This window comes from Tachyglossus aculeatus, chromosome 5 (genome assembly GCF_015852505.1).
Source record: "Tachyglossus aculeatus isolate mTacAcu1 chromosome 5, mTacAcu1.pri, whole genome shotgun sequence".
Classification (NCBI taxonomy): Eukaryota; Metazoa; Chordata; class Mammalia; order Monotremata; family Tachyglossidae; genus Tachyglossus; species Tachyglossus aculeatus.
In genome coordinates, this window is record NC_052070.1 from 62,280,343 (window position 1) to 62,405,170 (window position 124,828).

General features: G+C 51.1%; 1 protein-coding gene across 12 annotated transcripts; it reads right to left on the minus strand.

Annotated features, from left to right (window-relative positions):
• Positions 1-11,558: 11,558 nt before the first annotated feature.
• Positions 11,559-118,967, minus strand: TTLL10 (tubulin tyrosine ligase like 10). Of its 12 annotated transcripts, none has more exons than XM_038747037.1 (13): positions 118,879-118,967; positions 37,733-37,812; positions 22,665-23,152; positions 21,706-21,883; positions 21,181-21,299; positions 20,880-21,003; positions 19,375-19,463; positions 18,689-18,860; positions 15,286-15,457; positions 14,886-15,026; positions 13,724-13,897; positions 12,874-12,967; positions 11,559-12,053 (listed from the first exon to the last, which is right to left on the minus strand). In XM_038747037.1, exons 3-13 carry the CDS (start codon positions 23,074-23,076, stop codon positions 11,578-11,580), a joined length of 2,151 nt encoding a protein of 716 aa, XP_038602965.1. In that variant the 5' UTR covers positions 23,077-23,152; positions 37,733-37,812; positions 118,879-118,967; the 3' UTR covers positions 11,559-11,577. The 12 variants fall into 12 exon arrangements, with proteins under 12 accessions (XP_038602965.1, XP_038602966.1, XP_038602969.1 ...); XM_038747038.1 differs by lacking the exon at positions 118,879-118,967 and adding an exon at positions 48,426-48,501; XM_038747041.1 differs by lacking the exon at positions 37,733-37,812.
• Positions 118,968-124,828: the final 5,861 nt, after the last annotated feature.

Sequence of the window (124,828 nt, forward strand, 5' to 3'; positions counted from 1 at the left end):
GGAGGAGGAGCCCGCAAAAGAGACTGAGAATGGATGGCCGGAGAGATAAGAGGAGAACCAGGAGAGGACAGTGTCTGTGAAGCCAAGCGACTTCAACTATCATCTCTACGCTGATGACACCCAAATCTACATCTCTGCCCCTGCTCTCTCTCAATCAATCAATCAATCGCATTTATTAAGTGCTTACTGTGTGCAGAGCACTGTACTAAGCGCTTGGGAAGTACAAGTCGGCAACATATAGAGACGGTCCCTACCCAACAGTGGGCTCACAGTCTAGAAGGGGGAGACAGAGACCAAAATAAATAGAATAGATATGTACAAGTAAAATAAATAAATAGAGTAATAAATACGTACAAACATATATACATATATACAGGTGCTGTGGGGAAGGGAAGGAGGTAAGGCGGTGGGGTGGAGAGGGGGAGGAGGGGGAGAGGAAGGAGGGGGCTCAGTCTGGGAAGGCCTCCTGGAGGAGGTGAGCTCTCAGTAGGGTCGCTCCCCTCCCTTCAGGCTCATGTCTCCTCCTGCCTTCAAGACATCTCCATCTGGATGTCTGCCCTCCATCTAAAACTCAATATGTCCAAGACTGAAATCCTTATCTTCCCTCCCAAACCCTGCCCTCTCCCTGACTTTCCCATCACTGTTGACGGCACTACCATCCTTCCCGTCTCACAAGCCCGCAACCTTGGTGTCATCCTCGACTCTGCTCTCTTGTTCACCCCTCACATCCAATCTGTCACCAAAACCTGCCAGTCTCACCTCTGCAACATCGCCAAGATCCGCCCTTTCCTCCCCATCCAAACTGCTACTCTGCTGGTTCAATCTCTCATCCTATCCCAACTGGATTACTGCAGGCATCTGAGGGCAGACAGTGTTTGGGCTGGAGGTGGGAATTCTAGGGGGAGCTTGTATTTATTGAGTGCTTGCTTTGTGCCAAGCACTGCACTAAATGCTTAGGAGAGGTCGATGTAACAGAGTTGGTAGGCACATTTCCTTTCTATGAGGGGCTTACAGTCTAGAGGGAGAAAAAAACATTAATGTAAATAAATAATTATGGGTAGGTACCTAAATGCTGTAGGGCTGAGAATGGGGTAAAAATCCAAGTGCAAGGATGACACAGAAGGGAGAGGGTGTAGGGGAAATGAGATCATAGAGAAGGACTCATAGGAGTGCTTCATCTGAAGATGGAGAGAATGATTGTCTGTTGGATATGAAGAGGGAGGGCACTTCATGCCCAAGGCAGGATGTGAGCGAGTGATTAGCGGTAAGATGACAAGATCGAAGTACAGTGAGTAGGCTGGCATTAGAAGAGTGAAGTTGGGTAGTAGAAGGAAATCAGAGAGGTAAGATAGGAGGAGGCAAGATGATTGAGTGCTTTAAAGCCAATGGTAAGGTGTTTTTCTTTGATGTGGAGGTGGATGGGCAACCCCTGAGAGTTCCTAAGGAGTGGAGAAACATGGACTAAATTATTTTGTAGAGAAATGACCTGGGCAGCAGAGTGAAGTATGGACTGAAGTGGGGAGAGAGAGAAGGCAAGGAGGTCAGCAAGGAGGCTGATACAGTAATCAAGGTGGGATAGGATAAATGCTTGGATTAACGAGGTAGCAGTTTCGATGGAGAGGAAAGAGCGGATTTTAGCGACATTATGAAAGTTGAACCTACAGGATTTGGTGACACATTGAATATTTGGGTTGAAGAGAGAGATGAATTGAGGCTAACACCAAGGTTATGGGCTTGTTTGACAGGGAGGATGGTCATGCTGTCTACAGTGTTGGTAAAGTCCTGGAGAGGATTGGGTTTGGTAGGAAGATGAGAAGTTCTGTTTTGGATATGTGAAATTTGAGGTGTTGGTGAGACATCCAGTACAGATGTCCTGAAGGCAGGAGGAAATTGGAGACTGCAGAGAAAAAGAAAGCTTAGGGCTAGAGATGTAGATTGTGAATCATCTGCCTAGAGATGGTAGTTAAAGCCATGGGAGCAAATGAGTTCTACAAAGAAATTGGTGTAGATGGAAAATAGAGGGGGACCCAGAACTGAGCTTTGAGGGATTCCCACAGTTAAGGAGTGGAAGGCAGAGGAGGAACCCATGAAAGAGACTGAGAATGAGTGGACAGAGAGATACGAGGAGAACCAGGAGAGGACAGGGTCAGTGAAGCTGAGGTTGGGCAATGTTTCCAGGAAACGGGGGTGTTTCTCAGTTTCTAAGGCAAATGAGAGGTCAAGGAGGATTAGGATGGGGTAGAGGTTGTTGTATTTGGCAAGAAGGAGTCATTGGTGACCTTGGAGAGGGCAGTTTCTAAGGAGTGAAGCGGGGGCGGAAGCCAGATTAGAGGGGGTCAAGGAGCAAATTGGAAGAGAGGAAGTGGAAACAGCTGGTGTAGATAACCCGTTCCTAGTCACGGCCAAGGCCAACCCAGAGGTGTCAAGGTCTGTGGGCTCTGTCTCCGCTGCTCTCATCCAGGCCCCTCGTTGCAGTACAGGTTGGGAGTGAAAGCCAAGATGGTACAGCTGTGGGTCAGTGGGATTCTCTCTGGGCTACAAAGTCTGTCAAGGGGAGTAGGAGGCAAACGGAGTGAGCTGCCCCAGTTCCCAGGCCCCAGCTCAGACCTAGTTCAACTCATTGTGGTTTCTCCAACTTGTTGTCTAAATGGCCCAACAGTATGTACCTCACACCCACACCCCGGGTTCTAAGGGTGCCACCAAGCCCCTCTCCCACAGGGTTGGGCCCTGCTGTCCAGTTACTAGAGCAGCTTTAAAGCCTTATTCAAGGCACACCTCTTCCAAGAGGCCTTCCCAGACTAAGCCCCACTTTCCCTCATCTCCCACTTCCTTCTGCCTTGCCCTGACTTGCTCCCTTTGCTCTTCCTCCCTCCAAGCCTATGTACATAGCTGTAATTTTATTTATTCCTTTTGGTCTTCCACCCCTCCCAGCCCCAAAGCACTTATGTACATATCTGTAACTTTATTTACTTGTATTGATGTCTGTCTCCCCAACGGCTGTGGGCTCGTTGTGGGAAGGAAATGTCACTGTTTATTGCTGTATTGTATTTTCCCAAGCACTTAGTAGTGTTCTACACACAGTAAGCGCTCAATAAATAGGATTGAGTGAATGAATGAATGAATGAAGTGCTGGAGCTCGAGCTGCCGAACGCTGCTGGCGAAAGTTTAAACACCATGCCAACCTCGTTCACTTCAAGTTTATCCTTTCCTGCCTTAACTCAGCCCTCTCTTCTGCCAGACAAAACTATTTCTCCTCCCTTATTGACACCCATGCCCATCACCCCCGCCAGCTCTTCCGTACATTCAACTCCCTTCTCAGGCCCCCGGTTCCTCCCCCTCCTCCTTCCCTCACGCCCAACGATCTGGCCTCCTACTTCATTAACAAAATTAAATCCATCAGGTCCGACCTCCCCGAAGTCTCTTCCCCCCTTTCTCCAACCCCCCGGCTCTCAACACTCTCTGCTACTCTCCCATGCTTCCCAGCGGTATCCTCAGATGAGCTCTCCTCCCTCCTCTCAAGTGCTACTCCGGCCACCTGTGCTTCTGACCCCATTCCCTCTCATCTCATGAAATCTCTCGCTCCATCCCTTCTCCCCTCCTTAAGTTCCATCTTCAACCACTCACTCTCCACTGGTTCCTTCCCCTCTGCCTTCAAGCATGCCCATGTCTCTCCCATCCTAAAAAAACCCTCTCTTGACCCCACCTCACCTTCTAGTTATCGTCCCATATCCCTCCTACCATTCCTTTCCAAACTCCTTGAACGAGTTGTCTACACGCGCTGCCTAGAATTCCTCAACAACAACTCTCTCCTCGACCCCCTCCAGTCTGGCTTCCGTCCCCTTCATTCTACGGAAACTGCCCTCTCAAAGGTCACCAATGACCTCCTGCTTGCCAAATCCAACGGCTCATACTCTGTCCTAATCCTCCTCGACCTCTCAGCTGCCTTTGACACTGTGGACCACCCCCTTCTCCTCAACACGCTATCTGACCTTGGCTTCACAGACTCCGTCCTCTCCTGGTTCTCCTCTTATCTCTCCGGTCGTTCTTTCTCAGTCTCTTTTGCAGGCTCCTCCTCCCCCTCCCATCCTCTTACTGTGGGGGTTCCCCAAGGTTCAGTGCTTGGTCCCCTTCTGTTCTCAATCTACACGCACTCCCTTGGTGACCTCATTCGCTCCCACGGCTTCAACTATCATCTCTACGCTGATGACACCCAGATCTACATCTCTGCCCCTGCTCTCTCCCCCTCTCTCCAGGCTCGCATCTCCTCCTGCCTTCAGGACATCTCCACCTGGATGTCTGCCCGCCACCTAAAGCTCAACATGTCGAAGACTGAACTCCTTGTCTTCCCTCCCAAACCTTGCCCTCTCCCTGACTTTCCCATCTCTGTTGACGGCACTACCATCCTTCCCGTCTCACAAGCCCGCAACCTTGGTGTCATCCTCGACTCCGCTCTCTCATTCACCCCTCACATCCAAGCCGTGACCAAAACCTGCCGATCTCAGCTCCGCAACATTGCCAAGATCCGCCCTTTCCTCTCCATCCATACCGCTACCCTGCTCATTCAAGCTCTCATCCTATCCCGTCTGGACTACTGCACCAGCCTTCTCTCTGATCTCCCATCCTCGTGTCTCTCTCCACTTCAATCCATACTTCATGCTGCTGCCTGGATTATCTTTGTCCAGAAACGCTCTGGGCATATTACTCCCCTCCTCAAAAATCTCCAGTGGCTACCAATCAATCTGCGCATCAGGCAGAAACTCCTCACCCTGGGCTTCAAGGCTCTCCATCACCTCGCCCCCTCCTACCTCACCTCCCTTCTCTCCTTCTCCAGCCCAGCCCGCATCCTCCGCTCCTCCGCCGCTAATCTCCTCACCGTACCTCGTTCTCGCCTGTCCCGCCATTGACCCCCGGCCCACGTCATCCCCCGGGCCTGGAATGCCCTCCCTCTGCCCATCCGCCAAGCTAGCTCTCTTCCTCCCTTCAAGGCCCTGCTGAGAGCTCACCTCCTCCAAGAGGCCTTCCCAGACTGAGCCCCTTCCTTCCTCTCCCCCTCATCCCCCTCTCCATCCCCCCTTCTTACCTCCTTCCCTTCCCCACAGCACCTGTATATATGTATATATGTTTGTACATATTTATTACTCTATTTATTTATTTATTTATTTTATTTGTACATATCTATTCTATTTATTTTATTTTGTTGGTATGTTTGGTTTTGTTCTCTGTCTCCCCCTTTTAGACTGTGAGCCCACTGTTGGGTAGGAACTGTCTCTATATGTTGCCAATTTGTGCTCCCCAAGCGCTTAGTACAGTACTCTGCACATAGTAAGCGCTCAATAAATACGATTGATTGATTGATTGATTGATTGATTGGATGGGACAGTATAGACCAATCGCCGGTCCGTGGGCCCGCCCGCCCTCTAGTGGCCACCTCCGGGGCTGCACTTGGGGGGGCAAGTCACTTCACTTCTCTGTGCCCATTACCTCATTTGTAAAATGAAAATTGAGACTGTGAGCCCTATGCGGGACAGGGACTGTGTCCAACCCGATTTCCTTGTATCCACCCCAGCGCTTAGTACAGTGCCTGGCACATCGTAAGTGCTTAACACACAGTGCAATTATTATTATTAGTAGTAGTAGTAGTAGTAATGCTATGTCTCTCTTACTCTGTGACTGTGTCTTTCATTCAATCCTTCAATTAGTAGTATTTGTTGACCTCCTCCTGCCCCAGGAGCTCTATACTGGGTGCTTTTCAAGTTAAAGAACGTACCTAACTTCTCTGTATTTCAGTTACCTCGTCTATAAAAGGGGGATTAGACTGTGAGCCCCATGTGGGAAAAAGGATTGTGTCCAACCTGATTAGCTTGTATCTACTCCATTGCTTAGTTCAGCACCTGGCACATAATAAGCACTTAAATACCATAAAAAAGAAGAAGAAATCAATCAATCGTATTTATTGAGCGCTTACTGTGTGCAGAGCACTGTACTAAGCACTTGGGAAGTACAAGAAATGAACATGTAACCGGTGGTGGGGCCAAAGTGGAAGTGATCCAGGGCTGTATGGCTGTCATTCAATCAGTGGTATTTATTGAATGTTTATTGTGTGCAGAACCCTGTACTAAGTGCTTGGGAGAATACAGTACAACCAAATCAATAAACACAATCCCTGCCCACAAGGGATTGGAGTCTATAGGGGGAGAAAGAAGTTAATCAATTGTATTTATTGAACACTTACTGTTTGCAGAGCACTGTACCAAGTGCTTTGTAGAGTACAATATACAGAGTTGGTAGACCGTCCCCTGCCCACAAAAATAAATTAGAGTTGGAGAGGTAGAGATTAAGAATATTTACAGAAGTACTGTGGGGCTGGGATAAGTATCAAAGTGCTTAAGGAGTACACAGCAAAGTGTACAGTGGACACAGAGGAGAAGGCAGATAAGGGAAATAAAGGGCTTAGTTTGGGAAGGAAATATTTGTTTCCTTGCTGTCATCACTTGTATCTGTGTTTTCACTCTTGTTTCCTTCATTTATATTTTATAGGTACCTGCTCCCTCCCCATTAGATTGTAAACTACTTGAAGGCAGTGAACAGGCTGGACACAATGCTCTGTGCAGAGTAGACACCCAGCACAGCATTCTGTCCACTGTCAGAGCCATGAAGCATGGCAAAGTATCCTGATCTGATGGCAAACCTGCCTAGATCTTCGAGCATGGTGAGAAGACGCTGTCTTAGCTCTCACACAAACAAGCAGTGCGGCCTAGTGGATACAGAATGGGCCTGAGAGTCAAGGACCTGGGTTGTAGTCTTGCTCCGCCACTTGCCTGCTGTGGGAGTTTGCTCAAGTTACTTAACTTCTCTGTGGCTCAGTTAACTGTAAAATGGGGATTAAGACAGTGAGCCCCAGGTGGAACAGGGACTGTGTCCAACCAGACTAGTTTGCATCTACTCCTGTTGCCTGGCATATAGTAAGCGCTTAGCCAATACCATTTTGAAAAAGCTCTTCCTCAAATACTGGGGAGCTGCCTCAAGATCTCAAAGACACCACCTTCAAGAAGGTAGACAAAAGATCCAACTGCAGCAATCCAACTGCACTTGGATCTGTGACCTTTGGGCATTTGATATTTGCCCCACTCCCAACCCCACAGAACTCAAAACTATTATAAATTATTTATTCCTAGTAATGTCTGTCTCCCCCTCTAGACCCTACACTCATTACAGGCATGGAATATGTCTGCTAATTCTGTTGTAGTGTACTTTTCCAAGAACTTAGTACAGTGCTCTACACATAGTAAATGCTCAATAAATATCACTGATTGATTGATCGATTGACTTATAGAGGTGTTTCATAATTCTCCCTTGCTAGCAAGTTCCTAGCCAGAATCCTCCTGGATCAGCTACTGTCGATCAAAGACTCCTGGAGTCACTGCATGGCTTCAGATAAAAATAATAATAATAATTGTGGTTTTTGTTAAATGCTTACTATGTACCAGGCACTGTTCTAAGCACTGGGGTGGATACAAGATAATCGGACTGGACACAGTCTCTGTCCTGCATGGGCCTCACAGTCTAAATTCATTCATTCACTCAATCGTATTTATTGTGCGCTTACTGTGTGCAGAACACTGTACTAAATGCTTGGAAAGTACAATTCAGCAACAAATAGAGACAATCCCTGCCCAACAGCGGGCTCACAGTCTAGAAGTGGGGAGACAGACATCAAAACAAGTAAACAGGCATCAATAGCATCAATATAAATAAATGGAATTATAGCCATAAACACATTAATAAAATAAATAGAATAATAAATATGCACATATATATATATATATACAAGTGCTGTGGGGTGGGGAGGGGGTAGAGCAGAGGGAGGGAGTGGGGGCGATGGGGAGGGGAGGAGGAGCAGAGGAAAAGGGGGGCAGCAGAGGACAAGGGGGGAGCAAACAGGAAAACTAAGGCACAGAGAAGAGAAGTGACTTGTCCAGGGTCACACAGCAGACAAGTCCTATCCTAATCCTCCTCGACTTCTCAGCTGCCTTCGGCACTGTGGACCACCCCCTTCTCCTCAACACGCTATCCAACCTTGGCTTCACAGACTGTATCCTCTCCTGGTTCTTCTCTTACAGGCTCCTCCTCCCCCTCCCATCCCCTTACTGTAGGGGTTCCTCAAGGTTCAGTTCTTGGTCCCCTTCTGTTCTCAATCTACACTCACTCCCTTGGTGACCTCATTCGCTCCCACAGCTTCAACTATCACCTCTACGCTGATGACACCCAAATCTACATCTCTGCCCCTGCTCTCTCTCCCTCCCTCCAGGCTCGCATCTCCTCCTGCCTTCAGGACATCTCCATCTGGATGTCTGCCCGCCACCTAAAACTCACCATGTCCAAGATTGAACTCCTTGTCTTCCCTCCCAAACCCTGCCCTCTCCCTGACTTTCCCATCACTGTTGATGGCACTATCATCCTTCCGGTCTCACAAGCCCGCAACCTTGGTGTCATCCTCGACTCTGCTCTCTCGTTCACCCCTCACATCCAATCCGTCACCAAAACCTGCCGGTCTCACCTCCGCAACATTGCCAAGATCCGCCCTTTCCTCTCCATCCAAACCACTACCCTGCTCGTTCAAGCTCTCATCCTATCCCGTCTGGATTACTGTATCAGCCTCCTCTCCGATCTCCCATCCTCCTGTCTCTCCCCACTTCAATCCATACTTCACGCCACTGCCCAGATTGTCTTTGTCCAGAAACGCTCTGGGTATGTTACTCCCCTCCTCAAAAATCTCCAGTGGCTACCAATCAACCTACGCATCAGGCAGAAACTCCTCACCCTCGGCTTCAAGGCTGTCCATCACCTCGTCCCCTCCTACCTCACCTCCCTTCTCTCCTTCTCCAGCCCAGCCCGTACCCTCCGCTCCTCTGCCGCTAATCTCCTCAACGTGCCTCGTTTTTGCTTGTCCCGCCGTCGACCCCTGGCCCACGTCAACCCCCTGGCCTGGAATGCCCTCTCTCCGCATATCCACCAAGCTAGCTCTCTTCCTCCCTTCAAGGCCCTACTGAGAGCTCACCTCCTTCAGGAGGCCTTCTCAGACTGAGCTCCCTCCTTCCTCTCCCCCTCCTCCCCCCACCTTACCTCCTTCCCTTCCCCACAGCACCTGTATATATGTATGTATGTTTGCATGTATTTATTACTCTATTTATTTATTTTATTTGTACATATTTATTCTATTTATTTTATTTTGTTAATATGTTTTGTTTTGTTCTCTGTCTCCCCCTTCTAGATTGTGAGCCCACTGTTGGATAGGGACCGTCTCTAGGTGTTGCCAACTTGTACTTCCCAAGCGCTTAGTACAGTGCTCTGCACACAGTAAGCGCTCAATAAATATGATTGAATGAATGAATGAATGAATGAATGAATGAATGAATGAATGAAAGTGGCAGAGCTGAGATTAGAATCCAGGTCCTTCTGACTCCCAGGCCGGTGCTCTATCCACCAGATAATGCTGCTTCTCCTCTGGAAACTTCTTCCAACGGACCAGCTATGGAGCACCACCCAAAGTCCTCGACACGGTCATGGAGAAATGTGCTGCTTACTGCTGACTGCCCGCTAAACGACACACCCAAGAATTCCTGCAAATGCTAGCAAACCACTGCTTCTCTGAATCAGTCTGGCCTGCGGAGCTGATAATGCATCTGAATTGTCTGTCTGCAACAGAGAAAAAGCAGCATGGAGTAGTGAATAGAGCACGGGCTTGGGGGTCAGAAGGTCATGGATTCTAATCCCGGCTCCACCACTTGTCTGCTGTGTGGCCTTGGGCAAATCATTTCACCTCTCTGTGCCTCAGTTACCTCATCTGTGAAACGTGGATTAAGACTGTGAGCCCTAGGCGGGATAGAGACTGTGTCCAACCCTATTTGCTTGTATCCACCCCAGCGCTTAGTACAGTGCCTGGCACATGGTAAGTACTTAACAAATACCACAATTATTATTATTATTATTACACAGGTAACAAAGCAGGACTAAGCACCCTGTTTGAGTCTTCAGAAGGATGTATTAGCCTTGATTTGTTTTTCTAATTCCTTGTCTGTTTTTTGGTGGAGGTTGTTTTCTTTTTAGGGTATTTGTTTAGGCACTGTTCTAAGCACTGGGGTAGATACAAGCTAATTAGGTTGGACAAAGTCCATGTCCTGTAGAGGGCTTAGAGTTTTAATCCCAATTTTTAAAAATGAGGGAACTAAAGTACAGAGAAGTAAAGTGACTTACCTGAGGTCACACAGCAGACAAGTGGCAGAGCCAGGACTAGAGTCCATGCCCCCTGACTCCCAAGCCCGGGTTCATTCCACTAGGCTACACTGGTTCTCATAACAGTCAGTGCACTGCATGGATGGCATGATCCTGAGGCAGGGTTTATTCTGTGTTGCCCATTCCCAACTGCCCCAAATTCCAGTTTTGGTTTGAGGGTTTTCTCGGTTCACTCCCAGCACTGTTCAGCCCCCAGTACGGCCAGTGTGAAGAGGATCCCCTGACTCTACATCAGCTGCTCCCCTGCAGGGCCTGGCCCATGAGCAGGGAGAAAAGCCAGAGGCCAGGGGTGCTGGTAGTCTGAACCCACAGACCCTCCTTGCCCACCCTGTCCAGTGCAGCCTGCCCACTGAACCTGGGGGAGGGAGAAAGGGGAAGAGGAAGCAGGAAGAGAGAGGAGTTTGATGGGGAGCCTCTTCTATGCCACAGGGACCCCAGCCCCGGCACATGGCCAAATTACGGCTCTTCCCCACCTCTGGGCAGCTGGACACCTGGTTGGCCTAGCTGGACACTCCAATCTTTACAACCCTAGGCTGAGCTCTTGCTCCCATCCGTGTCTGAGCTAGAGGGGAGGCCCTATGGTGGGGAGCATCAAGGGTCAGGCAGGGGTGGCAGGGGGAGAGGGATGGACAACCAAACGCCTGAAGACGTGGAACCCCAGAACCACCAGATAGGAGATGGGGGCCTCTCGTCTGTCCTTTGGGCCAGAGTCTGCAGCCTGAACGTTCTCCCAGGCCTGGACCTCCCTCTGTGCTGGTGCTGGAAGGGCTGGTCCCACCGGTAGGTCCCTAAGGGTGGGCAGGCAAGGGGGGCGTTGGGATTTGCAGTGGGTTTGCATGATGGGGGAGATGATAGAGGGGCTCTCCCAGCGTCCTGTTCCAAGGGGTCCGATTTCCTTCTCCCATCGCCGCTGTCCAGGGGTGACCATGGCCTTGGCTGCAGTGCAAAAAAACAGGCTCCTAGGGGCCGGCCAGACACAGACAGTTGCGCGGCCACAACTCTGGACCCAGCCGGGCTCTGAATGCCCCAAACAGAGTCCCAGGGCCAGCCGGCCACTAGAACCGAGGGAGGATGGCAGGTGGACCCCAATTCTAGCACTCTCCCCAACCAAACTCCCTCAGTCTACCCCCCACCCCCGAAAGATCCCGCAAACACGGTCCCCGGGGGGCTTGTGAAAAACGCGAGGGCGGTCCCGGAGCGGGTTTTGGCAAATTCGTTTTAATCCACATAAGGACCCGCCCCCACTGTCCCCCACGCCCACCCCAAACACGCAGCCCCTCCTGGCTACAAACCCTTGGAGGCGGGGTGCCATCTGCTTTCCCCGAGGGTCCTGGAAGGAGGCGAGGGCTCCCGGGCTGGGGAGGGGGCGTCCCGGGCCGCGGCAGGACCCGCTGAGGGCCTCGCGGTGGCCCGGGCCCCCCTGGTCGGTGGGGACTCCGGGACTCCTGGGTCCCGGGGGGTCGCCGGCCCCTGCGGGGGCGGGCCGGAGATGGGGGAGGGGTCGGACCGCTGGAGGCCGGACGCCGGGGTTGGGGGCCCGGGTGGGGAGCCTCCAGGGGGGCGGGTTCCGTCCGGATCGGAGCCGCAGGTCGGGGCCGGGGGCGGGGGGCGACGCCGGCTCCGCAAAGGCGCGAGCGGGGGTCCGGGCCCCAGTCCCGGGGTCGAAGATCCCAGGTAGAGCAGCACGAAGCGGCGCTGCCTTTCCAGCGGCAACAACGTCTGCCTCCGCAGGCTTTTGTGGAAGGTCTCCAGGGCCAGGTCTGGGCCAGCGCAGGGGCCAGCGCAGGGGAGAGCAGGGAAGAGAACGGGAAAGGGGGAGAGTTGGAAGGGAACGAGATAAGTAGAGGGGGAAGAAGGGAGAGGAAGAAGAGGCGGAGAGAGAAAGATGGGGGAAAGTGAAAGGGGAAAGAAAGAGAGGAAGGGGGGAGAGGGAGGAAGGAAGAGAGAAGACAAGAGAGAGGGGGAGGACCAGGAGAGAGGGAGGGGAGAGAGAGGGAAGGGGGCCAGGAGAGAGGGAAAGGGGGAGAGGGGAGGACCAGGAGAGAGGGAAGAGAGAGAGAGAAGAGGACCAGGAGATGGAGAGGACCAGGAGAGAGGGAGGGGAGAGAGGAGAGGACCAGGAGAGAGGGAGGGGAGAGAGGAGAGGACCAGGAGAGAGAGAGGGGGAGAGAGAAGAGGACCGGGGCGGGGGGGAGAGGAGAAGATTAGGAGAAAGGGAGGGGGGAGAGAGGACAGAGAGGGCATAAGAGAGGACCAGAAGAGAGAGAGAGGAGAGAGAAGAGGACCAGGACAGAGGGAGGGGGAGACAGGAGGAGATCGGGAAAAAGGGAGGGGGATCAGAAGAGAGGGAGGGGGGAGAGAGGACAGAGGGGGCATAGGAGAGGACTAGAAGAGAGGGAGCGGAGAGAGGAGAGGCGGGGAGGGGGGACACAAAAGAGGAAGGAGAGGGGCAAGGCGGGAACCCTAGGGCTAAATTAGGCTCTGCGAACGAAGCCCTGACACGATTCCCGCCCTACCCCACCGGTTGGGGCTCACAGGGGAAGGGGAGCCGGGGGGTCGGGGCGGGGGGCGAGCTCTCACCCAGGGTCTCGTAGACAAGGCTGGGGATGAGGTCGCGCAGGACCTGACAGTGGGTATGCAGGGCGGGGTTCGCGTTCATCTCCAGGAGCCACACCTGCCGGGCCGGGCCGGGCGGGGGTCACACCTGTCCTGAGGGCTCACCTCCTCCAAGAGGCCTTCCCAGACTGAGCCCCATTTTTCCTCTCCTCCTCCCCATCCCCCCGCCCTACCTCCTTCCCCTCCCCCCAGCACCTGTATATATGTTTGTACAGACCTATTACTCTATTTATTTTACTTGTACATATTTAACTATTCTATTTATTTTGTTAATGCTGTGCATTTAGCTTTAATTCTATTTGTTCTGACGACTTGACACCTGTCCACATGTTTTGTTTTGTTGTCTGTCTCCCCCTTCTAGACTGTGAGCCCGTTGTTGGGTAGGGACCGTCTCTATATGTCGCCAACTTGTACTTCCCAAGCGCTTAGTACAGTGCTCTGCACACAGTAAGCGCTCAATAAGTACGATTGAATGTATGAATGAATGTCCGAGAGCCTCCTCCGCTCTGCCCCAGGTCGGAGAGACCCTCGGAAGGCTTCACTGCGGGGGTGTCCGGGACCCCTCCCTCCAACCCAGGACTACTATTAGGCTGCAGAGAGAGCCGTGTCCAGGCCCCGCCCGGGGGTCCCGCGCCCTCCCCTCCACAATCCCTCCCTTTCTGCAGAGCCTGAGTGCGGGGCCAGCGGTGCTTCTGCACCCCTCCCCTCTCTCCCCTCTCCTCTCTCCCCTCCCCTCCTCTCCCTCCATCACCCCGTACTGGCCAGGGAGTCCAGGGCAAGACTCGGACTCCGAGTGGCCGGCGCCGGGACGCACCTTGAAGTCCTCGTCAATCAGGAAGTCGCAGCCGATGAGGTCGAAATAGCCCAGCTTGCCGTCCAGCTTGGATTTGGTGGCCAGGAAACAATGGGTCATGATCTGTTGCATTCGCCTCTGCAGTGAGCCAGCGCCCCTGTGGGTGAGACCCTGAGGGTCCCTTCGTCCCTGCCTCTGTCCCTCCCAGACAACCGTAGGGGAAGACGATTTGACTTCATTTGGGGTAGGTATTCCAGGCCAGCGGACGCCCCTCCTCACCTCCAATTACCCCACCCAAACCACACTTTCCTCCCTCTGTCTATCCCTGGAGCAAGTGTCAATGCTTTAGCACTCCCTGTCACCTGCAATTTATTTTAGTGTCTGCCTCCTCCTCTAGATTATAAGGTCCTTATGAGCAGGTAACGTCTACCAACTCCATTGTACTCTCCCAAACAGTAGTGTTCAGTGCAAAGTAGGCTCTCAACAAATACTACCGATTTATTGTCTTCTCCCCCACTTACTAACTGAGAACCTGGTGGAGGATGAGGGCTTTGTCTGAACGGTTTGATTTGGATTTTCCCTGGCACTTAGCACAGTGCTCAGCACACAGTAAGAACTCGATCAATCAATCAGTCAACCAGAGCCCAACACAAGCCATGTACCCAGCCCCAGTTCGCCCCCACCGTGGGGCCCATAATAATAATAATTATGATATTCGTTAAGAGTTTACAATGTGTCAGGCACTGTACTAAGCGCTGGGGTGGATTTCTAGACTGTGAGCCCGTTGTTGGGTAGGGATCATCTCTATATGTTACTGACTTGTACTTCCCAAGCGCTTAGTACAGTGCTCTGCACAAAGTAAGTGCTCAATAAATACAATTGAATAAATGAATACAAGCAAATCAGGTTGGACACAGTCCCTGTCCCATGTGGAGCTCACAGTCTCAATCCCCATTGTACAGATGAGGTCACTGAGGCACAGAGAAGTAAAGTGACTTGCCCAAGGTCACACAGCAGTTAAATGGCAGAGCCAGGATTAGACCCATGACCTTCTGACTCCCAGGACTGTGCTCTATCCACTACACCATACCAACGAGACCCACTCTGGCCTCCCTAGTGGCTCTGTCCAGGCCAGGGAGGAGGAGGAGGGGGAGGGAGGGGCCAGTGGCCAGGCCGGGCTCACCGTAAAGGCAGTGAGGACCCAGTCCCAGGAAAGTTCCTTGTCTTTGCAGAAATTGTCATTGATGTAGCTGTTGAGGCGTTCCATGCTCCACACTGTCTCCTCTTTGCGCAGCTGGTACAGGGGGTGTTTCTTCTGCATGGACTGGGCAGGCCCAGCTGGGTTGGGCCAGGGGTTGGGAGGAGATGGGAGCAGGGCGATTCTCCCCCTTCCTCTTCTCCCCCTCACCTCAGGGGGAGGCTTTGGCTGGGAAGGGGCTTGAGGAGAATAGCTTCCCAGCTCATCTCTCCATCTCTCTGCAGTGCCTCACCCACTCCCCATCTCCCACCCAACCTATCTGAGCCTTAGGGTGCCTGCCCCTCCTGCAGCTGGAGGCTGGACAGTGGTGCCCCCATGGCTTTACCTGATTGGTCAGGTGGCTGGTCAGGTCCTTGGAGAGGGGGTCATAGGGGCTGAGGGTCAGGCGGACGTAGCCATGGCTGAAGAGGACGACGAAGGGCGCCGCGCAGGCAATGAGCAGGTATGAGCGGACGTCAAACTTTCTTCCGTCCACAAGCAGTGGGTTCTGGATGTACCTGCGGGGCCAGGGGGTCAGGGGTCACTCGTGGCAGCCTCAGCCACGCCGTCCCGGGCAGCAGACGGGGGGGGGGGGTCCTGGTGCCAGCTGAGCCAGCCCCATGGCTGCAGATTCTCTCACCATATCAGAGGTGGGCAGATGGGCCCCAAAGCCATGCTCACCCCAGGGAAGAAACTCCAAGCACAGGACATATGGAAATGCCATTTCTGAGTGAATTTCTACTCTCTCATAGGGGCCGGGAGAGGGGAAGAGCAGGCCTCCTGGACTTTAGGGGCTTCAGACACAATCAGTAGGCTCAAGACTAGTTTATTCCACCTACAGGGCTATAATAATTACAAAATTGAGAAGGGAAAAGGACTTGAAGACTGGATTCCTAAGTTTTAGGATAGAAATTATTGGTAAAAACAAGAAAGCCAGTCATGTTTAAATTGTAAAAAGTAATAGGGATTAGATCGAGAAGCAGCATGGCTCAATGGAAAGAGATGGGATTTGGAGTCAATGGGTTCAAATTCCGGCTCCACCAATTGTCAGCTGTGTGACTTTGGGCAAGTCATTTAACTTCTCTGTGCCTCAGTACCCTCATCTGTAAAATGAAGATTAAGACTGTGAGCCCCCTGTGGGACAACCTGATCTCCTTGTAACCTTCCCAGCACTTAGAAGAGTGCTTTGCATATAGTAAACGCTTAATAAATGCCATCATTATTATTATTATTCTCTGGTCCAATCTTGAGCTGGGAATCTTCCTGATGATGATGATGATGATGGTATTTGTTAAGAGCTTACTATGTATCAAGCACTGTTCTAAGCACTGGGGTAGATACAAGCTAATCAGGTTAGGACACATTCCATGTCCCACATGGGGCTCACAGCATTAATCCCCATTTTACAGATGAGGTAACTGAGGGACAGCAAAATGAAGTGACTTTCCCAAGTTCACACAGCTGACAAGTGGTGGAGCAGGAATTAGAACCCATGTCCTGATTTCTAGGCTCATGCTCTATCCGGTAGATAACGTTGCTCCTCCATTTGCTGCCAAAAGAATCAATACCCAGGACACTGGCAGGACAGGTGCCCCAACATCTGTTTTTCAGAGGGTCAAGCTGGCCTCGGGTGTGCGGGAATATGTGGTGGGTAACTGTGAGTTACCAACAGAGAGGGTGGAAAACCCCTAGGGACTTGGATCAACCCATGGGTGAGCAATCCATAATGGGGTCATTGGGGGAGAGTCAGGAATGGAGAGTGAGGACTCAGGAGTGTTGGATGGTCTGTGCTGCGTCACTCGGGGAATCGGGTTTGGAAAGGGGAGAGTCAGGGGTGTTGGATAGTCTGTGCTGGATCAATGGAGGGAGAGAAAGGGATGGAGAAGGAAGAGTCAGGGATGTTGGGTAGGCCAAAATGAACTAAAATTTGCCCTTTCCTCTCCATCTAAATTACTACTCCATTAATCCAAGCATTTATCCTATCTTGCCTTGATTACTGTATCAGCCTCCTTGATGACCTCCCTGCCTCCTGTCTCTCCCACCCTAGTCCATACTTCACTTTGCTGCCCAGATCATTTTTCGACCAAGATGCCCAGTTCATGTTTCCCCACTACTCAAGAACCTCCCATAGTTGCCCATACATAGGCTTTAAAGCATTTAATCACCTTGCCCCCTCTTACCTCACCTCGCTACTCACCTAACTACAATCCAGCCTACACATTTTGCTCCTCCAATGCCAACCTACTCACTGTACCTCAGACTCATCTATCTCACTGCCAACCTCTCGCCAACACCCTACTTCTAGCCTAGAATGCCCTCTTTATTTTTTGATGGCATTTATTAAGCGCTCACTATGCGCAAAGCACTGTTCTAAGTGCTGGGGAGGTTACAAGGTGATCAGGTTGTCCCACAGGGGGCTCACAATCTTAATCCCCATTTTACAGATGAGGGAACTGAGGCACAGAGAAGTGAAGTGACTTGCCCAAAGTCACACAGCTGACAAGTAGCAGAGCTAGGATTTGAACCCATGACCTCTGACTCCAAAGCCCAGGCTTTTATCACTGAGCCATGCTGCTCCTCTTCCCTTTTCATATCCGACAGGCGATTATTCTCCCCACCTTCAAAGCCATATTGAAGACACATCTCTTCCAAAAGGCCTTCCCTCATTTCCTATTCTCCCACTCCCTTCTGTCTCACCCTGATTTGCTCCCTTTTTTCACCCCATCAGGCCCTCAGTATTTATGTAAATATCCATAATTTATTTATATTAATGTCTGTCTCCCCTTCTAGACTGTAAGTTCATTGTGGGTAGGGAATGTATATTATATTGTTATATTGTACTCTCCCAAGTGCTTAGTACAGTGCTCTATGCACAGTAAGTGCTCAATAAATATCACTGATTGATAGTTTGATTGACCATGCTGGGCCACTGGTGGAATTACGTTTGGAAAGGGGAGAGTCAGGGGTGTTGGATGGTCCATACTGGGTCATGGAGGAGAGTCGGGGATGGCGAGGAGAGAGTTGGGGGTGTTGGAAGTCCCATAATGGATCACTGGAGGGAGAATCAGGGATGGAGAGGGGACAGTCAGGGATATTGGTTGGTACATCCCTGACTATGAGAATGGACATCCAGGAAGACGGCCAGCACCTGCTCCTTACAAGGATCCCGGTGCCCCTGTTGGAGACAGAGTCCTGACTGGACATACCATATGGGGCCAGTCAATGGCAAATTATTTACATACTAAGATTTGACCCCACCCTGACCCCAATCTGAGCTTCACTCAATTCCTTCCCAAATCCTGACTCCAACCCATCTGGCCCCAACTCCAGTCCTGGCCCCAGCCCAGCCCCAGCCCTGGCCCAATTCCAGCCCTATTCCCACAACCCACCCAGCCCAGCCCTTTCCAACTCTAGCACCAGGTGTTCTGCCAGCAGACATGGTCTACCGCCGTTGGACTGTTGAAACAGTTGGCCCAGTATCCGGATGTTGCTTGACCTTACAGGATTTGAATTAGGACTTTGGTCCTGGGCTGTCCATCTCCCAGAATAGCCATGATGGCCGAGATTGGGGTCAACCCACCTGACCCAGCCAAAAAATTGGGCAGCCAGCACTTCCCAGTCTCTCAGGGAGTTGGCCTGTGGTTTGATTGTCTTGTCTAGCCACCCCCCCCCACCCCCGGCTTGGTACGGTGCTTGGCACAAAATGACGCTTAACAAATACCACAACTAAGTCCCACAGGTCTAGGTACCTCTGGACGATGCGGGGCTGGGGGGCCCGGAATGACAGCTTCCTGTAGCTGGATTTTCCCTCAAGGTCATTTATGTCCACAAGGAGAGAAGCCACATCCTCTAGGTGCTGGAGCAGGAAAATCCCTCTGCCCTGGTTGGAACCAGTAGGCTTGCAGATCCAAATCTGGGGTTCTGTAGGCAGAGGCATAGAGATAATGTGATCTTCTTCCTGAGGGGGAGGGGGATACAGGGTCCTGGAGAAAGCAGGATACAGTTCCAGGAGTTGGGGGGGCATGGCTCCTGCAGAGGGCAGGCATAGCTACCCAACCCTGTACCCTCATCAGGCTGCCACCCTGGGGTGCTCAGGGCAGTGTTAGCATTTAGGTAGGATGAAGGAGCAGAACAGAACCACCACTACCCGTGGGTAGCAGCTGTCAGTTGGGTGAATCTCAGCCAATCAGGAGGCCTCAAGGAAACAAAATCTCTCAGCCAAATCACCCTGTCGACACCAGTTTGGCTTTTGAGTCCACCCACGTGGGATCACCATCAAATATCCAGCACATACTTACTGGGCCTACCCTCCATTGTTCTTGGGGAGTGAGTGGGAGACCCGGGGGGGCAAGTGGTGTGGGGAACTTTTTCCCCAACAAGCCACGCCACTATCTCTGTCAGCCTGACCCCCTACCGGCCCTGGTTAGTCTCTCACCATCAAACGATGTAAAGAAGGCCTCTCGCTCCTCCTTCACGTCCAGCCGGAAGGTCTCTGGGAAAAAGTCCTCCATTTTCAGGATCCTGCTACAGGTTTGCAGGGGACAGGTAGGAGAGGAAAAGTGGAGAGGGAGTGGCAAATGTAAATCACGAGCTGGTAGGGTTCAAATCCGGGCTCCACCAACAGTCAGCTGTGTGACTTTGGGTAAGTCACTTAACTTCTCTGTGCCTCAGTTACCTCATCTGTAAAATGTCCCCATTTTAAGACTGTGAGCCCCCCCATGGGACAACCTGATCACCTTGTAACCTCCCCAGTGCTTAGAAGTGCTTTGCACATAGTAAGCGCTTAATAAATGCCATAATTATTATTCTTGTTATTAAGTGGCATGGCCTACTAGAAAGAATGCTGGGCTGGGAATCAGGAGACCTGGTTCCAGTCCTGGGAGTAACACTGGCCTGCTTGTTGACCTAGAACGCATCACTACTTGACCCCTCTGGGCCTCAGTTTCCTGCTCTGTAACTTAGGGTTAATAATCTTTTCTTCTCCCAGGCTCACAGGACACTACTGGAGAGGGGTGCTAGGCAAGTTCAGGGAATTATCCATGGTTTTTCTTTCTTTTTGGTTTTGTAAATGCTTAACAAATACCACAAAAACAAAACCAGGGTGCTAGGCAAGTTCAGGGAATTATCCATGGTTTTTCTTTCTTTTTGGTTTTGTTTTTGTGGTATTTGTTAAGCATTTACTATGTGCCACGCACTATACTAAGCACTGGGGTAGATACAAGCTAATCAGGTTGGACAGAGTTCCTGCCCGATATGGGGCTCATAATCTTAATCTCAATTTTATAGTTGAAGTAACTGAGGCACAGAGAAATTAAGTGATTTGCCCAAGATCACAATGGCAGACAATTGGCAGAGCCAGGATTAGAACCCAGGACCTTCTGACTCCCAGACCAGTGCTCTATCCACTAGACCACGCTGCTTCTCTAGCACTGCCATCTCCTCTGCTATCATACACTCAAATCTCTCATTGTGAGTATGACGTGAGTTACATTCCCTGCTATTTACAGACTCTCTCATCCACACATTCACCTGTCCATTCTCTTCTTATTATTTATAAATTACAAGTTAATTAGGTCGGACAGAGTCCTATCCTGCAAGGAGTTCACAATCTAATTGGGTGGGAGAATGGGGATTAAATACCTGTTCTAGTTGGTAGAGCTGGTATTAGAACCCAGGACCTCTGACTCCCATCCCCATGCTCTTTCCACTAGGCCATGCTGCATTCCCAATCCATGTCACTATTGCTTTCCATCTGGCCTGTTCCCAGGGGCTGAATCATCAGGCTCCCAGAGAGGACAGGACATGACCCCAGGAGGGGATGGGACCCTTGTCCCCCAGAGTAGGGGAACACACAGGCACTTGGTGTGGATGTGGTGCGGGTGAGGGGATTGCTGAGTCCAGAAAGTGGGCCCGTGCAGTGGGCTGGGGGAAGGCGCTAACCGGGGGCGAATGGAGAGCCTGTTGACTCTGCTCATGATCCGGCCATACTCCCGCAGGCTGTTCAGGAGTCCAATCTTGGTCGTCAGGTGTTTGTTGTTGGGGATCTGGTACAGAAGCTGCTTGCCTGGGTGGCAAAACAAAACTCAGACAATGGGCTGGGCCCTGGCTCTGCCCCAAACTGGAAGGTTGGCCCACCTGCCCATTCACCCACCCCATTTCTCCCAAACCTAGGCCCGGGACTGGGACCCTGTGCCCCTGCAGGTGATGGGACACAGGTCCAACAAGACCCATCGTGGCGCACCTTCCCTGAAGCTGGAATAGGCCTGGCGGCTCTTGGCCTCGCACCATTTCAGCTGATAGTCCTGCCTGTGGGGGTCCTGGAGGCGCTGCCAGCCCTGACTCAGGCAGTAGGCACTCACCCTGGGAGGAAGAGTGAGGGAGGATGCCCCTGGGGCTGCTTCCCTATGGGCATGGGGGCTGGACTGGGGGGCACAAGAGCTGGGCTGGGAGCAAGGGGGCAGGCTAAGTGGGCAGGTTTTGGACACGGGGCTCGGCCCTTGGACTGCCTCCCTATGGGTGAGGGGCTGGGGGCAGGGGGGCCATTCTGAGGGACCACCCTGTGAGCCTGGAGGCTGTTGTGGTGGAGGAGTGTGGGACCAGGGTTGCCCTCTATGAGATATGGGAAGGCTGGAGTTGGGACTCGGGACAGTGGAGCAGGTGACAGTGTTGGGGATAGTGGACTGAGGGTGAGGCTGGACACAGGGGAGCAGGAAGTAAGGACTATGTTGCGAGAGGGTCCTCTGGAAATAGGAGGGAGTCTACTTACAGGTTAGCACCATTTGCGCCCCCCACATAAAAGAATAGGTCCTGCCTCTGGCCTGGCCTCAGTGGCTGCAGTGCCTGGTCTCCCCCAGGGGGCATGGAAATATTCGCTGGATCCACTGGGACGTCATCCCCATCCACAGACTCCATGGTCAGAGAATGAGCTTGAGCCTTGTCTGGGGCTGGAAACATAGAGTCAGTGGCTTCAGCTGCCCTACCCCTCTAGCCCACCCCCAACAACTCCAACTGAGTAAGGCAGTGTCCTGAATCCCTGAATCCTCACTACTTTCTTCCTCCTGCACCTTAATCCTACCCTGGAAACATCCCTCCCCATTTGTCCCCCCAGAGATAATAATAGTAAATGTGGTATTTGTTAAGCACTTACTATATGCACTGAACTAAGCTCTGGGCTGGATACAAGCAAATCGGGTTGGACGCAGTCCCTATCCCACATGAGGCTCACAGTCTCAATCACCCTTTTACAGATGAGGTGACTGAGGCACAGAGAAGTGAAACAACTTGCCCAAGGTCACACAGCAGACAAGTGGTGGAGTCAGGATTGGAACCCATGACCTTCAGACTCCCAGACCCATGTTCTATCCACCTTCCCACACTGTTTCTGGGTTGAACCCAAATCTGAACTGGAGATGCTGGGCCCCTCTGGCTCCCAAAACCCACCTCATCCCTGCAGACTGGGCCCCAAGAGCTGGTAGCCCTCCTGACTGTACTTAGTGCCCCACTGATGGGCAACTGTCCTTGCTCCTGAGGTTGGGACTGGGACAGGACTGGACTGGGAAAGAAGCTGGAGCTTAGTTGGACTCCAGCCCCCCTTTCTCTGACCCCTTCCAGCCCTAATGCTGGCCCTCACACACCCAGCCCAGCCCCTTCTAAACCGCAGCCCCAGCCCTGCAAACTTCGTTGCTCTTCCACTCCATCCTGGCCATCCCTTGGGCAGTCGCTCACCTGGAAACTTCGTGGGGACCTTGGCTGCCCCTAGTTGTTGAGTTCTTCTTGATGCTGCAACTCTGACTCTCTTGGGTCTTTTACCCGAGACCGCCTCAGAACGAGGAGCTTGGGGGCTCAGTACCTTGGCTTGTTCTGCTCTGCCATGACCCCGGGGCCTCACTTGGGAGGTTCTCCCTGGGTTGGTATCTTGGCTGGACCCTGGGGCCACAGGGATAGTTCTTGCCGGTCCATAAGCTCCATCCAGATTCCCAGGGACTGGAGTCTCTTCTGTGCAAGGCAACCCTCCCCCACTGGCTGGGGATGAATCCACCATCCTCTCTGATCCAGCCCCCTTCACCTGGCTCTTTCCTTGGCCCTCCTGGCCCAGGCTGACAGTGTCTTGTGGGGAGCTCCGTGGAGGTAGCCACATTATGACCCCCACACACTTCGAGGCAGAGTGGTCTTCGGGCAAGGATTGTGGTGACCCAGTCTGGGTCTCACGGCCACTGCAACACAGAAAATGAAAATCCATAAGAACTTGGCCTTTGGTTTCTTCCCCACTGCTTTCAAACAATCCCATGAATCCCCTATCCTAAAAACAAACCACCCTCCCTTGACCCACCACATCCTCCAGTTATCATCCTACCTTTCCTTTCCAAACTCCTCAAGCAAGTTGTCTACATCTGCTGTCTCCATTTTTTCTTCTCCACTTCTTTCCTTGACCCCCCAAAATCTGATTTTCACCTCCTTCACCTCACAGAACCCAACCTCTCTAAGGTTACCAATGATCTCTTCTTGACAAATCCAACAGACTCTACTCCATCTTAATCCTTAACCTCTCTCCTGCCTGTGATGTCGCGGATCGTCCCCTTTTTCCAGAAACATTATCTAACCTTGATTTCACTGACAATGTCCTCCTCTGGTTCTAGTCTTTCTGGCCGCTCCGGTGTATCTTCTTTTATGGTATTTGTTAAGCGCTTACTGTGTGCCAGGCACTGTTCTAAGTGCTGAGGGAGATACAAGGTAATCAGGTCGGACACAGTCCCTGTCCCACATGGGGCTCATACCCTTAATCCCCATTTTTTACAGACAAGACAAGTTAAGTGACATTGCCCTCTCCTGGTTCTCCTCCTAAATCTCTAGCCACTCATTCTCAATCTCTTTCATGGGCTCCTCCCCTGCCTTTCACCTCTAACTATGGGGACCCCTCAAGGCTCAATTCTGGGGGCCCTTCTATTCTCTAACTACACCCACTCACTTGGAGAATTCATTTGCTCTCATGGCTTCAACTAACTACCCTACAGAGATGATTCCCCAAATGACATCTCTGATTCTGATCTTTCTCCTTCTTTGCAGTCTCCTACTTAATGATGGCATTTATTAAGCACTTACTATATGCAAAGCACTGTTCTAAGTACTGGGGAGGTTACAAGGAGATCAGGTTGTCCCACGGGGGGCTCACAGTCTCATTCCCCATTTTACAGATGAGGGAACTGAGGCACGGAGAAGTTCTTTAATGATGGCATTTATTAAGTGCTTACTATGTGCAAAGCACTGTTCTAAGCACTGGGGGGGGTTACAAGGAGATCAGGTTGTCCCACGGGGGGCTCACAGTCTTAATTCCAATTTAACAGATGAGGGAACTGAGGCACGGAGAAGTTAAGTGACTTGCCCAAAGTCACACAGCTAACAATTGGCAGAGATGCGATATGAACCCATGATCCTCCTGCCTTCTAAACATCTCTACTTGGATGTCTCACTGACACCTAAAACTTAACAAGCCCTAAAGAAAATTCTCCATCTTCCTTCCTACCTGTCCTCCCCGTGACTTAAATACCACTTACACTAAATGAGGAGTAGGATGAGTGGGACAGTGATAAGTGGGGTAGGGAAGGTAGAGTATGAGGTATGGGGAGGACTATTGGGAATGGGGAGGGGAGAGGGACAAGGGGTGGAGAGAGATGGGGTGAGGAGGGGTAGGAGTAGTGGGGTAGGGAGGACCGGGCCCGCATATAATGCTTTGCACGTAGTAAGCGCTCAATAAATGCCATCATTACTATTATATAATGGTCTGGCTTTGAAGGACACTTCAAACGACTTCAGTCGCTGGAGCCTCTGTCGCCCCAACATGTCCCTAAAGGAGTTTCTCTTCTCCTCCCTCTCAGAAAGATCGGGGAGCCCTCAGACGTTGGGGGTTTACTCCACCGACTCCCCTCTGCCTCTCCCCACCGCTGCCCCCTTCCCTTGATACCCCCGACCCCCCCGGGGCCTCTGGTGACTCTTCCCCAGGGAAAGGGATGTGGAAACCGGGACAGGTTCCCCCGGCCCCCGCCACTCCCAGACCCACGTGGAGGGGGAATAGGAGGGACGGGCCGCTGGACCCCTGACCTCGACCCCGCTGGCCGGCCCCCTGGCTCCCCGGCTCCAACCCGGCTCCACGGCCTTCAGGTTTACGCACCTCTCCAGAGACAACGGCGGTTGCCTAGCAACAGCTGCCTAGCAACGCGGCGGCGGCCTCCCGGAGGGTGGGGGTGGGGGCGTGGATGGAGCTGGGGCTACTCCGGGCCCAGGGGTCGGGGACGGCGGGCAGCTGGGGTTGGGCTGGACTGGGCCGGGCTGGGGCTGCGGGGAAAGGCACAGATCTGGGACTGTTCTCATCTGACGTTTCCGAAATGTTTCGGTTTGTTCCAGTCTCGCCACGGCTCCTCTAGCTCCTTTGTCCCAGGAACCTGCACCCGCATGGACCTAGCCATTGGCTGCCCCAGCTCAGCCCGGGCCGCTACTGCGACCCCCACGTACACGCCTACACAAATCGCACACGCGCACAAGGCATTCACACTCACAGACACCCATACACACGCAGACACCAATGCACACACCCACACGAGTCCCACTCGCACATAGGCATATTCATCTACAGACACCCCAGCGCATGACATAGTGGGTAGAGTACCTACCAGGGAGTCAGAAGGTCATGGGTTCTAATCCCCGTTCTGCCACTTGTCTGCTATATTTACCCACGCATGCACCCACACCAGTCTCCCCTGCACACAGGGATATACACTCACAGACACGCATGCATACGCAGACCCTTGCCCACTTCCACACGAGTACCACCTGCCCCTAGGCATATGCACCCACAGACACACATGCACATGCATTTATACACACACACACACACACACACACACACGAATCCCTTCTGCACAGGCATATGCACATGTCCACATGTTTTGTTTTGCTGTCTGTCTCCCCCTTCTAGACTGTGAGCCCGTTGTTGGGTAGGGACCGTCTCTATATGTTGCCAACTTGTACTTCCCAAGCGCTTAGTACAGTGCTCTGCACACAATAAGCGCTCAATAAATGCGATTGAATGAATGAATGAATGCACCCACAGACACCCATGCACACATAGGCACCCATGCACGCAAGCACATGAGTCCACCCCACCCCCCACCCCAATAGAAATATGCACCTGCAAACACATGCACATGCAGACCTGGGTTCTAATCTCAGCTCTGCCACTTGTCTGCTGTGTGACCTTGGGCAAGGTACTTAGCTTCTTTATGCCTCAATTACCTTATCTGTAAAATGGGGATTAAGACTGTGGGCTCCAAAAGAGACAGAGACTATGTCCAACCTAATAATCCTGTATATACCCCAGTGCTTAGGAGAAGCAGCATGAAGTAGTGGATAGACCCCTGGCTTGGGAGTCAGAAGGTCATGGGTACTAATTCCAGCTCTGCCGCTTGTCTGCTGTATGACCTTAGGCAAGTCACTTCACTTCTCTGGGCCTCAGTGATCTCATCTGTAAAAAGGGGGTTGAGACTGGGAGCCTCACGTGGGACAGGGACTGTGTCTGACCTGATTTACTTGTATCCACCCCAGTGCTTAGAAAAGCGCCTAGCACATAGTAAGCACTTTAACAAATACCATATTAATAATAATAATTAGAGTGCCTGGCACATAGTAAGTGCTTAATAAATACCATTAAAAATGCATATGTCCACACAAAGTCTCATACACACCCACAGACACACACACAAGCACCCGCATGAGTCCCCCCCACCCCACAAGAATACGAACCTGCAGACACATTTGCACAGTTTTGCTTTACACTCGCGAGACTAACAACTTCCTCCCTCCCAGCACTGACAGACAGGTCATGTCAACCTGAAGGTTCAGATCCCGGAGCCAAACTTTGTACCGGCTGGGGGTCTATAACCAAGCAGTCCCTGGGGGCAGAGACTAGCCTGGATGCCAGAGGATAAACAGGAGAAAGAACCTGAGTCCTGATCCCTTCTCTCCAGGGACTGCCAGCCCCGTGAGGGAAGCTGGAGGCCAGAACTGAAAAGGAACCACAGGGCAGTTACATTATTGGAGTTGACATTGATGAAGTTTACATTGTTGGCTCATTCCTGACTAACACTCCTTTCTTTCCCCTCCTCCCAACCCCCTTCTCCCTCTGGTCACCAGGGAAAATCAATCAATCGTATTTATTGAGTGCTTATTGTACTAAATGCTTGGAAGAGTACAATAGATTTAATAGACACCATTGCTGATTTCAAGGCACTTACAATCTAGCAGGAAGACAGACGTTGAAATGAATAGCAGATAGAAGGAAGAAGGAAATGAATTAATTATGATATGTGTTCATTACGGTATTTATTAAGTGCTTACTTTGTGCCAAACACTCTTCTAAGCATGGTGTGTGAAAAGCAGCATGGCACGTGAGAAGTAGCATGGTACAGTGGATACAGCACAGGCCTGGGAGTCCGAAGGTCATTGGTTCTAATCCCAGCTCTGCCACTTGTCTGCTGTGTGACCTTGGGCAATTCACTTCTCTGTGCCTCAGTTACTTCATCTATAAAATGGGGATTGAGACTTTGAGCCCCACAGGGGTCAGGGACTGTGTCCAGTCAGATTTGTTTGTATCCACTCCAGTGCTTAGTACTGTGCCTGGTACATAGTAAGAGCTTAACAAACACCATTATTATTATTATATAATTATTATTTTTATTATACAAAGTTATTAAGTTGGGCATAGTCCCACTCCCTTATGGGGTCCCAGTCTAGGTAAGAAACATTTTACAGATGAGGAAACTGAGGCACAGAGAGGTTAAGTGGCTTTCCCAATGTCACATAGAAGACAAGTGCTGGATCCAGAATTAGAACCCAGGTCTTTTAACTCCCAGGCTCATGCTCATGCTTAGAGAAGCAGCGTGGCTCAGTGGAAAGAGCCCGGGCTTTGGAGTCAGAGGTCATGGGTTCAAATCCCGAATCAGCCAATTGCCAGCTGTGTGACTTTGGGCAAGTCACTTAACTTCTCTGTGCCTCAGTTACCTCATCTGGAAAATGGGGACTAAGACTGTGAGCCCCCTGTGTGACAACCTGATCACCTTGTAACCTCCCCAGCGCTTAGAACAGTGCTTTGCACGTAGTAAATGTGTAATAAATGCCATTATCATCATTATTTTTCCACTAGGCCACACTGCTTCTCTTCAGTGGGTATGTAGGTGAATGAGTGCTTAAATACAGGGCATGTAAAAAAGTGCTATATAAATAAGTGCATCGTTGGCGTGAAGTGCAGGGGGTGCAGGTGAGGGGATAAATCAGGGAAAGGAGCCAGAAGAGTCTCAGGCTCTCGCTTGGGTGCTCATCCTGTGGGCCGGAGCTTCTTGGCACAGGGAACAAGGTCCCCAGAGAGTAGGACCCATCCTTTTTTATTTTTTGTATTTGTTAAGCACTTACTATGTTCTAAGCACTGGGGTGAGTACAAATTAATTAGGTCAGATGCAATCCCTAACCCACATGGGGCTTGGGAAGAACAGGTATCCCCATTTTACAGCTGAGGAAACTGAGGCACAGAGAAGTAAAGTGACTTGCCCAAGGTCACACAGTAAGCAACTGGCTGAGCTAGGATTAGAACCCAAGTCCTTCTGACTCCCAGGCCCAGGCTCTATCCACTAGACCACACTGCTCTCTAAAGAAGCAGCAAAGGTCCTTGCAAAAGTCCAGAGGGGTTGGGCTTTGCTGGCCAGGTGGTCTGGGGGCAGAGATGGCTGGGGGACAAAAGGGAGTGGGCTGAAACAGCCTGGATGGAGGATGTGAGTCTTGGGAGGTCAGTGCCCCACCTGGGGCAGATATGGGAGGGGTTGAGGTGCTCCCCCCGGGTTCCCATCCCATCCCCATCCCCTTAACCCTCTGGTCCAGGATGAGACAAAGCCAGTCCCCTCTCCACCATACTCCCACCCATTCCCTCTCCGCCATACTCCCACACACCTCCCAACCTGCCACACACTGGGCAGAGCTTCCCATTCCTGACCCCTGCACCCTCAACTTAGGCCCTGGCTTCTCCCTGTCCAAGTTCCAGATCAGGGTATCTGACTGCCAGGAAGTCTCAATTAATTGGTGATATTTATTGAACTCTTACTGGGTGCAGAACACTGTACTAAGCACTTGGGAGAGTACAAAAGAGTTAGATGACACGTTTTCTGCCCACGGTGAGCTCACAGTCTAGAGGGAGAGACAGACATTAATATAGAGAAATTACAGATATTTATATAAGTGTTGTGGGGCTAAGGGATGAGTGAATAAAAGGAGCAAATTAAGGGTGACAGTAAAGGGAGTGGGAGAAGAGGAAAGGAGGGCTTAGTCAGGGAAGACCTCTCAGAGGAGATGGGCTTTCAATGAGGCTTTGACGGATTGGAGAGTGATTGTCTGTTGGAAATGAAGAGGGAGGGCATTCCAGGCCAGAGGCAGGATGTGTGTGAGTGGTCAGTGGTGAGATAGATGAGATCGAGGCACAGTGAGTAGGAGAGTATTGAGATGTTGTAGGAGGAAGCAAGGTGATTCACTGCTTCAAAGCCAATGGTAAGGTTTCTGTTTGATGTAGAGGTGGATGGGCAGCAATGGGAGGCTCTCGCAGAGTGGGGAGACATGATCATGGGGAGACATGAACGTGGGGAGACATGAACGTGGGGAGACATGAACTCAATGTTTTCGTTTTGTGTGACCTCAGGAAAGTCACTTAACTTCTCTGTGCCTCAGTTATCTCATCTTTAAAATGGGGATTAAGACTGAGCCCTTTGTGGGACAGGAACTGCATCCAACCCGAATAGGTCATAACTACCCCAGCAGTCAGTACAGTGCCTGGCACATAATAAGTGCTTAACCAATACCACAATTATTATTAGACAACTCAATCAATACTATTGTGGTGGGGGTTGGCACTGAGGCTAGAAATGGGGCCCGGGTGGTGGTGGAGGTAGTAGAGATGGGGGTTGGGGCAGTCCTGGAACTTCCGGTCATTTTGTGGCCCTAGATGAGAAACCTGACAGATGAGTACGCGGCCTGAATGGACAGCCCATTGCTGACCGGTATCCGATGGTGCACCTCCCACTCCCAGCGTCAGGTTCATTCATTCATTCAACTGAATTTAATAAGCACTTACTGTGTGCAGAGCACTGTACTAAGTGCTTGGGAAAGTGCCATACAACAATAAATAGTGACATTCCCTGCCCAAAATGAGCTCACAGTCTAGGGGGAGCAGAGACAGACAGCAATACAAATAAGCAAAATTACAGATAAATACATAAGTGCTGTGGGGTTGGGCTAGGGGTGGGGGAAGAGCAAAGGGAGCACATCAGGGGGTTGCAGAAGGGAATGGGAGATGTGGAAAAGTGGGACTTAGTCTGGAAAGGCCTCTTGGAGGAGATGGGCCTTCAATAAGGCTTTGAATGCGGGGAGAGTCACTGTTGGTCAGATTTGAGGAGGGATGTTCTGGTTCAGGCGGGTCTGCCCCAGACTGCATGAGTCCACAAGGATGTTTGCTGCACAAATAGACTGAGAGTCCTGGCTGTTTGGCTGGCCTCACCATGACCCTGAGGCAGGCTGGGCCGTGGGAATGAATGCTCTATTGCTGCCATATCCGGTGCTGGGGGTGGGTGAGGGTGGGAGTGTGGGAGGGGGCATGGTTCGGGGGAGGGAGAAATCAGGGATCAGCATTCTGAACTTCTGGGTTCCTAATGTAGCAATTCAGTACATTCATTCATTCAATCGTATTTGGAGATGCTTTGACTAACTGCTGACACCTCAAAGGAGGAAGGTAGGGTAAGTTGTATTCCACTAGCATTACTGTTCTGAGTGCCTAGGGGTACAAAGCACAGTACTGGGTGCCTATTATATTAGCCTCCTCAGGGATCTCCATTTATTCATATTAATAGCTGTCTCCCCCTCTAGACAGTAACCTTGCTATGGGCGGGGAACATATCTGCTAATTCTGTTGTACTCTCCCATTGTGTTTTGTACAATGCTCTGCTCAAAGTAAGAACTCAATAAATATGATTGATTGAATGATCTCCAGTCTTTACCCTCTCCAATCCAAATTTCATTCCCTTGCCTGGTTCATTCTTCTAAACTTTTCCCCACTCCTCCAAAACCTGAAATGGTGACCCAGTCTTCTCCTCATCAAGCTGAAACTCCTGGGCTTTAAGGAGATAAATCAGCTCTCTCCCTACTTATCTGCTCTCTTCTCCCACTCCTCCTAGTTCTCCTAGTTCCTCTCAAGCTAGCCTACTTGCTCTGTCTCATTCTCCATTTCCCCACTGCCGACATATTGCTCACATCCTTCACCCAGCCTGGATGGAGAATGATCCGCATTCTCTCCCCCTTACTATCTTACTGACCACAGCTTTCCCCATCTTGAGAGTTCATTCCAAATCACATCTCCTCCAGGAGGTCTTCCCCAATTAATATCTAATCTCTTCACTTTATAACCCCAACTTCAGCATCAGCATTTTAGTATCACTTAAGAACTCACATCTCACCCTACCACTTATGTGCATGTCTTACATACTGTATTGTTTCCTCCCGCCAGTAATAAGCTTTAGTGTTTGTCTCTCCGCAAGACAGCAAACTCCTTAAGGGCAGGGATCATATCTACTAATTCTATTGTACTCTCTCAAGTGCATAGTACTATGCTCTGCACACAGAAAGTGCTCAATAAATACTATTGATTGATTGATTACAGTGTATGCAGAGCAATATACTGGATGCCTCAATAATAATGATGATAATGATGGTGTTTGTTAAGCACTTACTGTCAGGCACTGTACTAAGCACTGAGGTGGATACAAGCAAATCGAGTTGGACACAGTCCCTGTACCATGTAGGGCTCACAGTCTCAATCCCCATTTTACAGATGAGATTATGAGCCCATTGTGGGCAGGGAATATGTCTGATTATTGTTGTACTCTCCCAAGTGCTTAATACAGTGTTCTGCACACAGTAAGCGCTTGATAAATACAATTGAATGAATGAATGAGGTAACTGAGGCACAGAGCAGTGAAATGACTTGCCCAAGGCCACACAGCAGAGATGTGGCAGAACTGGAATTAGAACCCGAGACCTTCTGGCTCCCAGGCCCGTGCTCTATCCACTAGACCATGTTGCCCTTGTATGCAGAAAGCTGTGTAATCAACCCCTACTATCCACATGGGATGTATTCTTTGAAAATGTGTATGTATCATGAATAAATGTTATCTTGGGGTATATTTTCCTATAGGCGTCCATGTTTTGAATTGGGATCTGTTCCAAAAACTCTAATAAAAATCTATCAATCATATTTATTGAGCACTTACTGTGTACAGAGCACTGTTCTAAGCACTTGGGAGAGTACAATATTACAGAGTTGGGAAACATATTCCCTGTCCAAAAGAAACTAATTGTGTAGAGAGAGAGAGAGAGATAAATTAATTACAGATATATACCTAAGTGCTGTGGGGCTGAGGGTGGGGTGGAATACAGGATGTAAATCCAAGTGCAAGGGTGATGCAGAAGGGTGAGGAAGTAGAGGAAATAAGGACTTTGGGGAAACCTCTTGGAGGAGATGTGATTTTAACAAGGCTTTGAAGGTGAGGAGAGTGATGGTCTGTCAGATATGAAGCAGGAAGGGAGTTCCAGGCCAGAGTCAGGATGTGGGTGAAGGTTTTGCAGTAAAATAGATGAGTTCAAGGTACAGTGAGTAGGTTGGCATTAGAAGAGTGAAGTGAGCAGGCTGGCAAGGTGATTGAGTGCTTTAAAGCCAATGGTGAGGAGTTTTTGTTTAGTGGGGAGGTAGATGAGCAACCACTGGAGTTTCTGAATAATAATGATGGTATTTGTCAAGTGTTTACTATGTGCCAAGCACTGTTCTAAGCACTGAGCACTGTTCTCTGAAGAAGTGGGGAAACAAACTGATGTTTTTGTAGAAAAATAATGCTGGAAGCAGAGTGAAGTATGGACTGGAGTGGGGAGAGACAGGATGCAGGGAGGTCAATAAGGAGGTTGACAGGATTGGATAAGTCAAAGTGGGATAGGGCAAGTGCTTGAATGAATATGGTTGTTGGGATGAAGAGGAATGGATAGATTTTAGCAATGAACTGACAGTATTTGCTGACAGATTGAATATTTAGGTTGAATGAAAGAAATGAGTTGAGGATAACACCAAGGTTATAGGCTTTTGAGATGGGGAGGCTGGTGGTGGTGTCTACATGTATACTATATCTGTATACATGTATATAGTACTATGCCAAGAAGCAGCGTGGCTCAGTGGAAAGAGCATGGTCTTTGGAGTCAGAGATCATGAGTTCAAATCCTGGCTCCGCCACTTGTCAGCTGTGTGACCTTGTGCAAGACACTTAACTTCTCTGGGCCTCAGTTACCTCATCTGTAAAATGGGGATTAAGACTGTGAGCCCTCTGTGGGACAACCTGATCACCTTGTAACCTCCCCAGTGCTTAGAACAGTGCTTTGCACATAGTAAGCACTTAATAAATGCCATTATTATTATTATTATTATTACAGTGATGTGAAAGTCATGGGGATGGCAGGATTTGGGTGGGAAGATGAGGAGTTCTGCTTTAGACCTGTTAAGTTTGAGGTGTTGGTGGGACATCCAAGCCAAGATGTTCTGAAGGCAGGAGGAAATATGAGACTAGAGAAGGAGAGAGATCAGGGCTGGAGATGAAGATTTAGGAATCATCCACATAGAGATGGCAGTTGAAACCCTAGGAGTGAATGAGTTCTCCAAGGGAATGGGTGTTTATGAGGAAAAGAAGGGACCCAGAACTGAATGAAATGAAAAAAAATGAAATTCATTTCTTTATAAACTCTTTACTGTTACATCAAGAATCATTACACTATTGTATAATCTTTATTAAAGCAATTCAAAGCATTATATCACAACAGTAACTGAGGGGTTATGATTATGAATCTGTGTAGGAGGTGCAAAAGTAGCTTATTTTGCTAACTGTGGTAGTAATTTTTCCACTTCAGTGAAACACTTGCCCAGGATAAATTGAAAGAGCCTTCTTCTTGTCTTTAAAAAGTACCTGGTAGCCAGCCAACTCCGGTACACTTCTTCACGCCTCATCCATCAGTGTCTTTTGTTGTTTTTATTAATTCATCGGCTTCCTTTCATATTGATGTTACCCTTCTCAATCCCCAAATTTTTGCTAGTGATGGAGAGACCATAATTTTTTCAACTGGTTAGGCAGCTTGCAATGGACCCTAAAGTAACGGAGTCAAGCCACAATGGTTGGGTCCCTGGATTGCCTGTGTGGTGGTGTGGTGGTGTGGTGTAACCCAGGGTATATTATCAAGCCATAACAGCTGCATTCCCAGGTTGTATGTATTGTGTGTGGCTGTAACCCGAGGCATGGTATCACATTGAAGCAGTTGTATCCCTGGATTGTATGTATCATGAGTGGATGTAACTAGAAGTACAGTATCACATGAAATCAACCGTATTCCTGGGTTGTATGTATCACTGGGCAGCTATAACTCAAGGCACAGTATCACACCAAAGCAGTTATATCCCTGGGTCATATGTATCGTATGTGGCTATATGCATGGGTATACGTATATACAGATATATGTATGTGTGGGTTGTATGTACAATGGGGTGGCTATAACTTGAGGTACAATACCACACCGAAGCAGCTGTACCCCCAGGCTGCATGGATAGTGGGGTGGCTTTAACCCAAGGTATGGTATCACACTAAAGCAGCTGCCCCGCAGTTTGTATGTATCATGAGGTGGCCGTAACCCGAGATATGGTATCCACCAAAGCAGCTGAATTCCTGGATTGTATGTACAATGAGGTGACTAGCCTGGGTTATGCCTTTCCCAAGTACTTGTTTTTCAGATGTGAGAACTGTCTGCCACTGGCTCAGCCCTCGGAAACCCCAATGCATGGGGTGGGGCATCCCATCCTATGACTGGGCAATAGGGTGGGTGGGAAAACAAATGAGGTCTTTCAGACCCATGGTGCTGCCACATGTTTTCTGTCTGAAAAAGCTGCCACCAACCCCAGCGACCCCAGGGTCCCAGTGGAGCAGGAGAGGAATCCTACAGGTTTCTGAATGCTCTGCATCCTGGACAAAGTTGGAGAGGCCAGAGGTCCAATCCAGGCAGAGGCTGGTCTGGCTGGCACCTCCTTGGTCTGAGTCATGGAGGGCAGCAGCCTGGACTGGAGCCCACGGCCCCTCAGAGAAGCAGCATGGTTTAGTGAATAGACAGTGGGCTTTAGAGTCAGAAGGACCTGAGTTCTAATCCTGACTCTGCCACATCTGCTGTGTGACCTTGGGCAAGTCACTTCACTTCTCTGTGCTTCAGTTACCTCATCTGTAAAAACTAGGGATTAAGAGTGTGAGCCCAAATGGAACAGGGATTGTGTCCAACCTGATTAACTTGTATCTACCTCTGTGCTTAGAAGAGTACTTGGAACATAGTGCTTAAAAAGTACCATAATAATAATTATTATTATTACAGAAGCCACCCCAGGGGTGAGGCAGGGTCCAGGCTGCCCTGGGGAGTTGCAGTCCCTCTTGAACTGCCCTATACCAGAGCCATCACTCTGTGGAGATTGGCATGGCGATCTACCCGCACCTTGGGGGTACTTTTGTAGCAGAGAGACCATGGCAAGCTGACGCATGTCCTTGGGTTGGACCACACTCTCTTCCAAGTGCGGGAACATCCACTCTCTTTGCTCCACAAGAGATGGACAGCACAGCCAGGTTAGGGAAGAGACCAAGGGGTGGATTGGGGGCTGGGCTGGGCTAGTGGGGGGAACAGAAAGAGGGTTCCCAGGGGAGGTGGGGGCAGAGGGGCTTAGTGGTGATGAAGACAAGAGCCATTTTGGGCTCTTCTACCTACACTCCTGGGAACCTGGGCTCTAGACTGTAAGCTCGTTGTAGGTAGAGAACATGTCTACCAACTCTGATGGACCAACAGACCAAGGCAGGAGGGACTCTGGATGAGGACTTGGAGGGTCTGGGGGTCACAGGTCGGGGGTTGGGGGCCAGGCTGGGAGGGACCCCTCACCCCCTCCCTCCCTCCCACAACCCCCCATCACCTCCCTCTCACACCCCCTGACTCCCGGACCCTTCTCTCTCACACCCCCTGCCCCCCTCACCCCCTCATCTTCTCCCTCACACCCCCCCCATCCCTCTCACACTGGAAAAGCATCTTGGCTTAGTGGAAAGAGACGGGCTTGGGAGTCAGAGGACATGGGTTCTAATCCCGGCTCCGCCACTGCTTTGTGGCCTTGGGCAAGTCACTTCACTTCTCTGTGCCTCAGTTACCTCATCTGTAAAATGAGGATTAGACTGTGAGCCCCATGTGGGACAACCTGATTATCTTGTATCTACCCCAGCATTTAGAACAGTGCTTGGCACATAGTAAGCACTTAACAAATACCATCATCATTATCAACCCTGTTGTGTTCTCCCAAGTGCTTAATACAGTGCTCTGCACGCTGTAGGTGCTTAATAAATTCCATTGATTGATTGGGGTTCTGACTTAGATGTGTGAGAGGGGCCCCCAGGGGATACTGGAAGAGGGGGAGAGGGAGGAAAAGGGGGTTGGATTGAGGTCTGTAGAAGGTGAGGACAGTGGTGCTCCCTGATCGCTGCTCCCTCTAATCTCTCAGTCCTTAGCCACTGACTCTCCAGTTTACACTCTTTGCTCCTGCCAAGCTTGCCCCCTTACCATGCCCACTCTCTGCTCTCTCACCTCCAATCTCTCACTGTTCCTTCTGCCTGTAATTCCCTTTTCCCCAAAATCCACCAGGCCTCAGCCTAACCTGTCCTCAGAGTCTCCTGGAGGGCTTTTCTTCCTAAACTTCCTGCTTCTGCACAAAATTAATCTCCTTAGCACTGGGGTAGAGGTCTGTTTATTTAATTACCTCTTCTTTTCTTATCATTTGGATCAATGATCTTACCCTTTTCCTATTGCATGTTCGGTGGTTGATGTCTGCTTGTCTCCCCCATTAGGTGGTAAACTCCTTGAGGGCAGGAACCACATCCATTATTCTTATAGGTTCTCAAATGCCCAATTCAGTGCTCTGCATGCAGTTCTCTTTCATTTATTCATTCATAGAATAGTATTTATTGAGCACCTATAGTGTGCAGAGTTCTGTACGAAGCATCTCTTGTTTGCAGAATGCTGTATGGCATGTTGATTGCATACAAAGAACTGCATTAAACACCTGAGGGCACAAAGAATACTGTACTGGGTGTCTACAGTGTCTAGAGTACTGCATGCAGAGCACTGTACTGTGTTCCTGTTGAGATAAAAGCACTGATACTTGTCACCTGCTATGTGCAGAACCCCATGCAGGCTTCAGTAAGTTCTGTGTGATGAGTTCATTGGACAGGACATGCAGAACTGGACAGCCGCTATGTACCAAGTGCTGGTGGATGAAGACAATCAATCAGATCAAACAGTCCCTGTCCCACAGGGGCTCACAGTCTAAGAGGGAAGGAGAACAAGTATTTAATCTCCATTTTACAGATAAAGAAATTGAGGCATAGACAGGCTAGTCCCAAGTCACCCAGTAGGCAAGTGTGACAGAGTCGGCATTAGAACTCAGGTCTTCTGACTCCCCGTCTTGTGCTCTTTCCATTAGGCCATGCTGCCTCCCATTGTCTCTCATACCATGAAACTCCCCAGGCATTTTGCTCCCTGCCCACTGAATGCCACTGATCTCCATTCATATCTCTCTCTGAGATAGCTAATCTGGTGGTCCTGGGCAAGTCACTCACCCTTTCCAGGTCTCAGGCTCACGTGCAGTAGCTTGAGGAGTCCCAGGCCCTGGCCCTGTCAGGAGAGTCAGACGTGAGTCCTGGTGGTGAGATGAGAAGCAGGTGAGGGTCCTGATGTGACTCCTCTGAGCGTCATACAGGCAGCTGGATGGAGTGGAGAGCCTCTTTTCGGAAACCACTGAGGAAGCGGCAAGCCCTCCCTGGTTCCTGTTTTTCTAAAGGAACATTCAGTCCATATCTCTCCACTCCTTAAGCACCTCCAGTGGTTTCCCATCCATCTCCACCTCACATAGAAATACCTTATCATCTGCTTTAAAGGACCTAATCAGCTGAACCTTTCCTATCTCACTCTGCTGATCTCCTACAATCCAGCCTGCACACTTCATTCCTCTAACCAACCTCCTCACTGTACCTTGATCTCGTTTGTCTCACTGCTGATCACTCATCCACGACCACCCTCTATCCTGGAACTCCTTCTCCCTTCATATCCAACAAGCCATCACTCTCCCTATCTTCAAACACTTACTAAAATCACATCTCTTCTAAGGGGTCTTACTTGACTAAGCCCTAACTTCCCCTATTCTGTGTTGCCTGCGCACTTGGGTCTGTACCCCTTAAGCAATTTGATTCTCACACTCTTCCCAGCCCTACGGCACTTATGTCCATATCCTTAAGCTCTGCCATTTCCTACTCGTAATTTATTTTAATGTCTGTCTCCCTCTCTAGACTGTAAGCTTCTTGTGGACAGATATCATGTCGACCAATTCTGCTGTATTGTACTCTCCCAAGCACTTAGTACAGTTCTAAAAGAAGCAGCATGGCGTAGTGGATAGAGCAGAAGGAGCTGGGTTCTATTCCCGGCTTCCCAGCTTGTCTGCTGTGTGACCTTGGACAACTCAATTCACTTCTCTATGACTCAGCTACCTCATCTGTAAAATGGGGATTGAAACTGTAAGCCCCATGTGGGACAGGGACTTGTGTCCAACCTGATAGGCTTGTATCCACACCAGTGCTTAGTACAGTGCCTGGCACATAGTAAGTGCTTAAAAAATAACACAGTTATTATTATTTCTCTGCACATAGTAAGCACTTAATAAATAACATTGATCGACTGATTCCCCATTATCCCTGGGGTGGGGCCCCAAGAAGATCTGTTCCTTCCAGGGCCGCTCAGGGATGTTCTGCCTCCTCTGCCCCCCTCATCCGCCTCCAGCAGCAGCTGAGCGGCGGGGAACACTGGAATAGCCAGCAGGACTGTGACACTGCAGTTGGAGGAGAAGGCATGGGCAGGGAGTCAGGAGACCTGGATTCGAGTCCTCACTCTGCCCCTGGCCTGTTACCATGTTTAGCCACAGTCATTCAGTCTCTCTGGACTGAGGGCCTGGAGCTGGCCGGGTCACTACTGTTCTGGGACTGGGCCGGGTTGGGCCAGAAGGGGAGGGGGCAATCCACTGCCGAGGCGCTGGTGGGGCTGCTGGGGAGACCATAAACAACGCTCTGACTGGGAGCTGAGCGAGGCTGGGGTGAAGCACCACAGTTCCAGCTTCTCTCAGCCCAGCGTTTCCTGTCAGTGCGCCCTGCCACCTCAGTTTCCTCCCCTCAGGAGGGCCCCCTCTGCCGCTGGGGCCCTGGGCCAGGTTGGATCACTCCACCAGCCCCTGGGCACCGACTTGGAAGTGTCAATTCCTTTACTTGGTGGTATGGGAGAGGTGGTCTGGGCTGGGGACAGACAACTGGACAGATGGACAAGGACCCAGCCCAACCCCAGACCATGGCCTCCGTGGCCCACCCTGCTCCGTGCTCTGGGTCAGACGAAGATATTGCCGCTGTGATTGACGGCATTACCAGACAGTATTAGACGAAAATAGTCAGATCTAACTTTGTCTGGTAAGACACCAATCAGCAGGCACCTCCACGTCGCCAGCGTCGACTACTGCCCCCTACTTGGTCCCTGGTGCTTCCCCGGATCTTCCCCGGCCCCCTTCCTCCAGTAGGTCCATTTTCAGATCCCAAAGGGCCAGGGAAGGATCCTGGTTAAATCTTTCCCTTCTGGACCTCAAACCCCCTGCCTTCTCTGCACCCAGAAATAGGGGACAAGCTCAGTTTCAGGAGTCCCAGGAGTACTGCCCCTAAGCTGGTGGTTCTCACCCTAATGTCTGGTGTCTGGTTTCTGAGGAGGGGAAGGGGGAGAGGGGATGAGTTGCTCCACTGATCTGGCTCAAACTCTAAGAAGGGTTGGAGTTCCCTGTTGGCAGTTAATCAGTAACCAGAACCCAATCGGCTAGGCCCTTCCCCACCCCTAGCCCCACCTTCCATCCCTACCTGCACCTCTCCCCACACCTTACCTCCCCCCCAACACACACACACACACACACACACACACACACACACACACACACACACACACACACACACACACACACACCCCACCACCACCACCACCACCACCTCCCCCCCACCCCGGGAAAAGTCCTTCCGGCTTCAGGAGGCAAATGTTTGGGCCAACTGGGCCACAAGGAGGTTCTGGGGAGGCTGGTTCCATGAACAAACATTCATATTGGCCCACACACATAACATAACTACACCCAGAAATGCATTGGGCCCCACACACAAACATACCCCCAGGCACTTACGTATACACATACATATCTAACACATACACCCCAGTCTTCACACAGGTGTGCACAAGCACCCTACACACACCCACACCCACACCCACATAAACACCCATGATTATACACATACTTACACACACAAAAATGATTTAATACATACATTTTCTCCTATACAAAATGTACACACACACTTGAAAACTTTGCCTCCAAAAGCAGGTTTCGAAGTGGTTTTGCTTTGGGCCTGGGGGCTGTAGGGAAGGGAGGGATTTGTATACAGTTTTGAGGCAGGGCCCAAGGTCCAGGGCCCAGGCTATTCAGAAATGCTGGGAGAGCTTTACTGCTTCCCTAAAGAAACCCTGCTGCAGGCTGAATAGGAGCTGGACTGAGGGAGTGGGGTGGGAGCAGCCCTGGAGGAGGGTGGGAGGGAGGAAAGGAGAAGGAGAATTCAGATGGAACCAGCTGTATAGTGGGGAGAACTTCTCCTTTGCCTTCCAGTGGGAAATGACTTTGAAATTAACTCTGGTTCCAGGGGAGGGGTGGGGAGTCCTGAATGCCAGCGGGAACCCGAAAGACAACCGGCTCAGCCCTTCCTTCCGGGTGCCTAGGGGTGGTGCCCCCATGTCCACTGGAAAATGGATGTCCAGTTCAGCTGAGCTCCTCCCAGCCCAGGCACGCCCCTGGAGCCAGTGCTGCCCCCTGCCCCTCTCTCAAGAAGCCCCTGGAGCCCCTGCCCCTTTCCTAAGATACCCTGGCACCCCAGCTTTAGGGCTGGGTCCAGGACCAGGGGTTGGGGAGTGGGGGGCAGAAGGAGGAAGGAAGAGAGGCTGAGTGGTGTTTTCGGAAGACTTTGGTAACAGCGAAGCACCAATGCACTACCAGCCTGGTGCCAGCCCCTTTACCAGACGAACCCTGTGGTGGGGAAGCAGGTTGGGAACGGTTGGTCTCTTTGTCCAGGAACAAAGGAACCAGCTTCTCTGGCTAGGAAATCCTACCCTCGTGGTGGTGAAAGGGAGAGGCTTCCCGCCAGAGTCCCTCACAATGGGCGGGGGTCTCTGCAGGGGGCAGAGGAGCTGGAGATTTCCAGGCTCCAGAGCAACTAATCCCCACCGGGATTGAGCCCTCCCCCAGTAGGGGATTCAGGCTTCAGTGGCTTTCCGAGGAGGGCAGGGGTCACACTAGACAGTCGAATCCTTAAAATTGTGGGGTTCGGAGGTTGGGGGGGTCCTCCCAGGCTGAGAATTGACTGAAGTCTTAAGGGCAGCTCTGACTGGGCACCAGGGAAATTAGGGCATTGGAAATTCCAATCCTGATTATTATTATGTTGTTAATTTTTATTATTATTGTTAATATAATATTGCTAAGTGCTTACTCTGTGTCAAGCACTGTTTTAAATGCTGGGATAGATACAAATTTATCAAGTTGGACGCAGTCCCTGTCCCACATGGGGCTCACAGACAAAGTTAGGAGAGAGAACAGGTATTTAATCCCCATTTTACATATGAGCAAACTGAAACACAGAGAAGTGAAGTGACTTCCCCAGGGTCCCACAACAAACAACTGGAAGAGTCAAGATTAGAACCTAGTTCCTTTGACTCTCAGGCCCAGGCTCTTTCTGCTTAGTCATGCAGCAGTTGATGGCTGATCCCCTCTCTGGAGGGGCTACTGGACTGCAGAGGGGGACCACTCCATCCCAGGAGTAACAAACACCCCTGGATGGACTCAGCCCTCTAGGGACCCCTCTTGACTGACCATGTCCATGGGCTCCAGCCCCAAGCCCCGGAGCTGGAAGCAATGCTAATGCAGCCAGATAGGCCCTATCTTCAGACTCTCAGCCTGGACCCCCTAGCCCAGATCCTCAGCTTGGACCCCTCGGCCCGGACCCTCGGTCAGCTCTCTCCTCTGGATGATCTCTCCAGGTGCTCGCAGAGGATTGGCCCTTCCTTGAACATCGTTACCAGACAGTGTTAGAGTAGATCCCAAATCCAGCACTGTCTAGTAAGATGCCCACGGAGGACCACAGTTGGCACCAAGTTGGCACATCAGAGACCTCCTCAGCCTCTCCAGCTCCCTCTCCCTGGGTGATACCAGGAAGCAGGAGCGTCCACGGCCCGTTCCTTCTGACCGTGAGGCATTCCTGTGGTGGTGGGGCCGAAAACTGAGCCAGGCTGGGGACCGTGACCCCGAAAGGTCAGGCCACCAGGAACGCACAGGAAAGGATTGGGCTGGGGGTGGGGCTCCGGCTCAGTACTCTATCCCGGAGATCCGGTCCGTCCTGCAGGGAGAATCGGCATGACTCTGTAGGAACTGCAGCGCTCCCCGGTTACACCCACCCCCGGACCACAGGAATGGCCAATGGCATGGATCTTCAACTCAGGAAATCCAGAGTTTGGAGCCTGTGAGTTGGGAGTACTGGTTGTCTTTATACTGTTGTACTCGTGCTGTATGGATTGATCACGTTCAGATTGGAGATCGTATTGTGGGACTGATAGTGAAGTAAGGACATTGTGAACAGTCCTAAAGACTAGCCAGTCCAGGACTCTATCCCTGACAAAGGCACTATGAGATCTGGCAGGTATTGGTTCTCCTTCTGGGCCCCCACCCTCATGGCTGACCACTGACTCTCCCTTCACTATCTCTGACTTTCCCCAGAGTGATCCAGCATGGACCACCCCACCCACCCCACAACTCTCCCTGCACCACCCAAGACTCATATGGACCATACAATACCTCGTACTCTCCCCCAGTGATCCAGCATTGACCTCCCTTCTGTGGGTCTATGCCAATTCCCTTTGGAGCTAGCGATGGCGAAACAGGAAGCAGACAGCCTCCCTACTTTGCTGCCAGAGAGAATTTACACCCAGATGATCTGGGTTGGCCAGGGCCCTGGTCTCTGTCTTCTGATAAAAGGGGATGGTCACCCTGCCCAGCCTGGAAGGTGTGCAAGAGGGCGACCAAAAATGAAAACCTCCCCCATCTGCGCCTGTGGGAGCAGCTTCGATTCCAGCATGCAGCAAGCCGGGAGGTGGGGGGGCCTCTCCCCTGCGGCATTTCACAAAGGACAAGGTTGAGCTAGGGAGACTCAGAAACAGACAGAAAACAGCAAGAAACGCTGACCCATAGGCTTCCCCACCCGACTTGAAAATCTCGTTGCACATTCACATAACTTGTTCTGGTCATCCCAAGCAGAAGGTTGCCCCAAAGGACCTCCCACCCACATGAGGCTCTGGACAGCCCGTTTCCTGCCCCCAATGTAAGTGCATCTCTTCTGTGCACGGGACGGCTCTGCAGTACTCCATGCTACTAGGAAGGGTTGGGGACTGCACCCTCACCCTCCCCTGGATGGAGACCCGCTGTGGCTCGAGGCCATCCCTTCCCACCAGCCTGCCACCTGGTCGCCCACCAGCTCACCCTCCAGCCGGCCCCACTGCAGGACCGTCTGTCTGTTGTTGCGTGTGGGCCGCGGCCATCATCATTACCAGGCAGTATTAGAAACACAGAACTCATCCAATGCTGCCCAGTAAGATGGTAGTGGCGGCCCAGAATCCAGATCAGAAGCAGCAGGGACCCACCCATCCCTCCATCCACTCCTTGCACTGGCCTACCGCACTCGGAACCCGGCTGTTTTCCTTACCCACCCCTCCACCTGCCCCCTCTCCCGGCCCCACTTCCCACACCAGTCAGCTGCCCTGGGAGCTGGGAGGAGGAACGACCGTAGGAAGGGGTCAGTAACCCTCCTCTCGGAATCCTCCACAGGACCCCTCGTCCCCGCCTCAGAAAAGCCTAAGTGACTCTATCTCATTTCAAGTTGGTCTGGAGGCACCCGTGCGGCCCCCTTCATTCCCCCCCCCGACCCACCCACCCTCTTCTTGCTCCCCTCCTGTGGGCCACGCCATGGGTGCGGGGCTCAGAGGGGAGGACTCTGATGTGACCAGCCCCACAGAGCCTGACAAGTTCCAGGCTTTGCTCCTTCTAGGGTGGCCCCAGGGTCCAGAGTTGCCAGTCGAGTCACCCCAACTTCCCCTCACCTCTGTCACAAGGGATAGCAGCCCAAACTCTGGTCTCTTCATTCCTGGCCTCAGGGGAGAGGGAGACAGGGCCGAGAGGTAGGGAGGTCCCACATGAGTCCCCTCAACCTTTCCCACAGTGGTCTGAGCTGGGACCTTCCCCCTCCCACACACACACCCCACCCACTGGAATGCTTGGTTCTCGTATGTTGCCCCCCAGAGTCAGGGGACGCACGGTGGGTTTGGGAATCTGAGGTCTCCAGCTGGGGCTTTGTCCCAGTCCCCTCCATTTTGGCCATGTGGCTGTGTCAGAGAGACCAAAATGGCCTCCGCAGTCCCCACAGGGAGTCGGGCGGGGGGCACCTCTCTCTACGTGTTTCCCAGCCGGCTCCAGAGGCCCGGCCGGTCCTTCAGTCCCCAGATGGCGGCCGTCGTGCCTTGGTGAGGAATACACCTGTGAAAGGCCCCATTCACAGCCACTCCAGAGAGAGAGGCCATGCAGGAGTTAGGAAAGAGATGGCTTACCTTCCCCCTCCCCACCCCCGCACTGGCTCCCGCAGCCCCTGCGGCCCCCACTGTCCCTTCTGGCTGGGCTAGTGGAGACTCCGGCCCGGGGCCTGGACCTGGCTCAGACCCGTAGAGCTCCAGGGGACATCACTGGCAGGAGACTGCTGCTGCCCAATGGGAAAGAGTGGGACCCATCCTGCCCTCATCCCAGCCCCCTCCCCGCAAGCCCAGGTCCACTCCCCGTGGGGGCCCAGGAGCATGGGAGGGAGGGGCCGGGATGAGGCTGGGACAATAGCCCTTCTGTCTCTGATTTCCGAGCAGCTCCATGGCAGAGGTCCTGAAGCCTGAGGGGTCTGCTCCTGCCCCTTCCCCATGCTGGCTTTTTTCTGCCTCTGGCCTCCAGCCCAGGGGCTGTCAGGGGAGATGGCGAGAAAGGCCACTCTGGCTCCAGGTGCTGTACCATCCGGCGAGGCCCACAAGGAGAAGGCTCCGAGTTCACACCGCCCAGACCAGACGCAGCTGTGGGCAGTCATTTCTTGAAACTGCCCAACCTCCAGTGGAAGGGTGGAAGGGATTCAGACGCTCACACCCAGGCCCTGTGGCCCTTCCCAGCTCTAAGAGGATTCTGCCTGAACCTCTGCTCCCAGGAGCCTCCCACCGGCCAAGGGCACCTGCCAGCCCCTGTCACTTCCTGAGGGCTCTGACCACCCCATCAGACAACCCCGAAGAGACAGTCTGGCTCCTTGTGTGGGGGCTTGCTCCACCCCTTCCCTTGCACAGGGTGATTCTGACCTCCTGCTCATATTCCCCTCTGCACATTTGGGTGTTTCCAGCCTGCTTTTTCAGGCGGTTCCTGCTACTCTAGACAGAAGGGACCAGCCAACTCAGGAGTCGGCCAGTGGGGCCAGACAGCTGTCCAGGCTCCAGGGCAGCGAGGATACAGCTTCCTCTCCAAACCCTGCCCAACAAGCGGGGGAAATGGGGGTGGGCTCAGGACTCCTGGGCAAGAGTAAAGAGGACCCCCTCCCTTGTCCCAATCCTGCAGGAGGTCTAGGCTCTGGATACCCATTTCCCAGGATCTAGCAATGGAGCGGCCCAAGCACAGGTAGGAATGGAGCCGCAGGAGTCGGCTGAGGGGCAGCGGCATCCTGGGGCCTGGACCCTCTGACCCCCAAGGCCGAGCCTCTACCTTCCTGCCCCTCCACATCTACATTATCCCCTGCCCAGGGGGAGGGAGGGAGCGGCCGGCTGCTTGGAGCTGGGAGCCACCGTGAGCCTTGTGGCTGCCACGTTCCCGGTAACGTGGCCATGCCGGGTGGCACAGTGGATGCCCAGTTTGTGCACAGGCTACGTGGCTGGGCATGTTGGGAGAATGGGTTCCCTTCCCTAGGGGGCAACAGCGAATGTTGAGGGAAGGAGGCCGGGAAGAGCAGGCACCTTTCCAGAAGCCGCGCTCTTTCCAAGTCACGCCATGCCCACCGTCCGGCTCTGCCAATGTTGGCCAAGGGGGTGGCAAAGCTCAAAGTGCAGATTCCTGAACAGATGGCGTCCTCCCCTACCCAGCAAACCGTCCTTCCTCACGGAGGGAGCCGCGGGGCCTCTGCTCGGCTTTGGGGTGGGGAGTCCTGGCGAAACCCAGAAAAACCACAGATCACCAGCGATCTCTCCTCCCCGTCCCTCGCAGCTTGGGGCTGGATCCGCATCGGGACCGAAGGGATCTGAATCCTCCCCTCCCCCACTCTCCCTCCATTTCCTCCCGGCCCCTTCCCTTTCCGGGGAGACTGAGTCACCGAATCCCTATTTCGGTTTTTTCACTGCTGGGAAGGACAGGAGGCTCTCAGCGCCACTGGGATTTGGGGTGTCCGGGCTGGGCCCTATGGGAAGCGACTCCCAGGGCGGTAGGGGAAAAGTGGGCCAGCCTCGGCCCCTCCCGCCCCTACCCCACCGGCTCCAAGTGGCCTGGTTTCTCCTTCTCTGCTGAGCTGAATGTCCACTCCGTGGGACAGTCGGGGGCGAGGGGAGCTCAAATCCCCTCTCTTCCCCGGGAGTCGGGGCAGGACAGGATGGTCCCGGGGGAGGGTCGTGGTGGTGGCGAGTGTGCAGCCTGCCCCTGTCGCCTCCGGGTACCCCCTCCCCCCAACCCTCAGGGGCTGGGACGGATCCGGAGCCGCCCCGCCCCACCGCTGCAGACAATGAGCTCGGGAGCAGGTGCCTCAACCCCTAGAGACCCCACCTGCTCCTCTCCCTCCCCTCCCCTCCCCCAACCCCCGCACCCACCCGTCTGGCGGTGGGGGGGGGGGGGGGTAGTTCTTCTCCAGCGGCTGAGAGAAGCCCCTGCTCATGGGGGGAGAGGCGGCGCGCCCGGCTTGCCCCCGGGTCGGACAAACGCCTGACCCCCGTTCCCACCTCCAGAGAAATTGGCCGCTCTCCCCGGGGAAGAAGACCCTCTCCTCGCCCCCAGTTCGCCTTGCCTTTCGGGGAACGGGCCTCTCTGAGACTCCAAGGAATCGCAACGTGCTCCTCGTCCCGACACTGACCGAGTTTCATGGCGTCAGTCCGAGGCCTGGTCCTTCCCAAATCCGAGGGACGGTCCTTCCCAGCCCCTAGACCCGGCCCCAGTGGCTCGACCGACCCCCGGGTGGTACCTGCCCACTTCAACCCAGACCCCCGTGCCCGGGGGCTGCAAGAGAGGGTCGCCTTACGACCACAAGCATGACAATTTCCAAGAACCAGGATGGGCCGACGGGGAGAACAGGAGAAAGGAAACCAAAACCAGCCCGCTTCCTAGCCCAAGATGGTTCTCAGGCTCAAAGAACAGAGCTGAGACTTGGGGTAGCACCCCTCCTTTACAAAGCTTCCCCACCTGGAGGGGAAGCCTCGTGTTTCAGGGGTCGGCCCGGATGCACTCACCCCTCTCCCGGTGGCTCTATCTCCAGGGATTCCGGGGAGTTGGGCATTGGGGAGAGGGAGTTGAAGCCCTTGGATCCTCACTTCCTCAGGGTGCCACCCCACAGTGCCAGACTGGCCCGTCATACCCGCCTGAGGTCCGAAAATAATCAGAACCACTCTCCAGGGAGACCAAAATCCTCCATCCCACACCAACACTGCAACAGCGGGAAAAGCTCCCCACAAAAACTCCAGAATTGGTTTGGGTCTCCTTGACTGGCGGACCCCGCCAGGGGGGCACAGTCCAGAATGTGGGTACCTCCCGGGCCCCCACTGGCACTGTTGGGTGGAATAAATAAAAGGCTACCCCCCAAAACACACACACACACTCACACACACTCTCTCTCTCTCTCTCTCTCTCTCTCTCTCTCTCACACACACACACACACACACACACACACACACAAACACACACACAATGGCTCTGTCTGCAGAGGCCTAGCGGTTGGGAAGGAAAGAAGCGAGATTGAGTGGAAAAACCGAGAGGCCCGGAAAGAGAGAGCGGGAGAGATGGCCGGAAGCAGAAGCCAGGAGGGCACCAGAGCCACCCAAAGGCAGGGAACGAGGCGGTCACCTTACCGTTGTCAAGAACCAAACAAAGAATGAAAAGTTCAAACAAACCCCCTGTCTCCGCACTGGCCGAGGTCCCCACGAGATCTGAGCCCTGATGGTCGCCCAGGGGACGGACTCCCGGTTAATCATCACCTCCGGGCCCGAGCTCAGGGCCAAGGAGAAAACGAAGGCCGAGGAGCCGAAAGGCAAGAGACGCCAGAAGGGCAGCCGGTCGGACCGGTCCTCTCGCCGAGCCCCGGTGCTGTGGCCGCTCGCAACTTTACCTGCGGCTCCTTTATCCCCTCCCCGGGCCGCACCCGCCTTCTCCTCCCCCTGCGGATTCCGCCTCCCAGGGGACTTGTCCAGGTATCAATCACGACCGCTCCCCCGGGAATGCGGCTCTGCTTGTTTGCCAGGACGTGGCCGTTTGGGGATGAAGAATGTGACTCCAAGGTGAGACCCGGGATGGCTAGTTAATCACCCCGGACCCCCTCCCCCTATCCCGACCCCCGACCCGGAGTCTGCAGATGGGCGCCTTCTCAACCCCAAATTCAGAGACGAGATTAGAGCGAGTCATCTCCTCAACGTGCTCCCCGCGAGGCCCGAAGCAGGCCGGACTCCTCAGCTAATTCAATGGGAAGCCTCCCGCCTGCCCTTGTGATTTTCCAGCTTGCGCCTGACTGGACACCACATTTCTGGGGAGAGCTGGCCGACTGGACAAGAGAGCAGGCCCGAGTGGAGAAAATGGGGAAGCGACCAAATTTTCCCTTGTGCTGAGCCCTGGCAGTTGGCTCGTTCCCCCAACCCTCCATTGGTCAGCCAGCACCCAAATGGGGCGCCCAGGTCAATTATCCATAATGTAACCCCTGACCAGGTGACCGCCCCTCTGCAAATTTCACCAGTTTGAGAGAATCAGAACGTGAGCTCGGGGCCCAGTTTTCAACCCAAATTCTGAGTTCCTGCATCTGGCCACCCTCCTTCCAGAGCCTTGGCACCCCTTGAAAAACAATATAGTGAATCCCCTTTTGCTCCAATCCAGCCGGACTATGTAACTGTCCAGCAAACCCTGACCATTTCCATTTCCTCCAAACCCTGACCCGATCCACTGGGCTCCACTATAGTTTTCCGACAGCCCCCAGAGCTGGACTTTGGTCTCCCCAGAAATTTAGGGGTTTGAAAAACCAAAATACAGGTCCAGCTTCCAAATGCAAATCAGAGGAAAATGTGCTTTAACAATGCCACCACGAATAAGTACCCTCGAAATGGGGGCAGAAAGGTAAAAACGTCCAACTGTTTTGGGGGTCAGTGTTGGCACCCCCTGCCCAAGGCTGAGCCTGGGGGCCACAGGCCCCACATTCCTCCCTCTCAGGGGCTTCCAGAGGTGACCAGCCCAGCAAGTTACTTATTGCTGACAAACCACAAAGAACCCTACTCGGACAGGTCTCGAAAAGCCTGAAAGCATGCCAGGGGTCCCGGTGAATTTTCCTACATGTCTGCCACCTGCTTCCTCCCTGGCAGAGACGCCTGACCCCTTCTCCCTGCCTCTGAAAGGACTGGGTCACACCAACAAGCTCTCTCCACCCCAGCAGTCGTGGAATCTGCTGGAGCCGTTTTGCCCCAGGTGAAGGGGTGGTTGGACAGGTGGCCTGATTCCTCCCTCCGAAAACAGGAGCACCCTCTGCTCCCCCAACCCCCACCACCAGTCCGATCCCAGACAAGTGACCAGAACAAGGGCCTGGGGTCTGGCGGGACAGCTGGCCCAGCTCCAGGTCCAGCTCCAAGGCTTCCGCAGAGTACAGGGCCAGCCACACACCCAAAATGGCCCCCAAACGCCCAGCGGAAACCACGTCTGCCTTGGCTTACTGGTCAGAGGAGGGAAGCGCATGACGAAGCTGTTTTGTCTGCCCGCATAACGCCCCTTCCTCCACAGAGACCCCGCCAGTCTCCTGGTCACCCGGCGTCCTCTCAGCCCCTGCTCCGTCTCTGGTGCTTCATCCTGATGCTGGGAACTCCGGGCCCGGAGACCTGCTGGCCTGGGGCCCCACTAGCCTGGATGGCCCATCCTCACCACTGAGGTGCCCACAGGGAGACGCGGCCAGGCGGCCCACAAGTGTCGGATCCAGGAGCCCAGAAGAACTGCTTCTTGGCCCACCCCCCGGCACCTCAGAGCTCCTCTCCCCCACCACCCTACCCCCCCGTACCGGGCCCCCGCGCCTGCCCTCACCTGCCCTAACTGGTTCGGCTGGGTGGAGGGGAGCATTGGGATTCCTGCCCGTCCTCCCCTCCCCCTTCTTTCCCTAGGAGAACACACCACACTTGGTTCAACTGAGCCTGGCCCCTCCCCCACAAGGCACCCGGGAAGGCGAGGGATGCGGAAGAGCTGGGAGTCCCTGGGAGTCCCGCTCTTCCCGCGCTCTCAACACCTGCACGGGGCCGGGAAAACAGGTCGGCCAGTGGTCACCCGAAATCTTCAGGTGACTCTTTCCCCAACCGAGATCAACCTTCGTGGAAGACGTTGACGACCGCGGATAGTGTGGTCAGGCCGGGCCGGCCAGGGGCGCCATCTCCCTCCTTCCGGTCCTGGTGGGGACGAGCCGGGCCTCCCGGAGCCGCGGAGGGACTGCCGGCGGCGGTTCGGGTAGAGACGTGTGAGGTGGCCGGCCGGGGGCAGGCAGTGGGCGAGTGGGCCAGAGTGAGGGGCCCGGCCAAGACGGAAAGGCGAAGAGGCAGAGAGGGGCTGCGACTCGGCTTACATGTACCCCGCACCCCTCCCTGCGCAGGTGCATCCTCCCCTTGGACCAATCTCTGGGCCGCAGGAGGGGGACAGGTGTGTCCTGCAGGGCTACGATAGGCCAGGTGATGTGTGACACACGTCTGCTTGGGGTGAGGTAGGCCCCACTTGGCATTCCAGGCTCCCGCCTCTGCTGCCTGGAGAGAGGAACCAGAGACCAGTCGCTCCACCCCCCAGTGACGGAGGGCGGGGCGGAAGCCAGGACAAGCACCCTGCTAGGCCCGTTTCCATCTTGGCCTGGAAGTTTGACCTTCAAACCCCCAATCAGGATGTAGAGCCCCCAGGGTGTCTGGTTTTCTGGGTCTGGGGATGCTTAATGTCAGGCAGGGACCTGCAATCAGCTTGACCAGCACCCCAGAGGAAGCCAGGGAGCCGGTGAGGGGCAGGGCTGGAGGGGGCCCTGCCCTCACAAAGGCCCAAAGCAGGCCCAAGTGAGAGGCAGCTTCCTTCTAGGGCCAGAACGAGTCCTGCTTAGGGCAGGAAGGTTTCGGGCCCAGTGTTCCTGGAACAGATGAGGCCCTTTTGGCTGAGGACATCGGCCCCACTCAGGGTTGCCTGATTCAGAAACCACAGCAGAAAGCCCAAGAAGCGGGCCTACTGCCTAATTCTAGGGCGGCATCCAGTGTGCCAAAAATGTCTCCTCCCCCAGGAAATCCTGGGGCTTTGAGAAACAGCCAGCCTCAGGACCCTACTACTACTACTAATAATAATGATGGCATTTATTAAGTGTTTATTATGTGCAAAGCACTGTTCTAAGTGCTGGGGAGGTTACAAGGTGATCAGGTTGCACCACGGGGGGCTTACAGTCTTAATCCCCATTTCACAGATGAGGTAACTGAGGCCCAGAGAAGTGAAGTGACTTGCCCAAAGTCACACAGCTGACAATTAGCAGAGCCGGGATTTGAACACATGACCTCTGATTCCAAAGCCCGTGCTCTTTTCCACTGAGCCAAGCTGCTACCCCCTCGCCTGTGGGCTTTGTCCACACTGAGCATCCCGGACAGACCCTGGGGCAGATCAGAGGCTGGCAGAAGCAGAGAACTGAGACACTCCAGTTTGCAGAAGGGGGTGAGGGGCAGTATGTGCTCTTTGACCTGGGTGGGGAGTCTGGGACACTCCCAGGGCAAGCACAGCTCACAGAGGTCAGAGTTCATCTGCAGCCAGAATGGATCCCAGCACAACCCTCCAACCAGCCCTGGCAGGGAGGGTCCATGTTCAGGTGTTCATACATGCTCACGTGTACACCCACATGCCTGTAAACATGCTCACACATGTGCCTACACACACACACGCACACTCAAGCACGTGCTCATACACATATGCTCATACATGCATGCACACATGCAAGCCCATATGCTCACACACACACATTCATTCATTCAATCATATTTGCTGAGCGAGTACTGTGTGCAGAGCACTGTACTAGTCACTTGGGGAAGTACAATAAACAGACACATTCCCTGCCCACAAAGAGCTTACAGTCTAGAGGGAGGGAGACAGACATCAATACAAATACATAAATTACGGATGTGGACATAAGTGCAGTGGGGCTGGGAGGAGGGAAGAACAAAGGGAGCAAGTCAGGGCAATGCAGAAGAAAGTGGGAGAAGAGGAAAGGGGTCAGGGAAGGCCTCTTGGAGAAGATGTGCCTTCAATAAGACTTTGAAGTGGGGGAAAGTCATTGTCTATCAGATTTGAGGAGGGAGGGTGTTCCAAGCTAGAGTCAGGACATGGGCAAGGGGTAAAGGGGACAACCAGTGACCAACTTGAGATGTTGCCACCCAACAAGACACGAGCTTCCAGGGACTGGCCTCCCTGCAGAACCCCCAGGCCGGTCCCTAGACCCCAGTCCTCGTGACCCCATGCCATACAAACACACACATACTTTTTTGAAGCTGTCTCTTAGGGCCCTTTAAGAGGTGCTGAGTTGCCCTCCCCTCCCTGCACTGAAACTAGCGTGTTTGTTCCATGGCTCCCGGTGGAAGAGGCAGTAATGAACTGACAAAGGAGCCGGTAATTAGCCCAACCAGGAGAGAAATCCCAAATGGCCCAACTATTCTCCCTAATGAACAAGGAGTATTTAATTGCCTTCAGCTGTCTTCAGGCTGGTTGGGCTGGCTAGTAGGATCTTGGATCCTTTCAGGGACCTGGGAAATGGGGGTCATGACGGACCTTGGGTTGATGCTCAGTACTGTGTGCAGAACATTGTACAGGACTCCACCATGTATGGTGCTCTTCTGAGCACCTTCCTTGTACAGGGCCCTGTCTTCTGCAGGCAGCGTATGCAGAGGCCTACGGTTGCCCTTCTCCATCCCTCCAGAATGTGACTAAGAAGAGGCCAGATGGACAGTCAGATTCACAAATCAAATGAAAGTCAGCTCCTGGAGGGCAGGAAACCCCATCTTGCTCCTCTTTTGCTCTCCCAAGTGCTCAGTAAAAGCACTCTGCTCATAGTAGGTATTCAGTACAACCCTCTCCACACAAAAAACATTCATTTGCACATTTGCACATTCACACCTACAGACCCATGTATAGCTAGCTCTCACACTTACAAAAACATGCTCGCTCGCTCGCTCTCTCTCTCACTCACACACACACACACACTCTGCAGTCAAGATTCCATAAGGCAATAGAATGTGGAAATGGAGTTGTGGTTCTTGGCTAGATGGGTTCTGTCCACCTGTTCATTTCTCAATCCCTAAAATGAAATTTTTGCTGTACTGCCTCCCGCTCCCTCTCCTTCTCCTCTCCACCCTCCTCTTTCCTTCCCCCACCTCACATCCCCAACCTCCCTTAGCCACCCTTTCTGCCCCCAGCCTGTTGTCCTGCACCCTGGGGGGACAGCAAGGTGGGGCCTTGCCAATCCCCTTGGACCCTGGTGCCCACTGGGAACCAAGCCCTGGACTGGTGGCTGTGAGGCTGACCCAGGAGGCTGGGACCCTGCCAACATCTTGGCTAGCACAGTTACGATTGGGGAGTTGCTGATTCTCACCCCTCCACCCCAGATGGCCTCAGTCTTCAGACCAGCTGTAAACTGCCCCACAGCAGGGCTGAGATACACTGGTGCCAATTACAACCCATTAGAGTGGAAACTCCTTGAAGACAGGGCACGTGTCTTTTGCTTTAGTTATATTCTCTCACAGATTTGACACAGTGCATTGTCCTCAGGAGGTGCTCAACAAATACTATCAATTTACTGATTAGTTCCTAGGTACTGGATGGTGGTGGGTGTGGGGAAGATAATTGGGTATTGGCATCATTACAGACATCAGTCTAGGGGACTCCTGGACAGCTCAGGGACCCTCTGCCTTCTCCAGTCAGGAATCAGCCAAGGCCCCTCTGCCTCTGTATGTCATGTCTGGAGACCAACATCCCTAGTCCCTGGTCCTCCACTCCAGCGCCCCTCCTCTCCCTTCCACACCCCCTCCTTCCCCATCCTGACTTCCTGGGGCTCCACAGAGGCCTGGGGATCATCAAGGCCGCATCCATGGAGCTTCTTCAGCAGCACGATCGTACCTTGCCTCCCCTCCAAATCCCCAACCCATCATTCCCACTCCATCTCTCCAATCACCCGACCTCCACCCCCAACCTCCAATAACTCCCAACCCAGCACCCTCGACCCAGACGCTCGGGCTCCCGGCATTTGCAGCCGGCAAACTCCCGGGTTCGGGAGACAAAGGTTCAGTTCAAGGCACCACCTGTTGGGCAGGAGCGGTAGCCATGGCAACGGAGCCGCCGCCCGCCGAGCCCCGACACGTTCCCCGGTCAGGGGAGCGGCTCCAAGGGAGGCGGGGAGGGAGAGGGGAGGAAGGAGGAGAAAGAAGAGTAAGAGGAAGGGGAGGGAGAGAAAAGAGAAGGGAGGGGAACGGAGGGAGGAGACAGAAAAGAGGACGAGGGAGAGTGGAAGGAGGGGAGACGAGAGAGAGGAGGGGGAAAAGGGGGAAGAGAAAGGGAGGAGAGGGAAAGGAGGGGGAGAAAAGAAACAGGGAGGGGGAAAGAAGGGAAGAGAATTGGAGGAGAAAGAAAGGAGGAAGGAGGGAAGGGGGAGAAAGGGAGGGGGAGGAAGGAGAGAGAGGAGGAAGGGAGAAAGAAGGGGAAAGAAAGGGAGGAGAGAGAAAAGAGAGGAAGGAGGGAATGAAGAGCAGAGAGGGAGGGGAAGGAAGAAGCAAGAGGAGGGAGGGAGAAAGAAAGGAAGAGAAAGGGAGGAGAGAGAAAAGAGGAGGAAGGAGCAGAGAGGGAAGATGGAGGAGGAAGGACGGGGGAAGGTAGGAGGGAGAGGGAAGCGGATGAGAGCAGAAAGGAGAAGGAGGAGGTAGGGCAGCGGGAGGGAAAAGCAGCCTCGAAACACGGGTCACAGTCCGGTGGGACCTGGGCGGGCGGCGAGCCGGGCTGCCCTTGAACGGAAAACTTGACAGCCACGGGCCGTAGGGTGAAGCCTCTGGGGCTTGGAGATCGACCTTCCCAGCAATGGCCCAGCCCCGGCCCCTTGCCCCTAGCCTGGCCCAGGCCCAGGCCCAGGCCTCTCCAGTCCCCGCCCGCCCCCGCGCCAGTGTTGGCTTTCACGCTAAGTCCCCAGTGCGCGGGAACGCCCGCGCCAGCTTGGCCAGGAGCCTGCCTTTGTTACCACCCAGCTCTGCAGCCCAGCTCCATTGCTGTCTCCTGCCCTGGATTTCCTCCTCATCCGTCCGTCTGTCTGTCCCCTCCTCCCCGGGGTCCCAGGCTCCTCGGCCCCAGATTCCCCTGGTCCTCCTCCCCAGAGTCACCAGGGAGAGGCCAGGGCTGGGGGCATCTAGGGTTGGTGCTCCTGGAAGATAGGCAGGCAGGCAGACCCCAGGCCGCACACCCAAGACTCTGTGGGCCTCACCACAAATCTCCTGGGGGTCCCCTGCAGGACATCAGCCTTTCCCCAGGGAAAGTCTCTCCCTGGAAGCCCCTGGCCTGGACATTACCTGCCTTCTGCGGGCTTTTGGTCAACTGCGCCCAAGGGGTGTCAGTTTGTGTTGTATTTTTCAAGCCCTTACTATGTACAAGGCCCTGTACTAAATGCTGGGGTACATAGGAGATAATCAGGTCGGGCACAGTCCCTGTCGCACATGGGGCAATGGGGAGGGAGAACAGGTATCGAATCCCCATTTTACAGATGAGAAAGTGAGGCCCAAGCTCACACAGCAGAGAGGGAGGAGGAGGAGGAATGAGAAAGAGGAGGAGGGAGAAAGATGGGGAGAATTGGAGGAGAAAGAAAAGAGGAGGAAGGAGGGAAGGGGGAGCAGAGAGGGAGGAGGGAGAGGAAGGAGAGAGAGGAAGGAGAGAGAGGAGGGAGGGAGAAAGAAGGGAAGAGATAGGGAGGAGAGAGAAAAGAGGAGTCCTCTGACACCCAGGCCCTTGCTCTTTCCACTAGACTTGCAATATGGATGGTGCTATCTGGGAGTGGAGCATGTGGAACAGATCCAGATCCAGTTCAGTTCGGGGATGCAAACTCCCTCGGAATATTTCCCTGAAGATGAGATGTCAGCCTTCCAGGCCACCCCGCTTCCCACCCGACCCGGAAACAAGGGTATTTACTGTATTCAAACCACATGAGTTTGCATGATATTTCAAGGCCAAGGTTGGTGCGCTTTGTTCACACTGCCCCAACCAATTAATCGTATTTATTGAGTGTTTACTGTGTGCAGAGCACTGTACTAAGCAGTTGGGAGAGTACACTATAATAGAGTTGGTAGACGTGCTCCCTGCCCACAACAAGCTTCCAGTCTAGAGGGGGAGACAGACACTAATATAAATAAATAAATTATAGGTACGTTCATAAGTGCTGGGGGACTGAGGAGGGTGACCATTAAAGGGGTGAATAAAGCTCTGCTGCTGGGCCCAGGGGGACCCCACCCATCCACTAATCTGCAAAGATGGGGTGTTCCAGCCCTCCGTGGCCCAGCCAGAAGGCTCTGTGCATGATCCTTGTCCTGGTTTCCCCTTTGAGCCCCACCAGGGCAGGATACTTGTGCATTTAGCTTTAATTCTATTTGTTCTGACGACTTGACCCCTGTCCACTTGTTTTGTTTTGTTGTCTGTCTACCCCTTCTAGACTGTGAGCCCGTTGTTGGGTAGGGACTGTCTCTATATGTTGCCAACTTGTACTTCCCAAGCGCTTAGTACAGTACTCTGCACACAGTAAGTGCTCAAAAAATACAATTGAATGAATGAATGAATGAATGAATGAATGAATGAGACAGGAGCCTCCATCGGAACTGTCCTGCACAGTCCAGCCGGGGGCTGGCGATCAGTGCCCCTTCAGTTTCTAGGGTCACAAATGCCCCCATGATCTGAGTTTTCACCCAAACCATCACAGGGTCATGCGGGGCGGGTCCTGATCACTCTGTCCTGGGGTTGGACGGTCACTGCTCTATCATCTCTTCTCCTCCTACCTATCCTTGTTCCTCTCCCCCGCGCCCTCCACCCCACATGCTTTGCTCCTCTAACTCCAACTTATTTCCTGTGTCACAATCCTGTCTCTGTCACACTCGACCCCTTTCTCACATCTTCCCTCTGGCCTGGAACTCTCTTCCCCTTCATATCCAACAGACTACCACTCTCCCCCATCTTCAAAGCTGTACTAAAAATACATCACCAAGAATCCTTCCTTGACTAACCTTTCCTGTCCCCACCCTATTTGCCCTCCCTTCTGCATCACCTATAAACTTAGGTCTGTACCCCTTAAGCACTTGGATGCCTTACCCTCAGCCCTCCATCACTTATGTACATATCCTTATATTTTACTGCTTCCCTTTGTAAGCTCTTTCAAGGCAGCCTACCAACTCAGTGCACTCTTCCAAGTGCTTAGTACAGTGTTCTGCACACAGTAAGGACTCAGTGAATACCATTGTTCATTGACTCGGTGGGAAAGCAAATTTTGGGAGTCTGTCAGCTCCTCCAGGGCAGGGTCCATGTGTTCTACTTTTGTGGCATGTTCCCAAGCTCCCAGTTGGAATCCACAAACTTTAGGTACCTAGTACCTGCACATAGTAGGCACCCAGTACAGTATTGCCCCCAGTAATGATAGCATTTATTAATGATGGCATTTATTAAGCACTTACTATGTGCAAAACACTGTTCTAAGCGCTGGGGAGGTTACAAGGTGATCAGGTTGTACCACAGGGGGCTCAAAGTATTAATCCCCATTTTACAGCTGAGGTAACTGAGGCACAGAGAAGTTAAGTGACTTGCCCGAAGTCACAAACTGACAATTGGCAGACCCGGGATTTGAACCCATGACCTCTGACTCCAAAGCCTGTGCTCTTTCCACTGAGCCACGCTGCTTCTCTAACTGAAGCCCAGAGAAGTTGTGACTTGCCCAAGGTCTTACTGCAGACAAGTGGCAGAGCTGGGATTAGAACCTCTTGAAATCCCACCTCCTAAAGCAAGCCTCCCTAGACCAATTGGCCAAAATCCTGACTCGTGTGACCTAGTGGAAAGAGCACAGGCCTAGGCTCAGAGGATCTACATTCTAATCCTGGCTCTGCCACTTCATTGCTTTGTGACCTTGGACAAGTCACTTCACCTTTCTGTGTCTCGGTTTCCTTTTCCGTAAAATGGGTATTAAATACCTTTTCTCCCTCCTACTTAAACTGTGAGTTCCACTTGAGACAGGGACTGTGTCTGACCTGATTATCTTAGTACAGGCTTGGCACACAGTAAACACTTAAAAAATATAAACACTTGAAAAATACTACAATTAGTATTGTATTAACCCAACAACTACCTCTAGCACTGAGCTATTCATTCACATTTCATCAATCAACGTATCAAAAGTTCTACATGCAGTACACTCTACTACAATTAGTAAACATTTTCCCTGCTCTTAAGGATTTTATAAACTAACAACAGCGGTAGACACTAAAATAAATAATACAGATTACAAATTAACCATCGTCGGTACTTGTGTATATTCAATTGTACGTTCAATGATTTATTTCCCCCTTCTAGACTGTGAGCCCATTGGGTAGGGATGGTCTCTGTTGCCGAATTGTACTTTCCAAGCGCTTAGTACAGTGCTCTGCACAAGTAAGCATTCAATAAATATAATTGAATAAATGAATGAATATTCTGATTATTCTATTTTTATGCTTGTCTTTCCCATTAGAGTGTAAATTCATTGTGTCTCCTGCTTCTGTCTTATTTTCCCCACTTCTTAGGTGCATTAGATTACATCCAGTGGGAACTCCATTATTATGATTACTACTACCAATAATAGTAATAATAATTATGATATTTGTTAAGCACTTACTATGTGCTAGACATTGTTCTAAGCACTGTGCTATGTACATAATAATGGGGCTGGACACAGTCCCTGTCACATATAGGGTTCCCAATCTTAATCCCCGTTTTACAGAGGAGGGAACCGAGGCACAGAGAAGTTAAGTGACTTGCCCAAAGTCACACAGCAGACAAGCGGTGGAGCCGGGACTAGAACCCATGACCTTCTGACTAGGCCATGCTGCTTCTATTACTACTACTGCTACTACTAGGATTACTACTATGACTTCTAGCATGGCTCAGTGGAAAGAGCACGGGCTTTGGAGTCAGAGGTCATGGGTTCAAATCCCCGCTCCGCCAATTGTCAGCTGTGTGACTTTGGGCAAGTCACTTCACTTCTCTATGCCTCAGTACCTCATCTGTAAAATGGGGATTAAGACTGTGAGCCCCACATGGAACAACCTGATCACCGTGCAACCTCACCAGTGCTTAGAACAGTGCTTTGCACATAGTAAGTGCTTCATAAATGCCATTATTATTATTATTGTTACTATTGTTATTATTACCACTACTATTACTACCATTGGCGCAGTGGATAGAGCACGGGCTTGGGAGTCAGAGGGTCATAGGTTCTAATCCCAGCTCTGTCACTTGTATGCTGTGTGACCTTGGGCAAGGCACTTCACTTCACTGGACCTCAATTACCCCATCTGTAAAACGGGATTGAGACTGTGAGCCCCGTGTGGGACAGGAACTGTGTCCAATCCAATTTGCTTGTACCAACCCCAGTGCTTAGACCTGTGTCTGGCCCATAGTAAGTGCTTAATAAACACCATAATTATTGAGAAACAGCATGGCTTAGTGGAAAGAGCATGGCGTTGGGAGTCAGAGGTCGTGGGTTTTAATCCCGGCTCCGCCACTTGTCAGCTGTGTGATGTTGGACAAGTCACTTAACTTCTCTGTGCCTCAGTTACCTCATCTGCAAAATGGGGATTAAGACTGGGCGCCCCACATGGGACAATCTGATAACCTTGTATCTATCCCAGTGCTTAGAACAGTGCTCGGCACATAGTAAGCGCTTAACAAATACCATCATTATCATTATTATTAACACACAGAGAACCATTCAGAGAACCTCACAGACATATAGACATATACACACACAAGCACACAAACAGGCAGAAATTCACAGAGGAACACATAGACACATCCGCCAGTATGACACACAGACATGTAAGAACACATTGGCACAAATGCACACATCCACACACCGACACCCATATATATACACGCACATATTGCTAACTCGGCCGGCCTGGCACTCCCGCCGGACTCTCTCAGACAAACCCTGGGAATGAGAGTTCAGGGTTGTCCCTGTGGTCTCTCCACAGCTTGCCCCCTCCTATCTTACCTCACTGATTTCCTCCCAGAATCCAGCACAGTCATTTCACTCCTCTAACGTCAACCTACTTACCCTATCTCAATCTCGTCTATCTTGCTGCCAACTCCTTGTCTACATCCTCCCTCTGGCCTGGGACTCCCTCCCCCTTCATATCCGACAAGCCATCACTCTCCCCACTTTCAAAGCCTTATTAAAATCTTATCTCTTCCAAGAGCTCTTCCCCCACTAAGCCCTCAATTCCCCTACTCCCTCTCCCTTCTGTGTCGACCTGGCAGAGTTTATGAGTTCTAATCCTGGCTCTGTCACTTAGCTGTGTGACTTTGGGCAAGTCACTTCACTTCTCTGGGCCACTGATACCTCATCTGTAAAATGGAGATTAAAATTGTGAGCCCCACCTGGGACAACCTGCTGACCTTGTATCTACCCCAAGTGCTTAGAACAGTGCTTGGCACATAGTAAGCACTTAACAAATACCATTATTATTATTATTTAAGCAGTCTATATTAATAATAAATAATAATGGTGTTTGTTAAGTGTTTACTATGCACCAAGCACTTTGCTAAGCACTGGGGTAGATAGTTACAAATAGGGTTGGGCACAGTCCCTGTTCCACATGGGGCTCACAGTCTCAAACCCCATTTTACAGATGAGGTAACGGAGGCACCGAGAAGTGAGTGACTTACTCGAGGTCACACAGCAGACATGTGATAGAGCTGGAATGAGAGCCCATGACCGACAAGGGATAACCAAGGTCTGGGTCAGTAAAACCAAAACCAGGAGGTTCCCAGGAGTAGGGAGCCTCCAACAGGGTCACACACACTCTGACGAGAGGTTGAGGAAGATTCAGCCGGAGTTGAGTGAGAGATTCGGTAGGTGGGTCATTGGGGCCTCAGATGGGAGAATGGTCTCAGTGAAGCCAAGAGCCGAGAGGGCGGAGGACTCCATGAGGAGCCCCAGCACCTGAGGGGACATCCCCCACTGTTGAGAGCCAGATGTGAGAACCCCTGTTTCAGCAGGATATTCACCCTATAGTCAGCCCCACAGCATTTATGTCCAGATCTGTAATTTATTCTAATGTCTATACTGGTGGGCAGGGAACGTGTCTACTGACAGTTGAACTGCACTCTCCCAAGCACGTAGTACAGTTCTCTGCACCCAATAAGTACTCAATAAATACCACTGATAGACTGATTGCCAAGGCAGGCTCTAGAATGACCTCGACCTATGGAGTCCAGGCTATGCTCCCCGAGCAGCATGAAAAACAGACAAACAGACCCTGCTCAACCAGAGGGTAGGATCTCTTTGTCATCAAGAGTGGGTAGAGAGGATAAGGAGGCAAGGTGGAGTGTGATACGCTGAGAAAGATGGATGGGGTCAAGAGAGCAGAAGTATCTGTGGGGTAGTAACATAGATTTACAGGGCGGAGGAGTGTGTAGATTTACGGGGCAGAGGAGTGTGAGTGAGGTTATTGAGCGCTTACTGTGTGCAGAGCACTGTACTAAGTGCTTGGGAAAGTACAATACAACAATAAACAGGGATATTCCCTGCCCACAACGAGCTCACAGTCTAGAGTGGGGGAGACAGACATCGATACAAATAAATAAAATTACAGATATGTACATAAGTGCTTTGGGGCTAGGAGGGGGGAACCCCAGACCCGGGGTGGGGGCAGGGGAAGTTACCGGGTGGGGGTGGGGACTCTGGAGAGTCAAACCTGTAGCCTTAGGCTTGTGGACCTGCTACCCCTGAAGCCCCAAAGGAAAAGGCCCATCAGTTCTTCTGGGAACTGACAGCTTGTGGGTTTCCCAGCACGTGGTGGGAAGGAGCTTCCCTAGATCTCATCCACAGTGGTTAGAGCATGGTCCTTGGAGTCGGAAGGTTGTGGGTTCTAATCCTGGCTCTGCCATTTGTCTGTGTGTGACCTTGGGCAAGTCACTTCACTTCTCTGTGCCTCAGTTACCTCATCTGTTAAATGGGGAGTAAGACTGTGGGCCTGATGTTGGTCAGGGACTGGGTCCAACTTGATTTGCTTGCATACACACCAGCGCTTAGTACAGTCCTGACTCATAGTAAATGCTTAACAAATACCATTATTATTTCTACTGTTCTGGGTGCTACTGTGTTCAGTATGCTGTAGTAGGTATCTACAGAGTGCAGTGTGCTATACTATGTGCCTACTGTGTGTAGTGTGCTGTGCTGGGTGCCTACTGTATGCAGCACTCTGTACTGGATGCCTATTGTGTGCAATGCTGTACTGAAGAGGTTGGGAATTAGGGGCTGATCCCAGAAGCCCACATGGAACTGAAGGCAGAGCAAGGTTTATTTTCAAGTTGTGGTTACATTTGCAGGCAGAGTGAATGTCAGTTGTCTTGGGGTCTGCTCTTGGGGTTAGAGAGCTCCTCCTACAACCCCTGTGCCCACCTTGGCTTCCCTCTGAAGGACTCCTCATTTCCTGCAGCATTCCTCACCCCTGTGGCCTCCCCCTGCAGTACTACTAATAATAGCAATAATAGTAGTAGTAATCATGATATTTGTTGTGTATTTATTTTAGGCAAGCACTGTTCTAAGCGCTGGGGGAGATACGAGATAATCAGGGTGGACGCAGCCCCTGTCCCACATGGGGCTCATATTCTAGGTAGGGAGGGAGAGCAAGTGGGGAATCCTCATTTTACAGAAGAGGAAACTGAGACGCTGAGAAGTTAAGTGACTTGTTGAAGGTCATATTGCAGGCAAGTGGCAGAGCTGGGATTAGAACCCAGGTCCTCTGATGCCCAGAACTGTGCTCCTTTCCGCTTGACCACGATGCTCCTCCTGACCCCTGAGATCTCTCCCTATAACTTCAGAGCCCTGAGAAGTTCTCAACAGATAGGATCCACGGGGTTTCCAACGATGTCTGTTCACAGGTCAGCGCTGCAGAGGGGCAGCACCCAGCATCAGCCCGCCACCTCCAGAGATGGCAGAAACCTCCCAATCCCCCAGAGGTACAATGTGGACCCCTCCCCAGGCTGGGCCCATGGCATGGTTTGGAGAAAGCAGGTTCCTGTAAGCACAGAAGAGAGCCAGTCTAGGGGGCGGCGGGCATTAGTGGAATTGGATGGGTGCAGGTATTGGGCGTCAGTCAGTCAGACCCCGACGGGAGCCAATCAGACCCCAATAGAGGCCAGCCAGACCATGTTGGGGGTCAGTCAGACCATGATGGGGGCCAGCCAGACCATGATAGGGACCAGTCGGACCATGATGGGGGCTAGTTGGACCAAGATGGGGGCCAGTCAGACCTTGAAGGGGGCCAGTTGGAACAGGATAGGGACCCGTCGGACCACTATGGGGGGGACAGTCGGACCATGAGAGGAGCCAGCCGGACCATGACGGGGGTCAGTGGAACTGTGTAAAGGGAGCTGGATCCTTTGTACATATTTATTACTGTATTTATTTATTTATTTTACTTGTACATATTTATTCTATTTATTTTATTTTGTTAATATGTTTTGTTTTGTTGTCTGTCTCCCCCTTCTAGACTGTGAGCCCGCTGTTGGGTAGGGACTGTCTCTATATGTTGCCAACTTGTACTTCCCAAGCGCTTAGTACAGTGCTCTACACACAGTAAGCACTCAATAAATATGATTGAATGAATGAATGAATGAATGGTGGCTGAAGGCTGACGGAAGCCAGAGCTGATCACTGACACCGATGAATGATTCATGGCTATCAGTCAGTTCGTTCCGATTGAATTTCACTCCACACACAGGACCGGCCTAGGAGAGGCCAGCTCAGATTTGCTCTGACCGTTGAGTTGAACTAACCTTGTGGTGTCCTTCCGTTCACCATCAACAGTAATTACCAGCTGCCCAACTGTGCAGGCACCGTGCTGGGGATCATGCCACAATCCCTGCCCAAGGGGGTCTCTGTTCTTGGGTATCACCACCCCCAGGCTGCCCAGAAGGCCATACCAGCCCCTATTCCACTCACATGCAGGAAGTAATAATAATTGTTATTATTATAATAATAATGACATTTATTAAGTGCTTACTATGTGCCAAGGACTGGGATAGCTACAATACAATTAAATATAGTCCTTTTCCCATTTGGAGCTAATATTTAAGAGGGAGGGAGAGTGGAATATGAGATGAGGAAACTGAGGCATAAAGAAGCTAAAGGACTTGCCAAAGGTTCCATGGTAGGCAACTGGTGGAGCTCATATCAGAACCCAGATCCCTTAACTCCCAGGCAACTGGTGGAGCTCATATTAGAACCCAGATCTCTTAACTCCCAGTCCTGAGATCTTCCCTCTTGGCAACATTCATTGAGGTGAAAATGAACACAGGCTGCTGTCCCAAAAGAGAGGGCTCAGATTTGGGTGGCAATGTGCTGTATGCTTCGGGGTGTGAGTTGCATAGTTTGGGTGTGCAGTGCTCAGTGCAGGGGTACGACTCATGGTTCTGGGTGTGAGTTGTGCCACAGGGATGTGAGCTACCTGGTATAGATGTGAGTTTTGTGGTTCCAGGTGTGAGTTGCATGGTTTAGATGTCAGTGGCATGGCTCTGGGTGTGCAATGCAAGGCCTGAGTCTGAGTTGCGCAGTTTTGGGTGCACTGCACAGGGCAGGTGTGCTTTGCATGGTGTTGGTGTGCACTGTACTGCCCCAGTGGTGAGCTGCATGGGTGGGAGAAAGTCTCTGAGGGGACCCTGACATTAATATAAATAAATTACAGATATGTACAAAACTTCTGTGGGGCTGGGAAGGGGCATGAATGAAGGGAGCAAGTCAGGGAGATGCAGAAGGGAATGGAAGAAGAGGAAGGGAGGGCTTAGTCAAGAAAGGACTTTAGGAGGAAATATGTCTTCAGTAGGGCTTTGAAGAGCGGGAGAGTAATTGTCTGATGGATTTGAGGAGAGATGTGAGTTCAGAAGCAGGATGTGGGCGAGGGGTTGGCAGCAAAATAGACAAGATCGAGGTACAATGAGAAGGTTGGCATTAGAGGAGGGAAGTATGCAGGTTGTAGTAGGAGAGTAGCAAGGTGAGGTAGGAGCGGGCAAGGTGACTGACTGCTTTAAAGCTTTCAGCAACCTGCAGTTGAGCTCCGAGCCACTACTGCACCTGATTGAGATGGGCAACTCGGCACCGTGCACAGTGGTCTGACCCTCAGAGACTGGATGCCCCTCCCTGACACTGTAATAATAATAATAATAATAATAATAATAATAATAATAATAATAATAATTGTGATATTTGTTAAGCACTTACTATGTGCCAGGCACTGTACTAAGTGCTGAGGTGGGCACTAGAAAATCAGGTTGGACACAATCCCTGTCCCACATAATAATAATAATGGCATTTATTAAGTGCTTACTATGTGCAAAGCATTGTTCTAAGTGCTGGGGAGGTTACAAGGTAATAAGGTTGTCCCACGGGGGACTCACAGTCTTAATCCCCATTTTACAGATGAGGTAACTGAGGCACAGAGAAGTTAAGTGACTTGCCCAATGTCACACAGCTGACAATTGGCGGAGCCAGGATTTGAACCCATGACCTCTGACTCCAAAGCCCGTGCTCTTTCCACTGAGCCACGCTGCATCTCTAATAATGATGGCATTTATTAAGCACTTACTGTGTGCCAAGCACTGTTCTAAGCGCTAGGGTAGATATAAGAAAATCAGGTTGTCCCAAGTGGGGCCCACAGTCTTAATCCCCATTTTACAAATGAGGTAACTGAGGCCCAGAGAAGTTAAGTGACTAGCCCAAGGTCACACAGCAGACAAGTGGTGAAGCTGGGATTTGAACCCATAACCTTCTGACTTCTAGGCCCGTGCTCTATCCACTACGCCATGCTGCTCCTCACCATGCACAATGCCGTAGCCCCCCAGTGATTGGAAACCCCTCCCCGGCACCATGCATTGAGGCCTGATCTCCCAGTAAGCAGACGCCCCTCTCCACTAGCAGTTACAGTGGGCTGACGACCCCCAGTGCTCAGATGCCCCTCCCTAGCACCCCACACAGTGGCCTGGTCCTCAAAGAAGTGTGCCGGCTGGATTATAGTAGAAAAGCAGTGAGGTAAAGTACGAGGGGGCAAGGCGATTGAATGCTTTAAAGCTGATGGTAAGGTTTTTTGTTTGATGCAGTGCTGGATAGGCACCCACTGAAGGTTCTTGAGAAGTAGGGATATATGGATTGAATATTTATTGGAGAAGCAGTGTGGCTCAGTGGAAAGAGCTCGGGCTTTGGAGTCAGAGGTCATGGGTTCAAATCCCAGCTCTGCCACTTGTCAGCTGTGTGACTTTGGGCAAGTCACTTCACTTCTCTGGGCCTCAGTTACCGAATCTGTAAAATGGGGATGAAGACTGTGAGCCCCCCATGGGACAACCTGATCACCTTGTTAACCTCCTCAGCACTTAGAACAGTGCTTTGCACATAGTAAGTGCTTAATAAATGCTATCATTATTATTATTATTATTATTGTTATTATTATGTAGAAAAATGATCCGGGAGCAGAATGAAGTATGGAGCAGAGTGGGGAGAGACAGGAAGCAGGGAGGTCAGCAAAAAGCCTGATGTAGAAGTCAGGGTGGGATAGGATAAATGCTAGGATTAACATGGTGGCAGTTTGGATGGAGAGGAATGGCTAGATTTTAACAATGTTGTGAAGGTTGAACCGATAGGATTTAGTGACAGATTGAATACATGGGTTGAATGAAAGAGATGAGTCTAGGATAACGCCTTGGTTATGGGCTTGTGAGTTGGGGAGGATGGTGGTGCCATCTGCAGTGGTGGGAAAGTCAGGGGGAGGACAGGGTTTGGGTGGGAAGATGAGGAGTTCTGTTTTGGACATGTGAGTTCGAGGTGTCCATAGCACAACCAAATGGAGATGTCCTGAAGGCAGGAGGAAATGTTATCCTGCAGATGAGGGAGATCAGGGCTGGCGGATCACAGCCCTGGGGCAAAGGAGGGAAGTTCAGATTGACCACCCCTAGATACAGCCACAGCACTCCCTTAGTCAGTCTGACTGTTGGTCGACATTTATTCCATTTAATCATATTTATTGAGTGCTTACTGTGTGCCGAGCACTGTACAAAGCGTTTGTGAAAGTACAACAGTAAACAGGCGCATGCCCTGCCCACAGTGAGCTTACAATCTAGAGGGGGAGACAGACATCAATACAAATAAATAAAATTACAAATATGTACATAAGTGTCATGGGGCCGGGAGAGGGAAGAGCAAAGGGAGCAAGTTAGGGTGATGCAGAAGGGAGTGGGAGATGATGAAAAATGGGGCTTGGATTTTTCAAGAACCACTATGGGAGAGCAGGCCTGCATGGAGCAGTGAGACACTATGGTATCCCTGGGGCCGGGTCTGTCAGTTGCCCCGTCAGATTGGACGATTTCTCGATTTAATGTCCGTCTCCCCCTCTAGACTGTAAGCTTGTTGTGGGAAGAGAACGTGTCTTTTAATTCTGTTGTATTGTGCTCTCCCAAGCGCAGGGCTCTGCACATAGAAAGCACGCAATAAATGTGATTGATTGATTGATCCTTCCCACCTGCTTGGTTCAAGTTTTGGTCACCTCCCTATCTCCCTCCTATCCCCTCTCCAGCAGTCCCCCCTACAGCTCCCATATCATTCTTAAAAGCCAATGGGAGGGCAATGCTCATTTAATTGTGTTTATTGAGCGCTTACTGTGTGCAGAGCACTGTACTAAGCGCTTGGAAAGTACAATTCGGCAACATATAGAGACGGTCCCTACCCAGCAACGTGCTCACAGTCTCCCCAGCTTGGCATGGCCTAGTGGATAGAACACGGGCCTGGGAGTCGGAGGACCTGGGTTCTAATCCCGGCTCTGTCCTTTGTCTGCTGTGTGACCTTGGGTAAGTCATTTAACTTCTCTGTGCCTCAGTTACCTCTTGTGTAAAATGGGGATTAAGACTGTAAACCCTATATGGGACAGGGACTGTGTCTAACCTGATTATCTCGTATCTGCCCCAGGGCTTAGAGTGCCTGGCACAAAAAACCCCCAAAAATCCTCCCACTTGGATCTGTACCCTTTATCCATCCACCCTCAGCCCCACAGCACTTATGTACATATCTGTAATTTATTTTAATGTCCGTTCTCCCCTCTCTAGATTGTAAAATCCCTGTGGTCAGGGAACATATCAACCAATTCTGTTATACTGTAGTCTTCCAAGCACTTAGTGCAATGAGCCACATGCGGTAAGTGCTCAAATATTTTGTTTTTAATGACATTTGTTAAGTGCTTACTATGTGCCAGGCACTGTACTAAGTTTTGGGTTAGATACGCAGTGGTACACAATCCATGTACCACAGGAGGTTCAGTTTTAATCCGTATTTTACAGATGAGGTAACTGAGGCACAGAGAAGTGAAGTGACTTTCCCAAGGTCACACACCAGACCTGTGCTCTTTCCAGTAGGCCACACTGCATCTCCTTGGTCACGCTGCCCCATCATCTATCTCTGCACCCTTTGACCCCTGGTGAACTCTCATCTATCCCCTTGGATGGGCCTTCTCTACCAGTTGCCTCTTGCCAATTGCTCTGTTGGGGTTGGCTGGCAGCTGTGCCCATTGGCCTCTGGGGCCCCTCGAGGACTAGTAACAGGTCTGATCCTGCAGAATCCCCAGCCCCAGACCCAGAGCTCTGCCCTCACAGGGGCTTGGGCGATAGACCCAGGGGTGGGAACTCGTACATATCTGTAATTTATTTATTTATTTATGGATTCATTTATTTATATTAGTATCTGTCTCCCCCTCTAAGATGTAAGCTCAGTGTGGGCAGGGAATGTGTCTGTTTATTGTTATATTGTACTTTCCCAAGCACTTAATACAGTGCTTTACACACAACAAGCACTCAATAAATATGACTGACTGACTGACTGACTGACTGACTGAATGAATGAATGAATGAATGAATGGAATTGGGGAGTGCCTCTGAGAGGGATGGCCTTCCTGAGGGGATCAGGGTCACTGACCTGGTCTGGCAAGAGCCCCGCCTCTAGGCGACTAACTGTGTTTTCTCTCACATCTTAGGTATCCCAGGACTGAGGTCAAAGGGGCCAGCTAAGGTCAAAGCTGGGTTGGGGGGGGGGGGGCTAAGGTGGGCAAGGACTGTGGATGGGGGCTGAGAAATGGGGGTTGGGAGCTGTAAGGGACTGGGAACTGGTGGTAGGGGCTGTGAACTCATTGTGAGCAGGGAATGTAATTGTTTATTGTTGTATTGAACTTTCCCAAGTGTATTGTACAGTGCTCTGCACACAGTAAGTGCTCAATTAGTAGGATTGAATGAATGGTGGTAGGGTTTTTGGACTGGAGCCTGGGAGCTGTGAGTAGATAACTGGGAACTGTTGTTAGGTATTGGTGGTGGGGGCTGGAGCCTGGGGTCAAGGGGCTGCGGCTGTGAACTGGGGGCTGGAAGCTGTGAGTAGGTAACTGGGAACTAGTGGTAGGGACTGGAGGGAGGTGGGGAGCTGGGGGCAAGGAACAGGGGCTATGAACTGGGGGCTGGAAGCAGTGTGTAGGTAACTGGGAACTGGTGGTACTGACTTGTGGGGGCGTTCTGGGATGGGGGCCAGCAGCGTGGCCAAGTGGAAAGAGCACGGGCTTTGGAGTCAGAGGTCATGGGTTCAAATCCCTGCTCTGCCAACTGTCAGCTGTGTGACTTTGGGCAAGTCACTTAACTTCTCTGTGCCTCAGTTACCTCATCTGTAAAATGGGGATTAAAACTGTGAGTCCCCCGAGGGACAACCTGCTCACCTTGTAACCTCCCCAGCGCTTAGAACGGTGCTTTGCACATAGTAAGCACCTAACAAATACCATCATTCTTATTATTATTATTATTATTATTCAGGGGTCTGCAAGCTGCAAACATTTTCCCTTTTCTCCCTGGGGTGGTGGATATTGACAAGGACAGCCTGTGCCCACCCTGAGTGCCAGTGCTGCCAGGCACATCAGTAGCTTTCTATGTGACTCGCACCCACCCCTGAACTCCCACCTCCGGAGCTCCCACCCTAACCACACCCAACCAGCAAGGCCCCAATCCCACTCCCACTCTCAAATCCCAGCAGCTCAGGGGCTCCAGGAAACAATCCTGGCTCCCAAACCGTGCGCTGGGTGTGCGAGTACTTGTGAGTGTGTGTGGAAGCTTGCTTGTGACTGTGAGGCTGTGTCTGAAGCAGCATGGCTCAGTGGAAGAAGTGTGGGCATGGGAGTCAGAGGTCATGCGTTCTAATTCCGGCTCTGCCACTTACCAGCTGTGTGACTTTGGGCAAGCCACTTAACTTCTCTGTGTTCCAGTTACCTCATCTGTAAAATGGGGATTAAGACTGTGAGCCCCATGTGGGACAACCCGATTACCTTGCATCTCTCCCAGCACTTAGAACAGTGCTTGGCACATAGTAAGTGCTTAACAAATACCAAAATTATCATTATTATTATGTGTGTTCATAAGTATCCACATTCACTCATTCATTGAATCATATTTATCGAGCGCTTATTGTGTGCAGAGCACTATACTAAGCGCTTGGAAAGTACAATACTGTGCAGCGTGACTCAATGGAAAGAGCATGGGCTTGGAAGTCAGAGGTCATGGGTTCAAATACTGGCTCTGCCAATTGTCAGCTGTGTGACTTTGGGCAAGTCATTTAACTTCTCTGTGCCTCAGTTCCCTCATCTGTAAAATGGGGATTAAGACTGTGAGCCCCATGTGGGACAACCTGATCACCTTGTATCCTCCCCAGAGCTTTGAACAGTGCTTTGCACATAGTAAGCACTTAACAAATGCCATCATTATTATTATTATTATGGAGACAATCCCTGCCCACAACGGGTTTACAGTCCACATGTGCGTGTGTGTGCATGTACTAGTGTGTCTCCTGCGTGCATGGAGGTGCATGTGTATATGCTTGTATGGGTGGGTGATCTCAACTGCCCACTGGATCTGGGTTTTCAAAGCCTTCCGGAGCTGACGCAATGGCTCTCTGTGGCTCTAAAGTTACAGGAGGAAACATGAAAGGGACGTTGGTGGGGCGGGGGAGGGGGCTGTGTCTTTCTGTTTCTGCAGGTGGACCGTTCCGTACCACGCTGGCAACAATAAACCGGCCCGCCTCCGCCCCCACCCGCCTGTTTGATTAGTCAACCATCTGCGCTCGCTCACTTGCTCACAGGACACACACTTTGTTGAGCTAGATGAGTTCACTGTCACGCAAATACCCGCAGCGAACAAAGAGGTGGAAGCACGGAGGGCCCTTCCTGGTCTCTTTAACCCTTTCCTGTCCCGGGCGGGACTGTCAGCCTTCCCTGTTCCTTCTAGGGATCCAGCAACGTGAGACGGCTGAGAGAATCCCGCCCCTTTAGGGACAGCCCCACCCAAACCTGCCAGCCACCTTTCTTCTCTCCTTTCCTCTCTTTTCTTCCCTCCTTTCTTCCCTGTCGGCCTCCCGCCCTCACCAAATCCAGGAGGACTTTCCAGAGGTGGAGGCCACTCAGAGGGGAGGGGCAGGGGGTCTGGAAAGGCTGGTCTCATTCCACCCCCCTGCAACACAGTGACCTCTCACGCTGGGAATTGTAGGGCTACAAACCCCACAGGCTGGGCCTAGCCAATCTACCTGGCCTTCGAGGCCTCCCCCAACTCTGCCCAAGAGGGGCAGGGGGTGGGTCTTACACAAGCCCCCCATTCTCTCCCTTCTGGCCTAGATGGGGGTGGAGGGGAAGGAAGTCCCCTTTGCATGGCTCCCCACACACAGACAGCTCAGGTGGGCAGAGCCCTTTGCACAGAGCACCATGGATTTGTCTCTCGCGCCTCTCTGCCCGCCTCTGCTTCTGTGTGGGTGTGTGTCCGCTTTGTTCCTACTCTGGGTCTCACTGCCCCTTTGTCTGCGTCTTTCTCTGATTAATTCCTTCCCACACCCCTTGGCTGTTCCTTCTCCACAGCTCAGCACACTTGATGGCACTGGTAAGCAGAAGAAATAAGATTTACTGAACAACATCTGAAGGTAGAACACTGTACGAGCATAGCCTGAATGCAGAGCACTGTCCTGAACACTCCCTGAGTGCAGAGTGCTGCTTTATGTGCTAGTTTGGATTACTATTTCTGTCCCATTTTCATCCTCTTTATGGTTGCGAATGTATTTTTTCTCCTATAAGGCTGCTGCTCCATTTACTCCTGTCCATCCCCTGGTGCCCAGTCAGTTTCTGCACCCACCAGTGGGCATCTAGTTGGTTCTGGAGACCCCAAACCAGAAGTACACTTGATGGCACTGGTAAGCAGAAGAAATAAGATTTACTGAACACCATCTGAAGGTAGAACACTATACTGAGCATAGCCAAATGTAGAGCACTGTCCTGAACACTCCCTGAGTGCAGAGCTCTGCTTTATGTGCTCATTTGGATTACTATTTTTGTCCATTTTCATCGTCTTTATGGGTTGTGCATTTATCTTTTCTCCTATCAGGCTGCTGCTCCATTTACTCCTGTCCATTCCCTGGTGCCTAGTCAGTTTCTGCACCCACCAGTGGGCATCTAGTTGGTTCTGGAGACCCCAAACCAGATCCCATTTCTGTCTCTGGTCTCCTCTGGCTTCCTCCCTCCTTAATCAGTAGAGTTTAGTAGAGTTTGGGATCAAAGAGGTCTGGCTGGTTTCTGCCACTTGGTGGAATAAACCCAAACCCTGATGGAAGAGGAGGTACAGAGGTAAGAGAATGAGGGTAGAGACCCTCTGATTCTGTGGCCATTGGTCAGAGAATGCCTAGGGGAACAGGCAGCCTCCAGCACTGATCCTTTGGAGCCCAGGTCAAGAGGACCTCCCCCAGGCTCTGGAAATCTGCCGCTGCCCCCACCACTTTCCAAAAACCCTCAGTCTCTATCCTCTCCCTCTCAGTCATCCCTTCCCATAAGACCTATGCAGCTGGGGGCCTCACCTTGTGGAAAGATATCCAGATTGGGAAACTCTGGGGCCAGAGGAGTCGGTGGGAGGCAGGGGGAACATACCAGAAGGGTCAAAGGATCTGGAGGGGTCAGGGAGACTGGAGGAGTTAGTCCCAACTGGGGTCTGGGGATCCTGGTGGTGACTATACACAGCGTGGCTCAGCCGCAAGAGCATGGGCTTGGGAGTCAGAAGTCATGGGTTCTAATCCCTGCTCTGCCACTTGTCAGCTGTGTGACCTTGGGCAAGTCACTTAACTTCTCTGTACCTCATTTACCTCATCTGTACAATGGGGATTAAGACTGTGAGCCCCATGTGGGACAACCTGATCACCTTGTATTCCCCCCCCCCCCCAGTGCTTAGAACAGTGCTTCGTACATAGTAAGTACTTAACAAATGCCATCATTATTATTCAGTCCACCCTTGGGACAGGCCAGGGGCCAGAGAGGCAGGTCCTGACTCACCATTCCTGGGGGGTGGAAGGGGCACTGAGCTGGAGCCCAGGACAGTTCCTTCTCCCACCCACAGAGGCTCATCAGTGGCATAGGAGCGTGACTAGGGCCCTTAGGGCACCATTCAGCTGAAAGTTGAGACCTGGAATAGGCATGGAGGAGGCCAGGGCACAGCCAAGAAGGTTTGCACTGGGCTCAGCTGGACAGACTCTGGGTGGTCAGGGGTCTACAGTGATCAGGCCCCATCCCCCACCATTCGCTCTTCCTGCCCCAAGGGATCATCAGGAGGTGGGAGTGGAGGGGTCCCAGAGACTCTGTCCCAAAGTGGCCAGGCACCCCATCCGTTCATCTCTTAGTGAAGTTGGACTAGGGAAGTTGACCAGGAAGCCCAACTTGCTAGGCAAGTCCTATGTTCCTACAGGCTGGTCCCTGATCCCTGGATCCTCCAATCTTGTTGAAATGATGCTTGGGGGCCACCTGGGGGTACGGACTCAGTGGGTTGGCCAAAGCATTTCCCCACCAGACTAGGGACTCAATGCCCTAGCTGGGTCAGGGAGATAGAGTAATAATAACAATAATAATAATAATGATATTAATGATAATTGTATTTGTTAAGCACTTACTATGTGCCAGGCACTGTACTAAACACTGGAGTAAATACAAGCAAATTGGGTTGGACACAGTCCCTGTCCCTCGTGGGTCTCACAGTCTCAAGCCCCATTTTACAGATGAGGTAACTGAGGCACAGAGAAGTTAAGTGACTTGCCCAAGGTCACACAGCAGACATGTGGTGGAGCTGGTATTAGAACGTATGTCCTTCTGACTAGCAGGCCCGTGCTCTATCCACTACGCCATGCTGCAGCCTCAGAGACTCAGCTTCAGGGTTAGGGTGGTGGGGCAGAGGGACAATGGGGGCTGTGGTGTGGTGGGGCAGTTGGGTGGTGGGATGATGGGGTGGTGGGGCAGTGGGGTGATGGCATGGTGGGGCAGTGGGATGATAGGGTGGTGAGGGCAGTGGGATGATAGGGTGGTGGGAGCAGTGGGGTGATGGAATGATGGGATAGTAGAATAGTGGGATTCAATAGTGGGATTCGTTCATTCGTTCAATCGTGTTTATTGAGAGCTTACTGTGCAGAGCACTATAGTAATTGCTTGGGAAAGTACAATACAGCAATAAAGAGAGAATCCCTGCCCACAACGAAGCTTCCAGGAGGAGAAACCTGTGGGGAGTCCAGGAGGAAAGAGCTGCCACTCTGGACTGGGCTTCCACTCCCTGAAACTGGGGCTGGAGTTGGCTAGAGGGGCTGGGGCTGAACTGGGGCCTTGGGTTGGAGCTGGGCTGAGGCTGAGTTTGGAGTTGGCCTGTGGGATCGGGCTGGGCTGGGACTGGGCTGGGGCTGGGTTTGGGCTGGTGCTGGGCTCAACTGGCGCAGGGCTAGACAGCTCAGGCAAGATTGAGGCTGGGGCTGGAGTTGGACTGGGTTTATGCTGGGGCTGGAGAGGGGCTGGGCATTGGATCTGGGCAGGGCTGGACTGGGGAGGGGCAGGGGATTAGGGTTGGAGCTGGGCACAGGAGGAGTTTGGAGTTAGTTTGAGGGCTGGAGCCGGGTTGGGCTGATTCTGCGGTGGGGCTGGGGCTGGGCTAGGCTGGGGCTGGAATTGGACTGAGGCTGGACTGGGCCACGTCCTGACTGAAGAGCTCTGGATAGGCTGAGCTTGGGGCTGGAGTTGGTCTGGGTTTGGGAGTCAGAGGTCGTGGGTTCTAATCCCAGCTCTGCCACTTGTCTGCAGTAAGACCTTAGGCAAGTCACAACTTCTCTGGGCTTCAGTTAGAGAAGCAGTGTGGCTCAGTGGAAAGAGCACGGGCTTTGGAGTCAGAGGTCACGGGTTCAAATTCCGGCTCCTCCAACTGTCAGCTGTGTGACTTTGGGCAAATCACTTAACTTCTCTGTGCCTCAGTTACCTCATCTGTAAAATGGGGATTAAAACTGTTAGCCCCCTGTGGGACAACCTGATCACCTTGTAACCTCCCCAGCGCCTAGAACAGTGCTTTGCACATAGTAATCGCTTAACAAATACCATTATTATTATTCTTATTATACAGTTACCTCATCTATAAAATGAGGATTCAGACTGTAAGCCCCAGGTGGAACAGGGGCTGTGTCCAACTTGATTACCTTGTACCTATCTCAGCGTTTAGAACAGTGCACATAGTTAACACAACAAATACCATCATCATCATCATCATCATCAATCGTATTTATTGAGCACTTACTATGTGCAGAGCACTGTACTAAGCGCTTGGGAAGTACAAATTGGCAACACATAGAGACAGTCCCTACCCAACAGTGGGCTCACAGTCTAAAAGGGGGAGACAGAGAACAAAACCAAACATACCAACAAAATAAAATAAATAGGATAGATATGTACAAGTAAAATAAATAAATAAATAAATAGAGTAATAAATATGTACAACCATATATACATATATACAGGTGCTGTGGGGAAGGGAAGGAGGTAAGAAGGGGGGATGGAGAGGGGGACGAGGGGGAGAGGAAGGAAGGGGCTCAGTCTGGGAAGGCCTCCTGGAGGAGGTGAGCTCTCAGCAGGGCCTTGAAGGGAGGAAGAGAGCTAGCTTGGTGGATGGGCAGAGGGAGGGCATTCCAGGCCCGGGGGATGACGTGGGCTGGGGGTCGATGGCGGGACAGGGACGAGGTACGGTGAGGAGGTTAGCGGCGGAGGAGCGGAGGGTGCGGACTGGGCAGTAGAAGGAGAGAAGGGAGGTGAGGTAGGAGGGGGCGAGGTGATGGAGAGGCTTGAAGCCCAGGGTGAGGAGTTTCTGCCTGATGCACAGATTGATTGGTAGCCATTGGAGGTTTTTGAGGAGGGGAGTAATATGCCCAGAGCGTTTCTGGACAAAGATAATCCGGGCAGCAGCATGAAGTATGGATTGAAGTGGAGAGAGACACGAGGATGGGAGATCAGAGAGAAGGCTGGTGCAGTAGTCCAGACGGGATAGGATGAGAGCTTGAATGAGCAGGGTAGCAGTTTGGATGGAGAGGAAAGGGCGGATCTTGGCAGTGTTGCGGAGCTGAGACCGGCAGGTTTTGGTGACGGCTTGGATGTGAGGGGTGAATGAGAGAGCGGAGTCGAGGATGACACCAAGGTGCTGAGGTAGGACAGAGTTTGGGGTTGTGCTGGGGCTGGGCTGGTCTGGAGTGGGGCAGGCACCTTGAGTTGGAGCTGGGCTGAGGTTGGGATTGGAGTGGCCTGAAGGCTGAAACTGGGATGGGCTGATTCTGGGGTGGGGCTGGGCTGGGCAGGGGCTGGAGTTTGGCTGGGCTGGGCCAGTGTCTCACTGGAGAGCTCCGGCTAGGCTGAGGTTGGAGCTAGAGTTGGACTGGGTTTGTGCTGTGGTGGGGCTGGTCTGGGCTGGCCTAGTCTCATCTGGGGCTAGGACCTTGAGTTGGAGCTGGGCTGAGGCTGGGATTGTAGTTGGCTTGAGGGCCGGACCTGGACTGGGCCTAGGGTGGGTCTGGGTGGATTCTGGGGTTGGGCTGGATCTGGGCTGGGCCGGAGCCTGACTGGAGAGCTCCAGCTAGGTGAGACAGGGGCTGGAGTTGGACTGAGGCTGAAACTGGGATTGTGCTGGGGCGGGGCTGGGACTGAAAACTGGAACTGGGCTGGGCTGAGGCCGACGTAGGAAGCTGGGGGAGATGGGTAACTGTGCGGAGCGTGGGCCCTGTGAGCCCTCACCCTGCTCTCAGGGTGCAAAGTTCCTCAGCCAAATGGGCGGGTACCAGGGCCTTTCCCCCAGGGAAAGGCAGCTCTGGGAGGGGCGGGGGGCCGAGTAGCGTCATGGCGGGGCCAGACCTCAACACAAAATGCCCCTGGAAACTGAGTCTTCCTCTGGGGCGTCCAGGACTGCAGCTGGTCCCGGTGGCTGGTCGACTTAGGTGCCAGATGGCAAGGAAAGAGCCCAGGGAAGGATTGGATCGCAGGTTGCCTTCCTATCTCCACCCTGCCCCAGCCGCCCTCCGGCCACCCTCACCCCCACACTAAGAGGCCTCTGTGAGGTGGTCCCCTGCTGGTCCTGGACTCCATGCCAGGTGCAACCATTTTAACCAGTTTCTCCATCCCATCCCTCCGGGCTCTCTCCGGAGGAGAAGTCGGCCTTGGAGCTTAACGGGGTCCGCCGGGAGAGGAGGCCGAGAAGCCAGAGAGGGAAGGGGGAGGGAGGGCACCAGGGAGCCTTACTCTGCAGCTGGGGGTAAACAAAGATTTCCCTACCTGGAGCCCCGCCCTGCCAACTGCTTCCTCCTCCGCTTCCCCACACAAAGCCTCACAGCCAGCAACTCCCAGCCCAGCCCCCAGCCCAGGCCCCAGTCCAGACCTGCCTCAGCCCCTAATGCTCAGCTTAACCCCCAGTCCTAGCCTCAGTGCAGACCTACTTAGGAACCCAATCCCCGACCCAGACTCCAACACAAGTCCCAGATCAGACCTGCCTCCACCCCTAGCCCCCAGCTTAAGCCCCATCCCACATCTGTCACTGCTCCCAACCCCCCAGCCCAGTCCCCAATTTAAGCCCCAGCCCACACCTGCCTAAACCCCCAACCCCGGACCCTCCCTAGCCCAAGTCCCAGCCCAGGCCTACCTCAGCCCCAATCTGTACTAACTCCACTGTGCTCTCCCAAAAATAATAATAATAATGGCATTTATTAAGTGCTTACTATGTACAATGCAGTGTTCTAAGCCCTGGGGGAGTACAAGGTGATCAGGTTGTCCCACGAGGGGCTCACAGTCAATCCCCATTTTACAGATGAGGGAACTGAGGCACAGAGAAGTTAAGTGACTTGCCCAAAGTCACACAGCTGCCAGTTGGCAGAGCCAGGATTTGAACCCACGACCACTGACTCCAAAGCTCATGCTCTTTTCCACTGAGCCACGGTGCTTCTCTGAGCCACGCTGCTTCCCAAGCACTTAGTACAGTGCACTGCACACAATGGTGATCAATAAATACTACTGATTGATTGATGACCCTAGCCACTAGCCCTACCCCCAGACCCAGCCAGACCTACCTCAGCCCCCAAGCCCCAACCCATATTAGCTCTTTTGTACTCTCCCAAGCACTTAATTCACTGCACTGCACATAATATTGCTCAATAAATACTATTATTTGACTGATTGATACTCCAGCTACTAGCCCTGTCCCAGCCCACCCTTATCAGCTCAGTTTATTGTCTCTGGTAATCTGGGTCTTCCATTTCCACCTGGGCCCCCTAAATTTTAGATCGAAATGGGGTGAAGTTTAGATCAGTGCCTCAGGCTGGGTGGGAAGTGGGAGTGGGGCTGAGCTGAGAACTGAGGCATGTTGGTGGTAATAATAATAATAATAATAAACAATAATAATAAGTACTTACTTTGTGCCAAGCACTTTACTAAGCACTGGTGTAAATACAAGATAATCAGTTTTGATCCAGTCCCTGTCTCAGATGGTGCTCACAGTCTAAGTAGGAGGGAGAACAGGTATTGAATCCCCATTTTACAGATAGGGAAACTGAGGCACAGAGTAGTTAAATCACTACATAGCAGATACGTGGCAGAGCCTCAATTAGAACTCAGTTCCCCTGACCCCCACGCCTGGGCTCTTGCCACTAGGCCCTAATGCATTTCTCTCCTCCACATGTGCCTTAGCGGCCTCTGCCCTGGCTTCGGTGTCCATCACCAAATCCAATGGGCTCCAATCTGTCAATACACTTCCAACACTGTGGATCACCATTTCTCCTTAGAACCATATCTAGATCTTGGTTTTGCCTACTCAATGTGCTCCTGATTCTACTCCTATCTCTCTGACCCCTCCTCTATTTCTTTAGCTGGTTCCTCTCATCCCGTAACTGTGGGTGTCCCCTCTGTGCTGCTCCCTTTGCTTTCCCCCTCTACATACATTCTTCTGGGGAACTCTTCCAGTTTATTGGCTTCAGCTATCATTTATATCTGAATCAATCAATCAATTTATTGAGCACTTACTGTATGTGGAGCACTAAGTGCTTGGGAAAGTACTGTATTGTATTGTATTGTATTGTACAGAGTTGGCAGACACATTCCCTGCCCCTAAGGAGGGTGAAACAGACATTAAAATAAATTACAGAAAAGTACATAAATGCTGTGGGTCTGAGGGTGGAGTGAATATCAAGTGCCTAAAGGATACAAGATCCAAATGCTTATGGCACAGAAGGGAGAGGGAGAGGGGGAAATGAGAGGTTAGTTGGAGAAGGTCTCTTAAAGAAAATGTGATTTTAGTAAGGCTTTGCACTTGGATGATCTGATGGCACTTCAAGTTTAACCCAACCAAAACTGAACTTCACATCTTTCCTCCTAAATCTTTCTCTCTTCCTTTGACACCACCGTTCTCCCTGTGCCCCAAACTCTCAATCGTGGTGTCATGTTCAAGTCCTCTGTCATTCTGCTTTCACATCCAATCTAATGTTGAAACTGCCAGTTGTTCTTCAGAAACATCTCACAGATTCACCCCTACTTCTCCACCCAAACAGTCACTATCCTGGTTTATTCATCATAGCTCCATGGCACTACTGAATCAGCCTCTCTGCTGGTCTCCCTGCCCCCAGCTTCTTCCCAACTTCAGCCTACACTCCACGGTGCTTCCCGGATCATTTTCCTGCTCAGCACATCTCCCTTCTCCTCAACCCCCTGCAATAGCTGCCCATCGCCCACCACATCAAGCAAAAACTCCTTACCACTAGCTTCAAGGCTTTCAATACCCACTTCCAATTCTCCCCTCACCAACTTTTCCCCTGCTCGCCCTCTTGGCCTCACTACCCCTTTCCTGGTGGTGTCCTGCTCTGATCTTACCCACCTCTACCCCTTGCTCAGACTGACCCTGGATCCTGAAACTCTCTCCCCAACATAGCCTCCAGACTGCAACTCTCTGCACTTTCAAATCCCTCCTACAATCACAACTCCTCTAACACACCTTCCCTGACTAATTAGTAGTACCCCAAATCTTAACAACCCTTCAGCCATTTCTGGTACTTCTCTAATTGTTTTTGCTCATCCTCAGCACTTCTGCATATGTATATGTTTGAATGAGTGTTTATTCTCATTCTACCTCTTAAGGATATTTCTGTCTATCTCCCCTATTAGCAGGTAAAGCTCCTACTGGGCAGGGAACATGCTTTGCATTTGGGTTGTACTTCCTGCATTAGAAAGGCTCTCAGTAAATCACCTCCTACCCCTCCTCATTCTCTGCCCCACCTCTTTCTCTGCCCCCCTTCTCCTCCCCTCCAATCAACCTTCTCTTCCTCCTCTTCATCCTTCTCCCCCTCCTCTTAATGAGCTTCAATCACCTGGCCCTGTCACTTCTCCACAACATGTTCACATCAGCTATTTCATCTTTCCTTCACCATATCCCTGTAAGTCAGAGAGGGCAGGGATCATTATCCCTGTCTTAGAGAGGTTAAGTCATTGGTCCAAGGTGACACAGCAGGCCAACAGCAGATGCTGGTCCCAAACCAGATTCTTCTGGAACTCAGAGTTATGCTGTCTTGGACCTGCTACCCTCCTGACCCTCAATCTCAGAGTTGAGTTGTTCTGTTCAAGGTGCCAGTGGTGGTGGGGAGGGCCTCAGGGAGGCCATCCAGAGTCACATGCCCACGCTGTGCTCAAGGGGTTGCTAGGAGCGTGTCCCCCAGGATGTGAGGAAAGCAGAAATCCTGGAGGATGGCCCCTGGCAGGGCTTCTAGAAAAATCAACCCATGGCTGTGCCCACAGCTGTGCCCCTATGAATGGAAGAGCTGGGGTTCTTCCCAACCTCCGTGGCAACAGCAGAGGGCTAGAGGGCCAGAAAATGGGGTGAAGTCTCTCTCTGCTTATTATTGTTTTGACCCTCATGTCCCTAAACCAGCTTAGCCCAGGAAGGGGCAGGGAGGGGGCTCTGGGAAAGTGCCTCCCAACAAATGAGGAGAAGACTGTGGGATTCCCTGTGCTCCAAAGTGGACAGAGAGCTAATACTGCAAATCCAGTTCCTGCTTTCCCATGCTTCCACTGCCTGTAACCGGCACCTCAAGTACTGAGTCCCAATACTGACCCCGACAGTAGTAACAACTGGATCTGGGGAATGTGCAGCATTCAGGGTAAAAGCTACCTCCCGTTTCACTCATCTTTTGGCTGGTTGAACCAGTAACGGGGGCTCCCTGGCTTCCTGGCTGGGGTGGTGGGTGCCCAGTATGGGTTTTTAACTGTTTCCCTTTGCGCTGTCACTCTCCACAAGGGTCACTTTCATTCTATCCAGGGCACTACGGGTTGGGAAAAATTCATCACCCGGAAACATGGGGGCTCTCGTAGCCTGGGGGATTGTCTCTATTTGTTGCCGAATTGTACTTTCCAAGCACTTAGTACAGTGCTCTGCACAAAGTAAGTACTCAATAAATATGATTGAATGAATTGAATGAATGAATGAATGGGGACTGGCTGGATGTGGAGTCAATGTTTGTCAGTCAATCAGTCAATCATATTTATTGAGCACTTACTGTGTGTAGAGCTCTGTACTATATAACCATATAACAGGTACATTCCCTGCCCATAACAAGCTTACAGTCTAGATGGGGAGATAGAATTAATATAAATAAATAAAATTATAAATATGACATAAGTGTGGTGGGGCTGGGCAGGGGGATGAAGAAAGGGAGCTAGTCAAGGCGACGCAGAAGTGGGAGAAGAGGAAAAGAGGGCTTCATGAGGGAAGGCCTCTTGGAGGAGATGTGCCTTCTATAAGGCTTTGAAGGAGGGGAGAGAAACTGCCAGTCAGATATGAAGAGGGAGGGCGTTTCAGGCCAAAGGCAGGACATGGATGAGAGGTCCATGGTGAGATAGATGAGATCTATTCATTCAATCATACTTATGGAGCGCTTTCTGTGTGCAGAGCACTGTACTAAGCGCTTGGGAAGTACAAGTCGGCAACATATAGAGACAGTCCCTACCCAGTGTCCAAGGACTGGGCGAGGTTTGCGGTCCGATGAAGACACAGCTCCTAAAGACAGAGTCTGGGTGCCCCTGGTTTGGGGGATCATTCCTCACTGGAGTGGTAGCTTATGGCAAGGGGGAGAGGAAAGGGTTGTATTATACTCTCTCAAGCACTTAGTACAGAAAGTGCTGTACTGCACACAGAAAGTGCCCAAAACGTACCATAGATCAGGTCATCTAAGTCTGCCCAGAGTTGGGAGAAGCTGCTTGGGGATACTGATCAACCCATGAATGCCCCGGCCTGCTTATATCTGGCTTTGGTGCTGGTGCTGCTGCTGTTTTGTGGCTCCCATCTATTTAGCTGTGTGGAGAACAAGGGTATATTTATTGCTGAAATTCTGCCATTATAGTTCTTTGGGTCCTTGTTGGGTCTTTTGTGATTTTCCCCTAGTTTTCCCATTAAAGTGGAAAAGATTCCTCCCAACCCTTCCTGAACTATCCCGAATTTCTTATGCAATGATAGCTAACCAAAGAGGTATCTGTTGCAGTCAAGGTCTCAGAGAGATTCTGTTCCAGGACCACAGACTCAACCTGTTGTTCTCAGCTATTTAATAATTTGCACCTCTGGGCACAGGGGAGTGGATGAGAGAGTGTGGATGGTTCAGGGCAAACCATCACCACTACTGCAAAAATAACTCCAGAGCATGTCCCACTGCGGGTAAGATTTACTTTTCCCTTCTTGACCATTAGTGTCTAAGCAATGCTCGCCCAAATGGCCAGGGGTAAGCTTATTGTGGCAGGAGTGCGTCTATTGTTACACTGTATTCTCCCAAGAGTTTAGTACAGTACTTTGCACACAGTAAGCATCCAATAAATATGACTAAATTAATAATAATAATAATAATGGCATTTATTAAGCGCTTACTATGTGCAAAGCACTTGTCTAAGCACTGGGGAGGTTACAAGGTGATCAGGTTGTCCCATGGGGGGCTCCCAGTCAATCCTCATTTTACAGATGAGGTAGCTGAGGCATAGAGAAGTTAAGTGACTTGCTGAATGAAAGAGGCTAGAGAAAGGTTTATAACTGTGTCTTCATGGGCCCCGTATACAACAGTGCAAGAGATTCAAGGACACAGACCACAAAGGCCATCTCAGAGTTGGTAGCATCTTGCAAAACAAGGACCAGTGAGGTATTTCCAGACCCTTGAGGAAGAAAGCTGCTCCCCAGTAAAGATGGGTTCTAGGCTGGCTGAGCAGGGTGCAGCAGACTGGACACATGGTTCCTCTGTAGCTTCAATGTCCTATTTTCTGTCCATCCCTAACTCCTCCAGTTACCCAGCACACAGCATCCACCACTGTCCCTCCTCCCCCATGCCTCTCCATCCCCACCTCTTTTTTTTTCTTTTGTTATGGTATTTGTTAAGCACTTAAAATGTGCCAGGCACTACTAAGCCCTGGGGTAGATACAAGCTAATCAGCTTGGGCACAGTCCATGCCCCACATGGGGCTCACAGTCTTAATCACCATTTTATAGATGAGGTAACTAAGGCACAAATAAGTTGAGTGACTTGCCCAAGTTTACACAGCAGATGAGTGATAGATTAGAGATTAGAATCCAGGTCCTCCTGACTTCCAGGCTCATGCTCTAACCATTAAGCCACGCTGCTTCTCAGACCTCTTCCTCCAGTGATCCAGCATGGATGTTCACCACAAGATATTTCCAAACCCTTCTAGAATTTACAAGGGTTTCCAGCTGCCCAGTTTCCTGTTGGGACACAGTCATTCATTCATTGATTCAGTCCTACTTATTGAGTGCTTGCTGTGTACAGAGCACTGTAAAAAGTGCTTGGGATGGGGGGAGACAGACACTAATATAAAAATAAATAAATAAAATAAATTACAGATAGGTACATAAGTACTGTGGGTTGGGAGGGAGGATAATAATAATAATAATAATATTTGTTAAGTGCTTTCTATGTGCCAGGCACTGTTCTAAGCACTGGGATGAACAAAGGGAAAAAATATGGAACGCTTCACAAATTTGTGTGTCATTCCCTGTTCTCCCCCACCTCCTGGGGGAAGAATTGTTTTCTGTTGTTTGTTTTTGACCTGCTTCCCTCCAACTCTAATAGGTGCCCCTTGTCCTGCTGGAGTGGGATTTGGGGTGCAACAATTCTATGATGGCCCTGCCCACCTCTCTATAGTTTGGGGATCCTGATAAACAATTGTTTCTCCAGCAGGACTCCTGCCTTCAGCACCCCCACTGCCAACCCAATTGCCCCCTCCTGCATCATGCCCTACCCTGCTGAGGAAGTAGAGTGGCCTAGATAGAGCACAGGCCTGGGAGTCAGAGGGACTGGATTCTAATCCTGGATCTGCCACTTGCCTGCTGTGTGACCTAAGGCAAGTCGCTTAACTTCTCTGGGCCTCAGTTTCCTTGTCTGTAAAATGGAGATTCAATAGCTGTTCCCTTGCCTCTTTAGACTGTAAGCTCTATGTGGGACCAAAACTGTGCCGCACCCCATTAGCCTGTATCTAGCCCAGTGCTTGGCAAATAATAATACTGATGGTATTTAATAATGGCATTTATTAAGCACTTACTATGTTCAAAGCACTGTTCTAAGCACTGGGGAGATTACATGGTGATCAGGTTGTCCCACGGGGGGCTCACAGTCTTAATCCCCATTTTACAGATGAGGGAACTGAGGCACAGAGAAGTTAAGTGACTTCCCCAAAGTCACACAGCTGACAATTGGCGGAGATAGGATTTGAACCCATGACCTCTGACTCCAAAGCCACGCTGCTTCTCTATTTGTTAAGAGCTGACTATGTGCCAGGTAAGCACTTGACAAATACTATAATTATTATTATTTCTGGAAAGGTGCAGAGTCCCAGACCAACTATCCAGGTTATTAAATCCCCAAGACCATTCTTCTCCTCCGTGCCCCCTGGAATTCAGCCCCACTAATTTTAGTCCATGCCCCTCTCCATCGTCTTTCAAGAAGGGTTTACAAGCATATCAGGTTGGACAGAGTCCCTGTCCTGCATGGGGCTCACCCTGTGTTAGGCAGGTAGTATTGCTTAATAAACCCCATCATGACCATTAGAAGAAGGGGTGGAGCTGGGAAATATTGTGGAGGAATAATCAACAGGATTTAGTTTCAGAATAAGTGTTGACAAAGAAGCAGCCTGGCCAAGCGGAAAGAGTACAGGCCTGGGAGTCAGGGGACCTGGGTTCTAATCCCAGCTCTACCACTTTACTGCTGTGTGTCCTTGAGCAAGTCACTTAATTTCTCTGTGCCTCCATTACCTCACCTGTAAAAAGGTGGATTAAGGCTGTGGGTCCCATGGGAAAAGGGATTGGCCTTTCCAGACTGAGCCAGGCCTTCCCAGATTGAGCCCCCTTTTTCTACTCTTCTCCTCCCCATGCCCCCCACGCTACCTTCTTCCCCTCCCCACAGCACCTGTATATATGTTTGCACAGATTTATTACTCTATTTATTTTACTTGTACATACTTACTACTCTATTTTGCTAATGATGTGCATCTAGCTTAATTTCTATTTATTCTGATGACTTGACACCTGTCCACATGTTTTGTTTTGTTGTCTGTCTCCCCCTTCTAGACTGTGAGCCCATTGTTGGATAGGGACCGTCTCTATATGTTGCCAACTTGTACTTCCCAAGCACTTAGTACAGTGCTCTGCACACAGTAAGCACTCAATAAATACGATTGATTGAATGAATGAATGGAAGAACCTGATTAGCTTGCATCTATCCCAGCGCCTAGTACAGTGCCTGGAACATAGTAAGGGCTTATCAAATACCAAAGAAAATAGAAATAATAAAAAAGAGAGATCAAGGAGTCAAGGACAATGCTAAGGGTGCAGGCCTCAGAGATGTGGAGGATGGTGGTGTTAACTGTGATGGGAAACTTGGATAGAGGCAGGGATTCGGGAGGGACAACTAGTTCAAGTTTTAGACATATTGCCATTGGGACATTAGGTAGAGCTGTCCGGCTGGAGGGAAAAGAAAATGCAAGACTGTGAATGAGGAGAGAAGTCGGGGTTAATGAGATAGATTTGGGAATCATCTGCATAGAGGTAGTAGCTGAAGCTAGGTGGGAAGATGAGCTCCCAAGGGAATGAGGGTAAAATGAGAAGAGAAGGGGACCTAATACAGGACCCTGAGGGACATTCATACTTGGGAAAAGCAGAGACGAAGCTTCAAAGGAAATATTGAAGGAATGGTCTGAAAGATAGAAGGAACATTAGGAGAAAACTGGGTAGTTGAAAGTAAGCATGTTAGGAGAAGAGAGTGTTCCACAGGGTCAGAGGCAGCCATGTTGTCAAAAAGGATTAGGAGAAAGCAAAGTATATTTGGCAAAAATAAGGTGATTGTTGTATTGTTCTTTCCCAAGCACTTACTACAGTGCTCTTTACACAGTAAACGCTTAACAAATACGATTGAATGAATGAATACTTTTGTGTGTTTGAAGTGCTAAAGAGAAAGATGCTAAATTCACTATTCTCCATAATCAAAGGCATTGCTGCAACTTAACTGAATACAGCTGAAAAGATGAACATGTGAGTGGCAGTTCTTTCTGCCCATGTATCCAGGGCACAGTATGATTCTTCTCATACCGTCTCTATATGTTGCCGACTCATACTTCCCAAGTGCTTAGTACAGTGCTCTGCACACAGTAAGTGCTCAATAAATACTATTGAATGAATGAATGGTGACCTTGGTGAGTGTGGCCTCAGGGGTGGGATGTATGATTTATTGGGAAAGGTATGGGAGACAGGAGAGCCAAGTGCTAGTCCCAGCTCTGCCTCTAACCTGCTGTGTGGCCTAGGGCAAGTCACTTGATCTCTCTGGGACTCAGTTTCCTCATCTGTAAAATGGGGATAAGGTACTGATCTCTTTCCTTCTTTAATGGTGAGTTTCAGGTGGGACAAGGACTGTGTCCCAACTGATTGATTGATCTATATTTCCCCCAGTACTTAGCACAGAGAAGGTGCTTAATAAAGGCCATAATAATATTTTAAGAAGTGAAGGGGTCAAGATTCTTCTTGACCCAGATTGGAGTGGAAGAGAGGAATCGGAGGCAACAGACGTACACAACGGGTTCAAGAAGTTTTAACAGGAATGAGAACAGACTGTAAGTTCCTTGTGGGGAGGGTACATGTCTACCAATTCCGTTTTATTATATTCTCCCAAGCACTTAGTAGAGTGTTCTGCACACACAGAAAGTGCTCAATAAGTACCACTGATTGATTGATGGAGTAACAGGGAGATGGGTGACCCAACCCGCGCACTTCACTCCTCTGGTGCTAACCTTCTCACTGTGCTTCCATCTCGCCTGTCTAGCTGCTGACCCTGCCCCACGTCTTACCTCTGGCCTGGAATGCCCTCCCTCCTCAAATCCAACAATTTCTCTCCCTGACCTTCAAAGCCTTAGTGAAGGCACATCTCCTCCAAGAGGCCTTCCCAGACTAAACCCCACTTTTCCTCATCTCCCACTCCCTTCCACGTTGCCTTGACTTGCTCCCTTTGTTCTTCACCCCCTCCCAGCCCCACAACACTTACATATATATCTGTAATTTTATTAATTTGTATTGATGTCTGTCTCCCTCTCACTAGACTGTAAGCTTGTTGTGGGCAGGGATTGTCACTCTTTATTGTTGAGTTGTACTTTCCCAAGCACTTAGTACAATGCTCTGCACACAGTAAGCACTTAATAAATACAACTGAATGAATGATGAATGAATGAATGAATGGGGTGGCAGCTGGAGTGGGCAGGGAGATCTATAGAAAACTTTTTTAGTTTGGGGGAGACATGAACATGCTTGAAAAAAGAGGGGAAGGAACCTGAGAGTGAGTGATTGAAGTCAGTGACTGGTAGGGGGAAGGATGGTGAGAGCAAAGTCTTTTAGCAGGTGAGAGGGATGGAGTCAGAGGAAGAGGTAATAATAATAACTATGGTATTTGTAGAGAGGATAGGTTCTGAAAGTCGGGAAAATATCTCTTGAGAGACAGCTGAGAAGGATGAGAGGGTGGATGAAGGGGAAGGAAGGAGTTGGGGAGGTAAGCGGGTATTTGGGGGAGTTCAGACTTGACGGTTTCGATTGTGCCAAGTAGGTTGGCAAGGCCAGTTGGAAAGAAGGGGTAGGTGGGGGCTTAAGGGGCTCTAGAAGGAGCATAGGGTTGGGAGACAGGAGAGCCAAGTGCTAGTCCCAGCTCTGCCTCTAACCTGCTGTGTGGCCTAGGGCAAATCACTTGATCTCTCTGGGACTCAGTTTCCTCATCTGTAAAATGGGGATAAGGTACTGATCCCTTTCCCTCTTTGATGGTGAGTTTCATGTGGGACAAGGACTGTGTCCCAACTGATTGATTAATCTACATTTCCCCCAGTGCTTAGCTGGATGGAAAGGTGCTGAAGGTGCATCTCCTCCAAGAGGCCTTCCCAGACTAAGCCCCACTTTTCCTTATCTCCCACTCCCTTCCACTTCACCCTGACTCACTCCCTTTGTTCTTTCCCCCCTCCCTGCCCCACAGCACTTATGTACATATCTGTCATTTTATTTATTTATATTGATGCCTGTTTACTTGTATTGATGTCTGTCTCCCCTCAACCCCCCAACCCCGCCCCAGACTGTGAGCTGGTTGTGGGCAGGGGTTGTCTCTTTTCATTACTTTACTGTGCTTTCCCAAGCACTTAGTACAGTGCTCTGCACACAGTAAGCGCTCAATAAATACGATTGAATGAACGAATGAATGAAAGTTGGAGCATTGGAAAGTTTGCTAGACTCAGTTGGTCTCCAGGCCTCTCTGAGGGCATCTTGCCCAGCTCAGAGTTTGCCGGCTGGCCCGGGCGGTAAAAGTTGAGCGTTGGGCCTGCTCCTTGGGACTTGGGTGTCCTCCGAGACCCCTCCTGCCTCTGCATCCTCCAGCGGCAGGTGTCACGGGGATGTTCCTCACCAGTGAAATCGGGGCTTAGCCGGGTCCTGACACTCCTTCGGGAATGGGGAGGGCACAGCCCCTGCCACTCCCACTTGGGGCTGGTGCTGCTGATTCATTCATTTGTTCATTCAATCGTATTTATTGAGCACGTACTGTGTGCAGAGCACTGTACTAAGCACTTGGAAAGTACAATATAGCAATAAAGAGAGACAATCTGTGCCCACGGCGGGTTTACAGTCTAGGGAGGGGGAGACAATCATAAAAACAAGTAAACAGGAATCAATCGAAATAAATAGAATTGTAGATATATACATAGATACATAAGTGCTGTGGGGCGGGGAGGGGGGAAGAGTAAAGGGAGAGTCGAGGTGACGCGGAAGGGAGGGGGAGCTGAGGAAAAGGGGGCTTAGTCTGGGAAGGCCTCTTGAAGGAGGTGTGCTTTTGCAACCACAGGTGACTTGACGACACTCCCAGGCAGGTCAAGCTGATTCACCTCTGGGCAGGAGGAGAGAAGAGGGGAGGAGGGGGAGCCTGGGGAGAGTTTCCAGAAATGGCACGGGCCTGGGAATCAGATCATCACAGGTTCTAATCTCAGCTCTGCCACTTGTCTGCTGTGTGACCTTGGGTGAATCACTTCACCTCTCTGGGCCTCAGTTCTCTCATCTGGAAAATGGGGATTAAGATGTGAGCCTCATGTCGGACAGGTACTGTGTCCAACACTATTTGCTCATATCCACCCCAGTGCTTAGTACAGTGCCTGGCACATAGTAAGCGCTTAACAAATACACACAAAAAAATTGACCCCCCCCCCGCCCCCCCATCTCTGGTCCTTCAGGGCAATCTGCTCTTCCCCACTGTAAGAGGGCATCGGCTTTATCCTCAAGACTATGCTGCTCCTCTAAAGACAGCTCTGCCACTTGTCTACTGTGTGTCCTTGGACAAGTGACAACTTCTCTGTGCCTCAGTTATGTCATCTGTAAAAAGGTGGATTAAGACTGTGAGTCCCATGGGGAAAGGGACTGCAACGAACCTGATTAACTTGTATCTAAAGAAGGAGCGTGGCTCAGTGGAAAGAGCACGGGCTTTGGAGTCAGAGGTCATGGATTCAAATCCTGCTGCCAATTGTCAGCTGTGTGACTTTGGGCAAGTCACTTAACCTCTCTGTTCCTTGGTTACCTCATCTGTAAAATGGGGATGAAGCCTGTGAGCCCCCCGTGGGACAACCTGATCACCTTGTAACCTCCCCAGTGCTTAGAACAGTGTTTTGCACATAGTAAGCGCTTAATAAATATTATTATTATTAGTATTATCTATCCCAGGGCTTAGTAGAGTGCCTGGCACATAGTAAGTTCTTAAAAAAAATACCAAAAAAAAAGACACTCCCTCTATCCCCCAAATCTCTGGTTGGCCAGAGTGGTCTGCTCTTCCCAGCCAGTGTGGCTCAATGGAAAGAGCCCGGGCTTGGGAGTTAGAGTTCATGGGTTCAAATCCCAGCTCCTCCACTTATCAGCTGTGTGACTTTGGGCAAGTCAATTAAATTCTCTGTGCCTCAGTCCCCTCATCTGTAAAATGGGGATTAAGACTGTGAGCCCCCCGTGGGACAACTTGATCACCTTGTATCCTCCCCTGCTCAGAACAGTGCTTGGCGCGTAGTAAGCGCTTAACAAATGCCATCATCATCATCGGCTGATGCCCCCTCCCCCGGAGCCCAAGGGCTACCCCGGGGGTGTGGGGAGGGGGCGTTGGCGCTGTGAACCTCGGCCTGAACCCCTTCGAAACGGGGAGGGCGAGGGAGAAGGAGGCCTGGGTTTTCTCCGCGGGTGCCAGGCAAGAGTTAACGTGCCAAGTCTTGGAGCCCCGAGTGCCCGCCCCGCACCTGGCAACGCGGGCCCGGGCCCGGCTGCGCCGCGCTAATTGGGCTCCCGAGGCCCAGGCCCGGAGGGCTGCGGGGAGGCGGGCGTTGCGGGGCACAGGCCCCCACTTTTTCCGTCCCCTCGCGCCTGTAATTGCTGCGCCACGGCCTGGCACCCACCGCCCGGAGGGTTTTGTTTTCCAACTGGCAACCGGTCCCTCTCCCGCGGAGCAAACATCCGCCTTTCGGGAGCCTGTGCTCCGCCGCTGCCCCGCATTCAGTCAATCGGATTCATGTGCAGGGCACTGTACTAACTGCTTGTAGCACTGTGCCACTTGTCTGCTGGGTGACCTTGGGCAAGTCACTGTACTTCGCTGTGCATCAGTTACCTCATCTGTAAAATGAGGATTGAGACTGTGAGCCCCGCGTGGGACAATCTGATTACTTTGTATTTACCCCAGCGCTTAGAACAGTGCTCGGCCCCTAGTAAGCGCTTAATAAATACCATAATTATTATAAGCGCTTAGTACAGTGCTCTGCATACAGTAAGCGCTCAAAAAATACGATTGAATGAATGTACTAAGCCCAGCGGTCACCCCCTCCCTGCGGCAGGCAAGGACCGGAGCTCCCGACCCTGGAATAATAATGATATTTGTTAAGCGCTTACTATGTGCTAGGCACTGAATCCTCGCAGAGACGCCTCTGGGAGGCTTGGTAATAATAATAATCACAATTGCGGCATTTGCTAAGCGCTTACTAGGTGCCAGACGCTGTACTGAGCGCTGGGGTGGATTCAAGCTAATCGGTTTGGACACAGTCCCTGTCCCAAGTGGGGCTCAGTCTCAATCCCCCGTTTTCCAGTTGAGGTAACTAAGCTACAGAGAAGCGAAGTGACTTGCCCAACAGCGGACAAGTGGTGGAGTCGGGATTAGAACCCACGACCTCTGACTCCCTTCAAAGCCCTACTGAGAGCTCACCTCCTCCAGGAGGCCTTCCCAGACTGAGCCCCCTCCTTCTTCTCCCCCTCCTCCCCATCCCCCCACCATACCTCCTTCCCCTCCCCACAGCACCTGTATAAATGTATATGTTTGTATGTATTTATTACTCTATTTCATTTGTACATATTTATTCTATTTATTTTATTTTGTTAATTGTCTGTCTCCCCCTTCTAGACTGTGAGCCCGCTGTTGGGTAGGGACCGTCTCTATATGTTGCCAACTTGTACTTCCCAAGCGCTTAGTACAGTACTTAGTACAGTAAGCGCTCAATAAATACGATTGAATGAATGAATGCTCTAGCAGCGTGGCTTAGTGGAAAGAAACCGGGTTTGGGAGTCAGAGGTCGTGGGTTCTAATCCCGACTCCGCCACTTGTCAGCTGCGTGACTTTGGGCAAGTCACTTAACTTCTCTGTGCTTCAATTACCTCATCCGTAAAATGGGGATTAATAACAATAAATAATGGTATTTGTTAAGTGCTTACTATGTGCAAAGCACTCTTCTAAGCGCTGGAGGGGACACAAGGAAATCAGGTTGTCCCACATGGGGCTCACAGTCTTAATCCCCATTTTACAGATGAGAAAACTGAGGCACGGATAAATTAAATGACTTGCCCCAAATCACACAGCTGACAAGTGGCAGAGCGGAATTAGAACCCATAACCTCGGACTCCCAAACCCGTGCTCTTTCCACTGAGCCACGCTGCTTCTCAAGATTAAGAAGATTAAGACTGTGGGCCCCACGTGGGACGATCCGATAACCTCGTATCCATCCCAGAGTTTAGAACAGTGCTCGGCACATAGTAAGCGCTTAACAAATACCATTGTTATTATTAGCCACTACGCCTTGCCGTGGGACAGCCCCGCCCTCCGCCTTGACCTCGTCCCAACCGCCCGGGCGCCTTTGGACCAGAGGGTTGAGATCCTGCCGCACCTGTTTTCGGTGGCTGAAGGCCTTGGGCTCCTGATTTAGGCCCGCCCCGCTCCCCGCCCTCCCCTCACCGTTTCCTCCTTCGGCCCCCGCCGGGCCTTTGTTCTGGGGTTTGGGAGTGGCCCTGATGGACTGGAGACGCCAAACTCGGACCGGCCCCGGGAGGTTAGCGTGCCCCTGCCTCCCTGTAAATTTTGTCCTGGCGCGGCTGCCAGGCGCCCAGTTCGAGCCCTGGTTCTGGCCCACCCTCCTGCCCTCCTCGAGGTCCGATTTAGGGCCTCCGGGAATCACTGGTCGTGCCCACCACGAGGATTCAGGAACCACAGCGCCCCAAGATCCAGAGCTGTAGGATCCCGAACACCCCAGGATTCAGAATCCCTAGGAGTTATAGCCCCCACCCCCCCGATTTTAGAGCCCCTCAGGATCCAGTACTCCAGAATCCTTAGGAGCTACAGCTATCCTAGTGGATAGAGCACAGGCCTGGGAGTCAAAAGGACCTGGGTTCCAATCCCCATCTTCCCCTTATCTGCTGTGTGACCTTGGACAAGTCACTTAGCATCTCTGTGCCTCAGTTACCTCATCTGTCAAATGGCAATTAAAACTGTGAGCCCCGTGTGGGACAGGGACTGTGTCCAATCTCATTAACTTGTATCTGCTCCAGCACTTAGAACAGTGCCTGGATCATAGTAGGTGGTGCTTAATAAATACCATATATATTGTACTCCCCCAAGCTCTCAAAACAGTGCTCTGCACACAGTAAGTGCTCAGTAACTATGACTGATTGATTGTGTCTCTGCAGGGGGAGGATGGAGCGACTGGAGGAGGCTGAAACACTCCCACAGGAGATAGATAACCCATGACCCTGCCCTGCCCTCCTGGCTCAGTCAGCCCCAAGGCTGGCAGCCCCCGCAAACCAGGACCCTGCTCTTCCAGCTCTCCCTCGAGCTGCCCAGTCCCTGCCAGAGGCTCTTGTGGAGTTGATGGGAATGAGGGCAACTTGGCCCATTTCAAAGGGGAGCAGATTCTGGGGTTCCATGAAGCTTTGGCAGCTCCCTGAGGGACAGTGCCCTTTTTCCTGGTAATTCCATTCAGTGGAGGTCGGCGCACCCAGCTGTGGAGGTGATGGGAGCCCGGACTCTCTCCCTCCTACTCAATTCCCTCCTCCCTTGTCCCTAACTCCCAATCCCCCTTCCTCTCAGGCTCAGCTCCTCTCTGTGCCTGTGTCTGCTCTCTCTTCTCTCTCCCCCTACCAACCCCCATCTCTTGCTCATGTTTTCTCCCAGTCTGGAATTTCCTCCCTCTTCAAATTTGCCTGACCACAGTTCTCCCCATCTTCAAAGCCCTTCTGAAATCCCATCCCCTCCAGCAGGCCTCTCTGATTCATTTCTAATCTCCCCAGTTTATCTCTCTTCTCCTACCTCTTCAGCCCTTTCCGCCCCACCTAAGCACATGAATACTCCCAACCTCCAATACTACTTATGTGCAGATCTGACGTGCTCTCTTACTTATGTGAGTCACTGTTTTTTCCTCCAATGGTAATTTATTTTAGTGACTGTCTCCCCCTGTAGATCATAAGCTCTTCGGTGGCAAGGATCATTCCTACTAATTCCATTGCACTTTCCTGAGTGCTTAGTATAGTGTTATGCACACAATAGGTGATTGATAAATAGTAATGATTGATTGACGGATTGACTTCCAACCATGGCGGCAGGTGCCCCCAGTTCCCAGATGAGGGGACAAAGATTTTGTGGGACTAGAATTGATCAGTGTTTGTCGTTTTGGCTGGTCCCAGCAGAGGTCAGTCCCACTCCTCCCAGCTTCCTCATGTCATACTTCCCAAGCGCTTAGTACAGTGCTCTGCACACAGTAAGCACTCAATAAATACAATTAGTGAATGTCGCTGCTGCCCGGTACAGGAGAGTTTTGACTTGTATCAGATTGCCTTCCACTCACTAGTCACTGCCCAAGCAAGGTATGGAATGGGTATGTCTCTGTTTGACTCTCCGTCCCATAGCCGAGACAGGTAGAGTACTGGAAACTCATCAGGTGCGATCCTGAGAGGGGCTCCAAGCCACTACATTCAATGATTTCATTTTGACTTTCATTGATATTTCATCCTGCATATTATCTATTTATCTATCCCTATCTGATTATTGTTCTTCCTCCTGCTACCACTCTTTGTAAATAATTTCAGTCTGCCTGTTTCCTCCATGTAGACTGTAAACTCTTTGGGGACAGAGGATATGTATTTTGCATCTGCTGCACCCTCCCGAAGGCTTAGGACAGTGCTCCACATTATTCAAATGCTCAGTAAATACCACTTCTACAACTATTGTTCAGTGGGAGAACAGATAATAATAATAATTGGGGTATTTGTTAAGCACTTACTATATGCCAGTACTAAGTGCTGGGGAAGATACAAGGTAATTGGGTTGTTTACAGTTCCTGTCCGTATAGGGCTCACAGTCTTTATCCCCATCTTACAGATAAGGTAACTGAGGCACAGAAAAGTTAAGTGACTTGCCCAAGATCACACAGCAGACAAGTGGCTGAGCAGAATTAGAACCCAGGTCCTTCTGATTCCCCAGGCCCGTGCTCTGTCCACTAGTACATTCCCAGACTGAGCCCCCTTTTTCCTCTCCTCCTACCTCCTTCCCCTACCCACAGCACTTGTTTATATTTGTACAGATTTATTACTCTTTATTTTACTTGTACATATTTACTATTCTATTTATTTTGCTAATGGTGTGCATATAGCTGTAATTCTATTTATTCTGCCGATTTTGACACCTGTCTTCATGTTTTGTTTTGTTGTTTGTCTTCCCCCCTCTAGACTGTGAGCCCATTGTTTGGTAGGGACCATCTCTATATGTTGCCAACTTGTACTTCCCAAGTGCTTAGTACAGTGCTCTGCACACAGTAAGCGCTCAGTAAATACAATTGAATGAATGAATGCTGCTTCTCATCGAAAACCAAAAGCTCAGAGGGATAAATAAACATACAGATAAATCCATAAGGTGGCACCCACTGTCTGAGGAGGCCGAGGGGACAGCCTGGCTGCCACGGTGTGTTGGGTAGGGGTGGGAGCAATCAGGGAAGGCATCCTAGAAGAGGTGGCTTTTTAGGAGCCTTGGGTAAAGATGAGGAAGAGGGAGGGCTATGCAGGGGGAAGGTGTGATCAAGGGGCCATAGGCAGGAAAGTTGTGAGAGGGACAGAACCAAGAGGTGAGCTTGGGAGGAGTGAAGAGGGCAAGGTCGGGTGAGATAGAGGGAACAGCAGCATGGCCTAATGGAAAGGGCATGGGCCTGAGAGTTGGAGGACATGAGTTCTAATTCCGGCTCTGCCACTTGTCTGCTATGACCTTGGGCATGTCATTCAACTTCTCTATGCTTCAGCTACCTTATCTGTAATATGTGGATTAAGGCTGTGAGTCCCATGTGGGACACGGACTGTGTACAACCTGATTAGCTTGTATCTACCCCGGAGCTTGGTATAGTGTTTGGCACATAGTAAGTGCTTAACAAATACCATAAGAAGGTGTGTGCCGGGGTTAGGGGGTGGGGGTATGCAAGGGTGGATCCCAGAGGCCAATTGTCCTGGGGTTTCTGTCTGATGCAAGAATCAGATGGAATCATTGGAGGCATCAGAGGAGGGAGCAATACTCTCTCAGCCCCACAGCACTTATGTACATACCCATAATTTATTTATTTAGATTAATGTTTGCCTCCCCTTCTAGACTGTAAGATCGTTGTGAGCAGGGAATGTGCCTACCAACTCTGTTGTATTGTCTCCAAAGCCCAGGCTTTGGAGTCAGAGGTCATGGGTTCAAATCCCGGCTCCATCAATTGTCAGCTGTGTGACTTTGGGCAAGTCACTTAACTTCTCTGTGCCTCAGTTACCTCATCTTTCAAAGGGGGATTAAGACTGTGAGCCCCCCATGGGACACCCTGATTACCTTGTAACCTCCCCAGCGCTTAGAACAGTGCTTTGCACATAGTAAGCGCTTAATAAATGCCATTATTATTATTATTAAGTGCCTAGTACAGTGTTCTGCACACAGTAAGAGCTCAATAAGTATGATTGATTGATTGGTGTAAGATGACTTCAGCTGCATTCAGGAGGTAAGGAGACCAGGAGAATCATCTTTCTACAGAAATGTTCAGGACATGTCACCTCCCTCCTCAAAAATCTCCAGTGGTTGCCCTTCCACCTCTGTAACAAACAAAAACTCCTCACCATTGGCTTTAAAGCACTCCATCGCCTTGCTCCCTCCTACCTCACATCGCTTCTCTCCTTCTACAACCCAGCCCATATACTTTGCTCCTCTAGTACTAACCTTCTCACTGTGCCCCGATCTTACCTATCTCACCGCTGACTCCTGGCCCACTGGTCTGGTCTGGCATGAGCTCCCTCCTCAAATCTGACAGAAAATGACTCTGCCCCCCTTCAAAGCCTTATTGATAGCACATCTCCTCTGAGGCCTTCCCAGACTAAGCCCCACTTTCCCTCATCTCCCACTCCCCTCTGTGTCTGATTTGCTCCCTTTGCTTGCCCCCCTCTCCTAGCCCCACAGCACTTATGTATATATCTGTAATTTTATTTATTTGTATTGATGTCTGTCTCCCCACCCCCAAGACTGTGAGCTCATTGTGGACAGGGAATGTCACTGTTTATTGTTGTATTATACTTTCCCAAGCACTTAATACAGCAGTATGGCTCAATGGAAAGAGCACGGACTTTGGAGTCAGAGGTCATGGGTTCAAATCCCAGCTCTGCCACTTGTCAGCTGTGTGACTTTGGGCGAGTCATTTAACTTCTGTGTGCCTCAGTTACCTCATCTGTAAAATGGGGATGAAGACTGTGAGCCCCATGTGGGACAACCTGATCACCTTGTAACCTCCCCAGCACTTAGAACAGTGCTTTGAACACTGTTCATAATAAATATGATTGAATAAGGATTGAATGAACTGATGAGGAGACTGATGCAGCAGTCCAGCTGAGAGGTGATGGGTGCATGTCCTGGGGTGGGAAGGGAGTGGCGGGCATGAGTGACCATTCATTCTCTTTCCTTCCAGCTCCTTAACTGGTCCCAGCCCAATAAGCCCAGTGAGAGTATCAGCAGAGTGGTTCCCTTCTCCTCCAGGGCTAATCTCCCCCAGTATGGGCTTGGAGACCCAGTTGGACTTCTCCTCTACACCTTCGGGAAATGTTTTAGGAAAATGCAATCCACTACGGAGAGCAAGATGGATCAGTCGGTGACCCCATGCTGGTGAGTGCAAGACACGGTGACGGACACCCAAACCACAGCTCAGCTGGTGACCACACACTAGTAACTGCTGGCCATAGCAATAGGCACCCAAATAGCAGCTCAGCTGGTGATCCCACACTGGTAACTGCTGGTCAAAGGGAAAGGCACCCAAATCACATCTCAGTCCGTAACCCCATGCTGGTGAATGCCATACATGGTGACAGGCACCCAAACTTCAGCTCAGCCAGTGTCCACACACTGGTAAACACGACATGTTGCTAGGCATCCAAACCACAGTTTAGCCTGTGATCCCACGCTGGTAATTGCCGGTTGTAAGGAGAGGCCCCCAAACTGCAGCTCAGTCCATGACCCCACACTGGTAAACGTTGGACACGATGACAGGCATCCAAACTTTAGCTCAGCCGGTGACCCTGGGCCTGTTTCACTTCTCCTAATCTGTCCATGGGCTAGTATGGTCCTTCCCTCCCATTCAGTCTATCAACCAATAGTATTTACTATGGGCCTATTGTATGCAGAGCACTGTACTATCAATTATACAGTGGTATTTATTGAGCAGTTATGTGCACAGCACTGTACTAAGTGCTTGGGTGAGTATAATGCAATAGTTGGTAGACATGCTCCCTGCCCAGACATGCTCCCTGCCCACCACGAATTTACACTCTAAAGTGCGAGACAGACATTAATAGAAATAAATAATTTATAGACTTGTACATAGCTATTCTATTTATTTTATTTTGTTAGTGTGTTTGGTTTAGTTCTCTGTCTCCCCCTTCTAGACTGTGAGCCCGCTGTTGGGTAGGGACTGTCTCTATGTGTTGCCGATTTGTACTTCCCAAGCGCTTAGTACAGTGCCCTGCACACAGTAAGCGCTCAATAAATATGATTGATTGATTGATATGTACTAAACACTTGGAAGAGTGCAATAGAGTTAGTAGTCAGAATCCTTTTTTTCCCTATGGTATTTGTTAAGCACTTACTATGTGTCAGGCACTGTATTAAGCTTTAGAGTTGAGACAAGTTAATCAGGTTGGATACAGTCCATGACCCACATTTGGCTTACATTCTGAATCTCCGCTTTACAGATGAGGTAATTGAGGCATAGAGAAGTTAAGTGACTCGCCCAGGGTCATACAACAGACCAGTGGCAGAGCCGGGAGTTGAACCCAGGTCCTTCCGACTCCCAGGCCTCTGCTCTATCCACTAGAATATGCTGCTTCGCTCTCTTTCCTCTCCTCCTTGCTAGCCAACACCCTTTTCCAGATGCTTATCATAGCTTGACTAGACTATTTTAATCAGCCTCCTCACTGGTCTCCTGCCTCCAGCCTCTCCAATCTCCAGTCCATTCTTTTCTCAGCTGCTAGGATCATCTTTCAAAAACACCTTTCTACACACTTCACTCCTCAAAAACCTCCATTGGTTACCTATCAATGTTTGCACCAAACAGAAACTCCTAACCACTGACTTTAAGGCACTCCATTGGCTCTCTCCCTCTTGCCTTTCTACTAGATGGAAGAGGAATGCAAATTCTAGAAATGTGGTGAAGGAAAAAGCAACAAGGTTAAGTGACAGGCTGGATGCTAAAGTGGAAGCAAAGGGAGGAGTCAAATATAACACTAAAATTGTGGGTGTTGAGAACAGGGATGATGGAGGTTTTGTCTAATGTGATGGGAAAGTGAGACTAGAGGAAGTTTGAGTTGCCTGCAGGACATCCACATGGAGAAGCAGCATGGCTTAGTGGAAACAGCATGGGTTTGGAAGTCAGAGGACATGGGTTCTAATCCCAGCTCTGTCACTTGTCTGCTGTGTTACCTTGGGCAAGTCACTTGCCCAAGACTTGCCCAAGGTCACTTAACTTCTCTGTGCTTCAATTAACTCATCTGTATAATGGGGATTGAGACTGTGAGCCCCAAATGGAACAACCTGATTACCTTGTATCTACCCCAGCACTTAGAACAGGCCTTGGCTCATAGTAAGTGCTTAATAAATACCGTAATTATTATTATTATTGTTATTATGGAGATGTTTTGGAGGCAAGAGGAAATGGGAGATTGCAGAGAGGGAAAGAGGACAGGCCTTGTGAAGTAGATTTGTGAGCCAGCCTTGTAGAGGTAAGAGCTGAGGCCATGTGAGTGGACAGACTCCTCCAAGGAGGGAGTAGAGAGTGAGAAAAGAAGGGAATCCAGAACAGAACCTTGAGGGACACACACACATACAGTTAGGAGGTTGGAGCAGAAGAAGCACTTAGGGAAATGACTGAGAAAGAGAAGCCAGAGAGATGGGGCTGTAGAAAGGCTTCTCACTTTCTCCAATGCCGAGGGGCACCCCGGCCCCTGAGTCCAGGATGAGGCTGGTGGCCTGGGCCCTTGGAGTTAACCAATGGGGCCAGAGGGGGATGGGAAGCTTGTGAGCGCATGGACCTACTGGGCCAGGGGGTCTGCACTGCCCAGGTCTGGTTGTCGTGTGGACACAGGGAGAGGGGGCGAGGTGGTGGCAGTGCTGCCAACTTCCTAGCCTCCAGGGGTTGGTATCCCTTGAGGCTAAGCAGCTGACACCAGGTCAGCCTGAGTGTCCTGTTCTGCCATTTGCTACAGGAGCAGTCTAGAAGGGTGGGTGGAGGGTTGTGTCATTGGGGACTGATAAGTGGCCTCAGGGACCCAGACTTTCTCCAACTTGTCAATCAATCAATCAAGCAATTATATTTACTGAGTGCTCAAAAAGCAGCTTGGCTTAGTGGATAGAGCACATGCCTGGGAGTAGAAAGGACCTGGCTTCTAATCCTGGCTCGGCCACTTATTTGTTGTGTGACTTTGGGCAAGCCACTTCACTTCTTTGGGCCTCAGTTCCCTCATCTGGAAAAGGGGGATTAAGACTGTGAGCCCCATGTAGGACAGGGACTCTGTCCAATCATATTTGCTTGTATCTACCCCAGCACTTAGTACAGTGCCTGGCATATAATAATCCAGCTAGTTAAAACTATCTAGGTTAATGACAGTTTAATTGAAGTTTCAAGATAAAAATAGAATTTCTGTACCTATTTTAACCTTAAATTGATTAAACATAACCTTTTTTAACACCCATTCCAAAATAAATTCCCAAGCATATAGTAAGTGCTTAACAAATACCACAATTATTATTATTATTATTGTTAGGTGCAGAGCACTGTACTAAGCATTTGAAAACTATTCAACAGAATTAGCAGACACATTTCCTGCCCATAACATGCTTGCCTGCAGCCCCCCTTCCTGTCCAGTTTTATTTGCAAATAAAATCAAAGACTTGAGAGGCATCGGGGGGTGCGGGGGGGTAAACACTTCTCAGGCAAAGTCCCCCTTCCTCCCTGGGCTCCCCACAGCTGGCCAGCGGGAGGGTTGGAGGGGCCTGGAGATCCACAGAGCCCCAGTGCCCTCCCAACACCTGCCAGGACACTGGTGCTTCATTATGCAAAGTGGGAATTTGCCTTCTGCCTCGCCTAGGTGCATGACACTTCCCTACCCCAATGCAGGGCCCACCAACTCTGACAGAGAGGAATCTGTCCTTTTATCCTCTGCACAGGGGCTGTGGGGAAGGGGGACAGAGAAGGGGGTCAAGAGTGGGAGGGAGCCTAGGACTTCAGTCTGGTCTAAGGCCCTTGTTATTAACAACAATAATAATAATAAGAAGAAGAATAATAGTAATAATAATGGTGTTAAGCGATTCCTAAGTGTCAGACCCTGTACTAAGTGCTGGGGGTTGGGGCAGGGTGGGGGGGGGGGGGGAATATAAGCAAATTGTCTTGGACATAGTCCTTGTCACACATGGGGCTCACAGTCTTAATCCCTATTTTCCAGAGGGAACTGAGGCACAGAGAAGTGAAGTGGCAGACCCGGAATTAGAACCCAGGTCTTTCTGAATTCCAGACCTGTGCTCTATTCACTAGGCCATGTTGTTCTGGGTATTGTTGTTCACCATTCCTCTGTACATCGCCACGGAGCTACAAGATTGGTTATGGCAAAGTGTGGGGAGATGCATGCTCACTGCTCTAGCTTAGAAATGACCGATGAGCAATGCTCCCTGCCACTTCACTCCACTGCACCCCGGCTCCATTAGTAACCAATCAGTTAACCAGTAGCATTTATTGTGAAGCATTGTGGCTTGGTGGCTAGAGCACAGACCTAGAATCAGAAGGACATGGGTTCTAAACCCAGCTCCACCACAAGTCTACTGTGTGACCTTGGGCAAGTTACTTCACTACTCTGGACAGGAACTGTGTCCAACCAGCTTAACTTGTATCAACTCCACCGCTTAGAACAGTGCTGGGCACATAGTAAGCGCTTAACAAGTACCATCATAATAATAATTATTATTACTATTATTATTATGCATCTACTTGGGGCAAAGCACTTTACTAAGCACATGACTGCCTTCCCTTCCCATATGTATCCAGAACTTCAGCAGCCCCCTAGCACTAATCTCCTAGAACTAACTCTCATGGGTGCTGGGTTTCAGGGCAGAAGAAGAGTCCAGTAGTCAAAGATTCAAGGATCTGCTGCAATTTCCTCCATTAACCCGCCAGCCAGACTCCCTGGCCACCCTGTCTTCAGTGCATTTTTGTGTGTACAACTTTTTTTTTGTTGTTGTTTGTTTGTTTTTATGGTATTTGTTAATCGCTTACTATGTGTCAAGCACTGTTCTAAATGCTGGGGTAGATACAAGCTTAATCAGGCCTGATACAGCCCTGATTAACTTAACTCACTTAACTCACAAAAGTCATTTAACTTCTCTGGGCTTCAGTTACCTCAATCTGTAAAAAGGGGATTAAGAGTGTAAGCCCCGTGTGGGACAGGGACTCTGTCCAAACTGATTAAGTTGTATCTAACCCAGTGTTTAGAACAGTGCTTGACACAGAGTAAGTGCTTAATAAGTACTGTCTCTATATGTTGCCGACTTGTACTTCCCAAGTGCTTAGTACACTGCTCTGCACACAGTAAGCGCTCAATAAATATGATTGAATGAATGAATGAAAGAATCAGACCCCCATGGGTCTCACAGTCTAAGTAGGAGGGAGAACAGGTACTGAATCCCCATTTTACAATTGAGAAAACTGAGGCACAGAGAAGTTAAATGACATGCCCAAGGTCACACAGCAGGTAAGCGGCAGAGCGGGGATTCGAATCTAAGTCCTCTGGCTCTCCGGCCCATGTTTTACGTAGAAAGCCATATTGCGTGTGTGCGTGTGTGTGTGTGTGTGTGCCCGCACCTTTGTGTGAGCGCCTAGAGCTGTGCAGTTCCCTGATGCTCAAAGGGGGTCAAGGAGTTAACCCACCCCTGGAAAGTTGCTCCTTTTATTGATCTGGTTTGCACCTGCTGTTTAAACCGCCTGCCAAATGGAAGCAGAAACCAGCCTGTCAGTCTCCAACCAGTTCCGAGTCTGTTCAGCACGGGTTGATTTCACAACATCCCCCCCACAACCGCCCCCGGCTCTTTCTCATTCTTTCAGCCTCTGGATTAATGCCCCCTTCTTCTCCCGGCAAGTCTCAGTTCACCGCGGTTGCAGGCGGGGGCCACCTACAAGAACTGCTACTGCACCCTGGGAGACTCGAGGGGCATGTCTAGCACTGGCTCCCAAAAGGACCTTAGGAGGGAGAAGAAGGCAGGAAGGCAAAGGAAAGAAGGAAGGAAGGCAGAAGTCGTGGGGAGGAGAGAGGGCTGTGGAAGGAGTGCAAAAGGCGAGAGCTATAGTCGAACGCCTACATTGTGCAGAACGTTGCATTGGGTCATTGGGATTCGGCTCCTTTCCCGCCTGCCCTGGCCAAGACCCACCCGCCCTCGCACACTGCCAGGAACGTCCCCACCTGCGCTGCAAGCCTGAGGCGAGCCCAGGCCTAGGTCTCGTTGCTAGGCAACAAGCTCTCTCAGCAGCCCCTCGCCCCCACTTCCTCCTCCTTAGCCATTGGGATCCAAACAGAGCACCAATGCTACAGCCCCTCGGCACCTGGAGGGTCAAACTAGAAAAAACACAGTGCAAGTGGCCCACAGGCCGTGCCCGTCGGCCACAGGGACTCACCCCCTGATGCCATGGGCCAGGGCAGCTGTGGCAGTGGGCCGTGCTGAACGACAGACAGACAGCCTGGTCCCTGGGAGCGACCTCAGACCCTCTGACATCAAGGATGGTAGGGTGGTGGGGGTGGAGGAGTCAGGGGAGAGGAAAGTGCCTTGAGTAATCACTCTGACTCCTTTGTGGACAGTGTCACAAGTAAGAATCCAGGGGATCTAGAAGTGAGTCTGGCATTCTGGCTCTCTCCCAACTGTCTTCACAGGAGGGCATCATTGGGTTCCAAGCAATCCACATCCCACTGGCCCTCACAGGAAAGGCCGTCTGTCCCCGAAACTGATGGTGTTTATTCAATATACTGGGACATGCCCTGCTGATCCGGGGTAACCCAACACCACACCCCCATTAAACCAGCTGGTAGTGTTCCCAGCTGCCTCAACCTTGCACACTAGCTGATAGAGACTCTCCTCGGGGTCCCTCGGAGAGAGGGACCTGGCAGGTTCCCTTTGGCTCCAGAGGTGAATTGCGGCCTTGAATGGAAAGTGTGGTGAAGGGTAAGTGCCCAGGGATTCTTCCTCCTTCAGGGAATTTCCCACAGTGCCAAGTTCGGAGGCAAGGGAAGCTTGTAGGCCCACCTGGACTCCTCTGCTGGGGCCTCTAGGTAGAAGTTCAGAGATTGGAAATGCCAAGGACAGTCAGTGAGGCAGCAAACCCTCCCCAGTCTAGTGTGCTCACCTGAGACGCACCCCAGGCTTGGGCCCGGGGTGGGGGTGGGGGGCGGGGGGAGGCGGGGAATGGGCAATTGACTAAAGTTCAGGCCCGGAAGGAGGAAGAGGGAGAGAGGGAGAGGAAAAAGGGAGGGAGGGAGGGGCCTCGGCTCTCCTGCGGTCCAGTCCCGCTGCTCCCTCTCCCGGAAGCTGAACTTGCAGCCGGCTGTGGAGGGAACGGTGCCCCGTGTGGGGCCCAGGTTTTCAAATATGGGTGAGGCACAGAAGACATCCCCTGGCCAGCCACCCACCGATCCCCTCTGGCACACTCGGCTTGGAGCCGTGGCTGGGAAGTGGAAAAGGTTGAAAGTCCAAGGAGACAATGAAAAGCGAGAATGAAGTTGGTTTTGTGTGTGTGTGTGTGTGCTTATACTTGTGTACATACGTCCGTCTGTCCCTGTTTGCGTGCATAGGTGTGTGGATGTGTGGGCGTGTTTGCAGCTCCTAGGATCGGATTTTTCATCTTAAAATCATACTGGCCAGTTTTGCCTTAACAACAACAATAATATAAGCACTTACTATATGCCAAGCACTGTTCTGAGCACTAAAGTAGACATAAGACCCAATCCCTAACCCTCATGGGGCTCATAGTCTAAGTAGGAGAGAGAACAGATATTGAATCCCCATTATGCAGAGGAGGAAATTGAGGCCCACAGAAATTAAGTGACTTAACCAAGGTCACACAGCAGGCAAGTGGTGAAGCCAAGATTTGATCTCAGGTCCTCTGATTTCTGCCCCTTCTGTGGGCCCCTGGGACAAGGAGAGTCTTCTCTGTCAGTATCCCCAGCCCCTTTTTGCTCCTCAAGGAGGGAGAGAGTCCTGTGGGGAGAAGGTCCATGGAAGGTAAAGAGACCTAAGGGAGCTTCACAGCACAGTTTGGGAATGAGGGGAGATTTGAAAACAAAGAGCAACCACAACAACCCAGGAGCAAGCTGGGCCTTGTGGCTAGTGGCCAAGGGAAGGGGTGGCCTCACTCGGCCGGAGGCAGGTTTTCTGGTCCCCGTCAGATGGGCTCAGGAGGCAGAACCCAGCTGCACAGAGTGGAGCTGTGTGGGTTGGGGCGGTGCCTGCACGGTTTGCTTTCCGGTTCTATGAGTGCTTTCCTCCCCAGCACGCCAGGCTGGAACTCGTGGAGCCGGTTCAGGGGAGCCTGGCAGCCAAAAGCAGCGTTTCTTTTCAACAGAGCCGCCCTGGCAGCAAGAAACTGATTCCGCCATCCCTCCCGGCCCTGAGTTGGCCAACCCCACCCCCGAGACACCCGGAAGTAGCCCCCTGGGGGAAGGCGAGAGGAACTCTGAGGGTGCCATGGGTGAAGGGCCAGCGGACTCACTGATTGACAGGCTTCTCAGGACAAGGAAGTGGGGCAGTGGCAGGAGCAACAACTGGAAACCAAAGTCTGCAAGTGATGTTTTTGAGCATGCTCAGGGCTAGGAGCTAGGCACTGACCAGCAACCCAACCAGGCAGGGTGAGGTGCCCACTAGGCATCCAACCCTGAGCAGGGAGGGACCAACTTTTCATTGCAGGAAGTAAGGGGCATGTTGTGCCTCCATGGGTGGCTCCACTCCAGGCTCAGGGATGCCAGCTCAGGCTCAGGCCCAAGAGGATGGGGCAGCTACCCAGGACCAGACCCCTCAGCAGCAGTGCCCCTGGCCGGGACTCAACCCCACATATCCCTGTGCTGCTGTTGGGAATGAGAATGAGACCATGGGCTGGCTAGGCTGGGCAAGGGAGTCATTCATTCATTCATTCGTATTTATTGAGCGTTTACTGTGTTTAGAGCGCTTGGGAGAGTACCATATAACAGACACATTCCCTGCCCATTGTGAGCTTACAGTCTGGAGGGGTAGACAGACATTAATATAAATAAATAAATTACAGATCTGTATATAAGTGCTGTGGGACTAGGAGGGGGATGAATAAAAAGAGCAAGCCAGAGCGATGGAGAAGGGAGAAGAGGAAAGTGGGGCTTAATCAGGGAAGGCCTCTTGGAGGAAATGTGCCTTCAATAATGTTTGAAGTGGGGGAGAGTAATGATCCGTCGGATTTGAGGAGGGAGGGCATTCCAGGCCAGTGGCAGGATGTGGGTGAGGGGTCGGTGGCGAGATAGATGAGACTGAGGTACATTGAGAAAGTTGGCATTAGAGGAGTGAAATGTACAGGCTGGGTTGTATAGGCTGGGTTGTAGTAGGAGAGTAGCAAGGTGAGGTAGGAGGGGACAAGGTGATTGAGTGCTTTAAAGCCAAAGGTGAGAAGTTTTTGTTTGATGCAAGGTGGAGGGGCAACCACTGGAGGTTCTTGAGGAGTTGGGAAACATGGCCTGAACATTTCTTGGAGGGGCTCCTGTCCAAGAGCCTTGGAGGGGCAGGCAAGTCAGGTGGAAGGAGAGGCCATCTTGAAACTCTCCCAGAGCAAGGTTAACTGAGGGGTGAGCTCAGGGCCTGTCCTTGACAGGACCCACCCCCAGAAGCAGGCATGCACAGAGAAAGCAGAGGAATCTTACCCATCCCCAACCAACACATCCCCAGGCCCAGCAAAGCAGTGACCTCACTCAAATTCATTCATTCATTCATATTTATTGAGCACTTACTGTGTGCAGAGCACTGTACTAAGCACTTGGGAAGTACAAATCGGCAACATATTGAGACAGTCCCTACCCAACATCGGGCTCACAGTCTAGAAGATCGGGGCAGAGGCCTGGCAGTGGGTATGGCCCCACCCTGATCCCCCAAGCCTGTCAGAGACAATGGTTTGGTCCAGGTCAGATCCTAATTCCAGGGTTCCTGGCCTCCAATGGCTGGCTGAGAGAACACAGTGAAGAGGCTGAGCTTGCGGACCAGTTGCCAGGACTCAAGAGCAAATGGGCATACCATTCCCAAGCACTAAGTACAGTGCTCTGCACACAGTAAGTGCACAATAAATACGATTGAATGAATGAATTCCTAAGCTCCCATTTCAAAACATCATCATATTCCATTTTATTTTGTTCTTTCAATCGCACTGAACTCCTACTATATACACACCACTGTATGAAACACCTGTATGCTGCAATCAGTGCTTGGGAGAATACAACAAGACACATTCCCTGACCTCCAGGAGCGGAGGAGACAGAAAAGATGTATAAATAGTGGGAGTAGAAAGAAAAAGATGATTAAATTAGGTAGAAGAGTAAATATGCCAGGAAGAAATATCAGATGACATCAGAATACAGCATTGATTTTTCCATGGAACGCAAAGCAATGCCGAGTTTGGCCAGGAGAGATATGATTGGGTGGGGCCTGATTCTCCTGTCAGGGGCACCCTTGGACCAATATAGGGGTGGCTATCATACCCCCAGTGCCTGCCCCTACCTGATCACCTGGAAAGTGACATCTGACTAATATATCTCTTCACTGCCACCTGCCCAACACCCCAACCCCTTGGGCCTCTCCCAGCTGCCGCAGATACCCCTCTGGGCCAGACTGGGGATGCTCTGAGCCCAGCTGGGCCCACCCCCACCTGCAGAGGCTCAGAGAGGGAAGGGAGGGGCTCCTCAGCAGCGAGTCTTTTGTTCATTACAAAGATACCTGAGCCCACCCATCTCTGCCTCACGCTGTATCTTTCCCTCGTCCCTGCAGCTGCAGCATAGCTCGGGTGGGGAGGGGAGGAGGCAGAGAGGTGGAGAAGAGGGGGAAGGGAGGAGGAAGAAAGGAGCAGGTGGATTTTGAACTGGAAAGTCAGCCCGCCTTCTTGCCCCCAGGGCCGAGAAACACCAAGAAGTAAACACCCTGGGCTCCCAGGGCAGCTCAGGGATGCTGCAATCCTAGGTCTCCAGTTGCAGCAGTGGCTCTGGCAGAAGCACATTAGGGGCTCGGGGACGCAATGGGACAACTGCCACCCAGCTCCTCTGGCCCCATCCCCAGAACAGGAGCAAGGTCAGTCAGTCGGTCCATCGTATTTATTGAGCACTTACTATGAGCAGAATGTTATACTAAGTGCTAACAATAAACAGACACATTCCCGACCACAGGGAACTTACAATCTAGAGGGGAGACAAACACTAATATAAATACACTGAAGATATGTACATAAGTGCTGTGGATCTGGGAGGGGGATGAATAAAGGGAGAAAGTCAGGGTGATGCAGACGGGAGTGGGAGAAGGAGGGGGAACAGGGGAAGTGTTATAGACTTCCAGACTCCTTCTGTGGTGAGAATGAGGTGGGAGCTGCTCAGGCATCGCCCCCCACAACCTGGTCGGGTGGTCTCTCGCTCCAGTTTAGGTAGCTGGGGTGAGGCCTGGAAAAGAGCTACAGGGCAGTGGCTCATGAACTGGCACCCCACTCCAACTCTGGCAATAAATGGACTGGACCTTACTGGACCCCCTTAGATCCATGCACACCTACCTACAATGACCCCACCACGCTAGCTAGACCATCCCAAGCTAGCCATCCCAACCTCTGCCCATCCGCCAAGCTAGCTCTCTTCCTCCCTCAAGGCCCTGCTGAGAGCTCACCTCCTCCAGGAGGCCTTCCCAGACTGAGCCCCTTCCTTCCTCTCCCCCTCGTCCCCCTCTCCATCCCCCCCATCTTACCTCCTTCCCTTCCCCACAGCACCTGTATATATGTACATATGTTTGTACATATTTATTACTCTATTTATTTATTTATTTTACTTGTACATATCTATTGTATTTATTTTATTTTGTTAGTATGTTTGGTTTTGTTCTCTGTCTCCCCCTTTTAGACTGTGAGCCCACTGTTGGGTAGGGACTGTCTCTATATGTTGCCAATTTGTACTTCCCAAGCGCTTAGTACAGTGCTCTGCACATAGTAAGCGCTCAATAAATACAATTGATGATGATGATCCCAAGAGTGTGGTGGAACTTCACAAACCTGCCCAACCCTGGGAGAAACCACCTGGACTTGGACCCTGGGGGCAGGGGGAGCCCTCTCCCCATGAAACTGGTCCAATGACAGAGAGTATGAATGACAGGTCCCTGCTTCATCCCTTTTGGAGTTGGGCTGAAGGATCTCAGAGCCAGAGGCTCTGTTTGTCCTTAGGGCCTGGCGGGGGACAAAAAGGACTAGGAGGTTTCCGTGCCATTGAAATTCCCCATTGGATTCATCCATGGAAAAGGAGTGGGGGATATGTCTGGATCAGGAGGAAAGTCAAAAGTGTGACACGGCAAGATTAAGGTTGCTAATATTCCTGTCATTACCATCGTGAATCAGGGTTGGGGCCTAGCCTGTTCTAGCCTGTGAGCTCGTTGTGGGCAGGGATGTGTCTGTTTGCTGTTATATTGTACTCTCCCAAGTGCTTACTACCATGTTTTGCACACAGTAAGCATTCAATAAATGTGATTGAATGAATTAATTAATCGATCAACCTGGGCTAAGTGAATCACCATGTCTACCAGAGCTCAGGGAGAGACTGGTAACAACCTGGGCCAGGTTTACCAGTGTTAATAGGGCTAGAGCTCAGTGTGGTAATGAACTGTACCAGATTTACCAGTGTGAACGAGGACTGGAGCCCAGTATGGTAATGACCTGTACCAGATTTACCAGTGGGATCCAGGGCTGGAGTCCAGTGGGGTATTGCTCTGGGCCACGCTTACCAGTGTCGACCAGGGCTGGAGTCCAGACTGGTAGTGACTTGGGTCAGGTGTAATACAGTGTAAACCAGGGTTGGAGCCCGGTGTGGTAATGACGTGGGCTAGGTTTACAATTCATTCATTCAATCATATTTATTGAGCACTTACTGTGTGCAGAGCACTGTATTAAGCACTTGGGAAGTACAAATCAGCAACATATAGAGACAGTACCTACCCAACAATGGGCTCACAGTCTAGAAGCGGGGGACAGAAAAAAAAAAAACAAGTGGACAGGTGTCAATACCAACAGAATAAATAGAATTGTAGCTATATACACATCATTAATAAAATAGAGTAATAAATATGTACAAATATACATAAGTGCTGTGGGGAGGGGAAGAGTGAAGGGCAGAGGGAGGGGAGGAGGAGGAGAGGAAAAAAGGGGGGCTTACCAGTGTGAACCAGTGCTGGAGCCCATAGTGATAATGACCTGGGCCATGATTACCAGTGTGAACCAGAGCTGGTGCCCAATGTGGTAATAACCTGGATCAGGTGTAGTACAGTGTAAACCAGGGCTGGGGACCAGACTGATAGTGACCTGGGCCAGATTTACCAGTGTGAACCAGGGGTGGGGCCCAGACTGGTAGTGACTGGGCCAAGTGTAATACAGTGTTAACCAGGGGTGAGGCCCAGCCTGGTAGTGACCCAGGCCAGGTGTAATACAGTGTGAACCAGGCTGCACTACTGACAGCAGGTGCCTCCCTTTCCCTGGGTGGTGCAGAGACTCAGGCCGAGCCCAGCCCCAACAGGTTAGGGAGCTGGAATGTCTGACAGACAGAAAGGCTGATACAGGGCCCAGGCCCGGAGAAGCCTGAGGACAAGGGTCTTGCAGGTCAAGGTTTTCCGGCAACACAAAGGGCGCCGATCACTTCCTGGTCACGAGCCACACCTCCCCAAGAAGGGGCTGACGTTTCCTTGGGCTTCGTGGAGGAGGAGCCACTCCACCCCACTGAATTTAACTTCTTCAAAGTCCTGTGCTGCTTCCTCCAAAGCCGGACCCTGGAGTCTAGATGAGCTAACTCGATTCTCTCATTCCCTGCTCTGGGGGTTCCCCTGGCAACATCCCATCCGGACCCCCAACCTTTCCGTCCTCCAGCCCCGCCGGACACCTGTCTTGCCAGCGCGACCGTATCCCCCAGCTGCCGCCGAGACCTCCTGTCTCCAGGGACACCTGCTTTGACCTGCTCCTCTGCTTCCCAGCTGTCTCGCAGCCTTCCTGTTCCTACCTGACAGGAGCCACACACGCCCCTTCCCCTCCGCCCACCACCTCTTGTCAGCTCAAACCTGGACATCTCCTTCATTCTTGAGCCCTTTCAGAGACCCTCATCCGTAGATTGTAGCGGGCAGGGTAGAGCTCTGCCTGCAGAGCGCCGTACTGGGCACCTAATAATAATAATGATGATGGCATTTGTTAAGCGCTTACTATGTGCAAAGCACTGTTCTAAGCACTGGGGGGATACCAGATGATCAGGTTGTCCCATGTGGGGCTCACAATCTTAAACCCCATTTTACAGATGAGGTAACTGAGGCTCAAGAAGTTAAGTGACTTGCCCAAAGTCACACGGCAGACATGTGGGGAAGCCAGGACTAGAACCCATGATCTCTGACTCCCAAGCCCGTGCCCTTTCCACTGAGCCATGCTGCTTCTCTGCTGCTTCGCTGCTTCTACCGGATGTAGAGTGCTGTACTGGGCTCCTACTGGGTGCAGGATACCATACTGGAACCTACTGGGTGTAGAATACTGTGCTGAACACCTGCTGGGTGCAGAGAGCCATACTGGACACCTACTGGGTGCAGAGCATTGTACTGGGCACCTACTAGGTGCAGAGAGCTGCTGGACACCCACTGGGTGTAGAGTTCTGTACTGGGCACCTACTGGGTGCAGGGAGCCATACTGGACACCTACTGGGTGTAGAGCACTGTATTGGACCCCCGCTGCTTGCAGGGATGAGTGAGTGAAAGCATAGATACAACTGATAAAAATAAAAACAACCGGATGGATAAAGCTACCCTCTCGAAGGGTGAACATGGCAAAGGGGATGACGAGACCCAGTGGTGCAGTTCTGCTCATGATGCACTTCGAAACCGTTAGGGATACCACCTTAGCTCCGATGGAGCTCTAAGCAGCAGAGTGGGGAGCATTCTGGCTCTCCCACCTCTTCCTTCCCACCCTCCCACCTTCGAGGCCATTCCCAGGTCCTCCTCGCCCCCCTCCCCCCGGCGTCCAGCTGTTCTTCCAGGTGACTGACTGATCTCCCAAGGGTCTTGTGGGCTCCATATCCCTATAAATCAGGAGCGAGAAACACAGGCCGGGAAACTCCCACCACCACCACTACCCAATCCCCCGCCCTACACAGGGGAAGCAGCCTGGCGTAAAGGATAGAGCACAATTCTAGGATTCATACGATCATGGGTTTCAATCCTGGCTCTGCCGCCTGTCTGCTGTGTGACCTCGGGCAAGTCACTTCACTTCTCTGTGCCTCAGTTACCTCATCTATAAAATGGGGAAAGAGACTGGGAACCCCATGTGGGACAGGAACTGTGTACAACCAGTCTTGCCTGTATCCACCTCAGTGCACAATGAGCGCTTAATAAATACCACAATTATTATTACACACCATGCACAACACAAACACACATGACATACACAACACACACACACTCCAGATCCTGGAAATGGGCTGGGAGGAAGCAATGTGGTTTAGTGGAAAGAGCTTGGGCTTGGCAGTCGAGGACGTGGGTTCTAATTCTGGCTCTGCCACTTGTTTGCTTGGTGACCTTGGGCAAGTCACTTAACTTCTCTGGGCCTCAGTTACCTCAACTGTAAAATGGGGATTAAGACTGTGATCCCCACGTGGGGCAACCTGATTACCTTGAACCTACCCCAGCATTTAAAACAGTGCTTGGCATATAGTAAACACTTAACAAATACCATTATAAAAAGCGGTTCCATCGGAGACAGGCAGGGTTGGAACATGGTGGAAAGCGCTGTTCTACTCGTTCTCGAGGCAGAAAGAGCCCAGCTGTGGAGTCAGAAGACGCGGATTTTAGTGCCCATTCTGGCCCCACTCTCCAGCTGGGTGACTTTGGGAAGATGCCGAACCTCTCAGCGACTTAGTTTTCTCCTTGCTAAAAATGAGGATAATAATCCATCCCTGCCTTTCCCTGCCACACAAGGATAGGGTGAGGGGAAAGTGGGATAATTGAAGGAAAAGCACTTGGCAATCATAGAAGTGTCTGCACAAGGTGTGATTATTGCAGTTTCATTTCATGAGAGAACCCAGTGGGTCTTTCTGCTGACGACGATTGACCCCTTCCCACCCCCGGCCACCCCCGCTTGGCGTTAAATATCGAAAGGTCACAGCTGCAGTGCCCAGGTCAACAGAACCAGAAACTTTTCCTCCTCTATTAGGAATCAGGCGCAGTATCCCAGGTGCTGCCTGTGTTTTGATGGCGGGAGAGGAAACTCGAAGCGCATTTCAGGCCGAGGCCGAGCCCCTGCGTGGGAACGGGCGGGTCGCTCTCTCCCCACATTATTTATTAACAGAGTGCACCCAGCCGAGCCCCCTTCTCCCCCCATGCAGAGGGGCTCGTAGCAGCGTGGTATAGTAGATAGACCACGGGCCTGGGAGTCAGAAAGTCATGGGTTCAAATCCCGACTCCACCACTTGTCTGCTGGGTGACCTTGGGCAAGTTACTTCCCTTCTCCATGCCTCACTTACCTCATCTGCAAAATGGGGATTGAGACTGGGAGCCCCATGTGGGGCAGGGACTGTGTCCACCCAATTTGCTTGTATCTGCCCCTGTGCTTAGTACAGAGCCTGGCACATAGTATGCGCTTAACAAGTATTATTATTATTATTATTATTATTGTTATTATTATTATTAAAGTGTAATCGCTCTAGGGGGCGACATGCCACAGAGACCCACCCCCACCCCCTCCACCCTTCGTGCATCACTAACATCAGCATCTTCTGAGAAGGTCAAGGATCAGGATGCCAACCCGACCCCTCGCATCCTCCCTCAGCATCCCTCGAGGCTGTATCCAGGGAGGAAGAAGCCAGGATGGGGGCTGCCAATCATCTGATTTGGCCGGAGGCCGAACCCCCATTTCCATCTAGTCTCCCTCCTCTCCCCTCCCCGCAGGGTACACAAAGAATTGTCACCGATGGGACCCCTGTTCTCCCAGCACCCGGCCCGCTTCGTCTTGTCTGGCTTTCATCTTCTGGGCCTTAAAGAGAAGCTTTGTAAAGCTAGGGAGAGAGCTCCCCACACCCAGCTCTCCCTAGACGTACACAAACACCCACATGTACACACACACCCCACCTCCAAACCGACTCGAAAAAGCATTTCAGTCCCTGGGCCCATGGATAGAGAGACCCTTGTGTCCATTTACCAGGCTCAAGGATCCCTCATTCCTAGAAGGGAGAGTCCTCTAAATCCAGGGAATTTCTGGCCAAAGGCTGTGTCTGTTAAGCCTATTTCCCAAGGCTCAGTTCAGTGACCTGCACACAGCAGGTACTCAGATCAATGACCTGCACACAATAGATATCTAGCACAGTGATCTGCCCACAACAGGCACTCCAAATAGTGACCTGTGACCTGTACATTTCTGGGGTCCAGTAGAGTGACCTGCACCTAGCAGACGCCCACTACAGCAGGTACACACACAGCACACAGCAAGTACAGTGATCTGCACACTGAAGGAGCTCATACAGAACTTTGTATATTGAATGGGCCTAGCCAATGCTCATGATCATGATGAAGAATCAATCTATTAATGGTCTTTAGTGAGCACTTACTACCTGCAGAGCACTGTACTAAGCAAGCGGTAGGGTACCATACAAGAGTTGATAGACATGTTCTCTCCCCATAATGAGCTTACAGGCTAAGAAGATGAGAATGTGATGGATGTGGTGGTATAATAATAATAATGGTATTTGTTAAGCACTTACTATGGGCCAAGCACCATTTTAAACGTTGGAGTTGATACAAGGTAATCAGGCTGTCCCACGTGGAGCTCACAGTCTTCATCCCCATTTTACAGATGAGGTAACTGAGGCACAGCGAAGTTAAGTGAGTTGCCCACAGCCACACAGCTGACAAGTGGCAGAGTCGGGATTAGAACCCAGGACTTCTGATTCCCAAGCCCATGGTCTTTCCACTAAGAGCTCTTGCTGGGTGCAATGCACTGTACTGAACATTTGGGAAAATATAAGAGAAAGACGTGGCATATTTGCTTCCCATGATACAGTCCAGTCAATAGCGGATCACCGGGCTCATCAGTCATCCCTTTTTATTGATCTTGCCAGGGTGCCAAGGACCAGGTTAGGAATCGGGATGGTCTGGAAACCGCATGGCCTCATCCAGCCAGAATTCAGCTGCCCAGCTTTTCCGGTTCCCATTCCGGAGGGTTCCCGGATCAAATATGTGGCTTCAGGGGAATCAATATTAGGATTTCTCTCTGTTTCAGAGATTTCCAGAAGGCCTAAAGTGCCAGCCTTTCCCTGGTAATGGCAGGAGCGGGATTTCCATAGCTTAGGGGGTGGGTGCCGGAACAACAACAGGGGAATCTTCTAGCCTCCTCCCTCTGGCAGGAAACATAGTGTCTTGCTCCTTGGTCCGGGCTCAGGAGGGAGCTGGAGCGGTGTGGATCCAACCGAAATGCTGAAGTCCCAAGAGAGGGGCTGCGTTGTAGCTGCCTCTGGAGGTGGGGACAGGGAGGAGGGTCGAGTGTTTGCCAGCCTTTGACCAACCTTGAGCTCTGCCTGGTGTCTCCGGTCTAGCCACCGTCCAAATGCTCGGCGACCATTGCAAACACTTTCTAGATCCCAAACGGTCAGGCCTCGGAGGGAGGGAAGATGCTGGACTGACCTGGGGTCCCGAACGGTTGTTATTGGGACCTCGGCTCCCTTCCCTTTCAGGGCTACTAAGCGGCCCCACCCCGAGGAACCGAGGCATTGGCGATTGGGAATTCAGATCCCTCGCTTCCCATTCCCGTCTCCCGGGGCCCCTCGGACACCCTGAACTTCCTCCATGCTGGAGGCCCGCCAAATGCCAAAGTCCAGTTAGGCTCAACTGCCTCCCTCCCCCAAACCTCCCAACAAACCCCCAAAGCAGCATGGCGTAGTGGCTAGAACACGGGCCAAGGAGTCAGAAGGTCATGGGTTCTAATCCTGCTCTGCCACTTGTCTGCTGTGAGACCTTGGGCAAGTCACTTCACTTCGCCGGGCCTTCGTTCTCTCATCTGTAAAATGGGGATTGAGACTGTGAGCCCCATGTGGGACAGGGACTGTGTCCAACCTGATTACCTTTGTATCTACCCCAGAGCTTAGAACAGTGCGTGGCCCATAGTAAGCACTTAACAAATATCATAATAACATTATTATTATCTTCGTTTCTACTCCAGTGCTTAGAACAGTGCTGGGCCCATAGAAACTGCTTAACAAATACCATAATACCATTATTATTATCTTTGTTTCTACCCCAGCACTTAGAACAGTGCTGTGCCCATAGTAACTGCTTAACAAATACCATAATGCCATTATTATTATCTTTGTTTATACCCCAGCGCTTAGAACAGTGCTGGGTCCATAGTACCTGCTTAACAAATACCATAATGCCATTATTATTATCTTTGAATCTACTCCAGCATTTAGAACAGTGCTGGACCCATAGTAACTGCTTAACAAACACCATAATACCGTTATTATTATCTTTGTTTCTACCCCAGTGCTTAGAACAGTGCTGGGCCCATAGTAACTGCTTAATAAATACCATAATACCATTATTATTATCTTTGAATCTACCCCAGCGCTTAGAACAGTGCTTGGCCCAAAGTAAGTGCTTAACAAATATCATAATACCATTATTATTATCTTTGTTTCTACCCCAGAGCTTAGAACAGTGCTTCGCCCATAGTAAGCACTTAACAAATACCATAATACCATAATTATTATCTTTGTATCTATCCCAGTGCTTAGAACAGTGCTTAGCCCACAGTAAGTGTTTAACAAATACCGTCGTGCCCTAATACCATTATTGTTTTCCATAACTCCAACTCCCACGCCTCCACCCCTGGCTTGCCCAAGGCCTGATCCCTTGGAGACAGAGCTGCTCAGGTTTACCAGGACAATCCCCCCCGCCACACACACACACACACACACACACACGATATATATATATATATATATATATATATATATATATATATATATATATATATATATATATATATATATATATCCCAGCTGGCTCACCCAGGGCCATCCCTGTTCCCTGGAAGCACTCGTTTCTACCTGGCTCTGGGGCAAGACGGTCGGGCCCCGCTGGGCTGGGGAGGAGACCGGGGAAGGGTCCGAGGCTTCCAACGGGCCGTGCGAGGCCGGTGCTATCTCCACGCTCGGGAATGCCGGCGAGGCCCTTCGCCTGGTACAGCGCAGTGCCTCTGGCTCACGGACCAGGAATTTTTACATTGAATAATTTTTAACTTCTGTTCTGGGAGGGAAACCGGGGCCTGGGCAGGTCGTCGTCAATCAGGGGAGGAAAGAGAAGGTGTTTTCCTCACTGAAAACAGGGCAGTGCCAGACTCCGTGAGGATAGAAAGCGGGACCGAACTCGAGTGACGCCCATTCCCGGGCTCGGAATGGTGTTGGCTCCCAGCCTTGCTCTATCCACTTTGCCATAGTAGCAGCAGTAGTACTAGTAAGAGTAAACTGCTGCCAGTGACACAGCAAACAAGCCTGACCAAGACCGATCTCCTTATAATAATAATAATGGTATTTATTAAGCGCTTACAATGTGCCAGGCACTGTACTAAGCGCTGGGGTGGATACAAGCAAGTCGGGTTGGACACAGTCCCTATCCCACGTCGGGCTCACAGTCTCAATCCCCATTTCACAGATGAGGGAACTGGAGCCCAGAGAAGAGAAACGACTTGCCCAATGTCACACAGCATACAAGCAGTGGAGCGAGATTAGAACCCATGACCTTCTGACTCCCAGGCCTGTGCTCTAGCCCAGGGCCCAAAGTAAGAGCTTAATAAGCACCACCATTATTATTATTATTTTGATTAGCTTTACAGTCCCCCATCCCCCCACCCTCCAAAACAAGCTCTGATAACCCCCAACACAAAGTAGAAAGAGCTACCTAAATCACTACCGCTTTGTGAACTCCTACCTGTCCCTCTCTTCTTATTTTTCCTTCCCTTAAACTTATCAGTTTTCTTTGTGGAACTGAAGCTTTAGCTTCGAACCCCCCTGACCCTGCGTTGCGGAGGGAGAAAGTGCCGAGGCGAATGTGTAGCTGCTCTGAGCTTCCTGCCGAGAAACGTCGACTAGCTGAGCCAGTGGAAAGGCCAAACTGAGTCCGATTTGACTGGATCAGCGACCGCAGATTTATTCTCCACTCAGATCAGTTCAACCCTAGAAGACTTCTCCAAATCAATCCATGGCATTTACTGAGCGCTTACTGTGTGCAGGACATTGCACTAAGAGCTTGAAAGCAGCATGGCTTAGTGAATATTCATTCATTCATTCATTTTACTTGTATTTATTGAGCGCTTATTGTGTGCAGAGCACTGTATTAAGTGCTTGGAAAGTATAATTCAGCAATAGAGACAAACCTTGTCCACACCAGCGTTACAGTCGGGGGGCGGGACGACAGACATCAAAACAAGTAAACAGGCATCAATATAAATAAATAGAATTATAGATTTATTCATAAATGCATAAGTGCTGTGGGGCGGGGAGAGGGAGGAAGGGCAAAGGGAGGGAGTTGAAGTGATGTGGAAGGGAGTGGGAGCTGAGGAAAAGGGGTGCTTAGTCTGGGAAGGCCTTTTGGAAGTGGTGAGCCTTCAGTAGGGCTTTGAAGTGGGGAAGAGTGAATAAATAGAGGAGCAGGGGCCAGGAATTAGGTGGTCATAGGATCTAATCCCGGCTCCGTCACTTGTCTCCTTTGTAACCATGGGCAAGTCACTTCACTTCTCTGTGCCTCAGTTACCTCATCTTTTTAAAATGGGGAGATTCACACTGTGAGCCCCAAATGGGTCAGGGACTGTGTTCAGCCCTACTTGTTTGTATTCCCACCCTGCGCTTAGGACAGTGCCTGGCACATAGTAAGCGCTTAACCAATACCAGAATTATTATTATTATTATTATTATTAAAAGAGAACAATACAAGAGTGAGAAGATACTTTTCCTGCCAACAGCGACCTTACAGTCTCCCCTCTCAGGCTTGGCTTGCGTACCCCTCCCCACCCCCAGTCCCTTCTACCTCCCAGTGGACGGGAGCACAACAGACATGGCTATAATGGGCTTTCCAGATCTGAGGTTAGGCTGGAGCTTCTTGATAATGATGATGATGGCATTTATTAAGCGCTTACTATGTGCAGAGCACTGTTCTAAGCGCTGGGGGGGATACAAGGTGATCAAGTTGTCTCACGGGGCCTCACAGTCTTCATCCCCATTTTACAGATGAGAAGCTGGGTGGTATGCTGGGAGCGGCACATCTACCCCAGGTCTGTGGAGCATCCTAGAGACCAAGCCCCCTAGCCCAGGCCTTGGCTGATTCGATGTCTCCCCCCTCGACGAACCCCCAACCCTGGCCGAGGGGAGAGGCCATGGGCCAGAGCGTTCCTCCAAGCCCCAGGTATTGGGTGGCAGATGGGGGTTACTGCTCCCTTAGGTGCCACCCTGCTGCCTGAGCTTCTGAGTGGCCAAGGTGAAGGCCGGAGAGATGGAAGAGGTTTGGGGCAGGGGCGGTGACCAGGCCTCGTTTCATGTTTTGAAGCATTTTCCCCGCACTGGCCTCAAGCTCCATCAAGTGAGGTCAGGAGCCGGGGCGGGGGACGGCAGTGGCCAGTTGGGGGAGAGAGTCATAGCTCGGAAGTTGCAGGAGAAAGATATGGCTGCCTCTCTGTTCCTCCATCCCTGGCCCTGGTCCCTATGCCTTCAGATACTATATGTGAGGATCTGATTCTGAACACTTTTATCTTTCTTTTATAATATGACAATGAGTTCTCACAGATATATCACTATCAGCTATATCACTTTGTGATGGTAAATCTGATCTATTCACTTGAATTTTAATCAAAAGAGAACTTTAAATAAGACAATTAATATGGGTATATATTTTTGTTACAGGAAAGTTCCCCAAATGCCCCACTTGTACATGCAATTTTGGAAACATTGCTAAGATTTCTTAACTGGATTCTGATGCCTGTTTACTTGTATTGATGTATGTCTCCCCCGCCCCCCGAGACTGTAAGCCTGTTGCAGTCAGGGATTGTCTCTCTTCATTGCTGTATTTTACTTTCCAAGTGCTTAGTACAATGTTCTAAATACAATTGATTGAGTGGGTGAGTAAGTCAGTCAGTCAGTCAGTGAATGAATGAATGAAAGAATGAATGAATGAATGAATGAATGAATGAATGGATGACTCGTTTGCCTGCCGGGAAGCGGGGAGGAGTGGGAGGGGAGACTTGGAGCACAGTCAGGAGATGGGGCGGGGGAGATCCAGCAGGGCGAAGAGTCCCGAGGCTCCTGTTGAGGAGAGGAGGTGAATCCGGTCCCCTCCTATCATGGGAGGGGGAGGTAGTCAGATGGGGGTGGAGGCCGGGCTTCCGTATTTATCCGGACGAAGTGAGGTCATTCATTCATTCAATCGTATTTATTGAGCGCTTCCCGTGTGCAGAGCACTGTACTAAGCCCTTGGGAAAGTACAATACAACAATAAGCAGACATATTTCTTACCCGCATCGAGCTTACAGTTTGGGGGGTGGTGGGGTTGAGGGGAGACAGGCATCAATACAAATAAATAAAATGACAGATATGTACATAAGTGCTGTGGGGCTGAAAGGGAGGAAAAGCAAAGGGAGCAAGGCGGGGCAACCCAGAAGAGAGTGGGAGATGAGGAAAAGTGGGGTTTAGTCTGGGAAGGCCTTATGGAGGAGCTGTGTCTTCAATAAGGCTTTGTCTTTCAGATTTGAGGAGGGAGGACATTCCAGGCCAGAGGCAGGACATGGGCCGGGGTCAGAGGCGAAACAGGTGAAATCCAGGCACAGTGAGAAGGTTAGCACCAGAGGACCGAAGTATGCAGACTGGGATGTAGAAGGGGCAAGATGATGGAGTGCTTTAAAGCCAGTGGTGAGGAGTTTTTGTTTGATATGGAGGTGGATGGGCAACCACTGTCAGAGAGGAAAGAATCTCAGGGCAGAGGCAGTAAGATCCCTGGTGACCACAGCCCCTCTCCCTGGAGTAGCTAGGGATAAGTGACGGGAGGTCGAGGCTCGTGAAATGAACAGGTCCCTCCCCGGAACTGCTCTGGAAACTTCCCACGGCCACAGGCCCCTGAGTCCCCTGCCTCCCCCAGGTATCCCTACCGAGGTTCCCTTATTATTTATTAATTATTATGGTATTTGTTAAGCACTTACTATGTGCCAGGCACTGTACTAAATGCTGGGGTGGTTACAAGCAAATAGGGTTGGACACTGTCCCTGGAGGGGCTCAGAGTCTCAATCCCCATTTTACAGATGAGGGAACTGAGGTCCAGAGAAGTGAAGTGAAGTGACCTGCCCAAGGTCACTCAGCAGACAACTGGCGGAGCTGGGATTAGAACCCATGACGTTCTGACTTCCAGGCCCGTGCTCTAACCACTAGGTCATGCTGCTTCCCTGCTTCCCTGCCAGTGGCCCCTCAAGAACCCCTCCCCTCCCCAAATCCAACCCCTGCTCCAGACCCCATCCCACCAGAACCTTGGCCCTAAGGGCCTTTCCCTAGCAGGAGTTTGAGGATGGAATCATGCCAGCAAGAGAACATGAAAGGAGCACATCTACTAACTTCATTGTACTCTCTCAAGAGCTTAGTATCATGATTGGCACTCAGTAAACGCTCCTTAAATACCACTGATTGATTGATTGTGAATGATCCTAGGCTCTCTACTCCCCTCTCCACCAAGTTTCCTGAATTTGCACAGCACAGGCCCCAGCTCCAAGGCAGAGATGACTCCTGATGGTCCCCGCTTCCAGTGATGGGGGCCAGTACTCCCCAGTTTCCAGCTGGGGAACTAAGCTGGACTCTCAGCCTTGCTCGCCCAAGCTGGGGGAACTGAGCTGGACTCCCAGCCTTGCTCACCCATGAGCATTTGAGAACCTGGAAAGATCCCAAGTGAGTCTCTTTGCCCTGTTAACTCTTTGAGTTCTGTTCCCTGAACAGCCTGCTGATCTCCCTCCATAGCCACACTCAATTGGAGAGGTGGCCTCTTTGGTCCCATGTTCCTGGTCCCTTTTTCTTGGGATTTTCCTTGACTCCTTCCCTGGAAGCCTGAGAGAGAGGCCCAGATGGGTTCTCAGCCCTTCCTTTTTTTTTTTAATAGTATTTGTTAAGCACTTATTATATCAGGTACTGTTCTAAGCCCTGGGGTAGATACAAGACAATCACACTAGACACAGTTCCTGTCCCAGATAGGGCTCCCAGTCTTAATCCGTATTTTATAGATGAGGGAACTGAGGCACAGAGAAGTTACGTGACTTGCCCAAGGTCACAGAGCAGACAAGTGGCAGAGTCAGTAATAGAACTCAGGTCCTTCTGACTTCCAGGACCATGCTCTATCCACTAGGACACGCTACCTCTCCAATTAGGCTACATAATTCTGGGATAGGTGCCAGACCAGAACTCAGATGAGTTGGGATTGAAAATTTTACTATTACCCCCCAACAAATCCCCTCTCTCTGCTCTCATTAAGATCCCCACTCTTGGGCACTCTCCTGGCCACCTCTCTCCCCTATCCCACTTCAGGCATACTGACCACTGGCCCTAAGGTCAGTTAGTCAGTCAGTCAATCAGTTAATTGAATTTATAGAGTGCTTACTGTGTGCAGAACACTACACTAAGCGCTTGGGAGCAGCGTGGCTCAGTGGAAAGAGCACGGGCTTTGGAGTCAGAGGTCATGAGTTCAAATCCCAGCTCCACCACCTGTCAGCTGTGTGACTTTGGGCAAGTCACTTAACTTCTCTGTGTCTCAGTTACCTCATCTGTAAAATGAGAATTAAAACTGTGAGCCCCCCGTGGGACAACTTGATCACCTTGTAACCTCCCCAGCGCTTAGAAGAGTGCTTTGCACATAGTAAGCACTTAACAAATATCATCATCATTATTATTATTTCAAAATAACAACAAGCGGACACATTATCTGCCCACAATAACAGGCTACAGGAAGGTGCATGTCCACAGGAGAGTCAGAGGGCAGGGG

Bases quoted from the DNA above. Each gene is read 5' to 3' on its own strand.
- TTLL10 (XM_038747041.1), bottom strand. From the start codon at position 23,076: ATGTGGCTACCTCCACGGAGCTCCCCACAAGACACTGTCAGCCTGGGC. The intron at 21,884-22,664 runs GTGAGCGACTGC...CTATGTTTCCAG, and splicing joins GGTCCCCACGAAGTTTCCAG to CCCCAGACAAGGCTCAAGCT. The intron at 18,861-19,374 runs GTGAGAGACTAA...CTCTGCCTACAG, and splicing joins CTTCTTTACATCGTTTGATG to AACCCCAGATTTGGATCTGC.